Source organism: Acromyrmex echinatior, chromosome 8 (genome assembly GCF_024713525.1).
Source record: "Acromyrmex echinatior isolate Ae372 chromosome 8, ASM2471352v2, whole genome shotgun sequence".
In the NCBI taxonomy this organism is placed as follows: Eukaryota; Metazoa; Arthropoda; class Insecta; order Hymenoptera; family Formicidae; genus Acromyrmex; species Acromyrmex echinatior.
The window spans coordinates 14,451,806-14,576,972 of record NC_141859.1 but is presented as its reverse complement, the minus strand read 5'-3'; the positions used below and the strand labels follow the sequence as shown (position 1 = coordinate 14,576,972).

At 34.3% G+C, this 125,167-nt stretch overlaps 9 protein-coding genes, 1 long non-coding RNA gene and 2 pseudogenes across 19 annotated transcripts; 6 read left to right on the top strand and 6 right to left on the bottom strand.

Annotated features, from left to right (window-relative positions):
- Nucleotides 1-12,379: 12,379 nt before the first annotated feature.
- On the top strand, nt 12,380-14,740 carry Trf (TATA-box binding protein-related factor). Of its 2 annotated transcripts, XM_011066929.2 has the most exons (6): nt 12,380-12,700; nt 12,783-12,871; nt 12,941-13,044; nt 13,626-13,869; nt 13,945-14,143; nt 14,240-14,740. In XM_011066929.2, exons 2-6 carry the CDS (start codon nt 12,854-12,856, stop codon nt 14,314-14,316), a joined length of 642 nt encoding a protein of 213 aa, XP_011065231.1. In that variant the 5' UTR covers nt 12,380-12,700; nt 12,783-12,853; the 3' UTR covers nt 14,317-14,740. The 2 variants fall into 2 exon arrangements, with proteins under 2 accessions (XP_011065231.1, XP_011065230.1); XM_011066928.2 differs by having other exon boundaries at nt 12,382-12,871.
- Nucleotides 14,741-14,802: 62 nt separating this feature from the next.
- On the bottom strand, nt 14,803-18,233 carry 7B2 (Secretogranin_V domain-containing protein 7B2). Of its 2 annotated transcripts, none has more exons than XM_087408510.1 (5): nt 18,075-18,233; nt 17,255-17,344; nt 16,408-16,819; nt 15,857-16,044; nt 14,803-15,672 (listed from the first exon to the last, which is right to left on the bottom strand). In XM_087408510.1, the coding sequence occupies exons 1-5, from the start codon at nt 18,075-18,077 to the stop codon at nt 15,601-15,603; spliced, it is 765 nt and encodes a 254-aa protein (XP_087264636.1). In that variant the 5' UTR covers nt 18,078-18,233; the 3' UTR covers nt 14,803-15,600. The 2 variants fall into 2 exon arrangements, with proteins under 2 accessions (XP_087264636.1, XP_011065229.1); XM_011066927.2 differs by having other exon boundaries at nt 16,408-16,777; nt 18,075-18,232.
- Nucleotides 18,234-24,504: 6,271 nt separating this feature from the next.
- Nucleotides 24,505-28,438, top strand: LOC105152564 (uncharacterized). Its single transcript, XM_011066925.2, has 2 exons — nt 24,505-26,535; nt 26,683-28,438. Exons 1-2 carry the CDS (start codon nt 24,532-24,534, stop codon nt 27,640-27,642), a joined length of 2,964 nt encoding a protein of 987 aa, XP_011065227.2. The 5' UTR covers nt 24,505-24,531; the 3' UTR covers nt 27,643-28,438.
- A 990-nt stretch (nt 28,439-29,428) lies between these two features.
- VGlut (Vesicular glutamate transporter) lies at nt 29,429-38,338 on the top strand. Of its 3 annotated transcripts, XM_087409066.1 has the most exons (10): nt 29,429-29,576; nt 31,562-31,684; nt 31,974-32,106; nt 32,325-32,545; nt 32,826-33,142; nt 33,362-33,536; nt 33,956-34,248; nt 34,395-34,775; nt 34,863-35,072; nt 35,322-38,338. In XM_087409066.1, the coding sequence occupies exons 3-10, from the start codon at nt 32,033-32,035 to the stop codon at nt 35,571-35,573; spliced, it is 1,923 nt and encodes a 640-aa protein (XP_087265192.1). In that variant the 5' UTR covers nt 29,429-29,576; nt 31,562-31,684; nt 31,974-32,032; the 3' UTR covers nt 35,574-38,338. The 3 variants fall into 3 exon arrangements, with proteins under 3 accessions (XP_087265192.1, XP_087265193.1, XP_011065225.1); XM_087409067.1 differs by lacking the exon at nt 31,562-31,684 and having other exon boundaries at nt 35,325-38,338; XM_011066923.2 differs by lacking the exon at nt 31,562-31,684.
- Nucleotides 38,339-44,635: 6,297 nt separating this feature from the next.
- On the top strand, nt 44,636-49,675 carry LOC105152562 (pancreatic lipase-related protein 2). Of its 2 annotated transcripts, none has more exons than XM_087409069.1 (7): nt 44,636-45,151; nt 46,489-46,600; nt 46,984-47,132; nt 47,523-47,777; nt 48,176-48,367; nt 48,605-48,728; nt 48,908-49,675. In XM_087409069.1, the coding sequence occupies exons 1-7, from the start codon at nt 45,091-45,093 to the stop codon at nt 49,020-49,022; spliced, it is 1,008 nt and encodes a 335-aa protein (XP_087265195.1). In that variant the 5' UTR covers nt 44,636-45,090; the 3' UTR covers nt 49,023-49,675. The 2 variants fall into 2 exon arrangements, with proteins under 2 accessions (XP_087265195.1, XP_011065224.1); XM_011066922.2 differs by having other exon boundaries at nt 44,687-45,151; nt 48,560-48,728.
- Nucleotides 49,676-50,083: 408 nt separating this feature from the next.
- On the bottom strand, nt 50,084-66,918 carry Syt1 (synaptotagmin 1). 2 transcript variants are annotated; one of them, XM_011066921.2, is made up of 10 exons: nt 66,451-66,918; nt 61,290-61,416; nt 60,954-61,076; nt 59,515-59,660; nt 59,335-59,427; nt 59,045-59,239; nt 58,698-58,874; nt 58,284-58,535; nt 57,258-57,487; nt 50,084-56,946 (listed from the first exon to the last, which is right to left on the bottom strand). In XM_011066921.2, the coding sequence occupies exons 2-9, from the start codon at nt 61,411-61,413 to the stop codon at nt 57,293-57,295; spliced, it is 1,305 nt and encodes a 434-aa protein (XP_011065223.1). In that variant the 5' UTR covers nt 61,414-61,416; nt 66,451-66,918; the 3' UTR covers nt 50,084-56,946; nt 57,258-57,292. The 2 variants fall into 2 exon arrangements, with proteins under 2 accessions (XP_011065223.1, XP_011065222.1); XM_011066920.2 differs by having other exon boundaries at nt 59,335-59,433; nt 66,451-66,917.
- Nucleotides 59,813-60,947, bottom strand: LOC147908859 (uncharacterized). The gene is made up of 2 exons (XR_015546036.1): nt 60,123-60,947; nt 59,813-60,061 (listed from the first exon to the last, which is right to left on the bottom strand). It is a non-coding gene; the product is annotated as an uncharacterized LOC147908859 (long non-coding RNA).
- A 695-nt stretch (nt 66,919-67,613) lies between the features above and the next one.
- LOC105152560 (uncharacterized) lies at nt 67,614-78,115 on the top strand. Of its 2 annotated transcripts, XR_015546035.1 has the most exons (5): nt 67,614-70,415; nt 70,685-71,004; nt 71,095-71,480; nt 71,557-76,870; nt 77,405-78,115. XR_015546035.1 is itself a non-coding variant. In XM_011066918.2 (4 exons), the coding sequence occupies exons 2-4, from the start codon at nt 70,696-70,698 to the stop codon at nt 72,305-72,307; spliced, it is 1,446 nt and encodes a 481-aa protein (XP_011065220.1). In that variant the 5' UTR covers nt 67,614-70,415; nt 70,685-70,695; the 3' UTR covers nt 72,308-78,115. The 2 variants fall into 2 exon arrangements, 1 of the variants encoding a protein (XP_011065220.1); XM_011066918.2 differs by having other exon boundaries at nt 71,557-78,115.
- Nucleotides 78,116-78,793: 678 nt separating this feature from the next.
- Nucleotides 78,794-84,183, bottom strand: LOC105152558 (uncharacterized). 2 transcript variants are annotated; one of them, XM_011066917.2, is made up of 4 exons: nt 83,688-84,183; nt 82,084-83,479; nt 81,199-81,539; nt 78,794-80,808 (listed from the first exon to the last, which is right to left on the bottom strand). In XM_011066917.2, the coding sequence occupies exons 2-4, from the start codon at nt 82,902-82,904 to the stop codon at nt 80,246-80,248; spliced, it is 1,725 nt and encodes a 574-aa protein (XP_011065219.1). In that variant the 5' UTR covers nt 82,905-83,479; nt 83,688-84,183; the 3' UTR covers nt 78,794-80,245. The 2 variants fall into 2 exon arrangements, with proteins under 2 accessions (XP_011065219.1, XP_087265194.1); XM_087409068.1 differs by having other exon boundaries at nt 82,084-83,859; nt 83,937-84,183.
- Nucleotides 84,184-84,308: 125 nt separating this feature from the next.
- On the bottom strand, nt 84,309-88,584 carry LOC105152557 (serine/arginine-rich splicing factor 7). Of its 2 annotated transcripts, XM_011066916.2 has the most exons (4): nt 88,337-88,581; nt 87,642-88,021; nt 84,699-84,942; nt 84,309-84,631 (listed from the first exon to the last, which is right to left on the bottom strand). In XM_011066916.2, the coding sequence occupies exons 1-3, from the start codon at nt 88,343-88,345 to the stop codon at nt 84,702-84,704; spliced, it is 630 nt and encodes a 209-aa protein (XP_011065218.1). In that variant the 5' UTR covers nt 88,346-88,581; the 3' UTR covers nt 84,309-84,631; nt 84,699-84,701. The 2 variants fall into 2 exon arrangements, with proteins under 2 accessions (XP_011065218.1, XP_087265196.1); XM_087409070.1 differs by lacking the exons at nt 84,309-84,631; nt 84,699-84,942 and adding an exon at nt 85,766-86,185 and having other exon boundaries at nt 88,337-88,584.
- Nucleotides 88,585-92,666: 4,082 nt separating this feature from the next.
- On the bottom strand, nt 92,667-95,352 carry LOC147908858 (uncharacterized; annotated as a pseudogene).
- A 29,084-nt stretch (nt 95,353-124,436) lies between these two features.
- Nucleotides 124,437-125,167, top strand: part of LOC147908857 (uncharacterized) — a 7,250-nt pseudogene continuing 6,519 nt past the window's right edge.

The window sequence follows — 125,167 nt, the reverse complement described above, 5'->3', positions numbered from 1 at the left end:
GATAGTCACAGGGAGCAACGTCTGGAGAATACGGCGGGTGGGATAAGACTTCCCATTTCAACGTTTCCAAGTATGTCTTAACCACTTTCACAACATAGAGTCGAGCATTGTCATGCTGCAAAATCACTTTATCGTGTCTCTCATTGTATTGCGGCCGTTTGTCTTTCAATGTTCGGCTCAAACGCATCAATTGCGTTCGATACTGATCGCCTGTAATTGTTTCAGTCGGTTTTAACAGCTCATAATACACTACGCCGAGCTGGTCCTACCAAACTACAGAGCACGACCTTGGAGCCGTGAATATTCGGTTTGGCCTTCGACGTAGAAGCATGACCGGAAACTTCCCATGATTTTCTGCGCTTGAAGTTATCGTAATGAACCCATTTTTCGTCCCTAGTCACATTGCGATGCAGAAATCCGTTCCGTCTTTGCCTTTCAAGTAGCTGTTCATAAGCAAACAAACGTCGTTCAACATCTCTCGGCTTCAACTCGTACGGCACCCAATTTCCTTGCTTTTGAATCATTCCCAGGACTTTGAGGCGTTTTGAAATGGCTTGTTGAGTGGCTCACTCCCAATGATCGTGCCAATTCTTCTTGATTTTGATACGAATCTTGATCAAGTAATGCCTCCAATTCTGCATCTTCGAAAACCTTCTCTCTTCCACCGCTATGCCGGTCTTCAAAATCACCGTTCTTGAAGCGTTAAAACCACTCACGACACGTTCTTTCACTAATAGCGGCCTCCCCATAAGTATTTGAGAGCATTCGATGAGCCTCAGCCGCAGATTTTTTCATATTGAAGCAGAAAATTAAAACCTCCCGCAAATGACGAGAATTTGGCTCGTAAACTGACATTTTCAATCGAGAATAATTTTATGATGCAGACACAAATCGACTAATGTTTCTATGGGGTTATGTTGACAGATGCCCAAGTTTATTGTATGACTTCTTCTTTTTGTTCGATTAATTGGCCCTTGCCGCGGAGTAGCAGCAATTCCGACCAGGGTAAACCTAGTAGCTTAAACAAGTAACCAGGAGGGGCCGCCGCCTGAGAGGAGAGGAGAGAAACAAAGTTCTCCGCGCCTCCCTTAAAACAAAAACATATTCATGGAAATTAGATACTGAGGTTTAAAAATTTGAGATATGCAGTAATTAAACGACACAAGGTAGAGGGAGGATTGTTAATCATACAATGAATATTAAGGGGATGAAATGGGACGTGTTTTTCAGGTAATCATGAAGTTTAGTCGATTTATGAATACAGAGTTTGCAATAAAAAAGAATATGATTAATGTCCTGATTTGGGTCACCACAGGGATATGCAAACGAATTGACAATATTTTTACGATGCAGGCTGTATGCTAAATTATAATGGTTAGATCTAATTCTGGAGATGGTGACGATCTCCTCTCTTTTAAGATTTTTGTGATAGAACCAGGGTTTAGCTGAGTTACTTCTATGAAAGTCATCATACAGCTGCCCTTTAAATGTTGCGCAGTGATCTAAGTATGCTTGAAATTTAGTGTTGAGGGATTGCTTGGAGATCATAAAAAAGTCTTGAAATGGTATTTTAAATTTAGGCCGGTGTCCACTAAGGGCGGCCTCATTGGCAAGGTGGCTGCAGTCTCGTTACCGATTATACCTTTATGACCAGGAGTCCAAATAAAATTAATTTTGAAAACCATGTTGCGTTAAAAAGGACGATCCTTAATATCTAATGTAATATGATTCGCATTTCTAGAGTTATGAGACGATATAGCCTGAAGAGCACTTAAAGAGTCAGAACAGATGGAAGCCTCGTCACAACATCGATCTTCAATAAGATTAATCGCCTGAAGAATAGCCCAAGACTCGGCTGAGAAAATTAAAGTCTCCGGGGGAAGCTTGAACTTGAGTGCAACGTTAAGATCTGGTGAATAGATTGCGGAGCCCACGCGATCCTCGCTAGCGAACTTGGAGCCATCAGTGTAAATAATGGGACCGCGATTGGCGTATGTGGTTATAATTTCTAGGAATCGAGTATATTCGGTTATTCGCCTTCTTAGGAACATTGGTGAGGGAACTGTCAAATTGATGGACATAAGTATAGCTTTCATAACAGTGTTTATAAGCATAAGACACGTTGGATCTGCGGATGATTTTAAGTGAGTATTTCTGCATTACATAGTACTTGAACGCAGGTACAGTAGCTAGGGCCTGTTGTCTTCTTGAGGGGGAGTATGCAGCCTGTTCCAAGCTTTCAAAGCTGTATAGCACTGGGGAGTTCTTCCTGGAGAAAGCCTTATAGATGAACTTCGAGGTCATATAGCCAAATCTAATGTTAAGAGGAGTTTCCTTTGCTTCGGCCATAATGACGCTAATAGGTGTAGATAGTCAGTATCCGAGAGCAAGATTTCTGTTGACTAACCTTTTCAGTTGTAAGAATGCCGTCTTATTGCCCTTGAGCTTGAACACTTGACATCCGTATTCGATAGCAGAGCGAAATACAGCTCTGTAAAGGGTGAGAAGTAAACTTGGATGAGATCCTCATTTAGTGCCTGCGAGAACTGCTAGTATATTAGTAAGATTGCGTCCCTTATTGACCAAAGTCTTTAGGTGCTCTTTGCCGCTCAACTTGGGGTCGAGAGTGAAGCCCAGAAAGATAGCAGATTATACTCTAGGAATTTCTGAACGTTCTGAATGTGTAGTTTAATGTCCGGATGTGACTGTCTCTTCCTTGTGAAGAGCATCCATTGGATTTTTGAGGGGGAAATTTCCAAGCCTCTGTTTCTCAAGTAAGTATATATATATATATTGTTTAGTGAAGATTGGACCGACGATCTAGCATCTTCAGCGTCTTGGTTTGATGAGAAGATAACGACATCGTCCGCATATTGTAAGAGAAGGGTGTCCTCATGTAGACATTTATTAATATCCGCATAGTAGAGGTTGAAGAGCAAAAGGCTAAGGATGGACCCTTGAGGGGTACCTTTCAAAGCGATGTATGGATCTTTAAGCCATCACAAATGAACGTGATTTGTCTGTTGGAAAGAAGGTTACTTATGAATTTAACAATTTTGGGAGGGATCCCAAGACGTTGTAAATCTTCAATTAAAATGGAAGGAATCACATTGTCGAACGCTCCCTCGATGTCCAAAAATGCATATATACAGGGTGGGCCATCTATTGGTACGTTTTTAAAAATGCGATCAAATGAGCATACATTGATATTTTTTATTAATTTTTTTTTTGTTGTGAAGCTAAAAGTATCCGCGTCAAGAATGAAAAACGATTTCGTTCATGTGGCTCCCTCTACTGGCCTTACAGTATGCCATTCGGTCACCCCAATTATTAATGACATTTTGGACTACCTCGGCGCCAATTTCACTCAAAACAGTCATAATATAATGTCATCCACTAACATCCCTTTCTCACGAACTTTCCTCACCAATTTGCGTATAGCTCCTTCGGTGGGTGCTCTATCACGACCCATATTTCTTTTCAAAATTCGTACAGTTTCGGCGACACAGCACTGACTTTGAAAATAAGTTTTTAAAATTTCAAAACGCTCTTCAAGAGAAAACATGTTGTTTCGTGCCGCGGACGGTATGACTAATAAACTGTCAAAATTTCGGGTCTGTAGCTCGTTCGGTGTTGCCATACGACGAAATTCAAAAACGTACCAATAGATGGCCCACCCTGTAGTAAGGGCGTTATTAATGAAGGCGCCCTGAATATAATTTGTCAGAGCAATAAGATTGTCAAAGCAGGCACACTGGGAGCGGAAGCCTGTTTGGTTAAGCGGCAGTATGGCATTAGATTCAGTAAACCACCTCAACCTCAGATAGATAATTTTTTCCATAATCTTTAAGAGGCACGAGAGAAGAGAGATCGGTCTGACACCTTTTCCATTTGGTTTAGGGATAAGGACGACCATTGATTATTCCATTCCGCAGAGAAAATTCCTTGACAAAAAAGATTGTTATAGATTTGTAATAGCGCGGAAAGACTGTGTTAAGTTCTTAATGATGTTATAGTCAATCTGGTCGGCCCCTGGAGCTGATCTAGTTTTGACTGAATCAATAGCTAAGAGTAACTCCTTCATAGTAAAAGGATTGTCCAAGAATTTAGCGCTTTTGCACTGCGTGGAGGTATTTTCTTCAAGAAGGATACACTCTGAGACGGTATCTCGAGGACTGCAAGAGGGAGGACAGATTTTATTAATTGCATTTTCCTGTGCAGCCGACAGCGACTGGCCAGATGATATAACGAAAGCTAAGCGTCGGTTTTTAAAAGTTTTGCCCAACCTCCAAATTTTAGCAGACGGAGTATGAGCGTTAAAACTGTTGCATAGTTCTTTCTCTTAATTCTTCTGAGGATGCATCTACATGCCGAAGCAGTGCGCTTATAAGCGTTATAGTTTTCTGAACTTGATTGGCGGTTCCAGAGTCTCTTTGCCCCGCGTCTGGCGTCAACCGCGGCCTGACATTCTTCGGTCCACCAAGGAGGGAGGTTTCTCAACCATCGGTTTTGATTTCGGAGTACGTGATCCAGGAGGGAACAGAGAGTTTAGAGTGATTTTGAGCTCTTTTACAAAACTATAAAGCGTATGACTTTGCTCATGCGGTTTTTTTCCGAAATTCGAAGCTTTATTGTAAAAAACTGGTTATACATTTATGATTCAAAGTATTGTCCATCGCTGGCCACTACTTTTTCCCATCTTTCGGTCAGCATACGAATCCCGCGTCGAAAAAACTGGTCATCTTTTGAGGCGATCCACGAATCGATCCAATTTTTGACTTCTTCATAAGACCGGAAGTGCTGGTCAGCCAGGTCGTGTGCCATTGATCGAAACAAGTGATAGTCAGAGGGAGCAACGTCTGGAGAATACGGCGGGTGGGGTAGGACTTCCCATTTCAACGTTTCCAAGTATATCTTGACCACTTTCGCAACTTTGGGGTCGAGCATTATCATGCTGCAAAATCACTTTATCGTGTCTCTCGTTGTATTGCGGCCGTTTGTCTTTCAATGTTCGGCTCAAACGTATCAATTGCTTTCGATACTGATTGCCTGTGATTGTTTCAGTCGGTTTTAACAGCTCATAATATACTACGCCGAGCTGGTCCCACCAAATACAGAGCATGATCTTGGAGCCGTGAATATTCGGTTTGGCCGTCGACGTGGAAGCATGGCCGGGAACTCCCCATGATTTTCTGCGCTTGAGATTATCGTAATGAACCCATTTTTCGTCCCCAGTCACAATGCGATGCAGAAAGCCCTTCCGTCTTTGCCTTTCAAGCAGCTGTTCACAAGCAAACAAACGTCGTTCAACATCTCTCGGCTTCAACTCATATGGCACTCAATTTCCTTGCTTCTGAATCATTCCCATGGTTTTGAGTCGTTTTGAAATGGCTGATTGAGTCACTCCTAATGATCGTGCCAATCGTGCCATCGTCTTTTTGATTTTGACAAGAGTCTTGATCAAGTAATGCCTTCAATTCTGCATCTTCGAAAACCTTCTCTCTTCCATCGCTATGCTGGTCTTCGACGTGAAAATCACCGTTCTTGAAGTGTTGAAACCACTTATGACACGTTCTTTTACTAATAGCGGCTTCACCATAAATATTTGAAAGCATTCGATAAGCCTCAGCCGCAGATTTCTTCATATTGAAGCAGAAAATTAAAACCTCCCGCAAATGACAAGAATTTGGTTCGTAAACTGACATTTTCAATCGAGAATAACTTTATGATGCAGACACAAATCGACTAATGTTTCTTTTTGGATTATGTTGACAGATTCCCAAGTTTATTGTGTGACGTCTATGATCTATTTATTTCGATCACCACTTACCGCTAAAGCCATCTATACGAAAACCGAATGAGCAAAGTCATACACCTAATATCATACTGAGAGGTAGCATCATCTGTGGTTACTAAAATAGAGGCAAAGTCAATACAAGTTAACTTGTGAATAAAGACCTTCATTTGAAGAGAATTAAGTTTAATTTTATACTTGAATGTAGTTCTTAGGCAAGGGAGAATATTCAAATTAATAACAACAAGAAAGTGATCACTAGAAATGGAGTCGAGTTCTGTATAACAGTTACTAAGAGTCAGGACAGGAAGCGTTACGACAATAACATCGATGACTGATATTTGCGAGTTGGGAGGGGTCAAAAGGGTAGGTTTACGATCGTTGCAGATAATAAGATTACGATCTTCGAGGAAGTTTAAAAGGCTCTGCCAAGAGAATCAGTAATCGAACAGCCCCAAGTTACATTATGCAAGTTGAAATCGCCTAGGAGGATGGCATGGGATTGATTCGCAACATAATCAAGCAGGCCCTCAATAACCGTAGGAAGGGTTCATGACGACGGATGTCTGTATATGTTAATAATGATAAAGGAGGGGCCTTGAGTGTAAAGCTTAATGCTGATGAGCTCGATTGAATGATGGCTAAGATGAGTAAGGTCAAGAAGATCGAAATGGAGAGATTTTTTAATAACAATAGCTACCCCGCGTTGGCCGGGGCGACAGATGTCATCTCTAACAAAATTAAAAATGTTAGAGTGTAAGTATTTTCGGTGACCATAGTTTCTTGGAGACACCAGAGATCATATACTATGTAATCATTAGCCTGAATTTCCGGAAGCTTCCCCCGAAAACCTCTACAATTCCAACTAGCGATAGAAACAGGCTTGTTAGGAGACATAAGTGAAATTAGGTTATGAAAGTAGAAAGTGATTTAAAATAAAATAACAGAAAAATTAGTTATAATTGTAAGCGCGATCGTTAGAAAAAGCGGGAGGGTCAACTTGATGATTATCATAATAAGTGCGCGAGTCGTCATAGTCAATTGGCTGTCGATAGAAGCGAGAGGGGTGCGGTTTCTATATATGAGCTTATATGATTTAAAAATTGTTTAAAGAGCACAGAGAACATGGCCACATCTATGTGTCCGGCAGGAAGGACATCATGTTCGTAATGATAGTTATCTCGTGGATGATTAGCTCGATCATGATTAAGAAGGACGCCGTCTCTCGATATATTGGGAGATCTGCCGTTCGGAGATATCAGATATTCCCTCCTGGCTTCTTCCAATGATTTAGAGTTATTATTAGTATTACGAGAGGGAATGACTTGGATATCGGGGAGGTCCTGTACGAGTTTATAGTTATTTCGCGGCGAAGATGGGAGAGGGGATTGTGATCGGGAGACATCTGCTCTCTGACGTAGGGACTAAGGATGTTCGGATGAAGTGCGAGGAATAGAACTTTTAGCAGAGGCTTTGGAGTACGATAATCTAGAGATGTCTGCATTTTCTAGAAAGGAAAACTTATTATAACTGACGAATGAATATGGGGTGCTACCGTTTTTTGGTGAAAGTAAAGGGAAATTATGATAATCATCATCCGTAAAGTGAACACTACAGGTACTACCTAAGTCAGCGTTGGATCTAAAAGTAGATCGAGAGTCAGTAGACGATAGCCTACTCCTGGCATCCACAAGAGAGATATTTTCGATGGCTGCGATCGTCTGTACTTTTTTCTGTTTGATAAAGAGAGGGCAATTTGTCGACGTGGTGATATGATTTCCAGAGCAATTGATACACTTGGGGGGGAGATTTTGGTTTTCACATGTCTCGTCCTCTCTGTGAGCATCCTTACCACACAGCCTGCATCTCGGTCGACTCTTACAAAACTTTCGGATGTGGCCAACCCTGAAGCAAGAAAAGCACGTTTTGACTCTAGAGACAAAAGGCAAAACCTCGTGAGAATCGTAGAAAAGAAATACTTGCCTGGGGAAGATCTGCCCAGCAAATTTAATATAAACCGAGGTGGAAAGGATGTATTCAACATTGCCTTCTTTAACAACGCACCTGTTAAGTCTTTTTCGGTTACGGGACAAGAAGACTTAAGATTTAATTTGAGTTCTTGATCCGTTACAGAGGTCGGAACGTCCCTTATTATACCTGAGCGCATTATCTTAAAAGTAGGAATAAAAATAGAGTACCCTGCCTTGATGAAGTCTGGGTTAGTCACAAGGTTGTTAGCTGTTTCGTAAGTGCGCATTTAAACGAAATTTTACCATGTGAGACCTTTTTCATAGATACTATATCTGAGTACACTACCTTAGCAACTTGTCTCTTCATTAAAACTTCGAATGCATTCTCGGTTATGCAATCACTGCTCACTTGCATATGGACAATAAAAGGCGCGCGATCAGTCGGGCCATACTTGTTATCAGAGAGGTTATGAGAAACCTGATGAGCACGAGTCGCATTGTCAGGTAGAAAGACAGAAATAGAGACAGAAGCAGCTTTGTCCGGGCTTAGGCCCGGTCCATTGCGACGCTTGGCGTACTCATGCTCATGCTCGAGCACCGAGTCCTCATTGGCTCTTTTGGCCGCGCGATCCATTGTAACGTCTATCTGCTCGCGTGAATCGTTTGTTACTCTGGCAAATATTTCCTTGGCGAAGGCATCAAAATGTTCAACCAAAACACTAGTGAGGGTGACGCCATTCGCAGAAATCAGGGGAGGGGGAGAGGAGGGCCCGCCGGGATCCCCGTCCCATCTCCCGTAGGAGGCACACTCATAGTTTTTCAAAATACTGCTAAAAATATAGGCAAGGAGAATTAGGCGCAAATAGAAAGGAGATAAAGAAGGAATGCGAGTCAAATAATGACTCAGAAAAGCACAGGGCGCTCTAAAAAAATCGAATGATGCAACACACGACGCGACACTAAAGACACGTCCGCCCCGGTCGAAAACACGCGCTCTTATTGTATGACGTCTATGATCTATTTATTTCGACCTCTACTTACCGCTAAAGCCAAGATTGGAATCTGAGTTCAGATATTGGAGATCAGATTTGAGATCTGAAAAAGGACTATTGACTCCCGTACATAGAACGCGACAACGTTTGTCGCGCGACAGAAGTTGGCGCGATAGCCAATCAACGTCTCGTTTGTTTGAAAATAATAGATATATAATTTCCACCGCGTGACAAAAGTTCAACTCAATATCCAACTTTTGCCGCGCGGCGAAGATAATATTACATTATTTCTAGAAGTTTTGCATGGTGAGGCCGACTTAAGAACATAGAATTACTGGTGTGGTAACTTCCGTCGCGGTAAACGTTGCCGCGTTCTGTGTGCGGGATCCATTGGTCGGCAAAGCGGCTAATCTGCTCGTTAAGCAATTAAATATGATTGGTTAAATCCACAGGTAAAAATCAATTATGCTCATTTGCTCGACATATCTAGCCTCTTGAACTTGCCCATTAGGCGTTCAGAAACTTCAGATATAATTTATTATCCAAAGCGTTCAGAAACGCTTTTTGGGTCACTCCGAGATCACTCTACCGTCAACCTATTTTTGAGTTGGATAAAAATTGCTCCCCATGCGCACCGCAAAATCGCGTATCTAATGGGACAAAGACTAAAGTTAAGTTCCACAATTATCTGAAACCCATCGAAAAAAAATGTTGCAATCTTTCTGTGACCGGTTATATGTATGTATGTATGTACATACAATATAAAAATATAGGCCCGTATTCAGAACATGCTTTTATCGATAAAAGCACGCTTTTATCTTTGAAATTCTATAGTATGTGTGATGTAAATTATAACATGTTAGCGCACTAACATCATTGTAAGCGCGTTCTGAATAAGGTAGAGACAAGATCCCATTTTCTATTCAGCTGCGCAAATATTTTTTTGCGCATTATTAGCGACCATGTTTTTGGTGGCCAATCCCGATCAAAGCAGAGAACCCACAGTTTCTCCGTTATTGCAATCGCGCCATGACATACGCTGCGCTTGCTTAGTGATGAGACACTACATGTCTCTTGAATAGCTGATTACAGCAATTAATTTTATGAAGCAATGCGACTGTGCGTAGATGATCACCGATTTGGTGGAAGATTCTGAAAAGTTAAAATTTTTTGTCTCTTTTTTTTGTTGTATATTTTGTTGAGTATAGGCATGGTTCCTAATACTATTGATACGATATTTGGTCACCAAAGATATGGCGGATCCTGAAAACTCGTCTGAAAAAGACCAAACGGTGCTGCTTGTCCCTACTGTATATCCTTATATTGTACTTCGAGTTTGATCTTTTTATGACTCCTTATTACTCTGTGGTTGGGGCATATGAATCCAAAGATATGTTCGCGTCGCACGCTCCAATATGCCTAATACGCTTCAATATGTTCGCGTCACCGGAACCAATATGGCGATTAGATGTTCGCGTCGCGTTAGAGCATACTCTATGGATCAATTAAGAGGACGCTTCATTTGCCTCACTTATTTAAAATGCCTTTTCATGCGCAGCATGCTGCTGCAGCAAAAATTTCACGTGATGCCAATTTTTCATAATTGCTTCCGTTGCATTTGCTGTGCATGAAAAGAAATAACGGCAACAACATATATATTAAAGTTTAATCTCAAATATGTGTCTTTTATTTGCTCAACTCAAAAATTAATATGAAAAACTTAAAAGGCTAAAAACTTGTGATTATATGGCAACTGTTAGTGCAGTTACAATTTGGATAACTATCATTTCAGGTAATTATTGGGTCATCTAAAAAGTATCCGCGGTTTTTTGTCACTAGATGTGTATTGATGGTCATATATCTAGTGACAAAGTACCGCGGATACTTTTTAGATGACCCAATATTTAGAATTTAGAATATCCCCATCACTTCAAATCTTAATAAAATATGTATTCATTGTATGTACTTATTATAAATGTTCAATTTTCACATTTTTTGCAAATATTGCAGACTTTCTCGGCTTCGAATTCATTACTGCTCGTTATTCGTTCGATTGAACTTCAATGAGATACGGCAAAATATATTTTGCGTCGGAAGTGCGTCATCTCATGTAAAATTTTTAACCAATAGTTACGAATTGCTGTCGCAGCGTGCTGCGTATGAAAAGTCAGTTTTAGAAAGTGGTACGATTGGGGCATGTTACGCACGCATGCGTAATGATTGAAAACATATTGTATCGAAAAAAGTATTTCAGATTCATTTTGTATACAAACGCATTTAATAAATAAAAATATAATATATATAATAATATAATGTAATTTCCTATCTTATTATAATATAATGTAATATTAATAAAATAAAATAGTAAAATAAAATAAAATAAATAAATAAAATTAATAAAATTAAAAAAATTTTTTTAAATAAAATAAAATAATATTAATACAATATAATATAATATAATATAATATATAATAATATAAAAATATAACTTTTATATTTATTAAAAACGCATTTTTTTTGTATAAAAACGCTTTTCAAATAATCGAAGTGACACAAAATATCCGAAACGAAACACAGGCACATGTCCGACCTGTTCGAATGATCTCACGGATTAGGTTAGATGACATGTTCACTTGTCCTAAGGTTTATTCGTGTCGCATACTTCAAATTAACCCAGAGAGCACTTGGATCACAGGTAAGATGGCGGTTGGAGCAGTTGCATTCAGGTGCTCCAATGTTCAATGACACGAACGGATTTAGAACAAGTGAGCCTGTCACCTAACCTAACCCATAAAATTATTTGAACGGATCGGACAAGTGTTTTGTTTTGTTTCGACTATTTCGTATTACTTCGATTATTTAAAAAGCGATTTTATACAAAATAAATGCGTTTTTAATCAATTTAAAAGTTACATTATATTTTTATATTATATTATATTTTATTTTATTGTATTAATATTATTTTATTTTATTTTTTTAATTTTTCTAATTTTATTTTTTTATTTCTAATTTTATTTATTTTATTTTATTTAATTATTCTTTTAATTTTATTTATTTTATTTTATTTATTTATTTATTTTAAGAATTAATTATTTACAAATTTTAATATGTCTTTCAACATTATTAAGATCGTTTTGAAGATGCGAATAAGTATCAAAAATTTGTTAAATTGCTAATCAATTTAACTCGTGGATCATATTACTGTGGAGTTTAGTGGAGTTAGCGTTTCAAGACCGAAAAATCATTTTGGCGCGCGTTTCTAAGAACTACATACATAATACAATATATAAATTCACACAAAAATCATCAATCAAGCATTCAAGATCCAGTTAGACCGCTTTGATTTTTATAGTTTGTGTTATTTATTTTATTTTATTTTATTTTTTATTTTATTTCATTTTATTAATATATTACATTATATTGTTATATTATATTTTTATAAAAAATGTATTAAATACGTTTTTATACAAAATAAATCTGAAATACTTTTTTCGATTCGTTTTCAACCATTACGCATGCGTGCGTAACATGCCCCAATCGTACCATCTTTTGAGATGAAGCAAATGTGCTCTTAATTGATCTCTTGATTGATAGAGTATGCTCTAACGCGACGCGAACATATAGTCGCCATATTGGTTCCGGTGACGCGAACGTATTGGAGCGTGTTGAGCATGTTGGAGCGTGCGACGCGAACAAACCTTAAATTCGTTCGTGTTACTGAACATATTGGAGCACATGAATGCAACTGCTCCAACCGCCATCTTACCTGTGATCCAAGTGCTCTCTGGGTTAATTTGGAGCATGCGAACAAATCTCAAATTATAACTGTTCCAACCGCCATCTTATCTGTGATCCAAGTGCTCTCTCTGGGTTAATTTGCAGCATGCGACACGAACAAACCTCTGGTTATTATGCTGATTGTATGTGAGGTTAGACGCAGTTAGGTAGGTTAAACGCCGAACCATATGTCATTCCATGTGAGTTTAATGTTTGTTTGATACCGGCGTTTTCGCAAAATGACACAAGTTGCGCAGGAGGATAACGAATTAAAGAGATTGCTCAATAATCCAGCCAAGAATGCTAGCGAAGATGGATCCATGGCACCACCGTTATCGGTAGGTTATTAAATTTAGGTTGTTAGATTTTACGTGCGTTTTTTAAAATAATGTAAACTTAATTTGTAGACTAATGTGCCGAGACCAAGCACGTCGCAAAGTGCCAACCCACAATCGATGATTCCAATAACGCCAGTTAATAGCACGAAAGAAGTTCCAGAGCCTTGTTTACAGTAGGTCTTGAGTTATGTAATTATTTGCATTGCATATAAATATGTACTTACTGTTGTACTATTATGTTGATTCTACAATAAGTTGATAATCTTAAGTCTTATTGGTGAAGTTTATCAAACTTGAAGTTAACTAACTTGTATGACTAACGCTGATTGGTTAACTTTACTAGTTAAGGACCTCAACTTTTGATTAAATTAATCTATGATTAACTCGTAAAAGTACTAACAGTTTAATGTATCAGAACATCTCTCTCTTCCTCTTCTGTGTTTAGTTCTCACATTGGCAATCATGGTGATTGAGTTCATTGATTAGCATTGATCAGGATTGATGATCAGGAAAGAGGCTGTAAGACAAAGACCTGGTGGCACCAATGTTATTTCGACTTTAAGCAAGACTTAAAATTCTCTTTGTTTTGTTTTAAAGCAAAAAAGAGACAGAGACAGAACGAGTTTTAAGCTTTGCTTAAAGTCAAAGTAATGTTGGTGCAAGCAAACCTAAAACTTCCAACTCATTGTAGAATCAGCATTAGATGTGTGTAGGATGTAGTTTCTTGCCATCAGTGTCTGCATTATTTTTACAGAAATGTAGTCTCTACAGTTAATTTGCAAACAGAACTGAAACTTATGTACATTAATGTAAGAACTAGGAATTCTGAATACAACCCAGCTAGGTTTACCGGATTAATAATGAGGATACAAAATCCTAGAGCGACAGCGCTAATTTTCCGCTCTGGTAAATTAGTATGTACTGGCGCGAGAAGCGAACAAGATTCGTTTTTGGCGGCAAAGAAATTTGCTAGAATAATTCAGAAACTTGGATTCCCTGTAAGCAATGTCACATACCTAAAAATCTCGAGAGAGTTTTTACTTAATGTACAGTGTTTTTATATTTTGTTCTAGGTTAAGTTTTCCAGTTTTAAAATACAGAATATAGTTGCGACATGTGATTTGAAATTTCCAATTAAGTTGGAGATTTTATATCAATGTCATGGTCAATTTTCCAGTTATGAACCAGAGTTATATCCTGGTCTGACATACAGAATGTATTCACCTAGAGTTGTATTATTAATATTTGTAAATGGTAAAGTTGTATTAACAGGTATGTTTTAATACTGTAAAACGTAAGATTTTCGCAGATATTACAGCAAGCAGACGGCTAAATAATTATTGAATGTATTTATTTGATAACTTTTAGGAGCAAAGAATAGGACTGAATTACAAGATGCATTAAATATTATATATCCGACATTAAAGATGTATAGAAAGCAATAATATTACTTATTTACAAAATAAATGTCAAATAAAATAACAAGAGACATGTAAATATAAAAATTAATCATATAATAGTAAATTGTTCCTTTCTATAACTAATTTTAAAATTCTACAAAATGAGAAAAGCTTTACCTTGTATTTTTATATATCTTTATAATATATAGTTGCAGTATTATTAATATTTTATATGTTAATTTTATTATTTTGTATTGATGTATACTGTGTAATTTATCATTATAATTATATTAAAGAATATCTTAATTATTTTATAGATTTCTGTATAACATATAGTAATTGTATATATTTCTTTGTATCTTTAATCACACACACGCACATGCACACACACACGCGCGCGCGCGTGCGCACATATACATACACACGCATACACACATCTATGCAAAATAAAGAAAAAATTAATTTACAAGACATTGTTATCTTAGTAATAATTAATATAATTAAATGGTTATGATTAAAAACCACATACGCTTCTATTTATTGTTAAAGTATATATTTCAGACATATATTTGCATAATGAAAATAAATATTTTCTGATATACTATATATTAAAATAAAATATAATTGACAAACAATTATATTTATAGTGTATACAATTTATATAATATTTATCAGAATTATTATAAATATACATACATCGATAAATATACATACATCTATGATAGATTTCTCTTTAACTTTATGAAAAATTGGAATATCTGGATATGTAAAGTTTAATGGAATGTTCAATCATTTTTAAAAAATACAAAGTGTTTTCTAAAGATTGTAAAATACAGAATTTTGCAAATCTTACAAAACTCATATACATTTTTGTAAATTGAAAGAATATTAATATGTTCAAACATTATTTTATAAACTAAATAATCTCAACTGTTATAGACACTTTATAATATTATAGAACGTGCATGTATATAATTATATGTATCTGGCGAGAGCCATGAAAAAAAGATACTTTAATATACCCGCTGATAAACAGCCATGGTCCATTTAAGAACTTTGTCCGTGCATCATCAGATTTGGAAACGTTACAACGTTTCTCAATACTTGACGCTTTAACGCTGCGTAAATGCGTGTGTTTTATTTGTTATTATTATTATTATTATTATTATTATTATTATTATTATTATTAGGCGGAGCCTAGTTATACATCTAATAGTATCTGAATCTAAAGTCCTTTTCTCGATTGATTTAAACTTTAATCAATGAAGTTTGTATTATATACTCTTATGTTCATGTCCCAATTTTCTTTCGAGTTCGTTTTTGCAGTCTTTAATCGATCACGTGTATACCTTTTTTTGCAGCTATGGGCAATTTTTCTCCTTGAAAGAACGGATTTTCTTCCTGAAAGAGTATTATTAGTACTTTTAATTTCATTATTTTATACGATTTAATTTTATTCATAAATTCAAATGTTCTTTTTCTTTGAAAAAAGGGTAAAATGTGGATTAATTCTTGTAATTTTAATTGTTAAAAAATTTTATAAACCATACATATTTTGTACGATGTCTATATATATTTCAATTACCTGAAACTGTTCGATAATTTGATTGAGATCGGAATTCGAAATATGCATGTTCGATAAACTGTTACTGTTTCCAGAATCATTGGAGCATTCTAACATATGTTCTGTGTCGCACATACAGTCCTGAGCGCTTTGATAGTCGCGGCTAAACGCTGCCGTGTTTTCGAAATTGGTGAGGCAATTATTTTCACCTGTAAAAGTAGGAATAAATTTTAAATCATACGTCAAATATATAAAATTATTGTTTTCAAATTAAAAAAGATGTTTGATGATTAAAAATAAAAAGTATATCTATTCTTGACATGTTTTTGCCATAAATAAGATCATTTGAATATTGTTATTAGAGCTTCTACAAAAGAAAACAGAAGGAAACTCGCTCGTCTGTAGGAGTTCTTAAAGGTAAAGGAAAAAATACTTGAACAAATCCGAAGAGTAAGATAGATTATATATAAATATAGAGATTATAGATAAATATATATATATAAAAGAAATTTTTTTTGTAACGACTCTATTATTTCTTAATTAGATTATATTGTTGAATTTTATTTACTCACTCGTGTATCCAACTGGACAAGGATTCGGAGGAGTACAGTAAGCCGGTAAAGGATTTTCTGTCTTCTCGTCCTTGAGTCCTTTCAAACTAAATTGAATTCTATGTCTATTATAGCCCTTGTCGTTATTATTTTTATTATTGTCGAACCGTTGGTGACTCCAGAGCGTACTGTGCTGCAAATACTCCTGATCTCGTATACTTGGATTCGGGTTCAAAGTGTCCATGTTATCATAATCGACCGGTAATTCCATGGGCAATTCCTTAGCTTTTTCCTCCTGATATTCCAAGTACGAATCGGGCGCACTCACAAATTCATTTCCCACTTGATCGATCAATTCTTGCAAAAAGTTGTCGGTCCATAAATCCTCCTCCTGAATACATCCAAATAGTGGATTACATGCTCTTTTGACATCCTGCAAAAAATGGATGAATTAAAAAAAAATAAGCAGGAATTTACTTCGCGATGTTACGTACTATCTTCGAAATCAATAATTGTCTTTGAAATTGCTCAATTCTTTCCTATTTATTTTTTTCCATTTGTATTTATTTGTTTCAATTCCTATGAGGAATAAACAATACATTATAAATCGAGAAAAAGTTTTTTTCAAAAAATTAGTTGCATTTTCTTTTAATTCGGCATTAAGATACATATGTAAGCTGACATGATCTTTATGTCTCTGATGTCTATATGTACCAGGATTTGAAGAAGAAAAAGAATTTTCAGAAACATTTAAATCAATTCCTGATTTCGAAGATTAAATATTTCATTTCGCAGAAGGAAATTCCTTTCGATTCATTTTAATTCATCTATTTTTTGCACTGGTAAATCTGTGGATTTTCATAATTACCTTCATTAAAGGCAAATAAATATTCGACCGTGCAGCAACAGCAATCAAAAGGAGTAGAATGCAGTAGAGCATGATAATCAATGCGTGCATCTGCAGAATAGTACAAAAGGTTTTTTTTTTTTACAATTTGTCATTTATTTTTTCACTACAACATCCTAGTAAGCAAAATATTAGCAGTCTTTTAGCAATTTGCCTGTATATAGTAGATACAAGATACAAGCGAAATAGTGTGGCAGATTAACATCAGCTACGTTCATAAGCTCGTATTCTGCCAACAGAATCTGTCGTCATAATTTTATTGCAAATTGGCTTAGAAACTAATAGAAACTAAGCAGAATTTATTGCCATTTTGTAATTATTATTTAAATAATATCTTTTATGTTTAAATAATTACAAAATGATAAATTTATTCAATTTTATTCAATTTCTGCTGATAGATTCTATCTTATTTTGTTAGCAAATTTCTGTCGACACTCTGCTGACAAAATTTTTTGACAAAAAACATATACTTGACAACATCTATTGTTGACAGATTTGTCTATGTGAGATACCGATCATAATTTGATAATCCTCTAAAAAATTTATTAATCTTATCATCTTGTATAAAGAAAGAATTATTATAGTATACATAAATAGTATAACAATATAATTAAAACAATATAGCTCTTTTTTAAAATATAATTAAATGAATTCTCATAAAAATTTTCATAATTTAGATTTTCTTAGAGCACATTTGCGAATACGTTCGTTTAACTATTTAAATGTTTTCAAATGCAGTGGAATATTTCAATTTTCCGCGAGTATAACGTGTGTAACTCACCATAATCAGCGACAAATGGTACGCTACGGAGAAAATCGACGATATAGACCGAATAGATCCTCGAGAAGAGGTATCACACACCTGCAGTTTTTCGCTGCACACACGCTTTTCCTCTCCTCGTCGTCGTCATCGACGGCCGCGATCGCCGTCGTTGTCGCAACGAGCGCCGTTCGTGGTCTCAGCGAGTACCAGAGTATTGATTTCCACCTTTTTCCATTATTTCACCCTTTATGATCCTGTCCCGACAACGTGCCCGTCGCCCACCATCCTCGCCGTTCAACCCACATTCGTAAAATCGAGCCACTATTAAAGGTCATTCGACGGAGCTGCCATGCCGTTACCAATATGCCGTGACTAATATAGTTGAGAATCTGGGGGAATCTTTTCGGTAAATAGATAAATGTAGAAGACTTTCGATGTTTTCAATTATATCGAAACGCGTATTGTTGTATTAAATCTTACTTAAAAGAAATAAGTTAGAAAAAATTGAACATAATAGTTTCATTGTTTCATTGTTTCATATTAAGTTAAATATCTTTATCAATCAATTAATCAACAATTACATATACAATCTCTTTAAAATCTGTAATTATTCCAAAATATTTAAATTTTCACATCGTTTAATAATTAAATATAAATTTAACGGGTATAAAGATCATTCTTAGCAATTAATGTGCTAATTCCATTGACTGCATATTCTTTCATCATTTTCTCTTATTAATAGATATTATTCGATATTATAGTATGTATTGTTTGAATTTGCACGCACTTTAAAAACGCATTTAATCTCACAATTTATACAATGATCTTCGTAATTTTTCTTAACACTGAATTATTCAATTACTTTAGATAACTGTATATCGGTTATTTGCTTATCTAAATTGCATTCATAAGCAACGGTTGCCTGTAAATGTGATTTGTGTGCAGGACACGTCGTTTGGATAACGATATTAAAGCCAGCTCGTATATCTCAAAGTCCTGTCGAGAGGCTATAAAGTATCTAAAGTACGAGGTCATTTTGTTTCGCGAACATGAAGCTCGAGAGTTAACATCATAAAAATGTAATTTCTTTTTGCTATAACGCCCTCCAAGACATGAATAATTTTATTTCCCTGACTACATTGCACGTTTTCACACATATATACACACGTATTAATCATTACAGTGTTATTACTCAAAGTAAAAAATATTTTCCTAATGTATATTGTTATATTAAAATGTAATGTTATGTTTAAACGAAAATAATAAAATTGGAAATATAAATAATAAAGTTTATTTTTTTACAAAAAATTATTTATAGATTTTCTACATTTTAGAATCATTATACTTCTTTTTCCTACAATCTATCGTTTTGTGACGTAAAAGTAATCTGCGCATAAAATCGACGGAAATAAAAAAATCCAAATTTGATAAAAGCTCGATAAAGTAGCATAGTAGTGGTTGTTTGTCAAGCCGGTACTTTCATTAAGCGTACCAGTTACAGGAGGGTTAAAATAGAAAGTGTAGTGGCGTAGGGATGAAAGATCAAAAGATTCTTCCCCCTTGTTATGATCGTATATAAACCATCCATTAGTTGTTGTCGTGCATTGCGTTTCAGCAACTCAATTTACAGAATCAAATTCTCGTTTCGTCTTCATCTCACTACGCTAAGATTGATTATCATTTATCACATTAAGGACTCGTAACATTTTTAAACTGTTTGTTGTTTTTTGTAATACTGTTTTAGATATTTTAATAATATCACTATTTAAAACTTACAAAAAGAAGAGTATAAAATCACAGCACAAGATATTGTTTGTGAAAGAATAGTGAAGAATATCACTATTCTTTATAATATGTAATTATCTATAAAATGATATCTTTTGAAACTTCGTGAAAAGATATACAGAAAGTCAATTATTTTATCTATTTATATTGATTGAAAATTTCTCCTTTGTATAAAATTATTTAAAAAATGGCAAGTTCAAATAATTTTTTATCAGCTATATGTATACATAAAAAGCATTTTGCTCATTCTCTATTATATATTTATTTAATAATTGAAAGCAAAATCTTTTTCAATTGTCCTGAAAAAAATTTTGGCAGTTCAATTTTTTCGCTGTAAAAAAGATTGTAAAAAAGATTTTTTCAAGTTTATGTTAGTTTATATGTAATGTAATACTTTTTATTTAGAAGCAGCGAGCAAATATATCGCAACAATTTATTCGATACGTTCTCAAGGGAAGGAGTATCAGAACATTCTTGAAGCTTGTGATTCCAGCTCAGCATCCATCCGGCTTGTCTTATAATTCCCCGTTCGAATAAAAGTCCTTGTGTCTGTAGTCGGCTTTCGATGCCAAAGATTCCTTTGCGCTTAAACTAGATTACAACCACATTAAACAGCATTCGACGTAGACCAGAGAGAATGCTCCAACATCCATCATCAGACAAATTGAATCTATTTCTTTTTATGTATGATATAACGCTGTTCTATGCATTACAAAATTGATAATGTAATTGGAAATAGAATTACGTCAAATGATCAAACATGTTTATTGTTGGCACATATTTTATACTTACGATTAATCAATGATGAAGATTCCTATATCCGTTATGCTTTTTGATATTCTTTCGATACAGAGATATTGCACGATGTGTTTAGATTTCTGAATATATTAATTCCGATATTATTTATCATAATGTGGGATAAAAATGTTGCTTGAAATAATCGCGATAGTAAATTGATGTAATTTTACATATCCTGAGTGAGAATTATAGCAGCATCACATGAATTAATTTGTTACTATTATATTCACACTAATTTTTAAAATCAACGCAATTAATAATATAATCAGAGTGTAACATTATTACGAAGCATCTTCACATAGGAAAGAATACGTTTATATAATTATATCATACGATGGTTGAATTTAATGTCAGCTATATGAAACTCTGCGTTTTAAGAATATTGTGAATTCACTGAAGATGGCCAGATTGTGGCCTAATAAAACGTCTAATGTTTTAATTAATGTAATGATAATTAAATATCACAAACTATAACTTGTACGGTAGTTTTTTATGCTCTTCTTTTTATACGTTTTATAATCAGAGTGCTGGCTGAAAAAGATGTATGAGATAAATCATAATTGTTGCCTTAAGAAATAAATTTGAAAAAATTATAATTTTACGATATTGTTTACGTCGTTAACGGAATCATATGTCTAATTAAGCTGATATAAAAATGTATTTTTAAACGACTGATTGTTTATAATTACATAAATTGAATGAATGAATGAAATTGTCGGTCGCATTAAGAGCCGTATAGATAAAAATACTATTTTTATATAAATAAATAAATGAAATGAGTAAAAAGATAGATGTGTAAAAAATATATTAATATTTAAATATTGTATTAATAATTAAGTGCTGTTGTAATAAAATTTGATATCACCAATTTTGTCGAACGGAAGGGATGAATGTTCCAGGATATATCTGAGGGATTTCTCTCTCTCTCTCTCTCTCTCTCTCTCTCTCTCTCTCTCTGTCGGCAGTAGAGGCGGTGTGCTGCGTGCGTAGTCAGCGTGGAGCTGTTACGCTGAGTGTCTCGGCGCGGCGTCACAAGTATTGATCTTCGTAGAGAGCCACTACGTGAATGGGTTATAGCTGTCTCGTACTATTCCGTAAATTTTCGTACAATTCTCTCTTCGTCACACACGTTCACCATTTCCTCGTGATCTCGATTTCCCTCTTAGCCGAAAGCTTTCTGTATTTCGCTGCTCTCGTCACGGCACGATATCCATCCCCGCGTGTTACTTTGCTACGGTATCATGCATAACGCAGACACTGTACTTATATTTGTCGTACAGTATATTACAGATATTGGTTTCAGCTTGCGTGTAAAAGTACAAGTAACTCTTCTTTTTTATTTTACGTAAAAAAAATTAAGTAGTACTAAAGAGTAATACAGGCGCATTTTGATGAAGAATACGATTTTGCTCATCTGAAAAGATAACATTTCTCTTCTTGTCAAAAAAGAAGTGTGTTCGCGCGACAGGATATAAAATTAACTTTGTAATTATTACAAAAAAGAAAAGAGATTTTCTAACTTCTTATAAGGAATAAAGATTTTCTACTTCTTAAATGTAAATTGTAAATCGCGGAAAAATTTCAACTTTCCAGTAATGTCTTTATTTTCAAAATCAGATTCTAGATTTTCTAATTATTTTAGAGAGTTACAATTTATCTGTAATATTTCAATTAAGCAATAAATATATTACTTGCATTTTTACATAATTTTTTCTTGCTCTTTACGAATCCGTCTAAAAGTATTACATGTATCATTTTTAATATAATGCATTAACATATCTAGCGAGTCCTACATTTTGTCGTCGCAATGGCAATGGAAATGATAAAGTTAAGTAGTTTAAATGAAAGCAATATATAATAAATTGTTGTCGTATAATATTGCGTTGCTAGTAGTATAATTGCACATTTATAAGCGTATCTACAAGCCGGCATCATTATATGGTATTAATAAGTACGAAATACCTTGCTTATTATACAAGAAAAAATATACATAGTCATATTTTTATGTAGGTAAAGCTGTGAATATAGGAAATACAGTTAATTGATTTAATTGCATCTATCTTCAAGAAGAAAAGTAACATTGACTGTGCATTTCTAGGTTGTATACCTTAAATATCATTAAATATTTGGAATGTTTATTCAAAGAATGATGTATAGATTGTTTGATACGCACATCAAATTGTTATATATTTTTTAAATATATTTAAATTGTATTTTTATCTGTTTCTTTCTTTTTCTTTTTTTTTACTAATTAATTTTATTATGACAAAAAATCAATTGTGTACGTCTAGGAATGAACAGGCATTACCGGTAATAAAAGACATATGTTATACATTTCCTTATTTCCTAAATTATTTAATTTAATAGTCAATAAATGGTATAACAAAATGGTATAAAGTGCAATTTTATTTGTACGTAAAATTATAAAAGAATAATTTTTTGCTACATTATACAAGTAAAACGATTTATCATTTAAAAAAATATAGTTGATTTCTTCATAACGTCCAGTCTATATTTTAGACAAAACCATGTGATTGTGTGAGCCAAGATATAGTACTCGATTTAAAGAAATATAATCCCTATTTCGACAAGATTCGAGCACTTTTTGTGCCTAGTCTGGAATATAGATTCCAGTCTTTGTTGGAGGAGTTCGTGTATAACACAAATTCTCGATGGGCTAAGCAGTTTCCGTGTTTCAAGAAATTCGTCGACATGATAATTATGTGGAAGGATTTCCTGAATAGAGTCGTTGAATATGATATCAGCACGATGGAAGAAATTATGAAAAATACTATCAAATGCATGATAAATGATGATTTGATCATCTGTTTTCTGGATTCTGTCATTTTGCATCATAGATTGAAAAAAGTTTACCGGGAGTTGGATACATTGGGCATCGAAGACAATATTTTAAAAAACTGGAATGTGTGGAACTTTATCAACGAGACGCAAGACTATTTAGATTGCAATTGCTTCATGTATGTTATTATTATGTATATCTATATGAAACAAAATATTTTTTTCACTAAAAATGGAATATTTCAAGTATCGATTGAATGAAATTTATCAAATTAACATGTCTTAACTTTAATAAAATATCATTTCTTCATTAATGTTTATTGAAGATGGTTTACTTATCGTTTATCACTTAAAATTACACCAAATTTTATTTATTAGGAATTTCAATACTACTATTTCAATGGATTGTAACAAATTGAATTTAAATACAGTACCTTACAATACAAAACGATTGGTCAAGTGTAAAAAAATTGTCAAACCATTAACAAAAAAGATTTGTGATAGAAGTACCAAACACACACAATCAATGACATCAAAATATCGAAAACATTGGATACTTGCTCTAAATCAAAATTGTCTGCAACATAAAAAAGATAATTCCAATTATTATTCTACTTACGTTGCAACTGGATCAACTAGGCAAAATGATTGTAGTACTGATAAAATAAATAAATCTTTTAATGAGAAATCGTGCAATACCGAATCAAAGAAGATACGGAATGACTTGAAATTAATAATTATTCATAAAGTACAAATAGAAGATCATGAATATTCAACGTTCTCGAGCATTAATATCACTCGCTTACCTTTGCCTTGTAAATCGAGCAATTTAATTAGACGAATTTTTGAAGCTGATCCATCTTTAATCGAATCTTGCTTGATAGTGATGAAGCGAAAGTTCGAAGATAGCATGTATAATGTTTGCTCGTGTCTCAATAGTGTTATAGAAAAATTAAATATCAAGTTGATAAAAACGCTATGTCTTAATTGCGAAATATATTCTGAATATATCAGTTTTAAGTTAAAAGCCTCCAATATAAAAAAACATCTTTTCGTTGCGAGAGTACCGATTTGTCAGAATGTCCATAAATGTATGATTCAAGAAGATTTCTCTAGTTTGTCCTCAAAGTCAAGTACTGAACTTAACAAATTAAAATGTTTTACACAATGTAAAGATAATTGTACGAATTTCAATGGTGCACATGTCGATACACACGAAAAAGCTGAAAAACTCGACACATGCTATTCACAATCAGATGAAGCAGATCGAAGTTTTATAAATAACGTAGTGATAGATATAGCGCAAATCAAAAGAGAAAATAATAATGAGAATAGTTCGAGATATGTTGAAAATTGTGTAAACTTCTCTTGTAATGATCCTTGCAAAGATAATGTTGAAGAAATATGTAATATGACGTCATGCGTTGATAATTCTGTTGAAAGAAATGGAGAATACTGCACAATTTTAAATTCAATGGATATCAATTATGACGATGATGTAAAAAAGTGTAGAAAAGAGATTCTCGAATCGAGTAATTTAATTGTAAGGAATGGTATATCCACGCAATTAGTAAATAATGCAAATTGCACATGTTCATTATACGAAAACTTTAGAGAGACAAACAATGAAATTGAAGATATTTTTAGTAACAAAGATTTAGACAGTTTCTCGCAGATCACAAGCACTAACGAATGCGATTGTTTATCGAATAAAAAATCAAATTTAGAAAACGAAATTTGTAACAATTATAATGAATGCGGTAATACATTATTTATACAAAATTCTAAACATAATAATGCAAATTGTACATGTATATCATACGAAAATGTTATCGAAACGAACAGTGAAATTAAAGATACTTTTAATAAAAGAAAAACAAACAAAGATTTGGACAATTTTTCGCAAATCACAGGCATCAACGAATGCGATTGTTTGTCGAACAGAGAATCGAATTCAAAAATCGAATTGGAAAATAAAATTTATACAAATAGTAATAGATGTAGTATTACATCATTCGTACAAAATTCAGAGTATGATAAACAATTAGTAGAATTAAACTGTAATCGTTTCTCGAACAATATTAATAGAATCGATAAACACTTCGATACACGAGAAAATGATAGCTTATTAAATTCGGCAAAAGCAGAAATTGAATGTAACTCATGTTGTTCTTGTCGAGGCAATGATTTTATAGATATCACCGATAATATTTTAAGAAAAAATATTTGTGTTTTTGATACGTCTCAGAATAATTTTGATGCAGTAACAGCTCGAAGTACAGACTATTCCAAGATAATGCAAGTATCATCCAGCAACAATTCGCTAACAATTTCGATTCAAATGCCTCGATCAAAGATATTATCGAAAGAAATCAATGTAGATACATTTTATCCACGAACAGTTTGGTTGACATCTGAAAATGATAAAAATATATCTATCAACGAAACAAGCGATGGATGCAGTGAAATAGCAAATCTTTCTACGCATACTTTAATTGTTTCCAAAAAAAGAAATCAATTTTTTCCTGATAATAAAGAAATGTTAGATGTAAAAGATGGAACGCAAAATTTTGTTACATCATCAGAAAGATTTTCCATGTCGAAAGGAAAATTCCGATCCAATGGAGATTCAAGAAGTTCCGATATCTCGACAGGAGAATATCTACGTTCGAAAAATCATTCGACATCCAATGCATCGCTATATTGTCGTTCGATCGTAACGACAAGTGAATTTGCGAAGAGCGATAGGCGAGATAAATTTCAAAAATCAATGCTTCGCGGACGCAGATGTGTGACATCAGCGAACAGTATTCATAACAAAACTTCGACAACAATCAAACACAGAACAGCATCTCGTAAATACCCAAATAATTATTCTGGGGAAATACGACCACAAATGGTCGGGATATCGAAGTTTCGCAATTCTATCGACAAATCTATCGATAGAATAAAGCGTTTGATTAGTGAAAAGCTGAGAAGAAAATTGTTTAACAATAAAATAAATAATAATAATAAATTGGCTAAAACTAAAGAATCTTCTGAAGAGACTACTAGACTTACTAGAAAGAAAGAGACAAGTGACAAATGTGTAAGACAGGTATACTTTTAAATAGAAATATTTTATTTATTGATATTAATGTTTGAATTCAATATTTTTTTATTTTGGCTTTGGAAATTAAAAATCTACAACTATATATAATTTTTAAAATGAACTTTTCTTCAATTTATTATCTATTCTTTGTAGGATTACAACACAACTTCATGCTCAACTTATGATTGCTGCAAGCGGAGCTATACCACATCTTCTTGTAAATCTTCAAATGTGCCTTTATCAATCAGTAGGACAAAGGAAAAAAAAAAGTGTGAAGAAAACATAAAGTTTTATGACCACAGATTGAAAAATGATAACAATAAGGCCTTATTAAGCTTTCGTTCGATTAAACCTTCTCTGCAGTGGTCTTACGATTTGTTAACTTCTACAACTGAAAACATAGAAAAGCACAAATTAAATAGAAATAATCAAATACAAAAAGGGTATGACAAAAAGGAAAAAATTGACAACATTATGAATCATATCAGAAATTCTCAATATGACTCGAAAAATTCGGAAACAAGTATAACGATATCTTTGCAATCGACCAAAGCGTTTCTTGCGGAGAGTGATTCGAAATATTTTGGACATACCACATATAAACATCAAGAAAAGACATATGATAATAAGCGAATTTGTAAACAAATGCATAACCAAGATCATCAGATGCAGTACAAGAATGAACAATACAGGACCAGAAACAAATATCGAGATATACCAATTAAATATTCTAACGTCAATAGCAATGAATCTTTTAAAATATTGTTATCACATTCTTGGAGGAAAAATGCTAGAAATACACATAAAAGACTTCACAATCTGTCGGAACTAAACAAAGTAAAGAGATTTACATGTTCGTGTTCAAGAAAGAATAAACAAATATTGAAGAAAGATATATCCGATCATTCCAATGATAGTTTACGATCTAACGCTAATCTACGCAAGAGACATGCCTTCGCGATTTTAACTGATGCCTGCAATGATTACATAGACGACCTCGATTTAAACTTCAAGTTGAGATTGTTGCGATATGTAGAATTATGCAAAAGCATCAAACGTTCATTGATAAGAACATTACAACCAGATGATATTTATGAAATTAGCACGGTATAATTTCTGGTAGCGATTTGTGAAAGTTTCATGTATTATGATGTTGTTTCATATTGATATCGCGAAACGCTATAAAATAATAACGTTAATATGTCACATAATAACATTTTTAATGTTGATAGCTCTTTAATCGTAATAATAACATCCTTAAAGTTATTGGAATTTTCTTTGTTTAACATTGTTTTCTATAAATTTATTTTTATATAAATTGAAAATTATAATAACACTTGAGATACTAAAAAGTATTAAATATATTAATGTATACGCTAAAAAGTATTTATATATTGTAACAATTACAAAATACAAAAAAACTGTCTTATGTCACTATATGACAAATTCGTTTTACATGACTTGTATCTTAAACATGGCAATGATATAAATGGTGAGAGATATATTGCTCAATATTTTAAATAAAAATTTTGCATTATCGATTATTTTGTAAATTTTAAAAAGAATTAAAATACATTAAGAACGTTAAAATCAACGTTTTTACCTCGTGAAAAATTTAGAAAGTTTTTGCTTAGTAAAATCACCACGAACGATAAACTTGCCGACAAATCTATTCCCTTTTATGGATTAAGTGTTCTCACAGAGACGTTTGTTGATATGTCAGAAGGATAGTGAAATCCAAGTTATTTAGGGCGTCCGACTTCGAAGAGAAGATAAAGTATACCCCAACCATTGAGAACAGCAGCATCCATTCCTCTGGGCAGATCGATATTTCCTGGCAACCACCGCACCGGAAAGGGTCTCTACCCTCGATTGCTCTGTTTGTAACAATGCAAGTTGGCTACCGAATCTGAAGGAAAAATTTTCGAGATATTTATTTCTTAATTGTTAACATATTATCATAAACAATTTGATTAAAAGTAATTGAAATCTTAGATATAGTGAAACGTATCTTAATGTCTGTTTATGCTGACAAAATTTCGACAGTTTCGTTATTTATATCAATCAGTTATGATATGACTATCAACTTTAACAAAGAAATTGTAAGAATTACTATTTAAATAAAACAATTTTTAAACTTTATTTACAACTTTAGATAACACAATGAATTAAAGAGATAAGGAATATGTCGCAAAAAGTCCAATTTTATTATATGTAATCGTAATATTTAATTAGTAAGAAAATCTTCAATCGTTGTAATTCAAAAATTTAACGATAAAGTTAAATCTACATTGGCTAAAGAAATTAAAATTAAAATTATAAACTTTCCAAATGTTAGTTGTTTTAATACAGTTAAATTAAAAAAAAATCATCTTTTCACATAATTTTCTATAAACTTTAAAAAATTATAGACATGTATTTTAAGCTTTTTAAAAATAAACAAGAAAATTTATTAATAAAAATATTGCAACTCTGTATAAGAATTTATCCTTTTACATCTTAAAAAATCAATTGAAAAAACTAATCACTTTACTGAAATACTTGCCCTTTAAGAGAACGATTCCCTAAATAACATAACGGAATCTCAGCATACCGATAACGCGTATGTTAATACATCCGGTTAATCAATCTTAACGCCGTTACGATCATTTCTTTTCTGTGCGTGCCGTTTTGTGTTGCAAAACTTTCGGCCGGGGTGCATAGGAAGCTCCGCCTGGGGTCGATCTAAAGGGGGTTGCAACCGCTGACGATTGGCTAGTGATATCGATGCGTCGTTCCTGATGAACCAATCGCATCGCTGCGTCGAGACGCGCTGACGCCGTGGCCAGAAGTCAACTTCGTTGCCGCCGCCGCCGCCGCCGCCGCCGCCGCTGCCGCCGCCGCCGCCGCCGCCACCACCACCACCGCCACCGCTGCTGCCACCGCCGCCGCCGCCGCCGTCGACGACGACGACGACGACGTCAGGCGACGTCGACGACGTTCTCCGTCGCGTACCCCGCGCTACCGTTACCCATTCCGCTCGTAACTGTATCTGGACTTAATTATTGGTGAGTCCCGTGAATTTTCTTCATTTTTGTTTTCGGTTCGCCATTTGATATTATTTTATTTAAGTATAAAAAATCGCGAATCATGGTTTCATTTTGCTCGCAAGTGAAATCGGATTTCGGACAATTCTTTCGCATCTCTGTGCATCTCTGTGTCATCTTTTGGCAACCAAATTTGGGATTTTTTACTTGAGATTCTTAAATGGTGTGATGAGTATATATCGTTGATATGCTAGTTGATATACTGGTGAAGAGAGATGATTGTGAGAAATTTTAGTATTAGTAAAGTTATGTGATGTAATATTATTCGTTTAATTTCAAAACAATAATTTACTTCTACTATCTTTTGATTTAGCTTCAACAGCTATTAACAGATTTCTAATTTGGACAGGAATTGAAGAAAATAGATTTTATAAGATTTGAGATTAGAATAGAATCAAAAAGAGAAGAAATCGTTCATTTTCTACCAATCAGAGAAATCAAGAAATTCCTTCAATACGTTTGTTTCTGTCGAAAATCTTTTATTTCAAAAATTTAGCATGATTGCAGATTAACGGAAAGTGGTGATTTTTTGTTTGTAAAATTTTTTAAGTAATTCGAATATTAAAAAATTATCTGACTTTCTTTCGTGTCCTTTTTTGTGAATTATTAGAGAGAAGCATTCCAATAATGCCGATTGCGATCTGTAAATATGCGAAATCTGCAACACGATGATTGGCCTAGCCGTAGATATTAAAGCTTTTGATGTTTTCTATACTATTATAATGAATTTATTTAGGCTTGTGAGATTTATACGAATGCCCCAGGCTATGAGATGCCGTCGACGCTTGTTTGCCCCATTCTTACGTCGATTAGCTGTAAATTGAGTTTCTGTTTTAATTAAAATTCTCTTTGAATATATCACGGTGAGTTCTCATCCTGTTCACGCCCTTTATTATTTATTCATAACAATGAATATATCTTTATTTGTTCTTTCTTTCTTAATTTCTAATATCATTTATATTTTATTATATCCTTTTTTATTATATCCTTCGTAGAAAAAATTTTCTTTAGAAAAAAGAAACATAATATCACAGAGAATATTAATTGTAATGTTAATCGTGAATATATTCTGCTGTCATTCATACGTCTTTGGTCCAGTCGTCCTCGTCATTAAAGAAATTATATACTTATTAAATCTTTTTTCTTTTACACAAACAATATGTTTGTTAAATTTTATAATTTATATTTTTTCTAAAACGTATCATTAATATATCGAAGTCACGACGTAGAGACTACAAAAGTGCCAAATGTCGCTCAATGTCCATCAAGTTGAGTCAGCATGTCCCATATACTCATCATTCCACCCTAATTCGTTAACACGTACTGTACATTTTGGTGCCTTTTGTCTGTCACGTGCCATTTTAATATCCGAGAGCCATTGTCCTCTGATGTGCCTCTTTACGATCAGCGCAGCACCCCCATAACGATTTTTGCAGGCTGCACACTCCATCATGCAATGACGACGATTATATCTGTGACGAGACTATTACAATCGCCCAGTGAAAGTACAGGGCAACATGAGCTCTAAAAGAATATTTAACTTTTAATATAAAGTAATGAGAAGCTCTTTAGTATGAAGAAAATATATTAAAATGCTAACCATAAAAGTTAAAATAAAATATATTATACATGATATAATGTGATCCAATTTGTAATATATTATTTATTTACACATTATGAAGGAGATACGATAATTATTTTTAGTGCTTTTATAGTAGTTATACATTTGAAATTTCAAACATCATTTGTATTATCTTATTTAATTTTACAGCTTAAAATTAAATCGCTAAAGTTTATACCACGTTTATTATACTTTCTTTCAATATACTGTGTCTTAATTAAGGGTAAATCTGTAAAGATTTTACGATAAAACTAAAATGTGTCTTCAAACTTTAAGTGAAAAATATGATCTCAATGTACGGCCCGTGAAACGTTTCTTCTCACAGTTTTCTACCCTCCGGAGATGCTCCCTCGAGAGTTCGGGGATTAGGGGTAGAGAGACTGCCACTCCAAATAAACACTCCTACTCGGATTCCCCCTGTACCGTTCTGTAGAAATACTCTATATAGGTATAGCAGATCTTTTTGAAAGAAGCTGTAGATAGCCGAGATATAACAGCAACGCGATAGTTATCTTTAAGGATATTAAAAACGTTGAATTACTTATAAAATATTTAATATCAATTTTGGATAAATCTTCAAAAATCAATGTTTGTTTTTATAGCATCAATAAATTATATATTTTTACAATTGTAATTTCAACATATTTTATTTATAAAGCTATGCAACGTATGAATATATCGTATGTATATTATGTATTTTGGATTTTTTATAAAATAACTTATATTTGTTACTACAGGGGCTGCGAAATAACATCGCGATCGTACAAAATTACGAAGCAACCCCAATAATTGGAAAATGTCCGGATTCGCAGCGGCGGGTCTCGTAGCTTTCGACTCCCTTAAGACGAAAGCGTCACTGAAATTATCCGGGTAATATACTGCACATTTTTATAATATATTTAATTAATATATTTATAGAATATATTACTGTGTATATATAAAATATTCCTTTTTGTGTTTGTTTATTTATATCATTATATATGTTATGATTTTAATTAAAGAGGCTATTTAAAAAAAATGATATAGATAATTAAAAATTTACTATTTGAAAGTGAAAAGATAATTTATTAAGAGAATACTTTCTACAGATTCAGAAGAAGTGCCGGAGGTTATGAGGAATTTGAAACTACATGCGAGGGTAGTAAAGATAACAAAGGATTCGAGGATGAAAGAGGATACAGCACGCAGCCTTCGTTCGAGTCGCTTCCAGAGCCAGAGAGACCACCATTGCGACATATCGATACTTATTGCATGCCAGAATGTCCATGTCTTTCAAAGAGGTATACCATCGCGACGCTAGCTTGTGTAGGTAAGAATGAATAATAAATTAGAAGGCTATTTTGTTTTCCCAATTTTATGTTGCTTGCCATTCTGTTTTATGTTCCATATTATCACAAAAGTTTATCTGTTGTAATAAACTAAAAATTAAAGAAATAAAACATGGATAGTTTTTCACAATAATTTTGTGAAATGAAAGAAATTATTATATGTATGTAAGTATGTATGTATATATATATACATATATATAAAATCATCATAAATAAAAGTAAAATTTTCTTTTCATTATTCTAATTAATCATACTTTTTAGGATTCGTTATTTCGTTTGGCATGAGATGTAACATGGGTATGGCCAAGCTTGTCATGAAAAATACTACGGAAGGCGAAAACAACACTATCAAGTTCAACTGGACGGTCGGCATGGAAAGTGCCCTTGATTCGTCATTTTTCTGGGGTTATCTAGTAACGCAAGTGCCCGGTGGCTTTCTTGCATCATTATATCCTGCTAACAAAATATTTGGCACAGCCATCGCGATATCTTCTTTTTTGAATTTATTAGTACCTGGAGCACTGAAAGTAGATCCTATTGTTGACATGGGTGTACAAGTATTAAAAGGGCTGGTCGAGGTAAGTAAAAAGTTGAAAAATTTAACAAAACTAAAGGATACAGTTAGAATATGCTACGCATATATATAAATGTAAAAATATTTTAGTAAAGAGTAAAGTTTATTGAAAAGTTATATAGATTTTCATCTCTAAAATATTCACAATATATTCTATTATAATATCTAACCTGTTACAAATCTATTCTGTTACACAATTGTAATCGATTTTTTTTTTTTTTAGGGTGTCACGTACCCAGCGTGTCATGGTATTTGGAAATACTGGGCACCACCTCTAGAGAGATCGCGTTTGGCCACATTAGCGTTTTGTGGATCGTACGCCGCAATGGTGATAGGTATGCCGCTTTCTGGATACTTGAGTTCCTGGTTTGGCTGGACGGCATCGTTTTATTTCTACGGTAAAGGGAGATTTCTTGTGTCTCAATGGCAAGCATACATAGAAAAAGGAATATTTTATATATATGCTGTTTTAATAAATTTCTATATGAGCAGAAAGCTTTATTAAGAAATAATAATTTGATTTATGTATAACATACAAATTGTTTTGCTGTAACAAAATCTCTGAATCTCGTTTATTGCAACAGCAAAAACAATTGCTAGAAATAGTTAAACAGACTATTTTAATTTAGAAACAGACACATTTTCCTACGAACGAATTTGCTCAAAAATTTATTTATACTTGTTTTATTTTCTTTGTCAACAAAGAATTACATTCCAACAGTTGTAACGGCCATTTAATTGTTTTTACGCTGACTATGTATTAGCAACGACAGTAAAATTTTTATTTCGTGTTACAACAAAACAAAATAAATTGTAGGCATGTGCGGGTTGATTTGGTACGGTTTCTGGTTGTGGTTGGCCTTCGAAAAGCCATCGAAACATCCCTGTATCTCGGCTCGTGAATTACGTTACATCGAGGATTCGCTCGGACAAGGACAAACGCAAGCACCTGTGCCTACGCTGGCGACGACTCCCTGGCGCAAGTTTCTTACTTCAATGCCGGTATATGCCATCATTGTCGCTAATTTTTGCAGATCGTGGAACTTTTATCTGCTGGTACTCTTCCAACCGCGTTTCATGCACGAGTCTTTTGGTATGCCTCTTGTCGAGGTAAATATATAATTATAGTGTCTAATATAATATAATTCCTCGATGAAAGAGCTTTATTTAATATGTCACTAATTTACTATATATATAAAAGTTAGATATAACACACTTTACAATTGAAATACGTTTGATTCCTAAATAATTGATAGACCGGAGTCATTGGTTCGCTTCCACACTTACTGATGACGATGATTGTACCTTGCGGTGGTTTGCTGGCTGATTATCTCCGTAAACGTGGCATCATGACAACGACGAATGTCAGGAAGGTTTTCAACTGTGGTGGTTTCGGTATGGAAGCACTCTTTTTCTTAGTGGTGGCTCACGCAACGACATCCGAAAACGGAACTGCGGCTACAGTCGCTCTCGCGATCGGCGTCGCGTGCAGCGGTTTTGCTATCTCTGGTTTTAATGTCAATCATCTAGACATCGCTCCAAGATACGCCAGTATCTTAATGGGCATGTCCAACGGGATTGGCACCATCGCTGGTCTATTAGTTCCTTTCTTCGTGGACAACATCACGGAGAAGAAGGTACGACGAAGACTCTACTTCTTCGAGCATCTTTCAGAATATTAATTTAATATGTACAAATTAAGATTAGAATATAAATTTGTGCAGGACCCACATAGCTGGAGGAACGTTTTTATCATAGCTGCATGTGTTCATATTTTCGGAGTGACGTTCTATGCTATTTTCTGCTCCGGCGAATTGCAACCCTGGGCTGATCCCACTTTAGAAGAACAAAAGAGCTGGAATCCCATGGATGAATTCGGCCAGACAAAACCGCCCGTTCCACCTCCACCAAAAACTATGCAATCCGAATTCATAGTAAGTATCAAATTATTAGTAATTATTTACAACGAATATCACGCAGATTCGTTGAAATCATCGCTATCAATTGATCTTTGAATAAAATCAAAATTGTTACACATATATACTTGCAAATTACAATTGTATATTTTTTTATTACGAAATGTGATCTACTTGAGATTTCAAAATTTATTCTTTCAAAATAATGTATTTATTATTTATTATTTTTAAAAATAATAAGATTTGAAAAACAACTATTTCTTCCAGAAGCAACCGTCCCGAGACGGAAGCGTCACTGACGATTGGAATACTTATGAGCAGTCACCAGCTGAAAATCATCTGTACGCACGACAAGATAGTAAGGCTCCCGTGATAAACTACGGTTCGACAGAAACCAACAGCAGCAATCCATTTCACTCAACGAATCCATTCGCTAGCGACGTTAACGCGTCTTTCGTGCAACCACCGACAACGGACGACTACGCATATGACATCGTGCACAATCAACAGTGGAACTGAGAATGCTCGATCACCGGATAGAATAATTGGATACGAGAAAAGCAGACTGCTTCTCTGAGGTTGTAGATCATTCGTATCGTTATACAATAGTTATCTGTCGATCCTACATCGGCTCCTCAGACATGCTGCATCTTTACTAAAACTTGCGAAATTAAGGCCAGTAAAGAGATCAAATTTCATAGTTACACAAATAATTTTGTTTCCATTGAAAAAATATTAAGTTATGAGAATTATTAATTTTTTTCTTTGAGAAAGAAAAGTTAAATCTTGTTTTGCTCTTAATCTTATTGAATGATAAAAATTAAAAATCATTTTGTTATATAAATGTCATAAATTTATATCATTTCGGTATAAAAACTATAAAATATTATATATTGAACGTGCAGCTTAATAAATTATAAATCATTTTAGAGAATTATTTACCGTTAAATGAATTTGATTGTGGCATGTCTGAAGACCACATGTATAATAAATAAGATTTCAGACAATAGCTATGATTTTGAATTTTACAAATCAAAATACAAATGATTAAATACATTTCTAAGTTTTACGTGCAAAGTCGATAATCTTCGATAAATATCAGAAAGAGAAAAAAAAGGACTTTGTTGAGCATAATATCTAAAAGTGCAGAGAATGGCGCTGTGAATATTCACGCGAATAACTCGAAATGATACGGGATCTAAAAATCAAACTCGTTATGTTGTTAACTTAGCGAGATTGATTGTTAAATGAATTGACAATTAAATGCTGTGTATTTGTCAAAGACATATTTATGATAGTGCTTACAGCAGTGTGCGATAAACAATTGGAAGTGGGCACACGTACACTCCGTTAATTAAATTTTAAAATTGCCAATAAGTCACTAGCTGCAAAAGACAAATTTCTGATTCAAAAAAATTCAGCCGGAAGAACATTCTACCTTCATTTTTTATTTATATACGCATATTTTTACTCTTGGAAGTAAAAGAAAAACAGCTAATCAAATAAGAAACTTAAAAATGTATTTTACGTAATATACATTTAGCCGCGTTTAAATTTATATTTTTTAAACATTTAGAAAGTGAAGCGTATTGTTAAGACAAGCTTTACAAATTGTAATGCGATAATCGACTATTTTAACTCTTTCTGTGGGATATCACAAAAAGAAAGCTCCTTTAATTTATAGAAAAATATTAAGATATTAATAATCCCTAAGAGATTCTTCAATTTTATAAAATTTTGAAATCTTTTTATTAAATTATATATCACATTCGCGTGCAATATTGACAATATTGATTTCTTCTATAAAAAAAATGTTTTGATCGCAAGATGCCGCTTATCAATGATGAAATCTGGATATATATATATCCTATAAAGCGACAATAATTCAAATTTTCGCGAGACAATAATTCTCTTTGTGGACAATAATTAACGGCGAGGTTTGAGAAAATCGTATAAGATTTCAATGCAACACATATAGCTCAATCGCTGAAACTTTTAGGTATTTCCAATTGTCCGTGAGTGAAGTGTTTAGTTATTTACGCGAAATAAAAGAAATATAGCAATAAAGGAGAAAAGTTACGCGAATCAATATAATAGCGAATAACGTAAATCGCTTGTCGAAATGAAGTTAAACAAAAAGATATTCGACATCTTTTACGCACACTCAGATACAGTACAATTTGATCTACCATAACGATGATATTATTCATACAGCATGGATATTCGGAAAATATTTTAAATTTCATTAGACATATATCTAAATTAAAACATCTACTTTTCTAAATATACCTTGACTTTGTGATATAGTAGATCTCTATGTTGTTATAATTTGCGAATTGGATAAAACTTAAAAAAAAAATTTACAAAAACCAAATGTAGTAACATTAACGAAAATTCAGAAATCTGGAAGTTATTTGAATATCATAGAAATATACCTACAAATTTTCGTAAGATATCTATGTCATGTAGATATCGCATGTAAAGTTTGTGACTATAAAAACCGTAAAGAGACAGAAAGGAAAGATAAAATGCAGGTACTAATTTTTCATTAACATCCATTAGAAGCAAATGAAATGAATTATTTTAAAAGATGGTAAAAAAACAATTTATAAATAAATGCGCCCGAGTCAAGTCAAATTCTTTAAATAGAATTTTTTGCGTAAATTTTCTTAATATTCAAGATAAATCCAAAAATGTTCGCGTAACGACTTAATATGAAACGTATGAAAGTATTTGTAAGAAAGTTGATAACAACATGAAAGTACCGTAATAAAGTATGATAGATATTAAGTAAACAAATCATGAAAGTGAATATACAAAAATGAAAGTAAGATAATTAGAAAAAAAACAATATATGTATATTATACATCGTCTAGATGTATTTCATATATATACGTATATTATATACATATATATGCAACCTATATTATATGTATATATTATATATATTAATACGTAAACACATCTTTTATTGTATACATATAAGTATATATGTATGTTCTTCATGATTGCGCATGTGCGCAGTTGAAAGTAAAAGAGTACACATATAAGAAAACAATAAAAAGCATATGACGTGTTGCGCCGGATTTTGCGGGCAAGTAGTACTGAAAATAGTAGGCTTGTCAAGCGGTTAATTTCGATTAGTTTCATTTTTTATATCTGAATATAAAAAAGAATATTCGATATAATATATGTGTACTTGCACGAAATATTCAGTATTCTTGGTAAAAGATTGAAATTATTTTTTTAGAAAAAAATGTTAAGAGTAAATACTTGAGGAAAAAGTTGTTAAATTTAGATAAATGAAGAAAAGAGATTATTTGCAATTGCAACATTTATTTAGTTTTTACACCGAAACATGTGTGTTTAAATGCATCGAGTCCTATCGAGCTGATCGAGCACCTCATAAGCATGGACAGATATATTTTTAATCGTCGCGAACAAATTAATAGGAATCATTTTTTAATATTTACAATGTAAAAGTGAACCAAACCGAAATTAACCGATTTGATTTTGTTCAGTAATAAATCTAATCTGATATGCGTATTCGCATATAGATAAGATATATACAATATTTAGCTAATGGCAACGTCGTGATACAAGCGCCGTTAAACGCTCTGTGCGTGTGGATTAACAAATCGAATAATTTAGACTATAACGCTGTTATAGCCAAGGAAAATCCACAAAATTAGTCAATTTATGCGAGACCTTTTTAAAAGTATAGACACGTCGGTATAATCCTTATATGTGTCGACACATATATATATATATATATATATATATATATTATATCGACAAATATTGTCTTGCATTCTTCGTCGATAAGATTATATATTATATATGTCATGTATTATTTGCTATTATATTCTACGATGACATAAATATAAATATACATATATATGTACATATACATACATATATGTATGTACATATATATACATATATATATATATACACATATGTATCAATTAGGGGTGTATATTAAATGCATTAATGATAATAATACATGTGTGATGATCGATATATTTGAGAATGATTGCAATTTACTCGTTAAAAATATTAAGGTGTAAAGACATGCTTTTTAAAGTATCGATTTTATTTATACGCTTTAATATACGACAATAATTCTTAAACGAAAGCCTTAAATGAAAGCACATGTTATAATAGAGCACCTGATTTAGAGTTTAATTATTGTGTTTGCTAGTTGCTGGATGATTTTATTTATTATTTACGAATATATTGGGGTGTTAGAGAATTAATACATCTGGTGAACGAGTTTTATCTTTTAAAATAAAGCAAATTTACTTTTTTGCAACATGTTTATATATGTAATAATTATTAATAATTATAATCAAAATAGAATTATGATAAATGTTGAAATATCGATAACTTTTGAGATATGGACCATCAAAAGAAAAGGAAATTGTCTTCTTAAGAAATACAAACTTGCAACAAATTTTAAATTAAATTCTTACTTTAATCAATTTTTTTCTATAATTATATGCTTTTTTTCCAATAAATACTATAGACGTACTCTTACAGTAATATAGCAAGATTTTAAAAGTAAAAATTTCTGAATAAACTTCTGATTGGAAAGCAATTTTAAATTAATTCTTGTCTAACAAAGTTTTGATGTAGAAAAAAGTCATATTAAGTTTCGATGGGGAATATCGTCCCGTTACCATGCATGCGATACTATTACCAAACACCCCGTATGCAATGGTAGTAATCACACTTCGTAACATCAGTGACAATACAGGACAGGCTAATAACCAGTCATGATTAGAACGCTCGTATTAATGATGACATGAAATAATGATGCCGCAACGCATCAACATTTTTTCGCGTGGTGCATCGACCGCGAGCACTGTGCTTTAAAAAAGACACACGATGATAGAAAGTCGGAAACACTTGCAACACTTGAAATTAATGGTATGCACGCGATAACTGTCATCTAACTGTTGTGTATCGTTTGCGTCACTGCCACGCTGAGAGAAACGATTTGTTGTTAGACTAATGTTGGGAAAAGAGCGGATCTCATGGGCAGCAATAACAATTTACTTGAAAATAAAAAAAAGTGGGATACTTTCTCTCAGCGTGAACGAAATAATATTGTTATTTTTTGTAGAAGATATATATATATAGCAAAAAGATATAAGAAACAAGAGAGATAAAATGTAAACGTTCACAATTATAATCGAGAATGGATTTTATTTCAATTATTTTGTAAAAGAATTTTTATTATATGCACTGTTTTAGAATATGCTTATATTTAAATTTGAAATTATTGAGATATTTGTACCATTTAATTATTTTGTTCTTTTTAGACACTTGCATTTTCTAATTTTTTGCTTTTCCTCTTTCTATCACCTATCTTATATATAATATATTAGTGCTAGTATATTGATTTTTCTTTTTTATCTTTTTAAAAATTGATCTTTTTACTTTTAAATTTTATACTTACTTATGCGCGCGCGCGCACGTGCTTTAATCATGACAAATATTACATAAAAAAACAATATTACATTAAGGATATGTGTATAAATATATATTCATCATTATGTATTGCAGTAGTGACAGGCCTAACATTATTCACACGACTTTATTCGCTAAACCAGAAAAAAGTTTCTGGACTCGAGATATCTATAAATTAAATAATTATTACGAAAAATCTAAGATAAGTTCTAATGCTGTTCGAACAATAATATTGATATTAATATTTACATATACGTATAGCTCCAGTAATAACTTATGACAATAAATAATGGAAACGGGGTGAGCCGATGCTAAGAATAGATGCAAATTAGACTTTACTTGGAAAATTCAATAATAATAATAATAATATAGACCGAAAACGATCATTGTTGTTGCGGGATCGTTGCTTACGTTGAATAAATTAACTTAATTTTCGGCACACCCTGTATCACTTTATAACAATTAGCTCTATGCTTCTTCGAGTGCTCCACAGAATATAGAAAATAGAAATGGGAGACATAATACAGAATGTGATGAAAATATAACGAATCATCCAAGAATGTACTGTATTGCATTAAAATATTTCCATATATTTTTGTGAAGAATGTACTGGCCATTTTGTCGTTTCACGAAGAATATACAAAAAATATATAAATATTGTATAATTAAGACAAAATAGATAGTACCATACCATAGACGTCATAATAGTTATTATCAAATCTTATAGCGCAGATGTTCGTGAAACAATTAAAATGATACATTCTGAGTTGCAAAGATATAGATACCGTAAATTTGATATCATATCTTTCTTCGATTCGGAATGATAAGGATAATGTGTGACTATGCAATTAATAGAATTCCTCATTTTGAAAAGGAGATTAGATTCCTTGAACAATTTTTAGTATATTTTTTGGGATGAATATAAGTCATACAATATAAAAAAATAACTATATTTAATATTTCATTATCATTTATACTTACCATTATGCAATTATAATTTGTGAAATTTTTGTTAATAAATCAAATTAAGTACAAAGTTTTGTAATTGAAACTTTAAATAATTATAAAAAGAAGATACATTATATTTATCAGTCTGGAGGAGGGCACAAGCACATTCAACAGTTTACGGTAACCATCTTTATGCTCTCACACACGCACGCACTCACCCACACACACACACCAAAATATATCCCCACATGTATGTATATATCTAACACAATATGTACAATGCTGTATACACACTGGCATTCATAGTTCGTCGCTATTTGTACATCCTCTGGAAAGTAATTAAATAATATTAATTTATATATTTCGATTAAACCTCTTTACAAAAATGTATCAATTATTATATTGACAATAACAACAATGGTTCATAAAAGAATGAAAGTAAAGTATATTGTAAGTACAATAAATAAGCAAAATTTTAGACATATACATATATGTATATATATGTATATGCATACATAATATAAATATATGTACACATATATATATATATATATATGTATAGTGTAAACGATGAGAAATTCTCAAGAAATTTATACATTACAATAATTGAGAATATTAATAATTATATATTTATTTATTTATTTAAATGTAACTATACATATAGTTAATTAAATTTTGATATTCATTTCATATATGGTTAAGAAAGAAAAGAAGAGACGTCCATAAATATTCCATACTAAATATTCTGATGCTTAATGTTTATTGAATGTTTTATGATAACGAGAATTTCACATCGAAAAAAGAAAATATTAATCAATATAAGAGTGTTATATATTAAACTTTTGATGACTTGATATAATAAGTATCAAGTGTAAATTAGTAAATTCTCTTTCTCATTGTTAATACTTTTCTTTGTGCGACTAAAAATTTATAATTTAATTATTTTATGTGCTCCAAGTGATAATCCGAGGAGACTGTTATTCTGTATTATGCGTAATATTTTATTATTCAAAAAAATAATTTTAACATGCTGTTAAAAGATGATTACATTGTCATACAATTACTATAAAATTGAACGAAATGAATTATATTATGAATATAGCTTTGTGTATTTATATATATATATTTTCCGTTCAATTGTCATGACACCCATGATCTCCAATGCATTTTAAGCGCTAACGTTAAGTATTGTATTACAGAGGATTTGACAATGACGTTTTACTTTCGTAAAGTATTTAATATTGTAAAACAAAATTATGTTTTTTGTAAATTAACTTATTTTTTATATTAATTGTTGTTTTTCAGTATGTCTCGCTGGTTGAGAAATACTGCGTTGAAACTTGGCAGATAATACAATGTTAGTTATATATATATATAATATATATATATATATATACATATATACAAATTTGTTAAGAATGTTACAGTTAGGATTACGTATAAATCAAAAGAATCCGCTCTTCCGTGTTGTGCAAATACGAGTTTGGCATTAGTAATAGCGCGATCATAATTCACGTCTTCGTGTTCAGAATATTTCAGAATATTTTCTCCGATACAGATCTTTATAAATATCAATTAAAGTTAATAGAAATTTAATCAATTCTCTCCTTTTCTAATTCTAATTTTAGAAAAAAGCTGACAGAATTGATTAAATATCAATTAATTTTAACTAATATGTATAAAAATGGTATACATAACAAAGCTAGATGTTTAAAGAGATAAAACTGTAAAAAAACACCGCAATTTGTTTCTTATTGTGAATCAGAAAAAAAGAGATTAATTAATTTTATTTAAAAATAAAATTGACTCCATCATTGATAACATCTATCGTTCTATTGTTATAATCTCGTTCCTTTTACGGAAATAATTATGTGTTTTAGGAATATTTTCTAATAATATATATATATATATCTTCAAAGCGGAATGATATGTCTGTGAGTGACGCGAATACAAAAAAAAATATATTTTAATTGTTTGGTTAGTAAATCTCTATTCCATACCATATACGTAGTTGCATATTAGAAATTATTATTATTACACGCCGACGCAATCTGATTTGTTACTAATTATTGCGACGCTAATTATCATGTAAAATATATATGTATTAACATTGTAATTTTCAGTGTAATATGTAATTAAAAAACGAGAGATAGTCTGGCGGCTATTGATAATAAATCGTAAGCCAATCTTTACAAAACTCGTTCCTCCTGCTTCATTGAGTAGAGTTCATGCTAGAAAAACATAAATAATAAATGCACAACGATTATTGTAAAATTTGTAATTTATTTCATATTTCTCAATACGTAGCGTCTCTCGAGAAGAATGATCGGTATAAAACTACGTGTATTTAAGAATGCAGAATAAGGACGTTGTGGGCAAAAACTGACATCTTTGTTGAAACAAATCTTATTGATAAATTATTTATCCTTGCTTATTCTTGGAATAACTATTAAGCGTGGCACGATCATTCTCATTTGCATTTGCTGCTATCATAGAAATTACTTGTCACCTGTTGCGTTGTTATATTTACATATCATATACATACCGGTACATGTGCATAATAATAGCACCATCGACATTTCTATAAAAAAAAAACGATCGTACAATTGCTTGCAATAATTTTCTTTCTATCATATATATATATACATTTACCTTGAGGCGTTATGCCCACGTGTAGATTAGCAAACGTAGTTTAATAAGAACAATTCTCTGCAAGGAGATCTCTTGCAAATTTTCATAACCATATTAATTCACGCACACGATGACCGTTAAATTAACTAACGCTTTTAAATGATTTCTCGAATTGCATAAAGCATTGTTTATGGTAACGTATCATTTAGTTATGCAGAAAGCATTTCCGTGAGACATATATACACATGAGAATTAACTCTCTAATCGCAGTGTTTCATGGGATTATGGGATTAAACTTATTACGCGCGCGTGGAAAGATACGTTTATAATTTCCTAATATAAATGTAAACATAAACATTTAAAACAGTGAAGATTATATAAACGACATTTCTAATAAGACTGTATCTTTTAAAATCAAAACAATCAAATTTTGTAAAATATTTTTTGTATAATAAAATAATTTTCTTTTTTTAAAAAGTATAATTTTTCGATTTTAAACAAAAATATATAAAAGAAATAATAAGTGGGTAAGGTTAAAGTAGAAAATTCGAGTAAATAAATAAAAAGATCAAATCAACTATACATCTTAATTCATGAGTTGTTATTATTATAATACTTTCGAATTAAATAAATTGCTTATAACATTTATATATCACAATATTACGTAAATTTCAAAAAACTTATGGACGTACAAGGGCACGCTTACGTAGTAGCTAAAAAAAAAAAGCGTCATGTCGCACGCGTATATGAGAGTATATGAGAGCGAAGCGGGAGAGTAACGACTACGAAGAAGCGTAAACGCCACCAAAGGTATAACACTCTTCGTTACTTTCTAAATTCCCCCTCGCAAGCGGTATATATCCCCCGATGACTTTGCGTTTTGCAATCGTACGCACTGCGACGGGAATCACATCCGAGTCGATTTTTCGCGCGCCGCATAAGTCTGGATGTTATATCACAAACCACGGGATCACCGCGGGAGATGGCGGTCAGTGTCGTGAGATACCTCGCTCTCCTTATGTTCTGCGCCCTGCTACAGTACCGTAAGTACTGAGATTCGACATCGACCGCTGTCGATTTCTACCTTCTAACGATAGCCTTCTTCTTTTCCTTCTTTCCTCCTAAAAACATTTCATTCGAGGCACTTCGCGAGTGCGCGTTGTCGTTCGCCGGCAGGTTTGCCATTCGAACTGCAAGAAACAAATCTGGCAGATCAAATCTGTCATCTTAAGATTAAAGTTTCTTTCGCTTCGTTTCGATTGTATACCCCTTTTTGCTCGTACATTTCTACAAAATCAACATCCACACGTGGTAAGTTTAAAAAAAAATACTAAAGCGTTTTTTTTAATTTTAATACGATATTGTTTCTTTTATCTTATTTTAATTAAATGAAGGATAACATATTTTTGGTCTTTATTATCAAAAAGAACTTTATCTCGTCGCTCTTTAAACGTTTTATCCATGCTTAACTCCAACTTCTTTTTTTGTACTCTTGTTTTTTTCTTCTTATTTATAATTTATATATTACGTCTTCATTTATAGAAATTATACAAATTTTATATTTGGTATTTACACATATTTTTATTTTGATTTGAATTTGTTATTAATTGAATTAATTTTTTAATAACTTGTAAATTTAAAGGATATAAATTTAAACGATATATTACTCGACACACACACACACACACACACTTTCTCTCGTCTTGTTGTGAGATTTTAAAGAAATGAAAGTATATATACATATAATATTGCAGAGTTCCGCTTTTATAATCCAATTTTCTTCGAATGAAACTATAATATCAGTTTATAATAATAAATTTTATTATTATAATAATAATCTTTATTTTAATCTTTAATATAGATAATCTTTATATTTTCATTGAAGTATTTTTGAGTAATTTGCGATTACAGCTAGTCTACAAATCGAATAGACTTGTTCGTTGAATTATCTTACCGTAAAATATTATCACGTATATCAATTATGTTTTGTTCCGTGATAATTACACAAATCTAAAGCGTAATTTTTATCTCATAAATAATTACGTTGGTACATACTTGTTCGAGTTGGCAGAAACAAAGGTTGTTAAGCAAGGATGAAGAGAAGCGTGAGCAATACGTCACCTTGTATCTCCTTGTATACAACATATTATAATTTATTTATAGCATCAACGATAAACTAACAAGAAACTCATCGACCTTCACCCAATTTCGTATAACGGTCCGATAACCTATAACATACGAGACACCTAATCGTACCTAATCGTTACACGGCTGATCGACTAACTGACAGCTAACGTAAGCGCGATACACTAGAATCGTTCGTTCATTATTATCTGAAAGTAAAAGTAAAACAAACGAATCAATTTCATTATATTTTCAGACTATGCAACGGCTCAAAACAAAACTCTTAGGGACCTTTTTAACAGCACATCCTGCGCCAAGCCGCCTTACACCTGTCCGCATCCGCAGATAGAATTCTATCTGTACACTAGGTGTGTCTCCTATCATTTTTTTTTCAATTTTCAAACATTTTCACGTTTAATTACATTGTTTTAATAATAATACAACATTTTCAACATTTAATGCCTATATTAATAATTTTCTATTGATTAACGTTTCGTGTCAATTGCTTTCATTCCGAAAAGTGGATTGTTAAAAGGAAGCAATCAACATTGCAACTTTCAATTTCAAGATCACGATCATTTTATCTCGTATTGAAAGTGACCTCCTTTCGAGACTTACCTTTCTCCGGTGTCTATAGTATCGTCGAATGCTCTCACTATGTTGACTCTATACTATGTTGACGTAGCGGACGTGACAAGTGTCGACGAAAAGTCGCTATATCTTCTGTTTATGTATATGTCGTGATTTTCAGAGAAACACAAAAAGACCCTTTGCTATTAGATATCCGTGATTTTAATTCTCTTTGGAATTCCAAGTTTGATAAAACGCATCCGACGAAGATCATCATTCATGGTTTTGGCGGTGGACGAAACTTAGCACCTAGTACAGATTTACGAGATGGTAAGATTAACAGTCTCTTACTTTTTTCTATACTTGAATTATGTGTTAAGTATGCTACATCTCAAATTCGTGAGTGTGTATATGTATAACAAAAAAAAGTTTGATTTACTACCATATCGTAATATCAAAAAGATCTCATTTAATTAAACGTTAAAATTTGTTTAAAAAAATTAAAGTTAATCTCTCTCTCTCTCTCTCTCTCTTATACAAATATAAATTTACATATATACTTGCATAAATTATATGAAAATAATAACCAAAATAATTACAATAATCTACAAATACAAGTTAAGAAACAATGTTCGATGGGCTTACATATAATAGAAAAAGAAAATTAAGAAAGATTAGAAACGTTTAAGAGAATAGCCATATCACCACGTTCGATTTCAGCGTATTTCACGCGAGGCGATTATAATATTATAATCGTGGATTACGGTTCGTTGGTACGCGAGCCCTGTCTCTCGCAGATCTCCTGGGGTCCGGATTTCTGCTCCCAATGCATCGCTCAACTGGTGAAATACTTGAAAAATCATCCACGAGGCACGAGGGCAGAGAACATACACGTGCTCGGATACAGCGTGGGTGCGCATATCGGTGGACTCATTGCAAATTATTTGCCCAATGACAAACTCGGGAGAATTACGGGTAATTGCTTGTATGCAGCCGATCGTCGTTCCGCAATTTAACCAGACGTAACACAACTCTTTCATTATATTACTCAATACTATGTTATATAAATTTAATTAACTATTGCGATCATTTCTCTTATTATTGTGTGTTTATCCGATAAATTGTTCTTCTCTTATTTCTACGATACATTCTTGAAAATATCGTACAGTAAACAGAGAATAAAAATTGTAAAAATCGGAAAAAAACGTGCTTTTCAAATTACAAAAAATTCTTTATCTTCTCTAGCAAAGTAAAAAAAATTTATTAAAAGAATACTTTTTACGATGTTACGTCTCGAGGGTTAATAATTCGTATAATCGAGCATTGCATTAATCGAGTAATTTACATTTTTCCTGTTGGTACGCAACACGCAGGCCTCGATCCGACGATATTTTTCTATATGAATGGCAATCGCTCGATGGATTTAGACGAAACGGATGCCCATTTTGTAGATGTGATTCATACAGGCGCTGGCATTTTGGGGCAATGGGGACCCAATGGACACGCGGATTTCTACGTAAACGGTGGCTCGAGTCAGCCCGGATGCGCCACTTCTTCTATACTCCGTAAGTACCTATGTAATCTTCAATATGTGGAAATTGACAAAATGAAATATTAAGAAAATTGCAGCTAAAGATATATATTATTGCTTTCAACTCAATCCCAATTAGAAAAAAAAAAAGATTTACAATTTATCTATCCAAGTGAGTTGATAGAGATTCTTTCTTCTGGTGGCAAACTGAAAATTTCCTCCGTAGAAACGCTCTCGTGCGATCATACAAAAGTGACACCGTATTACATAGAATCGATCACGACGAAAAAGGGATTTTGGGCAGCTCCTTGCGCAAATCTATTCTCTTACCTAATCGGATGGTGCAATCCCAAGAAAGACGAATACATCCTGATGGGGGAGGATTCGCCTCATACGTAAATAAATTCAATATAGTAGAGATTTCGCTACGAAATTGCATGTTATATGAATAGAAATGTTTGATGAATAGAAATTTAATTAAAAAAAAAAAAACGCGTTGAAATATCAAAAATATACGTGTAACATTTATCAACGTTGAAGATAATATTAATGCGAATATGTTACAAATTAACAGAGCACGCGGCATCTTTTATCTGTCAACAAACGCACACAAACCGTACGCCCGAGGACTGCCCGTAAAAAACCAGCGTCGGACAAATCGGAAGCAATCGTCCTCCCGCCAGTATTAAGCCTATTGAAACAACTGATCAACATAATTATAGAATAACGTGTGTATATGAGAGAATCAAATAGTTTTAAACTACTATATATTATCGCTAAAAGACTTTTGTTTTTTATATCGTTGCCGTTTACAACTTTGTACATTTTAATCTCGTTATCTCGTCCATTTTCTTATTCTTCTGCTTCTTTTTCGATAAAACATTTTGTCATAGGTTGACGATCATTGTGAAGAGTAGAAATTTAATAGAAATTACATATAATATATATATATATATCCCTCGTATCGTTTATTAATATTTGATCGACGACCAATTAACTGGTGTAAGTCTCGCGTGCTTAACATGTAACACTTTCACTCCCGCTCTTGTCGCAAATTTTATACATATTTATTTAAAACCACATGTTTACAAAACGTAGTTCTCCGATTTATTCATCTTATTTTTTTTAATTACTCGATTATATTCTAATTTAATTCAATTTGTGTCAATAAAAAGCGTAAAACGAGGTTGAGTTGCATAAATATAATGTATGCAAATCTTTACGCAACAAATTTATTTTAAAAGTGCACAAATTTTTCGAGAATTTATGTATCTCATTAAAAAATGTAAAAAACAATTGTGATTATAATATCTCATTAAAATTTATAAGTATCATTTCATAACGTGTTATTTCATAGTAATATATATTTCGCAAGATATATGATTAATTTATATACTTGATACTGTTCTATAGTCAAAATCTTGTTTTATTCCTTCGGTGTAAAGTTACTCTGTGTGTCAGTGCAGTTGAATCAGTTTAAGATTATTGTGTGTATAATGCATTATTATTAATATTAAGTATATATATATATACATTAATTAATTTTTCTAATCTATAATGTAGTTAATTTGAACCTATTGTTCAAAAACAAAAAATTAATTTTTATCTTGTAAAGATGAGAAATTTTTAATACAAACATTTATATGATGTTTGTGTTTTATTTAATCCACCGACCTTCATTCACCTGTCATCGTCCTGTTTTAATAAATTTCCTCATATAGGTGCATTTGCAACAACATCATCAGGGTCATTTATGTTAACAACAATATTTATTACATAATAATTATTACGGTATAGTAATAACTTCTATGGATTTACAATATACTGCCGCACTAAATCTTAATAGTATGTATAATATGCAATGGAATGATTACAAGTTGATACATTTTCGTTTCAAAGAATCGAAAATTTCAAGTCAAAGATTTCTCCGCCTTGATTTTTCTTTTTTCTCTTTTCTCTTTTCTCTTTTTTTGCTGAAGGTGGAACCTTCGCGAGTTATTATATATATATTCTCTAAAGATATGATCTCTCCACGAACACGATGCTCGCGAAGGTCTCCGCTCAATCTCCGCACGCAAGTACACCTACAAGTGTACATAGACAAAGATGTGCATCCGGATTTTTTCAATATCATCGACCTCAATCTCGATATTCGACGAGTCGAGCGACGTCGGTCGAGCATCGTCTCGAAGATTTCATGTTCAGTGATTTCATGTTCAGTGAGTTCATATGAGTACAAATAAAGTATATCATACGGTGAAAAACGCGATAATATAAACTGTAAAAGTGGACAGTATTAATCTCCCTCGAAATTTAATCTCGATGCAAGAATCTTTTTCACAGATGACAACTATAATCAATTACAGTGTAATAAATAACGCAATATACCAATTATTCGATAATTCAATAACTTGAAAAGAAAATGATCGAACATATCCGTATCCTGTTGAGAAATAATTGATGAATATTTATAAGAAAAGAATTCTAAACATATTAACGTTATAATCTTTATTATTAAATAAATCAGGATTTGACAAACACGTCCGATTAGTCTCTTTTTTAAAACCTTGTTGCTTATTCAACTGATGACTTTGACATTTTGGTTTAATGTCAATAAAATTATACATTGCTGCGTCATCTTCGATATTTTTGTAGCTAACAGCAAGAGAAAGTAGTTTTATCTCGTGATATTATGTCACAAGACCAGATCATACTATCGAATCGTATAGTCGTTCGACGTGTGGAATGAAATTTATAGAGGTAAAAAGAAACACACATCATCTCTTTCGCCAATAATCTCGCCAATTGCATCTCGAGGTCGTTATATATATATCCAGACTAACAACTATATAGTTTTACAAATACTCTTTTCGCGTCGTGTTCCGCTTTTATTTACATCCTTTTGTAATCGTATTTCGTGCGTGCTACGTGCTGTTGCCCGATAATCGGCATATATGTGCATGAACGAATTTAACGCTAATATATTGATTATTTAAACGGAAATTATTTATCCGTTTTTCTCTCCTTCTTTTCACTCGTAATTCGCTCGTACATTCGAAACATTCGCAGGATCGCAAAATGGAAATCTTATATTTCGTGATACAGAGAGTCTTCTTGACTCAGAGAAGTCAGCGCTCAACGAGCACTGTACTTTTGCCAGTAGTAAACTATCACTAATTTGCACAGGGTCCAATCATCGATATATACTTTTCTTTCTCTTGCGAGTGTTTATATAATTTTTATCGATTATCATTATATTACTTCCAATATATTTTTTCTGCTATTACAGTCGTGCACGTTCTTTCCTTTCTTTCTACGAGCCTGCTGGAATGGATCGATTTACCGATCGTGATTTACCGATAAAACCACCGCGTGTTTCGCCCAACTTGAATCATCCTGAAATCAGCACGTACGATCTATAACTATCACGCTACACAGTGCACGTTGTTTACCTCGTATTACTTCACCACGTTATACTTTTTACCTCTAGTTAAATAAGTTACTCGTAAATGGTAATAATCGTTATCAATGACGATGTCAATACAATGAGTGACATTGTATTGACGTCATATAGGACGTACGTGGTTCTCTCTTTATATCAAATCCATTTTCTTTCGACTGCACCTTTTACGCTTATTTTTTTCTCTGTCTTTCTCTGTCTTTCTCTTAGCGACGTATCTATTTTTTTTTCTTTAATTATAAAAAAGTACAGTCGAATAGAAAATAGATTTATTTTTAGCTAAATTTTTAACTCGCGAGCAATGGCGTCGACTGGGTCGCTGTCAATCGGCGACGGAAATCGTTTCGTAAGCGATGCAATTACTTCGAAAGTAACGGAAGGGCATTAAACTGTTACATATTTGTCCGATAATAATAATAAAATTGCAACGAATTAATGTTAACCCGCTTTGAAAATTTCGATACAATAAAACGGCTCGTTGTGTACGGCTTCTTATGTCGTCTCACATTCATAGAAATAGATAAGCATTGCTTTCCTTTGAAAAATATTAATTAAAACAAATTAGATTATACACTTAATTTATTTGAAACAAAATCTATTAATATCTATAATTTAGAAATCATTTAAACAATACTTTTAATTTCTTTATCACACGTCTATACTTTAATAGTCTCTATTCTATAATAATAAGCCATTTTACAATAAATGAGATAAATCAATATCGCAATTATTTCTTCATCGACGTCATTCTCGCGTAGTTTTTCAACAATATATAATCCATAAATTCTCATTAAAGTATTCTAAATACAATGCTGCTGCGTAATAACGTGCCTTTCACACATGCTATATACCGATACGATTATCGTTTACAATAATTGGTCCTGAATAAACGATAGAACCAAATCCGGTAATACGATATTGGTGTATCGTACGAAGGTGAGGGATTTACAATCGCATGGATCGCAACTTTGTAGTTGTGTACGTTGTTGTCGTACGAAAATCGATCGACGAGTCACGATTTGTGATCATAAGATGAAAACTCTGAGAATTGAAAATTTCTTCTAAGGCCTGCGACACGTTAGAAGAGAATAAAAGACGCCTTTACATATTGTTACTCTAACACTCTAACGTAACCGCTCGATGATAAGATTTACGGTTTCTTAAATTTGCGCGCGTGATAAATACTACTGCGTTGTCGTTTCTGATGATTTCCAGTGAGAAAATGACTCATCGAATTGATATCGAATTGACTTTGATTTTATACGATAATTTCAAATTCGATTTGACATCGATTCAATCTAAATGACATTCATTTCTCGCTGGATTGCAGGTCTCCGATCGATTTGTTCCTTCGGAGAAGACTTCTGACGATTATCTTCCAATTCACGATTTTCATGGAATTTGATTTGTTCGAGTGACGATATCAGCGAGTGTCTCATTCCGTACGTGAAATTACAATTCTTTTTTTCTCAATCTTCCACTCCAAATTGACATCAGCCTAACAATAAGAACAAGACATATATGGATTCTACAATTGTCATAAATATATATGCAATAGATATATTGCAAAATATATACAATCTGTATTTGTTAAATTGATTAAATTTTCATCATTAAGAATTAAAGAGAGAGAAAAGTTTTTAAAATTATTCATTAAAATTGAAAATGTATGTAGAAAATGTATGTTTGAAAATTCAACATTGATTGTACGAATAGAAAAAAATACCTTCAAACAATATCTGATTGAATAAAAAAAAAAAAATTCTTAAAATATGTTCAATATATCTTCAAATCTCAATGTTACACTTTTGTCATTTTTCGGAAGTGGATAACGTTGTTGACATGCTCGAATTTACGTAACATAGTTCTCATTAATTGGAAAAGATATACTGGTTGATACAACAGATTAGCATTAGAATCATCGGGAGACATAAGAAAAAGATCGAGAACATCTTCAGCACCGTATTCCTCCATCCATTCTCCGCAAAAGAGAATTTTATTTTACTATAAATTACTTTAATCTTTATGTTGTAACGATAATAGATGTATAACGCGTAATTATAATCTTATATACACTGAGTAAACGCTACGATACAAAGCTAAAATCAATAAATGTTCGCCAAATAGTCCATTCTCGCTGTCCTCGGTTATCATTAATATTATTGTGATTATTATTATTTATCGTTAATTATTATTATATATTATTAAGAGCCACGATGTGTATATGTGTGTATATATATATGCGGATGTGTGTGTGTGTGTGTGTGTGTGTGTGTGTGCGTGTGTGCGTGTGTGCGTGTGTGTTGTAAGGAGCGTCCATAGCCTTATACTTAGAATGAGCATGTCCTCTTATGTGCTGTCATATACATGTTTGATAAAATCAATATTTGCTCAATAATGTTGTTTTTCTTAATAAATAATTTACAATAAAATTTATATATTTGTAAATATACTTTTAAAGTTTTAAGGGAATAAATGTAATATATATATGTATAAATGAAAAAAAAATTAAGTTCTATACAAATTGAAAGAAAGAATCCTTAATGTCTAGGATTTTTGATCATCCTAAGTATGTTATGAAATGGACGCTACTGGATGCTTTTTTTTATATCATCACTATAACTCGATAACGCATATATATAACTTCTCTCTTAGTTTATCAAAACTTAAATTGCACCAGCAATTAACATATAATTAAAAGAAGCGATGATCAATCAACAAACTTATAATTTATGAAAAGATTCATAATTAACATATATTTACAAAATCATATGTAGCTCGAGTTAGAGAAATCTTGGACCATGCACGATTTTCTATTCTCAAAATCAACTATTTCGACTAATCGCAAAAATTTGCATATAAAATGTTTATCATTAATTTATTTAATATTTTTTAAATTTATTTTAAAGTTAAATAGCTTTCGTCATACAACAAAGGATTGCATAGAAAAAATTAAAACACAAAAAATTAATATTTTGTTCTACATCAAACACATTACTTGCTATGTCTGTATATTTCTTTCTCGTTCTCTCCGTTTCTGTATTTCACATCAATCGCGTTTCTCCACACAGATATCTCCTTGGAAGCATCCAATGATATATCAGCATGAATTTTGTTTACTACTTTATTAATTCGGCGACACTTTTAACTAACGGATCATTTAACGCAAGTCAGAATAAATAGGCCGCCCGTTTACGATTTATGACTAGAAACAGTATAATTCACAGCAGATATAATTCACGATACTATGTATATTAAGTATATGTGTGTATGCGTATAATGGGTAACAGTGAGTAGAAAATTGCATAGTTACACGTAAAAAGCTAACACGCGATTGCATATCGCGTCGGGTGCGATATGCGATTTCTTCTTTGGAAATTAGATTGCATGATTTTGTTCGAGTTTATATGGTTCATTGATCAAAGCGTATCGCTTTTGTCTACATAAGTCGAATATGACTAGCAGAATATTACAATCAACGTGTCTGCGATAAAAACTTCCCCAACAAATTATCTTATATCTGTTTGCATTGAACATCCATCAAAGTCACACGTATATTTTTTAAAATATTTTAATAACGAAATATAATGATAACCGCAGCAAAATAAAATAATAAGATAGTACAACTTTTTTTTTATATAACACAATTTAATATAATGTGATAATAATAAAGAAGAGACTATAACGGTGGAATATAAATTATATATATATATATATATATATAACTTTATGTAATAAACTCATAAACTCTTTGTTGACGTTACACTACGTCGGAAATATCGCCAAATTACAAATTCATGTCATTTTATTTAATAGTAGGAAGTCATTTACGCGAGTAATTGAATCTAAGTGCTGCGAATCAGTGTCTGATATATAATAATCTCTTAATCCTCCTCGCGTGGTATCATATTATTTGTTTTATTTTAACGCATCATGAGATTTCCGTACAAATGGTGCATAATCCGGATGCCTAATAACTATATAATATAGATGTACGAAGATACATCGCAAATTCAAGCGTTGCACGAAAATACATCATACGCCGTTACACCCAAAGATCAATACGAAAACGTTCACTGTCGCTAAAAGTAACGTTTATGCAAGTAACGTTCACCAAGTTACGCTTTGACCTTTCGAGTGCACGGAAGAGTTCAGTGCACGACCAATCTCGATTATTTTCGAAGCAATTTAAAGTAAAGCGCTGAATCGCGAGAAGAAGTAATATAAACGATGGTGCACTCATTTCAACATCTTATTAAAAGTCTCAGCAAAAGGAAAAATGATACAGAGGGCAAAAATATAAGACAATAATATTGTAAATGAAATATACCGAGCATATATAAAATTATTTTTCTACAAGAGATGCCTGTACGGGAGAAGCTATTTTATTTAGTTTTAATTTAATTTAATTTAATTTTTTATTTCAAATTATAATTATGCATTTGTTATAAATAATTATAAACATTTTATAATTTTGTAGCTTTGTCTTTTTTTTCCTTTTTACTGAGTTTCTTAATTTGCAGATTATATTGCAATATTTTCGGAATCCTTTGCAAATCCGAATGCGTTATCATCTATTATTAACTACTCCTTTTCGCATATAGACACAACTGTGAGCGTTCGCATCGTCGTCATTATATATGTCTCTTCCCTCGGAAGAAGATTATGCCGCTATTTTTACGGATAATACAATTGTTTTATACTTTGTAATACGAACGATATATTTAGAAAGTATATTACGGAAAATTGTGATTAAAAATAACAACGAATCAAGATGGAAGCCTATCTAAGAGATAATGATGTAGACATTTCCTTAAAGCAACGATATTTTTTGCAAATCTTCAACATTTTCTTTGCTCAATCGATATCTCAAAAAAGACGCGTTAAAATCATTCAACGTTACATCTACAGAGAGAAGTATATTAAATATACGTATATATACAAGACACTACACTCTCCATGTGGGAACATATTATTTTTTAATGTTAAATCCTTCATGGTTGGTATTTTATCATTTTTATCATATATTATTAATATCTATTAAATATGGATTTGTTTTATCTTTCCCTATAGATTTTTTTCTTTTTTTCCCTTGTTTTTCTATACCTCTCTCTATTTCTTTTACTCTCCTTCTGTTGTCTCGATCAATTATCCTGTAAAAAATAAAAAAGAGTTGTTTTCAAAGATTCTTTATTATAAAACTTTTTAAAGTCGAATAGGCAAGACAAGACAGACGAAGCAAGAAAGAAACCGCTCGCGTTCGTTATACAAGCTATCTCAATAATTTTAATGAATTTGATGTTTATCTTGTTGTTAAATTTAATTTCGAAATCTATTTGTTTTTCTTAAAATCTTTAAAAAGCAATCGTCTTTTTGATTATTCAAGAAATTTCTTAAAAATATAATTATTTTAAAAGTTTCTTTTATATATATAATGTAATGAACTTCATATTAAAATACTGACCATATATATGTATCTTAATTGGAAAATCAATGTTCTTAATCCTTCTTATCTCCGTCTTCAGGATCCTTCAGCGTGTGCCACTGAGCGATCGGGCGCCTAGGAGACGCCAACATATCAGACCAGTGTCTCAATTCCGTTCCACTCGCATTATATCCCAAGACTACCTTTCCAATCGGTTCCGATGTGCCAATGCGATCGTAATCTACTACAGTGACGACGAGTTGTACTTTCTGAAAGATCACATCGAATATTACAATAATTAAATTATTACATCAATTATATTACTACTATTATTATTGTTATTCTAATATATATTTTAATTAAAAAGGGTACGTACAATATATCAGTGTAAATATAACTTGGGGTGCATTCAGACTTAGACAGAAAAGCAGAAAGCAGAAAAACGGTAGCTAATCAGAACTCGCGCTGATAGTTGCTGGTTTTGATTAGCTACTGCTTTTCTGCTTTCTGCTTTTCCGTCAAGGTCTCAATCCGCTCTTATAGTTTACAATAATAATAATGATGATTACACGTTTACAAAATAATCAAATAATCACCAGTTTTTAACTGTTACTGTACCTGAATTATCAACTATTATAAAAGTAAAATAATCCTAAAGCAATTTTCTTATTATAATAAGTAAATAAAATGTTCCATATAAATTGTTAAGGGGATCCTAAAGTCTGTATTACCGACTAAACCATATAATTTTTGTATAACAATAACTGTATACTGTTTTTCTCTCTTACTGATTTTAAAATTCTTTTTCTTTTTCTTTTTTTAAAAGTATACGCATTAATACGTGTCAATGAGATAGAGTTTATGCTGAAATAAAAAATTGTTCTTAAGATTTCAATTTCAAAGTTTTTTGTCGCATAAACTCGACATAAACTCTGCCTATCTATAATTCTAAACGGCTTTATCTTAATTATTAACTTTAAATCTTCACGCTCAATTTTTTCAATTTTTTAACAATTATTATTTAATGATTAGAAAGTTTCAAATTAAATATATTTTTTTGCGTACCTGTATCTGCTCGAAAGGTACCTCGAAAGTAAATGATTCGTTGTAATACGGATTAAGAGTGCATTTCTTGATCGACGTTTTCTTCTTCTTCAATCTCTTTCCATTTTGCATCAACGCGATCTTAACGTAAGGATCTGAGAGACCACCGACGTCCATCTTCTTCAGATTCTTAGCTTCCAAAATAACTACCGTAAGTTTTCCGGCCGTTGGTACATATCTCAATGAGAAGCATATATCGCCCAGTTTATTATCCTGCAAGTAACAAAAATTTCTATTCAATGTATAATATATTTTCAATCTTAATAAGCAATATACCAACTTTGAACTGCTAATTACTTGCTATACTTGGACATTTTTTATTTTTATATATTGCATTATTATAAGTATATTGTTTTATTCCTTTGATCAACTCACCTGTCCACCTTCACCTTCAACACTTTGTAATTCTCTCCATTCTTCAATCGTTTGCGCTAGATCTATTTGACAGAGCGGCACCTTTACTTCGCCGATCTGATCGTGTTTCGAAAATCTATCAAAGTCGAAGATAGCAAAGACCAAAGTTTTATTCATAGCATCAGCGTAAGGAACACCCTGTACAAAATGTGTTTATTAACACAAATATTGAAAAATATTGAAATTATCAATTGTCACATTTTTTTCCAAGGAAAAGACAGAAATATAAGATTCATGAGGTTACTGTCGAATCCAAAATTTTGATTTTTCGAATACTGGGTAGAGACATATTACAATTTTTAACTAACCTTAAACGTAAAAGTTTCATTGAAGATTGGATTTAATGTCTTCCTGTGAACTTTTGTCTCGAATTTCTTCTTCTTATCCGGTAATAAATACACTTTTACATATGGATCTGACGTACCACCCATGTCCAAGGCTGGCAGTTCTTCCGCTTGTATTACTGTCACGGCGAGACTGTTTGAATTAAAATCGTATTCGAGCTGAAATCAAATACCAATTCATTTGAATCTTAAATAATTTGCTTATTTAATTTTCTAGCAATTAGTAAATCCGTAAAAGAAGAAACAATTTGTACCTTATACTGCAGTTTTCCAAGCTTAACTTCACTTTGCTTACTCTCAGCTTCGTCCGGTTCTTCAGCATTGTCCGTCAATTCTTCCATATCCGGCTGAACCTTCGCATATCGAAGTGGATTCCACGAGTGTAAAGTGTGTTTCTAATGTCTACATAAAGTCACGGCACACTGAATACATACCTTGTCCTTGTATGTGCTCCCCAAAAGTTGCACAGACTTTAGATCCACTGCGCCCTTTAATCCCTTCTTGCCATCTTTGGAGCGTCGTTTGCGACAACATCTTCGTATGCAGCAAAAGCAGATTCCGAGAACAATTACGCCTACAACTATATAGAAGAAAAATACAAAAATATATTATAATCAAATTTCAATATAAATTTTACATATGTAATTGTATATAATTGTAAATTACACAGATTTATTTTAAAGAAGTACTAACACATATAAAAAATAAGAGCATAAAAAACCACAGCACAAGTTATAGTTTGTGATATTTAATTATTATTACATTAATTAAAACATTAAACGTTTCGGCCACAATCTGACCATCTTCAGTAATTCAATAATATTCTTAAAACGCAGAGTTACATCTAGTTGACATTAAATTCAACAGTCGAGAGTTGTAATTAAATAAACATGTTCTTTTATATGTGAAGATGCTTCATACAGTAATGTTACAACGTCAATTGTCATATCAAGAAAAGTGTAGAACAAGAATTTCCAGATTCTAAATAAAATTGTATATATTAAAATCTTCTAGTCGGAATATAAAGAAATAGAATCATTACCTGTTTTACAGCAAAAAAACCAAACGATGAATCTCGAGTGTGTCAACTAGATGTAACTCTGCGTTTTAAGAATATTATTGAATTACTGAAGATGGTCAGATTGTGGCCGAAACGTTTAATGTTTTAATTAATGTAATAATAATTAAATATCACAAACTATAACTTGTGCTGTGTTTTTTATGCTCTTATTTTTTATATGTGTTAATATTAGAACCACGTTAGTTTCAAGATATAATTTTTAAAGAAGTACGTTCTATCAAGCAGAAAAAATACATGTACGTGTAAATATAAATGACATATACAATAAATATATACATATAAATAAATATTTTAAATGAGCATATGCAAATAAGCATTTACAAAATAAAATATCTTGACTTACTCTGGTGAAAATTTTTCTTATCATTTTTATACGAATTGAAACATTTTTCAGAAATACTCTGAAATATTCGAAAAGTTTACATCTTCTCTTAGAACTTCTCATGAACAAGCGAATTCTGAAATATTCTGAAATTTTTCATCCCATAATTTTTAAAAAGTATTTATAAATTTTTTAGATTTTGAAACATTTCATCAGAAATTATATTTACAAATCTTACGATATTTCATAATTAACATATATGAAAAATTCTGAGAAAAATTTTCATCAGGGTTTCATCTATTCCTTCTTTATAACATATGAAATTAGAAATAAATTATTTTAATTACTGTTTGATACGAGATATATATTTCACAAAATGAGATTTCTTTCATATACATAACAATAAAGATTGATTGTTATTAATTGATTGAGATTATAAGTCACCTTCTTGAAAAGTGTATTTTTATTACCTATTAAAATAGCAACAAGACCCCATGGTGGTATTCCTGTTTCTTCTACGAGACTATTCTTCAATTTCTGAATTTCTTTTTCGATAGTCTTCTCCGCGCTTTTGGTTACAATCTCTTCCGTTGCTAGAAACAACAACAAGCTTAAACTAACTTAATTTTTGCCAAAAAGAATCATTATTACAGATTACCATGTATCTGCATTGAAAATCTAGGATACTAATAATACGTATTAACAATTAAAGTTTAATTTTGCGATATGAAAAAAGTTTAGGCTAAAATTTATTGATTATTATTCTTGAAAAAGAAAACAAAGTAAAAGATCACAATAATACTTACTGACACTCTTTTCGTAACCATCTGTACCAAAGAGAGATACCTCCGCTTCGGTTGAGTCAATGTTCGGTTGCGTTTCTTCGTTACGCGGTTTAGAGGCATTTGCGTCTTTCGTGAACGGTGGCATTTTCTGCATCAAAAGAGTATTATTGTAAACACACCATACTCAGCAAGGTAGCTTATTCCTACGATATTTTACACGGCAAACATGATAATTCTTCCTACCTAGAGAATAACAATTTCTCTATACAATTTCTCGATTATAGTTTAATAATATTGAAGCAATCGAACTAATTTATTCTTATTTTCTCGCGACGGATTAAATTAGTTTGATTAATCGACAATTTGACGATTTAACGTAGCAACGATGCATGACATGCACAACCAACAACGGACGTCAACGGACGCTGCTCGAGATTTCGTAATCTATGTATATGAGAGCGTTTCCGCGTACGGCAGTTCAAGCCGCATGCGTATCTAAGGACGTGGTCCAATTCATGCTGACAACGCTCATGAGCATCGTTTGTCTTCGTTTAACATTTGACAACAAGGATGAAATGATTTTTAAGCGTTGTGAGTCGTGAATCGGACCGCGGCTTAAAAAAGCTTAGCTAAGCACGATGAACGTCTTATTATCTTATTAAGGAGAATATATAACGAATAGTAATATGATTTTTGACATTCGTGTGTGCGCAATACGCAATACGTCACGGACGTACACCATTTATCCTGTGCAAAGTAAAAAATAGCATTGCGATGTAAACAGTAGCCATTCATAAAGGGTAATCGTAGAGCCCTTTATAATTGCATCTTGACGCGACGTGACTTTTTCAAAGAGATCAATATATATATTTTAAGAAATTTTTCCCTCTGGAATCTTTTTTCGAATCTAATCGAAAGAATCTTTGATTGATTTTCATTATCGGAACCTCTTCTCCTGAATTATTATCACGTGTAAATTCTGACAAATCCATAACAACGGACCAGACAGATCTGTTGTGATGCTCAAGCATTCTGTTTGATTCTCATCGACGTTTTGTCTTATCGACAGTGAAAGAGAAAACAGTGTCTTTGCGAAAAAGGTTGCCGAGAGCGAGCTGAAAGGGAGCAAACGTGCAGGTATAAAAGCGATGCATTACCGCGCGCATGGCGATGTATTATCGAGCAGCGCGTGGGAGTTCGTCCGCGCCAATCCATAACTGAACGATGCTCGTTCAGACCAAGAAATGAAGGGAGATGAGATGGAAAGTTGTATGGAAAAAATTGTAAGATTTCGTATAAGCTATACAAGTCAACAAATTAAGGAAACGAGACTGAAGTGAGAAATACTCAAATTATATAGACGAATCTAAGGAATAAAATATGAAATGTCTCGTGAAACATTTATTTTTCAATTACTCTATTTTTCATACACAAGATCACGAGACGAATTAATTTATGCAAAAAGAGACATATACAATTTTACATTAAAACCAAATGCATAAATGTATTGCTGCATTTATTAAATATTATTAAGCCATTTAAATTTTTTTTCGTATTATCTCTCAAGTACGTAAAACAAAATCTTTTTCTTACAAGATTTCTTTTTCTTCTTTTTAAGATTAAAATGTCCTGTTGACGGATTCTGTTTGCCTATTTACCTATTGATTTTTCTTTATGGAAAATTTTATGAAAGAAATTTATATTCGATTAATTTAATGTTTTTATTTTGATCAGTTAAAAAATTTGTTGAAGAAGATGTCGTTAAAGTATAATTATTTTAAAAGATATTAAAATTTTTGTAATAATGATTAAAGAGCATTGATAATTCGACGTAATAAACGTTACGTTAAATGATCAATGCTCTTTAATCGTTCCTTTATTTTTGTTATCTCGAAAAATTTACATTTTATAAATTATTACACAGAATTTAAATTAATGTAGAAAAATTTGCAATATTGTTTTTATTAGACGAAAAAATGTCTCGTAACGGTATTGAAAGTTATTTCAAGCGTGAAAGATTCATTTATCACATGCTGCGTTTAAAAAACCTAGGCTGTGAAAAGTTTAAAATACTTCCACTACTTATTTCATAAAGTTAAAATCCATTCAAGCTAATATCAAATTCACTATTTTCAAGAAATTTATCGTTATCAAGTTAAAATGTCCTTTGCTTTGCATCTGGAAAATATTTCTCTCTCTCTCTCTCTCTCTCTCTTTTTTAGCACAAAGAAGCTCTTCGCAAAAGTGAACTTTCCTCACTGTAATCCGCTCTTTGATTAAAAAAGTGAAAAAAATTATTATTCAAAATTCTGTCGCATCCGGTTTATACATTCAAATGATTATACAATCTATCAATGTTAAAATGTTTATACAGTTGGAAAAGTCTGTACATATTTTATGTGATTATATTGTAGATTAATTGGAAAATCTGAACGCACACGTATCCAAGCGACTTTATATATGAGCGCGTGTGCGTAATCAAGCACATTTAAAGAGCGAATCAATACAACTTGGTACTGATAAATAAACAGCTGGCAGAGTATCGTTCATAATCATCATTCACATCCTTAAGAAAGTTATTTCCAAAGTAACACAAAGTGTCCAATATGATTATTTACTCAAACGTATATTATATTAGTATAATATATAAAGCTATAATATACAATATAATATATTGTGTATATTATATTTCCTAATTATATATATATATAGAATAATATATAGAATATTTCCGTAAAATCAACGCGTAAAGGAACACGGTAGTGTCGCTACGCTTGGCTTAGCGCCGAGACACTATAATCACTGTGTCTCCTGATAACGAAACTAGAAATGTCAATAAATTAAAAAAGAAAAGGATATAAGTTTTATTAGCGTTGTGATGGGATATAACAACCCCGCGTGATGTAATAACACTTTGGAAAGTTTATATCGATTTATTTATATCACGCACATGTCTTCCCGAAATAACCGAGTCAATTGAGAATAAACTCTTACGCGGTGTACACTTTCTCCTTTCTCATCTCTTTGCATGCCAACGTCAACAGCTGTTTTCCGTGAGTTACTGAAATGACACTTGTCACACTTGGCTCAGCAGATGTTTAAACGTAACGTGGCGAAAAATACAAATATTTATTATAAAGTGTCATCTTGCAAACATCGCGAGTATGTAAATGCAATTTACAGTCACGATGAAAATGTCAATAAATTCTAAAGTGGCACCTGAGCACTTTTGATTTATGGTAAAAATTCATTTAAAGAAGACAGCTTAGGTTTCTTGACTTAACTATTTGTTCAGAAATGTACAACTCATATTACAGTTGAAAACGTTTAGACACGCTCTTCGTAATACTCAATATGTTATAAAGTCTACAACAAATTATAATTATGCAATAAATAATAATATCTTTTTATTTTTTACAATAGAGAATCATGCATTTTTCCAATATACTTCTATAAAATTTGTACAGTTAATTTTATAAATAATCAAAAGAAATAACAATAATGCGTTGCAAGTATGCCATTTCTTCTAGGTTCACAACATATTTTGTTAATTAATGTCTAAAAAAAGAAGACGTAATTATATATTATTAATATATGAGCTACTTAAAATAAAAAATAAGTACAGCAAAAGAAAAAATTACTTAATATGAAGAAAAACAAACCAGATATAGACTTATATGCTTTTTTAAAAATAAAAAACAAATTAACTTAATCAAATTTTAAAAATCAGATTAAAACAATAAAAGAACAGGATGCGAAGGGTATTTTCTCTCCCTCTTTAAGATGGTCGTTCGACTTTAGAGTTTGCCTACGTTCTTCTCAAAGACAATTCACCACGATCGTTCTTGGAATATCCCGCTCCTCTTATAAACATAACCCATCCCCCATAATCGCAGTAAAGCGAGAGTATAAGTAATTAAGATGTGAGAGAGCAAGAAAGAAAGAATACACGTTTTTTCCTTAATATGAGCAGAATATAGTAATTAACGTATCCTATTTTTTTTTTAAATTGCGCTTATCAATCTATCGAATAATTCTACAAATCACTAAGTATGTAAATCAACTAAGCATGTTAATAAATGCTTTATTCGTTCATGTTTCTGATTGGCATTTTGCGTTTTTAAAATGATCAGATGATTCTTGAACAAGTTTCGAGAGAACTATGATATCGATGTATTAATTTTGTTATATATGTATGTCACAGTCAATGTCTACATTTATTGGTCAACGTATACGTTTACGTACTGTAATTGTATACATTTATTACAGCAGATTACAAGGATACATTTACTGAGTTAACACTTCGGCTGTGACATACGTATATAAAAAATTAAAACGCGACAATTGAATCAGAGTTTCGATGACGCTCAATGCTTTCTGCGAACATTTTACGAAAAAAATTATTAAAGATCCAAAAATGTCTTTATGTATTATTGGTATAAAGAAATGACTTCTTTATAAATTTTAAATATTCTGTAAACTTTATCGCATTATATTGTTACAAATATCAATAATAATTAACTTAAATGAGAATTTAAATCTACGTATAAAGAATCTGAGATTTCATTACCGAAATAAAATCTCTTTCATCTTCTATTATCACATATTTAAAGCAATTTTTTTGCATCTTTTTCTTTTAAATTAATAAACTTTAAAAAGATTCATAATTTGCTATATAATTTAATCGATTCGTCATAATTATATTCAACTCTTCAATTGTTGCACAGGGGAAGAATCGTGCGTATGTATGTATGTATATATGTGTGTATGTATGTGTATGTATATACATACATACTGTGATTTATAGGAAAGAAATCAGAATCCGGAAGGACGAGAAAAACGACGGTAAAGAAAAAGAGAGAATTTCATTGACCAGCGAATAACACTCTTTAAAAGAGCAGAAAACGATTATTTCATCTCGGGGGAGAAAAATATTTATCCTTCCTTGGAATTTATTCCTTGAAATCTGTATTATCCTCGGTGTCGAATTTCGTCGAATGGAAAATAAGCAATTTAAGATGTGCAGTTTAAGATGGTAATGATTGAAGGCACGTTTCCCGAGCCGACTGGGGGTGGTATCCGATTATATTCGCGCGAAGGGTAATCGATTTCTAATTTTACATCCGCCACAGGGGATTAATCCTGGTAAGATGAATTTTCGTTCGTCCGGAATGGTACTCACGACACGGAAGCTGTCGTCGGCTCTTTACACCCTCTCTCTCTCTCTCTCTCTCTCTCTCTTTCTCTCTCTCTCTCCCTCTTTCACTCTCTTCTCTCCTCGAGCTGCTTCCTCCTCTGGGCGTTACTCGGCGGCGGCCTCGACTCGGACTGTAACTACTTGCGGACTCGCGCGTACCGCGTATCGTATATCGAACGTGCAACGGATACGGATGGCAATTTTGCGAGCCGGATTTATCTTTCGTCCTCGTATTACAAGCGCATCGCGCTGCGTCGTCCGCGCGGCGACAGCGATAAACGACCGAAAGGGCGAAAATCCTATTCTGTCGTACACCACGACGGTCTCTCGTCGACGACGACGACGGCGACGGCGACGACGACGACGATCACGACGACGACGACGACGACAGTGGGATGGAGAGCCGAGTGCGCCTGACCGGTGGTGGCGAACGCGAATATGGCCGCCGACGTAAATCGATAAAACACGTTACGTTTTCCGGCGGCGTTCCGACGCGCCGCCGCGCCGCCGCGCCGCCGCGCCGCTTGGAGCCGACGCTCTGCGTCGTACCCTCGTCACCCCTCGTCGCCCACACACCCCTGAAGGATTTGAAGCCAGGTTGACGACGACGACGACGACGACGACGACGACGACGAGGGGCGAGTACCGACGACGTCATTAGCGCGCGGACGTAAAACTTCCTCTTTTTTCCTTTTAATATTTATTACCCCCTGTTCCTACAATGACGATGATACAATTATCGCTTGGTGACGTCAGTCTATCAATGATTTTAAACAAAGATTGGTTCATTATTATTAGTTTCTCATCGATACACACACGAGACGATGTATCGGAAAAGGGCAAAGGGCATCCAAATGTCGGAGCATACGGAGACCAATACGCATCTTTCCGTCTTTACAATTTTTTTCACTTGGAACACGCGTTGTACGCAACTGCCCCAAAATTTTCCGCCCGCGATATAGCTATTATTTTTAATTATTTATATAATTTAATTTAATTGCTGTATTAATTATGATTTATTTGTAATCATGAAAAATATTTTATTATCATATATTAATTAGTATTTAAAACCTGAAGATTACGTTAAGAGACTCTGCCATCTCATTGAGAATATATAGAATACATAGAATCAAATTGTGTACATATACGGAAAGTATTTTATGTGCAACAATGCGGTCTTCTTTCGTTTTGTAGAGAATATATCGAGTTTGTTGTTCTGTTCCAAAACAGAAAGAAGCGTAGTCACATTCTATAAAACACGAGACACGTCTCAATGAAGCGCATGCCCGAATCGAACTATCGGAACAGGAATCTTTTGATATATTTTTCTTGATATAAATCTCTCTCTCTCTCCATAAAAATAAAACTGCATTAAAATCAAGTAAACCTTTCACATGTTTTCGCAGGTGCTAAGAATGCAAAAAAAGAGAGTTCGAGAAATAAATGCGAAAGTAGTGCTCAAACAGCTTAATCTTTAAATTCATTATATAGTCAATTTTTACTATTACGCACGCTGAATCTATAAATGACCCATCTTTTGCATTTACGAAATTTATAAAGTGATAAATTCTTGTTGCAATATTAATCCTAATTTAAACTGCAAAATATCTCACAAAACACACACACACACAAATTATTATAGTATTTATTATAAATATATGAATTTAATATATAAAATCTTTGGTATTCAATCTAATAAGTTTTAAACGAAAGAATGTATTACATATAATAATTTCTATCGTTTATAATTTTTATCCAAAAGAAAATGCCATCTTGTTAAAAATGCATCTTACATATATATATATATATATACGAATTCTCAAAATAGCAATTTTGATAACGATGTTCAGAGATATCGATCGCGAGCAAACGCAAATATAATCTAGAACTCGCGTACGAAGAGGCAACGATTCTTTCCGAAAGATGGAACATTGTGATTGTAGGAAAATCGATTTGTAACATTATTCCAGTCTCTCTCTCTCTCTCTCTCTCTCTCTCAAACATATACCATGTATGCATACACACAACTGAGTAGAGGGTGCTATATAAAGTTTCGTAATATCTATGGAATCCTCTTTACCTGAAATAGCAACGAGTTGAAGAGTATAGTGTGTATACGTATATTTGTCTATAGATAGATCAAAAATTTGCACACGTAGCTCATGTAAAGTTAATTGATACGTTACAATTCTACGATCTTATACTAAAAGTTTCATTGACAAAATAAATATAGAGTATTAATTCTCTATATTTAATATTGGAGCACAATAAAAATAATTATAAAGTTGAATGATGGAACTTTTTAAATGTAATTTTTATTAAAATTTTAATGCAGATACTATACGCTACAATAATTATTACAATAACAAAGTAGAAACAATTAATATTATTGCCATTTTTATATGCAAATGTTAATAATTTTTATTCTCACTAATCAATATTAATCAAATTAAGTATAATATAGTCCGGGAGACACCCCAGAGAACATGCATGTCGGAAAGACATCCAAAAGACGTCTTTAAGACATCTTTCAAACTATGTACATTTTCGAAAGATATTAATTTAGTCTTCATTTGTTATCGCTTGAAACATCCATTATAATTCGTTATTTATTTAACGATCAAGGAAACACGATCAAGGAAACGCAAATATGGCGTGGATTTCTTCATCTCCCATGGTTTTAAAATTGATGACGTGTGATTAAAGTTGTAAAAGAATTTTTTCAATATGTTATTTCCTAACGTTTGTTTCTATTATTTGTAACTATTATTAAGTAATAATAGTTTACGTCAAAAAAAAAACCGGAAGATAGGTGCCATACTGTTTCTGTGAGTGAAAGGGTTGCCAAACTAACAATAAGCTATAATATAAAGTGGTAATGGTCTTTAATCTCACGCAATGTCTTAAGATGCTAATACGACTCTCTGATTAGTTCATAACACTCAAGCAATGTAGCTCAAGACCATCCTGACCATCTCGAATCTTGAGCAACGTCTACATATATGGATTCCGTCCATATAGTGTCATTATCTCCCGGACCGATATACCTTCTGATCAATGTAGACTTCGCAATAAAATATTTACTAACGATAATACAGAAGTACTGTATTATCGATAATCGGTAAATAAGAGCATATGCTATTACCACGTTTTTGTGGTTTTTTTTGCCATTACTATTACTATTATTAGTGAGTTAGACAAGGATGAACAGTCAATTTTGATTATCCGTCATTATTTAACCCACGTAATAATATCAAAGAGGACCACAAAAAAATGTGGATATTAATCTTCGAGATTTGGTACACGCATAATGTCCTACTCTCAGATTTTTCTCTGCTATTATTCTTAACAATAGTAGCTGTGTGTTCCAAATTGATATGTTCATTGGTAGTGATGAAACTATATAATGTACGTATATAAAATGTATATAAAATGTATAAAATGTATGACATAAACCGTAAATTTTTAGTGTCAATTGGTAGTGAATTTTAGAACATAGCCAGTATCAATTGTCAACGAGTTATCATAGGAGCTTATCATAGGAACGGAGTGTTCCGGTAAATTCTACTTTCGTAGAATTTAATCTGAGGGCGTATTAATCATTCTCGCGTATCTCGCCCTGACAATCACCCCTCTGAAAGTTCTCTTCCTCCCTCCCCCCCTCCTCCGCCCCCGCTCCTTAAAGCTTATCAAATATTTGTAATTTGTAATTGAAACGTGCCTACGTTTGGTTTGTTGCATCGATGATGAATTTGGCGCTATCCTTGTCAGTCCTGTCGTACATCCTGTACAATCGCACTTGAATCGCGCGTATTATGTTGAAGTGGCCAAAAGTGGCCAGAGGTGGCATAGCCGCGCTGCGCCAATGTGCAAGAATATGATGTTAGTGACGGGATAATCAGCGACGATCAGAAGACAGCTTTTATGTCGTTCTGGCTATGTCGTATTTGGTGTGTATCTTTCATATATAACACAATAGCTCATTGATAAAACGTACTAACTTGCTTTTCATTCTTTACGTTTTACTACTTTACAAGTAGTTTTACTCTTTATTTACCTGCTGTGTGTATCTTGAATAATCAGGACTACTATAAGATAAAGAAGGAAGATTTGCAAGTGTTTATTCCCTTGTTATACGTAATGTTCTTTTTCTTGGTGTAAATGCAAAGTGATGATTGATTTATAAATTTTGCAAATTGTATATTATGTTTTTATTTAGATAAATGAAGGATGGGTTGTGTCAATAGCAGAGCAGACATTAACGATCTGCATCCCAACATTTTTCAAGTAATGAACGTAGACGATGATGGTAATTTTGTTTCCCTTGGACGTTTGGAAGTAACCGAAGTAGACATTATATTGTATCAACATGGCAAACAGCATAAATGGCCGTTGCGCTGTTTACGACGGTATGGATATGACCTGGAAGGACTCTTCAGTTTTGAGTCAGGCAGACGCTGTTCTACAGGTCCTGGTATATATGCCTTTAAGTGTCGGAGAGCTGAAGAACTGTTTAATCTTGTACAGACAAAAATTCAGGTTTATATCAGTATATACTATTCCTAATATTAATATTTAAATATATGATGTGATACGTAATATTAAAAGAAAACACTTTCTTATTAACAGGTACGGAATAACAGTGGAGATGATACACTGTCCAGGGACCTTCCAATCCCGTCGCATTCTGCATCAGTAGCAAGTGTGACAATGCAAAGTGTGGAACCTAATTATTTGGACCCAATATCATCTAGAGGTCACAATCGTATAAATTCTAGATTTCCTCATAGCCAACAGAACGGTATTAGAAGATTAAACAGTGTTGGAAGTAGTAGTGGCCCAATATCGCCCCAAGGAACTTTGGGATCACCATCATCACCCCCTATGCTGCCACCACCGCCACCGATTTCTCAACCTCATCCGTCCTCTCTTTATGTCAATGAGGAAGTCTTGTCGTCCCTTCCCATTGAAATGGAGCGCAACAATAATAAAAGCCTTGGAAGGGCAGTACAAAGGTAGCATTATTTGTTTAATCAATAGTATAAAATACATAGGATATGACCACACACGAGTTTCTCGGTATTGTTACAGGTCACCACAAAATGCTTCTACGATCAATAATGCGATATCCATCAGTGGACCTGTGGAAACGGAATTATTACCCATTCAGTGTAATACAGAAATATCCAGTTATGACGCAACGTCACCATTATCACCGACTATGGTACCCTACATGAACATAGACATCTGTAGCGAATCCAACCCAATTTCGCCAACGCACAGTACTTGCGAGACGAATCAGCTCAAAGAAGAGAGTAATGACATAGATGGATTTGGACATTTATATATGAATATAAATCCTGAACAAGATCACACAGAGAACATTGCCATTAGAGTGCGTCCGCCTCCATTGCCCGTCTTACAATCGGACATGGAAGAAGGCTCTAGGCATTGCTATGCTAATCTAGAGGCAAGCGAAATCGAAAGTCTGAGGAAGAGATTCTCTGGCACTTCAATAGCTGAGAGATCGCCCTTGGCACCCTCCACGCCGACGGGATGTCCGATCAGGGAAGTAAATTATGCAGTTTTAGATCTGGAAGATAAGAAAGACACACCCGCCGGCGCATCTGACATTGTGATAAACATTGCTCCCTCTCCCCCCGAATCTCCAAACAAGTCGCAAAAAGGCTATGCCACGATAGATTTCAACAAAACAGCTGCGCTGTCGCACTCTGTTAATCCCAATCTCGTAAATGATAACGAAGGCTGCAGAAAAACTCGTCATAATTCAACGATAAACGACCTGGTAACTCCGTGTAGGCACAATTCAGTAAGTGAATAAATAAATGAGTAGCATATTTTATATAGATTATATCGTATAACGACGTTCGTGTAACGACTGTCTATCGTGTTCTTCGCTGTAAAAAAAAAAAGACAAAAAGTTGGGAATGACCGATTTAGTTTTGTCATAAGCTTCTGGAACTCATTCACAAGTCGTTTGATTACGCGTTAAACATTCAAAATTTCTTAGTACATTGGAAACTACATAGTAGTTGATATCATGAGATATTCTGGTATATGAATTTATACAAATTTTCAGTGCATTTTATCAGAGCAACAGTATTCATACGTAGTCTTTTTTCCAAATCGGAATAAGACAGCATAGAAAAAAATGTTTTTATATGAGAAACATATATATATATATATATATATATATATATATATATATATATATAATATATATATATATATAAATAGGTAAGTTCTTAGTACTTTCATGCAGACAGATTTTTTACATTTAGCATTTTACAAAGTAACATGGAGGAATTGGAAACTATAAAGTGCCCTAATCTTTTTCTCTCTGTAAATATATATCATAGAAATTAATGTGGCTCAAGAGTGATCACACAAATATACAAAGTATGATATAATGTATAAAAGTATGATATAAGTTATCGCTGATAGTAATCACTTAAAATAAGATTGTGGCTGGCATATTTATTTAGTTTGATATATGTGACATGAATAATTAATGCTGATGATAATAATAATAATAATAATAATAATAATAATAATAATAATAATAGTGTTAAAACAGCTGATGCTGAATTTATCAGCTCCAAAGATCGCGCGCGCGATCACACACACACACACACACACACACACACACATACATACACACACACATTTTGTGTATGTGTGAGAGAGAGAAAGCGTTCATACATATAATATTATTTATTTATTAAATTTTGTCGATATTTTAAATATATTATTAATTCAAATTGAAGATAATTCAATTTATAATTCTTAAGCCAGAAATGAAATTATAATACATCCAAGATGTAAACAATTATAAATTTTTTTATGGATAAGTTCATGCAAATGTTAAGTTGAATGTTTATAGTTGTTATTAAAAAATTGGATTTATACCAAATATATCACATATTTATGTTATTAACAATCTAAAAAAAACGTAGATATAATTGCATATATACAACATGCATAAATACAACTGCATTGGTATGCAAAATATGTTGACAGATATGTAGAAAAAATATTGCAAATATATTAAATTACATTGTTTTCTATGTAATTTACATTTCAGTTTTCGTTAACAAAAATTCAATTTGACTTGCTATTCGTGATAATGGCATAGATTGTAATTTGGCATAGATTGTAAAGCCATATAAATAACAAGTTGTGTTAGAAGCCGAATTTTTTTATAAAATGGCTGGAATACTTGTATCATATATCTCTTTAGAAATGTTACATTTTAAATCGCAATTTGTATATTTTTTTTCGTAGGAGTTTCTTAAGTATAAGGCTGATATTACATTTGTCGTACTACAAATTTTTCAAGCATGTTAGTTGGCTATAAAACAAAAAGATCCGAGAACTTCTTTATTCTCTGAACCGAAATTGACAGGCTCGAAAAACTTGTCATACGATATAAAACGGATGAATGTAATATTAGTCTAAAGAATTGTTTATTTGTAGGATAACCGAAAATGCCAAATGTTACACAGACTTATTATTATATAATTAATTTTATGTGTAAATATATGCCTGTTTTCCTTTTGCTATTTTCTGTTTGCATGGCATGAAAATATGGCTATTGGCATGTATACATTTCTGATAATATTTCTGAATTTTTTATTATCATAGTTTTCGATTTGAAAATCATTTGATAGGAAAGCGCCTTCTATCGAAAAGAAAAACAGAAAATCTTGATATTGGAAAAGAAATATAATTCAATTCAAACATTAAAAAAATGGCAATTTTAATAACATTTAGTATTGATAATCGTGGAATGAAAGCAGTATAGTTAAAGATTTTAAAGTGATATTTAGATTAAAGACATATATTAAAATAAAAATGTTGGAAAATATTCGTTATCTATATTAACGTATTCACTGCCATATATGTATAAATATTTAGCAAGGTAAACCAGATGTTATATTTTGAAGTTGCAGTCCTTATGTTATAAATAGTTAATCGATTAGAAAAAGAAAATATACCAAATAATTAAAATTTATGTGATAATCACCACGATGTATAATTTAAATAATTTGATGGCATTAGTTTGAATGTCCCATTTATTATTTATTTTATTAATATCATTTTTGATTATACAGATTTTCAATATTAATGCTTTTTTTTTTTAAGAAATACGCATGAACATTTTCGAAAAACTGAATTAATTGATAATATAATAGTATTTAATAATTTTGAATAAAATCTAACAATAAGATATAAAAGGCTAATAAGAGTAAAAAAAAACTTAATAAAACTCCATTAATCGTTGCATAATTAGATAATTAGTTAAAACTATCATCCAATTATGCAACGAAACAGTCACTTTCTTAATTTTTGAATAATGTATTATACTGCGCCGGGAAATAAAATTTTTTGTACACTTGAAGAGAGTACTAAATATAAGGTCGAAACATGTATGTAATTGTATTCTAGCATTTTAACTTTTGTACTTTCTACAGTTTGATTTATTATTTCTATCTTTAATTATACTTATCTTAAATGATTAATGGAGTTTTATTAAATTTTTTTTACTCTTATTAGCCTTTTATATTTCGTTGGATTTTAAACGATTAAGAGTCCTGTTACTTCACTCTGAAGTTTTTTATTCAGATTTGAATAATTCATAAATAGATGTGACAAAGAAAATGACTTCTTTCATTGTATAGTTTTAAATATCTTTTAATGCAACAAATAATAAAGCTATTTCAGATAATAATCTGTATCATTTTTCCGCGATAAATTTATGAATAAGAATACTTTCTGCGCTCTAAAAAAATATTGTATAATCATAAAAAGAGATGATAGACATTGGTAGTGAATAAGTTAATATGAAACCTTCCTGACTAATATGTAATAATTTTTTTATGACAAAATAGATAAATTTTTCTTAAATAAAGAAATCTCAATGGATTGTTAACAGTAATCTTGGTTATAGTATGAAAAAATTGGTTTAATTCTTCGAATATCTCTCTCTCTCTCTCTCTCTCTCTCTCTGACATGTATTATATATACTAAAATATTATTTAATTATTTAATTTTTCATTTTTTAAATAGCAAAAAGAATTCAGGCCTACAGACTTTTATTAGAAAATATTAGAGAAATGAACAAAAATCTTTCTTATCTAATAAGAAGGAATAATAAAGGACTATTTTCAATTTATTTGTAACGAATATAATACTCATATTATTTATAGAAATAATTATTATTCATATAAAAAAGAATGACATTATTTAAGTAACCTTATCTAGATAAAAAAATCATTTAAACGATCAAGTAAATTAGATATTATTTGAATAGCGAACAAAAATTATATAATATGATGTTCAGCTCTGATATATTGCATAATGTTATGCATATTATATGTGAAAGATTCTATATAATATCTACCAGCTTTACAATTAAAAAAAACCAATGCAAGAAATATATACTGAATAACAATGTGCAATGCTTGGCATAGATAAAAATTTTTATATTCTATGTATCATTACATATCGAATGTGCAAAAGTTTTATTTAAAAAAATCTTGTTTTTTAAATTGATAAAAATATATTAATTTCATTCGTGCTCACGTCTTTAGCTTATGTTTTATAAATATATATTATAATATTGTCTATAATTTGGTCTATAATTTTAACAGAATTACCAGCGTTTAAGTATGTTAAATTAAATACTGTGAATGCGTACGTTTAAGAATATATATTTATCCAAAGAATATATTTTTAAGATTAAACCGTTAAAAATATTTTAATTAGATTAAGGATAAAATGTATAATCGAGCTTTTTATTATAATATCTCTATAGCCACACACACCGTTTTGATAATGTTATCCATAACTTTTTCTTGTGCCAGAATTATTTCATTATAATTGGGGGAGAGATAATTTGATAAGATTAAGATTTTTTTAAATTTAGAAACAATTTAATTAAAGATTGTAATGAAAGAGAGAGAAAGAGAGAATACGTGCGCGCACGCGTATGTGTGTGTGTGTGTGTGTGTGTGTGTGGGTGTGGGTGGGGTTATCGAAAGAAATGAACGTGTTTAATCGAGCATTTCTGTAGAACATATTTTACGAATACAAGTAGAATGTGTCAAAAAGACGCGTAAAATCTGTTTTATAACGATGTTCAGAGCTTAAAGATATAGTTTAGGCTTTTTTGTGCTATATACATATTCTTAAAATGAATACGACCGACAACAGCGATAGTGTCATCACGTCAATCTTCAATATGCAATATAGCAGCCTGTATTATAACTACATACATCGAATTGAATTCCTATTAATACGTGTGTGTACGTAAGTTTGAATGCATGTATAGACATATGTATCACATATGCCATCATATATACGTATGTACCTTAACTACAGGGTGGGCCATCTATTGGTACGTTTTTGAATTTCGTCGTATGGCAACACCGAACGAGCTACAGACCCGAAATTTTGACAGTTTATTAGTCATACCGTCCGCGGCACGAAACAACATGTTTTCTCTTGAAGAGCGTTTTGAAATTTTAAAAACTTATTTTCAAAGTCAGTGCTGTGTCGCCGAAACTGTACGAATTTTGAAAAGAAATATGGGTCGTGATAGAGCACCCACCGAAGGAGCTATACGCAAATTGGTGAGGAAAGTTCGTGAGAAAGGGATGTTAGTGGATGACATTATATTATGACTGTTTTGAGTGAAATTGGCGCCGAGGTAGTCCAAAATGTCATTAATAATTGGGGTGACCGAATGGCATACTGTAAGGCCAGTAGAGGGAGCCACATGAACGAAATCGTTTTTCATTCTTGACGCGGATACTTTTAGCTTCACAACAAAAAAAAAATTAATAAAAAATATCAATGTATGCTCATTTGATCGCATTTTTAAAAACGTACCAATAGATGGCCCACCCTGTACAAGTAATAATATCATAAGAGCTTCTTATCAATAGGCCATCACAAAAGTTGAAAACGTGTCTCAGCGCTCGTGCAACAGTGATTTCATATATGCCTATCATTTCTTAATTTTTTTTAAATTTGACAAATCCATAATAAATATAACTATTTGTTATATGAAATGCATTTAATGTAATCTCTTAAATGTTATTGTTAATCAAATTAACATTTTATGCGATCGGCCCCGATCCATGTTAGCAAATGTTTCCATCAATTTTTGTGTACATACAACTGCTATAATTTAAAATAAAATCTACATCAATTGCGTCTATTAAAATTTCACGGTTGTGAGACATGTTTTATAATAGATCCATAATGAAATTATCGAAAGGAATCTATAATTTGTACGTTTGTTTCTATTTTATTCTAGTGCGTGTAATAAAAGAAGTCTATATATGAAATGGGGAAGACATTTATTTTTATACAGTGTCTTCTTGATGTTTAAATCAGCACAAAATATAATGAATTACATTATGTACATTATACGATCATTGTATAATATTTATTTCATAATTCTAACACAGCCTTTCAGATGTCATGTGATATTATACTTTGAAAAAAATATTTTTAAATCCATTTATACTTAGCTGTACATACAAATATGCTCCGTTTTACTCATTTCCGCTTCATATCAGATATTATGTGGATTTATAAAATATACACTATGTTATAAAAATCGTATTGTTTCATTTATTAAATCCTATTCAAATAATGATGATAACAATTAAATGTAACTAAATCTTATTAATATACTAATAAAAGATGGCAAGATTACGCACGATGACAACAATAATGAAAACAAAACGATAATAACGGCATTAACTTTTATTTGTAAAATATATGTAGTTATGTATATATATATATATATATATATATATATATATATATATATATACATACACACACACACACACACATGATGGATACTAAATACGCTAAAAGATTTTAAGGGGTAATTTGTCACACAAATTTAAGACTAAAACTTCATGTAACGATTTGTTCGAAACGGCTTAATTTCAAAGGTACAAAGCTGTTATTTTTAAAATATCAAAGTTGACAAAATTTCGTTTTTTCCAAAAATGTCAAAAACTGTTCGAGTCATTTTGATGTAACTTGGTATATGTTTAATGAAAATGAAAACTTATGTTTTAGGGGATTATACTTTTTTTTTATTCAATCAGGGATGGGCCAAAAAATAAACAAGACCTCCCCTCTTTTACGAAAAAAAAACTGGTATGTCATTAATTTTTTTAGTTTGAAATTTTTTTATGATAAATGGAATAAATCCGTAGAAAAAAAAGCTATCTTTAACATTTTCAATAGAATAAGTCATTTGCGAGAAAAAAAATTAGAATTCGTAAATAACAAAGTTATTTTATTTGATCAAATACAATAAAATGAAAAGCAAAAAATTAAACTCTTTGGTACACCACTCCTGTTCAGAATGTTCAACATCTTAGAAATCATAGAGGCTCAGTACAAAATTATTCGAAATACGCCTGTGGAATCTTTTGGTAGGTGCGTCAATCGATGCAAAGAAGAGCGAATGTTTGCACTATGACATAAGGCTACATTCGATATTTACTTTAGAATTTAATTTTTTACTTTTCATTTAAGTGCACTTTGATCCACAATGAGATTTATAGCAACGATTGTATATTATGATTGTACATATGTAGTGTCCCATTTTAAAGGATCCACTCAAGTATCTCGGAAGTCATTGGAGATTGTTCTTATTTTTATTTTCATTTTTGCACTAAAAATTTATTTTTACATAAAAATGAAAATAAGAGGTATAACCTCCAATGGTCCAATCTTGATCTTGACAAATGTTATTCAGCTCATCACATGATGCTCGATCTCATACAGTCATGCCTGCTCTGATGTATGCTAGAATTCGTTCATGCTTGGAGCGCTGCATGCTGCATATACATGATTTTTGTATTTATTATATATATATATATATATGGATTATTTATCATAGTTCATTTTCTTGCATGCACCAATCAAAAGAAACAATTGCTAATTTCATAGTTATTTGTCAAATGTCAGACTGTATACATCAAAGGATGCGTTCCGAATTACGCATGAAGCGCATGTACCGTTTTATTCTTTTTTATTATTTGGTGAACAAGAATGGATGATGCACTATGCACTTCATGCGTAACTCGGAAACGCAAAAGCAAGCATAGCAGGACTGCGTTCAGAATAGTCGTCCGCAAGGATGCACCTAGATATCGTTTCATCCTTGTTGTTCGCGAATGTTAAATAAGGATAAAAGAACATCTGGGTGCACCATGCATGCATAATTTCTCATTCAAGAAATCGAGCATCGTGTGATTCCATCTTAATGTTAATGTCGACTACGTATTGTAACTTTCAAGCCTTAACTCGAAAAGTACTTAATGAAACAATAGTTTATTACAGTAGCTGAAAAGCTCTTGAGATAAGCTATAAGAATTAAGAATATGTAAAGAAAAACTGGGGATCTCATTAAAAAAATTCAAAGTGACCTTGCCTTGACCTTGACAACACCACCCAAGATTAAACCAATCGTACCATCTTATGTGTCTCTCTCGAAGTCAAAAAAGTTTTGTCTGAAACATTTTTCAATTTAACGCACTGTTTCTGACATATTTGAGTAGATCTTTAAATCTTGGATAGATACCCTATATAATTTCTGCATGTATCAAATTTGTATTGTAACATTGAGCAACAAGCGTGATAATTGCACTTTATCCGTAGTAATATTTAGCCATCTTTAACAAATTGCCGGATGTCAGTAGGAAAAATGTCAACAGACAAATCAGGCGGCAAGTTGTCGACGTCTGGTCAATTCGTGATCGATTAAGAGCGAGATGTCGGGATGACGACGCAGAATGGTCGCACAATAATGCATGGTTTGGGTGGGATCGGCACCAGCCTTCAACAGTATCTTGACGGCGTTAGCGAATCCACTCTCGGCGGCAACTTGCAACGCCGTCAGACCATCAATGTTGACCTTCTCCAATTGTGCTAAGGGTGAGGTGACCAACAATGATACCGTCTGATGAAATCCTCTTGCTGATGCGAGGTGCAATGGAGTATTCCCGCCGGCGTCCTGCGTGCCAGGATCCTCACCATGCTCAAGTAGCTTCGTCACCATATCGACATGATTTTTTCGCGACGCTATATGCAACGGGGTTTCACCGTATCGCGACGCGATGCCTGTTGGCGTGTGTTGTATCAATAATGTCGCTGTGTTTAACGCACCGCACTCCAAACTCTCGTGCAAAGCGGTCTCTCCGCGATCATTCTTCAACGCAGTATCCGCGCCAGCGGCTAGAAGCGTACCAATCAACGACTCGATATCGGTCCTGTGATTGTTATCTGTAAGATAATATGCCATTAAAATTTTGCGCATTCTTTTCTTCGTTTCTTCGGATCGTGGAACGAGTGAGAATAATCATCTGTTATTCGAAAAAGTCACGCACGTCATTGTTTGTATGTATGGAAAAGAAATTTTTGTTTGGACAAAAAATTGTATAAAAGTACACAGAGCTAAAAAGATTTGATTGTTGAATATAAAAAATGGCATAAACTTAAAAAGTTTTTCATTGACAAAAATATCAAACATCTAACTATCTTCAATTGTAAGTTAAAGGTTTTTTAAAATTAAAAGATTCCCCCTCCTCTCCCCCCTCCAAAGAAATAAATAATAAATTCGTTCGATCTTAATGAAGGGATATTAGTATACAGAGACGATCATTATGATTGTACCAAAGATAGTTGATGATGCTAAAATGTGCAAGGCACTTCGACCTTGATGATCCTTAGCGTTAACGGGTCCTGCTTTCGCCAATAATTCTAGCGTCTTCAGAGCCGCATCGAAATTATGACGAAGGGATTTCAGCGACGTGTGAGCCAATTGACGAGACAGCACGTGCAATGCAGTCGATCCACTGCCGGCCTCTTTGACGCCTGGCGGACAGTTGTATTTCAAGAGGTCCTCTACGAATTTCAACACGTTACCTGGTCCGCCATTCAGAATTACTCTGTGAAGTGCCGTCTCACCCCGCGGTGAACGCACAGCTGGATCGCATCCATTTGCTAGTAGCGCACTGTAATCCGGCAACAAAAAAATATAATTTTTTATCATTAAATTTTTAATATGAATACGAAATACAATACGTACGATGTTACAAAAATAAAAATAGCTATGCTGCTATACATAAGTTATTTTTAACTTTTACATCAATTTATCAAAAAGAATTTTCATAGCTATGCAGAAATTGTTCCATGTTGCGCTTAAACGGAGATAATCTTTTTGTTTAACATTACGAAAATATTTTCTATTAATAATTTATCGATAAATTTTAAATAATAAATATGAATAATTATTCTCAAAAATTTTATATGTTTTCGATATAAATTTCTATATACATAACGAATAACATAATGCCTTAAAGATAATCAATGAATTTACTATTTAAAAAATTAAATATTTTTAATGTTATATTTTTACGTTAACTCGTAGACTGATTGCCAGAAAGCTCCAAGTTGATATAATTTGCAGAAAGGAGAAGGTAAAGCTTACGTAAAGCAATGCGATCTTATATCTAAAATCTAAACGATTGCGTTCTAAAACGATTCTAAAAAATCTACCTCAACACAGGAAGGCAATGATTCGTTGCTGCCATCAATAAGGGTGGATCGCCCGATACGTTCCAATCCGGTTCGTCCAGATTTTGCACGCAACCGTTGGCGATCAACATCGAGACGCGCTTGGCGTTTCCCGATCGTACCGCATCATAAAATGAGTCACTATCCTGTCGGCTGATAATTTCCCTTTCAAATTCATCTTGTTTCTCATCCGCATGTGTGTTCAGGCAAATTTCTACCACATTCTCGCAACAAACTTGCACAGCGTCTTCCATCGCGGAATCTCGGAATTTCTCCTCAGAGTGAACACTACTGTCACGTTGTTCCTGCACTTGGATCTTCAGTATGCTTCGACTTGGAGCTTCATTATGCTGGTCCTTGTCCTGCTCTCTTCTTACACTGCACGTGGATGCGCTTTCCGATGCGATATAATCCGCCAATAAAATCAATTTCTTTTCCATATGCCTCTCATTATCTTCAAAGGACAATTCCCCGTTTTTAGATCTATTCATTTGTGAAATATCATTTACCAAATTTACAGAGACGCTGACGCTTTCTTCGTCCTTATTTTCTTTTTCTTTCTCAAACATTCCCAGATCCCCGTCGAATGATTCACCCGCAGACAGAACGCTGACTTCTACAGAAGAAAAAAGCGTGGATTCTTCGAAAGACGAGTCACCTGTTGCGAGACTTGCTCGAGACGACGACGACGTCTCCTCCATATCAGAGGCAGCATCCGGGTTGAAAAATACTCGCGCAGTATCGTGCGGACTTGTTGCCTTCTGCTTCTCGCGTTCTGTCGTCGTTTCGTACGCGGAAGTCATTGCGCCCGCACACTTAATTGGCCCTGATTATTTGTTTCACGCAATTGGCTCAACTCTCTCAACACGGAACGATACGCGTGTAATTGGTCTGTGTACTGCGTAATACTGTGAAATTTCGTTTTCGCTACTTGGTGACGAATTATGCCAGTAATATTGTACAATAAAACCCGCGCTATAATAAAAAGAAACGCAACGGGAGGTCAATGAAACTTGGTGTATTACACCGAACGATCGAGCAGAACTCGAAGCAAACAAGAATCGCCGGCGTTTTACGATGCTTTACTAAAAACGTGCCTTTACCGGTTGCCTATACCGGCTTCTCCCCTTTTTCTTTCTCTCTCCTCTCTCCTCTTCGTCTTCAGCTCCCTCCACTCCTCCATTCCACTGCCATTCTGTCTGTGTGTCGTGTAGCAGTACGTTAGTCTTCATTCGTTGCCTATGGTTGTCCACCCCACTTCACTAGCCTGCGTGCTTCTTATAATCCTTCTCCTCAGACGAGCCATGGGTGCCGAACCATTGGAATTTAAAGCGATCATGATGATGAACGGTCATGGAATTTATTTGAACTTTTGTAACTATAAAAGTTACATTTTTCAAAATTAGAAAAGTATTATATATATACACACATATATATACACACACACACATACACACACACACACATACATTAATATATATATATGTATATATTAATAAAAATAATATAATTTTTTTATTATATTCTACAATTAATAATCTAATAATAAGCAATTACGATCAAGTAATTACGATGAAAATGCTTACGTAATAAAGTAAAAATCGTTCACTTTGTGTGTGTCAAACTCTTCTCTCTTTCATTTTAATTTTAAACAGTATTCACACAGTATATTTTAAATAATACTATGCATAATAATATTTTCTCTCTTTCCATGAGTGACAAAGTTAACGAAATTCGACAAAACGAATTTTACTCAACCTAGAAATAAAGAAGAGACATAATAATATTTCAAACTACTCTAAAAAATTGAATTATTTCAGTGTTACTTTACTTACAGTTATACAGTTGTTAGTACAATTTCTCTGCACAACTTGAAAATGTCTGCAAATCAGATCACACCATTTGCTACGCCTATTAAGTCGCTGCTTTATTGCCGTTGGGTACTGATAATGCAAAAAAATTTCAAGAGAGAGGAAAACTCGGCGACGTCGCAAGAAAGAGATCAGGATACGCAGATGTTTATATGAACGGGAAGAAGAAAAGGAACTTTTACGCTATATATGTATATATATATATAACGTACATATATATATATATATATATATATATATTGCACGCGTGCTTGTTCGGTGTGGGAACTTGAGATTTCGGCGAGACGAACATTGATTGAACATATATATGGTATAATCCAATACAAATGCATCGAATGCGTCTAAAAAGCTATCGTTTTATTGAACATCGTTTTACAATAACTTAAATGCGAGCGATGAACATGATGGATTTGAGAAAACCGCGTAGTCGGTAAAATAACAATATATGTTACTGCAACACACACAGTATTTCTTTACTAGATAGAATAATAATCCTTCATTTATACGAAGTTAAGTAGTATTCATGTTACAAAGATATGTGAGCTTATACAATATGCTAAATAATAGATTAATCTGCAATTAGTTGAACTATTGAAAAGATTGTAGTTTTCTAATTAAATCAAAGAAATCCGATAAACGTCAAATTAAATCCATATCCACTGAAACAAAAACTCACAATGTATTACGATGGTGATAAAGTATAAGCGATATTTACTATGTATTTACCATTTATCTGCTTCGCGATCTGGAACCCGATCGAGATTTCGACCTGCTTCGATCTTTGGAAACAGACTTCCGCTTCTTGCGATATTTATCCTTGGCACAAACGCTCCTGCTATGAGATGGGCTGCGTCGTGATGAGCGAGAACGCGAACGATTACTGCGAGATCTTGAGCGGGAACGTGAACGCGATCGCGACCGTGATCGCGATCGTGATCTTGATTTGGATTTTGATCGCGAACGGGACCACCTAAAGTAAAATCCATAATACATAAATGTTAAAACAACAGCCATACATATATTTTGCCTATCCATTACTACAGAACAATAATTAATATAAAACATAATTTTTAAAAGTAAAGATTATTCGATTTTTATGGATTTTTATATAGCTTTTATATATCTCCCTGAAATTATTGTCAGCGATCCTTTATCAATAATAATGAAGAGAATCCTGGTCCTAATAAAGCTTTTAATTTACATATTACTCTAATTACTCTAATCATCTATTAGATAATAGCTTATCATCTTTTTTTTACAAATATTGCAAGTGTAATATTTAGATATATATGATATTGTTCTCTCTCTGAAAGGTATAACAAATAATACAATAGTTATCCACAAATTGATGTATAAACTCATTAACTTTTAAACTTTACATATTCATAATAAAAGTATATTTAATATCTCTGAGCAATTTCTATTTAACAAGACTATTCAACTATTTCCATAAATAAATGCAACTACCTTCACAAGTCATGCAAATTTGCTTATATACAATAACGTAATGTTCATTTATGTTCACTCAGCCATATATAATAATCCTCATAGGATATACATATACTTTTGACTATTCTACTTATATACCATCTTTCCTGGTTTATAGCTGTGTTTATAGCAGACAATTGTGGATTGCATGCGCGATAGCTGCACCGAGAAGGGAGAGCGGATGAGCCCTTTATGCAGATGAAATTACGAGAGGGTCCGAGATGAACGGATGAAGAGTGGCTAGAGACGAGACCGTTGAAAATTTGTCTCTCAGCAATCGTTACAAGTATTACGACGATGACGACAACGACGACAACGACGATGATGACGATGATTAGGACGATGAAGACGACGACGACGACAACGATGACTACGACGAAAACGACGATTAGGCAGAAATCATGGATAGCTGAACGAAGAACACCAGGAGTGCCAGACGTGCATAAACTCTCGATTTAGGGTGATGGTCAGTGGTCAGCGGATCAGTATCGTAGCAGTGCGTAGAACTAGCCACCCCGTGTCCGGTCGGTCACGGCCCATGTTTGCCGCGTTTTCTCGCCCGCAGAGTGTGCAGAGGGAAACCCAAAGTAGATGTGGAGTGCTCTACGCTGTAACTACGACGCGCAGTGTGTGTCACAAACGTGAACCCAAGGCGAATCTCGCGCAACAATGTCGAGTAGCAACACACATTTCACATGCGTGTGCTGTATGCTCAGCCGCAACTCCTATAAATAACGGGCAATATTACGTTGACCGCTTTACAATTAGTTTCTTTATGTTTGTAAAAATATCTTTTCTTTTTCTTTTAATTATTACCAATTATATCTAAGTTATTTATAATTACCGTTATTTAAATAACGGAATATACATCTTTCTAATAAATAAAAAAAAAATTGGCATCACAATAACTGTGATATTGTTGATATTGTGATAGTCTCATTTGATCAAGTAAATTTCACACAACTCAATGGAAATTATATAATGTATATAAATTAAATATTTGTTTCCTAATTATTATATATAAATACCAGACAAAGAACGCCTAATTAAAGGCCTAAATCCAAATATGGCTGATTCACACAAAAATAGAATCTTTGCAATTGTAAATATGAACTCTCATCTTGGTTCATATAAAACAAAGAAATATAAATCTATATTTTTCTGTAACATGCTACAATCCTTTTCCATCTTGTAAGATAATTCTCCATAATATATGCGAGAAGACAGAAACTTGCATACACATAATATAATTCAATATATAGTTTTTTAAACGCAATATATACATATTCATATATAGAGCGTTTCATTTTAATTGCTCCATTAGAATATCTCGAGAAGGAGATGTGGGATTAAAAAAGCTTCAGACAAAAGTTATGTGATTTTGAGGGGGACACAAAATGGTATCATGAGTTTGACCTTGGGTGTCATTGTCAAAGTTAGAGCAAGGTCACTTTGAATTTTTTAAATAAAACCCTCCATTTTTCATTGTATATTTTCCTAGCTTACTTCGAGAGAGAGCTTTTCAAAACATTAAAATAAAATATTTTTTCATCGAGTACTTTTCGAGTTATAAGGCTTGAAAGTTACAGTACCGGCATTAGCATTACCCTAAGGTCCGACCGACTGCTAAAATCTTTTCAGTGTTGTTTAGGATTATGACTTAGATAGACATTTATTAATATCAAGGCCACTGGAGATTGTTTTGCTCTTATTTTCATTTTTGCACTAAAAATTCATAATAATAAAATCATATATAAAATCATATATAAATTCATATATAAAATAAAAAACTGGCAGTACTGTAACTTTCAAGTCTTATTACTTGAAAAGTATTTAAAAAGTACTAAAAAATATTTTATTTTAATGTTTTGAAAAGCTCTTGAGGTAAACTACGAGAATATGCTATGAAAAATGGAGGGTTTCATTGCAAAAATTCAAAGTGACCTTGATCTCTGATCTTGATAATAACACCTAAGGTCAAACTCATAATATCATCTTCAAAATTACATAACTTTTAATATTAGCAGATATTCTAGTGGAGCGATTAAAATGAAACAGTATATATATATATATATATATATATATGTATATATATATACACATGTTCAAGTTTTAAACAGTTTTTACATATCAAAATAATTACTGAGCTCATTAAAAAAAAGAAAATTTTTCAAAACTTACCTTCTTCTACGAGAACTTCTATGACGATGACAATCTCTTGCATAATGACCCTTTTCACCACATTCATAACATTTATCTTCTGGATGAAAAGGTCTCCCAATGCCTCTTCTAGAAAAGCCTCTGTCTCTTAATTTCTTTCCATTTGACAATTCCACGCGAACACGTCTTCCACATAGAATACGACCATCCAGTCCTCTTACAGCATCCTCTGCATCTCTAGGATCTTCAAATTCGACAAAAGCAAATCCAGGAGGATTTCTGGCAACCCAGACATTACGCAACGGTCCATAGTAGGAAAATGCATCCTCCAATTGTTGTTTACTAGCACTACTCCCTAAATCTCCTACATAAACCTTGCCATCCGAAGGATAACGCGAAATCTAATAAACATATATAAAAAATACATACATATGAAGTAAGCAATTCTTTCTCTTACAAAAATATCAATATATAAATAAGATAAAATAAATTCATCAAATATTTTCTCCTATCTCTATGATTCTAAAAAAGTTTAATTAAAAAAAAATTTCATATTTCTTTAAATTAACTTTCCAAAATAACATAATTTAAACAATTAACAATCTCATTCATAATAAATTGATGTTTTATTAAATAAATATTAAATAAAAAAAAAGATGTTTTATTACTTTCGAAAAATATTATACAATGACTGAGCAACGGATTGATTTTTATACCTTGCTCATGTTGTTAGCCTTGTAGACTTTTCGTGGATGAAGACGTTTACAAAGATCTATGGCACATTTTCTAGAAAATACACGATTGACAGCGGTAGCTTCCTATGCGTTATCGATTCTCCAGAGAAACAAATTGTAAATTGATTAGAAACCCCTTCGTGAGACCAATTTTTCAATAGCGCTTCCACCTCAACGATATTTACGATAATGTCCACCAATGTCCACCAATGCCAAGTGTATGCTACAAGCCATTAATTTATTTGACCAATCACTAACAAGAGATTATATACAGTTTGTATCACAATGCACATTACGTATACTGTTGTGCATATACTGTACATTGAGAGCAGGGTTGCCAAGTAATTTTGACAGTGTTCTCTAATGGCTCCTGCACACAGCCATAAAACAGAACACGGCAACGTTTGCCACGCGGCGAAAGTTGGCGCGATAGCCAATCAACGTCTCGCTGCTTGCTTGGAAGTAATAGATATATAATTTCCACCGTGCGCCAAAATTGAACTCAATCCAAATAAGTAGTATTACATCATTTTTAGAAGTTTTGCAAGGTGAAACCATCTTAAAAACGTAGAATTATTGGTTCGACAACTTCCGCCGAGCGGAAAGTGTTGCCGCGTTCTGTGTGCAGGTGCCATAAAGGTGCCTTTTCATGCTGACGCTCGACGCTCATTTTTCAGGGACTTCTTCTTGTTCGATGTTAATTGGCCCTTACCGCGGAGTAGCAGCAATTCCGACCAGGGTGAACTTAGTAGATGAAATAAGTAACCAGGTAGGGGCGCCGCCTGGGAGGAGAGGAGAGAAATAGAGTTGTCCGCCCCTCCCTTAAAACAAAAACATGTTCATGGAAATCAAATACTGAGGTTTAAAGATTTGAGATATGCAGTAATTAAACGACACAAGGTAGAGGGGGGATTGTTAATCATACAATGAATATTAAGGGGATGAAATGGGAAGTGTTTTTTCAGGTAATCACGAAATTTAGTCGATTTATGAATACACAGTTTGCAATAAAAGAGAATATGATTAATGTCCTGATTTGGATCGTCACAGAGACATACAAGCGAATTGACAATATTTTTACTGTATGCTAGATTATAATGGTTAGATCTAATTCTGGTGATCTCCTCTCTTTTAAGATTCTTATGATAGAACCAGGGCTTACCTGAGTTACTTCTATGAAAATCATCATATAACTGCCCTTTAAATATTGCGCAGTGATTTAAGTGTGTTTGAAATTTAGTATTGAGGGATTGCTTGGAGGCCATATAAAAGTCTTGAAATGGTATTTTAAATTTAGGCCACTAAGGGCGGCTTCATTGGCAAAGTGGTCTGCAGTCTCATTACCGATTATATCTTTATGACCAGGAGTCCAAATAAAATTAATTTTAAAATCATGTTGTGTTAAAAAGGACAGACGATCCTTAATATCTAATGTAATATGGTTCGCATTTCTAGAGTTGTGAAACGATATAGCCTGAAGAGCACTTAAAGAGTCAGAACAGATGGAAGCCTCGTCACAACATCGATCTTCAATAAGATTGATCGCCTGAAGAATAGCCCAAGACTCGGCTGAGAAAATTGAAGTCTTGAGGAAAGCTTGAATTTGAGTGCAACGTTAAGATCTGGTGAATAAATTGTGGAGGCCACGCGATCCTCGCTAACAGACTTAGAGCCATCAGTGTAAATAATGGGACCGCGATTGGCGGATATGTGATTATAGTTTCTAGGAATCGGGCTTGGTATATTCGGTTATTCGCTTTCTTAGGAACATTGGTAAGGGAATTGTCAAATTGATGGACATAAGTATAGCTTTCATAACTGTGTTTATAAGCATAAGGCATGTTGGATCTGCAGATGATTTTAAGTGAGTATTTTTGCATTACGTAGTACTTGAAGGTACAGTAGCTAGGGCACGCTTCTTGAGAGAGAGTATGCAGCCTGTTCCAAGCTTTCAAAGCTGTGCAGCACTGGGGAGTTCTTCCTGGAGAAAGCTTTATAGATGAACTTCGAAGTCATATAGCCAAATCTGATGTTAAGAGGAGTTTCCTTTGCTTCGGCCATAATGACGCTAATAGGTGTAGATAGTCGGTATCCGAGAGCAAGACGTAGATTTCTGTTGACTAACCTTTCCAGTTGTAAAAATTCAGTCTTATTGCTCTTGAGCTTGAACACTTGACATCCGTATTCGATAGCAGAGCGAAATACAGCTCTATAAAGGGTGAGAAGTAAGTTTGGATGAATCCCCATTTGGTGCCTGCAAGAACTGCTAGTATATTAATAAGATTATGTCCTTTATTGACTAAGGTCTTTAGGTACTCTTTGCCACTCAACTTGGGGTCGAGAGTGAAGCCCAGAAAGATGGCAGATTGTACTCTAGAAATTTCTACATTCTGAATGTGTAGTTTAATGTCTGGATGTGACTGTCTCTTCCTTAAGTAAAGAGCATCCATTGGATTTTTGAGGGGGAAACTTCCAAGCCCTTGTTTCTCAAGTATGTATATTGTTTAGTGAAAATTGGACCGACGATCTAGCATCTTCAGCGTTTTGATTTGATGAGAAGATAACGACATCGTCCGCATATTGTAAGAGAAGGGTGTCCTCATGTAGACATTTATTAATATCCGCATAGTAGAGATTGAAGAGCAAAGGGCTAAGGATGGACCCTTGAGGGGTACCTTTCAAAGCGATGTATGGACCTTTAAGCCATCACAAATGAACGTGATTTGTCTGTTGGAAAGAAGGTTACTTATGAATTTAACGGTTTTGGGCGGGATCCCAAGAAATCTTTAACTAAAATAGAAGGAATCACGTTGTCGAACACTCCCTCGATGTCCAAAAATGCTCATATAGTAAGGGCGTTATTAATGAAGCGCCCTGAATATAATTTGTCAGAGCAACAAGATTGTTAGAGCAGGCACATTGGGGGCGGAAGCCAGTTTGGTTAAGCGGCAGTATGGCATTGGATTCAGTAAACCACCTCAGTCTCAGATAGATAATTTTTTCCATAATCTTTAAGAGGCACGAGAAAAGAGAAATCGGTCTGACATCTTTTCCATTTGGTTTAGAGATAAGGACGACCATTGACTTATTCCATTCCGCACGGAAAATTTCTTGACAAAAAAGATTGTTATAGATTTGTAATAGCACAGAAAGACTATCCGATGTTAAGATTTCTTAATGATGTTATAGTCAATCTGGTCCCTGGAGCTGATTTAGTTTTGGCTGAATCGATAGATAAGAGTAACTCCTTCATACTAAAAGGATTGTCCAAGAATTTAGCGCTTTCGCATTGCGTAGGGGTATTTTCTTCAAGAAGGATACACTCTGAGACGAAATCTCGAGGACTATAAGAGGGAGAACATTTTTATTAATCGCATTTTCCTGCGCAGCCGACAGCGACTGGCCAGATGACATAACGGAAGCTAAACATTGGTTTTTAAAAGCTTTGACCAACCTCCAAATTTTTGTAGACGGAGTATGAGCGTTAAAACTGTTGCATAGTTCCTTCCATTTCCTTCTCTTGGTTCTTTTGACGCGTTTACATGCCGAAGCAGTGCGCTAATAAGCGTCATAGTTCTCTGAACTTGACTGGCGGTTCCAGAGCCTCTTTGCCTCGCGTCTGGCATCTACCGCGGCCTGACATTCTTCGGTCCACCAAGGAGGGGGGAGACGTTTCTCATCGGTTTTGATTTCGGGGTACGTGATCCAGGGGGAAACAGAGAGTTCAAAGTGCCTTTGATCTCTTTTACAAAGTTATCATATTGAGAGGTAGCATCATCTGTTGCTATTAAAATAGAGGCAAAATCAATACAAGTTAATTTGTGAATAAAGACTTTCATTTGAACAGAATTAAGTTTAATTTTATACTTAAATGTAGTTCTTAGGCAAGGGAGAATATTCAGTTTAATGACACCAGGGAAGTGATCACTAGAAAAGATGTCGAGTTCTGTATAACAGTTACCAAGAGTCAGGACAGGAGGCGTTACAACAATAAGATCGATGACTGATGTTTGCGAGCCGGGAGGGATCAAAAGGGTAGGTTTATGATCATTGCAGATAATAAGATTACGATCTTCAAGGAAGTTTAAAAGAGACATCTGCCAAGGGATCAGTAATCGAGCAGTCCCAAGCCACGTTGTGCAAGTTAATGTCGCTTAGGAGGACGGCGTGAGATTGATTCGCAACATAATCAAGCAGGCCCTCAATAACTGTAGGAGGAGTTCGTGACGACGGATGTCTGTATATGTTAATAATGACAAAGGAGGGACCTTGAGTAAAAAGCTTGATACCAATGAGTTCGATTGAATGGTGGCCTAGGTGAGTAATATCAAGAAGGTCATAGCGGAATGACTTTTTAATAGCAATGGCTACCCCGCGTTGACCGGGGCAGCGAATGTCACTTCTAATAAAGTTAAAAATGTTAGAGTGTAAATAACTATTCTCGGTGACCATAGTCTCTTGGAGGCACCAAAGATCGTATGTGTTGTTATTAATTTGAAGTTCGGGGGGAGCCTCCCCCCGTAAACCCCTACAGTTCCAACTAGCAATAGAGATAAGTTTGTTAGAAGACATGAGTAGTATTAGTATTAAAATGAAAAGTGAGATAGAATAAAGTAACAGAAAAATTAGTAATAATTGTAGCGCGATCGTCAGAAAAAGAGGGGGTGTCAGCTTGATAATTATCATAATAAATACGCGGATCATTATATTCAGTCTGCTGCCGATAGAAGCGAGGAGGGAGCGGTTCAATGTATGAACTTACATGATTTAAGAACTGCTTAAGAGTCATGGAAAGCATGGGCATATCCATGTCTAATAGGAAGTCTATCATGTTCATAAGGATTACTATCACGTGGATAATTGGTTCGATTATGATTAAGGAGAACACCGTCTCTCGAAATGTTGGGATCTGCCATTCGGAGATATTAGGTATTCCCTCCTAGCTTCTTCCAAAGAAGTAAAATTATTATTAGCATTTTTAGTATTGGGGAGGTGGCATAGGTATTGGAAAGGTCCTGTTTGTGTTTGTCGTTGTTCCGCGGTAAAGGTGGGAGAGGGGATATTGGACGGGAAGCGCTCGTTCCCTGACGTGGGGATCGTGGATGTTCAGAAGAGGTACGAGGAGTAGAATTCTTAACAGAAACTTTGGCGTACGACAGTTTAGAGGTATCTGCATTTTCCAGGGGGGAGAATTTGTTATAACTGACGAACGAATGAGGAGAGTTATCATTCTTTGGCGGAAGTAAAAGGAAATTATAGTAATCATCATCTGCAAAGTGAACGCTATGCGTACTACCTAAGTCAGCACTGGATCTAAAGGTAGATCGAGAGTCCGTAGACGATAACCTATTTCTAGCATCCGCAAGAGAGATATTTTCGGTGGCTGCGATCTGTACTTTTTTCTGTTTAATAAAGAGAGGGCAATTTGTCGACGTGGTGATATGATCTCCAGAGCAATTGATACATTTGGGGGGGAGGTTTTGCCTCTCACACATCTCGTCTTCTTTATGCATCCTTACCACACAGCCTGCATCTCGGACGACTCTTACAAAACTTCCGAATGTGGCCAACTCTGAAATAAGAAAAGCATGTTTTAACTCTAGGAACAAAAGGTAGGACTTCATGGGAATCGTAGAAAAGAAATACTTGCCTGGGAAGAATCTGCCCAGCAAATTTGAAGTGAACTGAAGTGGAAGAGGTGTATTCGACACCGCTTTCCTTAACAACGCGCCTGTTAAGTCTTTTGATTTCAGTTACATGACAAGAAGATTTAAGATTTAATTTAAGTTCTTGATCCGTTACAGAAGTCGGACTGCCTCTTATTATACCTGAGCGCATTATCTTAAAAGTAGGAATAAAAATTGAGTATCCTGCCTTGATAAGGTCAGGGTTAGTCACAAGATTATTGGCTGCTTCATAAGTACGCATTCAACAGAAATTTTGCCTCGAGACCTTTTTCATAGATACTATGTCTGAGTGCACAACCTTAGCGACTTGTCCCTTCATTAAAACTTCGAACGCGCTCTCAGTTATGCCGAGCTGTCAGGTAGAGGGACAGAGATAGAGATAGCTTTGTCCGGGCTCAGGCCCGGTCCATTGCGGCGCTTAGATATTCGTGTTCGTGCTCAAATACCGAGCTCTCATTGGCAGCGCGGTCATTTGTAACATCCATCTGCTCACACGTGTCGTTCGTTGCCCTAGCAAGTATTTCTTTAGCGAAGGTATCAAAATGTTCGACCGAAACATTAGTGAGGGTGACGCCGTTTGCAGAAACCAGGAGAGGGGGAGAGGGAGACCCGCCGGGATCCCTCGACCCGCCTCCCATGGGAGGCACACTCATAGTTTCTCCCAAAATATCGCTAAAAGTATAAGCAAGGAGAATTAGGCGCAAATAGAAAGTAGATAAGTGAGAATGAGAGTCAATTAATGACTCAAAAGACACAGATCGCTCTGAAAAGAGCGGATGATGCAACACGCGACGCGACACTAAACGCAGACACGTCCGTACCGGTCAAAGATACGGGCCAAATTCCCAATTTTTCAGGGAGAAAAGATATGTTCGGCACTAGGTGCATTCGATAAATCTGAGATGCGAGCTAGCAGATGGCGAGCTTGATCACGTGATCTTCGAGCAATCCGAGTGCCAAGAATTAATTCTGAACGCTACAGAATTGTAAACTGTTCTTTAAGATTAGATTGTAAAATGAAATTGTTGAATTGATTGTAAAATGAAAAAATATCTTATTATAATTGAAAATGTTTTTCGCTAGAAATTAATAATAGTCTTATATACTAAAAATAGATTGTTACACATGAATGTAGCAGACTCAGAATTAATAGAGAGCCTATAATCAGAGTGACGCCATACGTATGACGTATCACTTGTGATTGGTCCGCCATGTTTTAACCATTTCCTCCAGTTTTTTAAACGCATTATTTTCTAAATTTTGAATTCATGCTAAAAAATGCTCAAAAATTGTGACAAATTAAAAAATGATAATAAATAAATATGATAATAAATAAATAAATTGTACATAAAATAATAAAACTTTTACATATATTATTTATTGTAAAATTTCATTTATTTTGTACTATTGCAATATTGTACATTTTGTAATATTGCACATTACTTTATACAAAACGTTATTTATTGCACATTATTTGCGCTATTAAATGCGCTAATTTATTATTCTCTGTTCTTACATTAGATAAGAGCAAAATGCATCTGTAATAATATAAAAGAAATCAAAAATTCAGAAAAATATTATATATATATATATATTAGGTGTTGGAATTAATTCGTAGCGTTTTTAATGAAAGAATGTTATTTATTTCACATGAGCATTAAAAAATACATTAATGAAAGTACTTCCCATCACTTGTAAAACGCTACGAATTAATTCCAACACCTAATATATATATATATATATATATACCATTTCATAAAATATTATATATTAAATATCGTAATTATCATATTATTTGATTTAGATTCACAATACAATGATATAAACTACATGGGCTGAAAAGTCCCGGGATTTTTCAATAGGTGGCGCCACTAGAAAATGAATTGTGGAGAATTCTTAATGCCTCACTAGCGCAGCGAGTGTAGAAAGCTTAAAGATTGTGTTGGTAACGAGTTGCTTAGCAGCGTAAAAAAATAATAAAAAAAGAAATATTATAATAACAGATCAATAAAGATGTTCGTCCTGTACGGTCATATAAAATTGTGCTCGTGAAATAAATATTATTATTACCAGTTACAAATAAAGTCTCGATTATTATTCTCTTTATCACATCACACGACAAGCGTGGGCTTGTCAAGAGAATCTGACTTATCCATTGAGTCACATATTCCCACATTGGTGACCCCGACGTGATATGATACGAAAGACCGTTGTGATACGAAAGGTCGTTGTGATACGAAAGGCCGACGAGATCTAGAGGCCGATGTGATCGAGAGGAAGAAGCGATTAACTGGTAACTGTCGTTCGAGCAACATCGAGACGAATTTGGTTTCGAACCGAGCAGAAGTGCACATTGCCGACGTCGTAGCCGATAAGGAAGCTCGTTGGCGACGTAGTAGCCGACAAGGAGGCCCATCGCCGACGTCGTAAGCAGTAGGAGGTTCATCGCCGACGTCGTAAGCAGCAGCAGGCTCATCGCCGATATTGTGACCTGTCGCAAGGCCCCATCGCTGAGGCCGGGGCCGGTGGAAAATTCTCGCCATCGGAAGCACCGCAGAGACATATCCAACGACAGGCGCTCAGCGTTCCGCCGACGTAGGAACTGCACGAATCAGCCCAGGAGCCGGCGTTCAGGACGTCATCGCTGTCGCCGCCATTGTGATCTGTCAAGGATGATCTCGCCGCCATTGTGACCTGTGAAGGACGACCTCGCCGCCATTGTGACTTGTGAAGGACGACTTCGCCGTATAGCAGTCGGGCAAGTTGTGTATGCAGTGCGTTAGTTTTTAAGCGTGCGTAATCCGGTAAAACAGAAAGGTAGATCCTCCGCTTTTCTTCACGAGGTCAATTATACGAACGTCAATTAACAATTTCTCCATTATTGACAAATTAGCATTGAGTGATCAAAATTTTTATAGCGCGCGCGTAAGCGGTTAATATTTAAGGTCGTTAGGAAGTACTGATTGTTCGCGAGCTTCGTCACGTATAGTCATGGCTCCTCCCACCAACGAGGATTGCAGGAGCAAGTGATGCAACTGCAAGCGATGTTTCATCAGATGCAGGACAATGTGGTCGGCAATGTCGCGCGCGTGGATTCATATAGGGTTCCGAAAATTCCGCCGTTCTTAATTAAAGATCCGGTGATATGGTTTATTCAAGTCGAGGCCACGTTCGAAGCCGCTCGAATCACAGAGCAAAAGACTAAGGCGCATCACATGATTATGTCTCTGGACGCAGAAGCCATCGCGTGATGCAGAGATCTCATCGCGGAGCCCAATGTGAATGAACCATATACCAAATTAAAACAGCGTATCAATGAAAATTTTTCAGCGTCAGCAGAAAGTCAATTGCGACAATTAATAAAAGGCCAAGTGCTTACGTCAGGGAAACCGTCGCAGATTCTCAGTCGACTTCGTAACTTAAACTCTGACAAACGATACGTGACAACGCCGTAATAAAAACTGTGTTCTTTGAACATTTATCACCGCACATTAGAAGCATTCTTGCGACTACCGAAAGTACGGATCTGGATAAATTAGCCAAAATGGCAGATAAAATAGTTGAGACCGTGGGTGATTCTGCGCAGTGTGCCGCCGTATCGTCGTCAGAGTCTAAGCCGTCCGACTTAGAAGCTAGGATCGACGGTCTGGCCGCTGATATTGCTACCCTCGCTGCTGAGGTCAAGCGATACGACAGATCTCAGACGAGAGACAAGGCAAATAAAAATTGTAAGCGTTCCAAAAGCAGAAACTCTCGTGTCTGCTGACCGCATCGTACTTTTGAGAAACAAGCGCGAGTCTGTAAGGGAACTGAAAAATTCCCGTGCCCTTGGCCAAAGCCCAAGATTTTAACAGACGAAAAGGCGGGGGAATAGAATCGTCTGCCACCGAGGAGACGGGTATGGCGGGCGTCGATTCTTCTGTCCGTCTCCACATCCGCGATCGAGTCACCGGAGAGTTATTCCTTGTAGATACGGGGGCGGAAATTTTGCTGCTTCCCAGCACTTACGCGAAGAACAAAACTCCGACCAATTTCAAACTTTACGCGGCAAACAATACGCGTATAGATATGGGGAGTCGTTCCGAACCCTACATTTAGGGATAATGTCACATGGAATTTCTGCGTAGCATCAGTTCCGTACCCGATTATTGAGGCCGACCTGATTGCACATTATGGTCTCCTTCCGGATCTTAAAGGTCGTAGACTCATCGATTCACAAAATAATGTATACGTGTCGGGCATTGTCAAATCGATACCACAGCTTGCCATTAGCACGGTCAAACCCAGTACGAAATTCGCGAGTATCTTATCTGAATTTCCGGAGGTCACCGGTTTAGAACAGGTAACTCCGAATTGCAGTAGCGATGTTCGTCATCATATCATTATCATGGGGCCGCCGGTTGCTGAGCGCCCCAAGCAGTTAAGTCCGGAAAAATTAAAAGCGGCAAAGGCTGAATTTCAACGGCTAGTCAAAGCCGATATTTGCCGTCCGTCCAGTAGTCCATGGGCAAGTCCCATTCATATGTTACCGAAAAAGGACGGATCATGGAGGATCTGCGGCGATTACCGTCGTCTTAACGCAATTACCGTGTCGGATAAATTTCCCATACCGCATTTGCACGATTGCTCCTCCAATCTGCATGGGAAAATCATTTTCTCTAAGCTAGATCTACATCAGGCATACAATCAAATTCCAGTGGCGCCGGAGGATATTCCGAAAACGGCTGTCATCACGCCTTTCGGGCTGTTCGAATATAAATTCATGACATTCGGTCTTAGAAACGCGAGTCAAACATTTCAGCGTCAAATCTTCCGCGCTCTAGGCGATCTGGAATTTGTGTTTGCATTCATCGACGACATACTCATAGCGTCGACGTCTCTTGAAGAGCACGAAGCTCATTTACGCATAGTGTTACAGCGATTAAAAAAATTTTATTTACGACTCAATAATAAATGCGAGTTCGGTAAGCAGGAATTAGAATTCCTCGGATTGACGATTAACAGCGAAGGGTGTAAACCAACACTCGATAAAATTCAGGCTATTCGCGAGTTTCCAAGGCCTAACACTATAGTCGAATTGCGTCGTTTTCTTGGGCTTGTCAATTTTTATCGCAAATTACTATATAATGCAACTATCGTTCAGGCACCATTGAATGAGTACCTTCGCGATTCACGCAAAAATGACAAACGGCCAATCATATGGACGCCGGTGGCTGAAGAAGCGTTCAATGAGTGCAAGGAGAGTCTGGCCAACGCGACTATACTCTCTCATCCCTCCGACGCAGCCGAGACGCGCCTCGTTTGTGACGCGTCAGATTTCGCTATCGGGGCCGCCCTCGAACAACGTTTAGACGATTTGTGGAAACCGCTCGCATTCTTTTCGCGCAAATTAAATTCGGCACAACAGAACTACAGCGCGTACGATCGGGAGCTTACGGCGATCGCCGAGGCAATCAAATATTTTTGATATTTCCTCGAAGGGCGAAATTTCAAGATTGTGACCGATCACAAGCCTCTCATCTACGCGTTTATGCAACGTTCCGAAAAAGCATCACCTCGGCAACAGAGGCAACTTTCGTTCATCTCGCAGTTCACTACGCGTATCGAATACCTATCGAGTAAAGATAATATTGTGGCGGATTCCCTTTCCCGCATCGAAGTCATTCATTTACCTGTCGAGATCGAAACTTAATGAGCTTGCACAGAAACAAGAACAAGACGAGGAACTACGGTCTATTCGCGAATCTCTTGATTTTCTGCTTTCTATGAAGCGAATTCAATGGGGGCCAACGCATACTACATTGTACTGCGAAATGATCGGCGAAGCAATCCGTCCCTATATACCGGCATCTTTACGAGATCGCGTTTTTCATTTATTCCATGACGCGGCTCATCCGGGCCCTAAAGTCACGGATTGGGTAATTCGTCAACGATATGTGTGGCCCAACATACATCGTGATATTACAAAATAGTGTAAGAATTGTCTTGACTGTCAGCAGTCAAAAATATCCAGACACGTTCAATTACATCCTGAAAAATTTGTCGCACCCGACGCGTTTCGAGCACGTTCATATGGATTTAATAGGTCCCTTGCCTCGGAGTCGGACGGGTACAGATATTGTGTGACGATTGATAGATTTTCGCGTTGGCCAGTAGCAATACCTGTGAAAGATATTGAAGCCATTACAGTGGCACGCGCGTTTTACGACAACTGGGTAGCAAATTTTGGAGCACCCAAAACAATAACTACTGATCAAGGTACTCAGTTTGAAGCGCAATTTTTTACGGCATTTCTTCAGCTGATCGGCTGTCAACGAATTCGTACCACGGCGTATCATCCCGCTTCGAACGGTATGATCGAGCGGTGGCATAGAAGCTTAAAAGCTGCTATTATGTGTCATGCTAATGAAGGTTGATCACGAGTACTTTCGACCGTATTATTAGGTCTGCGTACTCATGTCCGCCTTGACACCGGCGCATCGCCTGCGGAATTTGTCTATGGAACGACACTGCGCGTCCCCGGAGAATTTATACTGCCGGACTTCACTCCTAGTCCGCAAATTTTCATAGAGGAATTCCGCGAGCATATGCGCAAAGTTAAGCCAATCTGAATAGAGCATAAGCACAAGAAACGCGCATTCGTATTTAAAAATTTATATTCTTGTTCCCATGTTTTTCTACGGATGGGCGGTACCAAGAGAGCATTAGAGCGTCCTTACACCGACCCTCACAAGGTTATAAATCGTGTTTCGGATCGAGTTTTCGATATTGAAGTTAATGGTGCACAGCGCAGTGTATCAGTCGAGAATTTGAAGCCAGCTTATGGCATACGCGATGATTTGTGTAGTGCGATTCTAGAAACAGGGCAAGCAGCTAATTCGTCTAGCAACGAGTGACCAACTTTGAGAACGTATGCGCGCCCGAAGAGGAAGGTGACTTTCGCCTTATAATTTTAATAGATCTTCCAAAAATGTAATTAATTTTTGTCAGATACTTTTAAGATATTCTATATGACACGTTGTATATATTTTATAAGGTAGACGTATATATTTTATAAGTGCCGGATTCGTTGTCACTCGGGGGGGAGTATGTGGGGAATTCTTAATGCCTCACTAGCGCAGCGAGTGTAGAAAGCTTAAAGATTGTGTTGGTAACGAGTTGCCTAGCAGCGTAAAAAAATAATAAAAAAAGAAATATTATAATAACAAATCAATAAAGGTGTTCGTCCTGTACGGTCATATAAAATTGTGCTCGTGAAATAAATATTATTACCAGTTACAAATAAAGTCTCGATTATTATTTTCTTTATCACATCACACGACAAGCGTGGGCTTGTCAAGAGAATCTGACTTATCCATTGAGTCACATATTCCCACAGAACATGATTCATTTCGAGAGGTTCATCGGTCACTAGTTTATGTATGAAGTTTCATGGCATTTCGTTCATTCGTTTATAAGCTACAGTCGTTTAAGTGGCGCCTTCGTAAAAAAAATGAAAAAATAGGAATATCGCATCTTGATCAAACATTGTTTTTTGATGAGAAAAACTTCTGAACAATCATTGAAATGGTTGCAGAAATGTTATCCCACATCTGCTCCTTCGAGAACAACAGTTTATCGGTGGTTTAATGAATTTAAAATGGGTCGTACAAGCATCGAAGATGCACCTCGCTCTGGAAGGCCAAAAGAGCCTACGAATGAGGAAAGCAAGTGTATCGAATCGTTTTGAGTGATCGTAAAGTGAAGTTGCGCGAGTTAACTGAGGCCGTGGGCATCTTAAAAGAACGGGCGGGATACATATTGCACGATGTTTTGGAGATGAAAAAGCTACTGGCACGATGGGTGCCGCGTTTGCTCGCGACCATCGACCAAAAACAGTAGCGCGTTGATGATTCAACGGTCAGTTTGGCGTTGTTGCAGCATAATCGAGCGGACTTTTTTCGACGTTTTGTGACGATGGATGAAACGTGGGTCCATTACCATACGCCTGAGTCCAATAGGCAGTCTGCAGAGTGGCTGAAAAGCCACGAAAGCCGACCAAAGCGGCCAAAAGACCAATACTCGACCGGGAAGGTTATGGCCTCCGTTTTTTGGGATGCGCATGGCATAATCTTCATCGATTACCTGCAGAAGGGAAGAACAATTACGGGAGAGTATTATGCAGCGTTATTGGACAAACTGAATGACGAAATAAAGAAAAAACAGCCCCATATGGCGAAGAAAAAAGTTCTGTACCATCACAATAACGCACCGTCACACACGTCCTTGAAAGCGATGGTCAAATTGGACCAATTACGATTCGAATTGGTTGCTCACCCACCGTATATCTCCAGACTTGGGCCCCAGCGACTATTATCTGTTCCCAAAGCTCAAGCGGTGGCTCCAGGGAAAGAGATTCACATCGAATGAGGAAGTCATCGCGGAAACCAAGGCGTATTTCGAAGGCTTGGATGTTTCGAACTACAGAAAGGGCATCGAAATGTTGGAAAATCGTTATACCAAGTGTATCGCCCTCGAAGGCAACTATGTTGAAGAATAAATATAACTTTGCCCAAAAAACGCTTGTTTTCATTAAAAATCCCGGGACTTTTCAGCCCATGTAGTAATTGAAAAGATTATGACAAAAAGAGAAAGAATTAAATTCGTAACCAATGTGATGACTATACATATAATATATTGGGTCATCTAAAAAGTATCCGCGGTTTTTTGTCACTAGATGTATTGATGGTCATATATCTAGTGACAAAGTATCGCGGATACTTTTTAGATGATCCAATACTTAGTGCCAAGATACTACCATGTCTTCAGATATTATAATTAATCTGTGTATATTTTATGTTACATTTTAATTTTAATATTTTAAATACATTATTTATAAATTACTTTACCTCACATACAGATGAATTTTTTGACGATATTCAATTTTTATATTTGCCATTTATATTCTTTAACCAATTCATTCGGCATTCTGTGTCTTCCGGAATTATTTTCATAACATATCCTTTTTTTAATGAATTGTTACAAAATGGTATTGTACATCCAACCATATTTCTAAAATAATTTCGATAACTTTTTATCAATGTACCTTTACATATCTATGTCGTTCAATGCTGTTGCACCTAATCCTAAAATTGACAATCTGTTGGATAGACTGAGACCGTATATGTCTTTCTCTCTCGCAGAATTTCGCTAAAATATGACGTCATCTCTCGTATGGCGCCACTCTGATTACAGGCTCTCTAAGAATTAAAAAGGCAAAGAATTAAAAATTTATATTTATTTTTATTTAGGAAAATAAGTTTTTAATTCTTTTCCTCTTTATGCATTTGAAGTTACGTATTTGAAAACAAAGAATTTGATAGTTAATTTTTAGATCAAAGCTTATGTTGCACATATAGAATGAAATAAAATCAAAGTATATTAATATATTAAAGACTCTAACGAATATAAATCAAGTGATATAACTTATAAATTGCTCAAATTTATAATTACTAATTTTGCAATGTAATATTTTCTTTTAAGAAAACATTTCTTGCACATGAATCTGCTACATTCATCTGAGTCTATAACAATCTATTTTTAGTATATAAGACTATTATTATTAGGTGTTGGAATTAATTCGTAGCGTTTTACAAGTGATGGGAAGTACTTTCATTAATGTATTTTTTAATGCTCATGTGAAATAAATAACATTCTTTCATTAAAAAACGCTACGAATTAATTCCAACACCTAATAGTTTCTAATAAAGCGAAAGACATTTTCAATTAATAAGGTATTTTTTATTTATTCATAATTAGGTTGTAAAATAAACAATTTTATTTTACAACCTAATCTTAAAGGACAATTTACAGCTCTGTAACGTTCGAAATTAATTCTTGGCACGTGGATTGCTCGAAGATCACGTGATCAAGCTCGCCATCTGCCATCTCGCATCTCAGATTTAGACCCTGCGCACAATATCAGGAATAAAAAATAAATGATTTTAATCAATAGGTTAGAAATTAGAAATCCTTAGAAATCGGATACATCAGAATACACGGTTTCTGATTGAAATTGTTTATTCTTTATTCCTAATTCCTTATTCCTTCTATTGTATCTTATCTACCTTATTCTTTCGATTTCCAACCAGGAATGTGGCTGCCTTCAGCAAGTTGAAATTGCAGATTAGGTTAGCTGGATCTCTCTCCTTCCCATAAAATATAATTAACTCTTTCGCCTATAATATTGTGTAACACTCATGGTAAGGAAATCGATACTCATCAAACATGAGTATCACAGCTCAGCAAACGAGAATGGATTTAAATGGATTAAAATGGATTCAGATTTTCAGAAATACGGATTCATGAATGTTAAAATAAATCTTTTTCAATCATAAATGCTTTTTTATTCATTTATACGAATTGCATAGAGCATATCTCTATGCCTTTCAATCCAAAAATAATATTAGCATTTTCTGTGCATTGTGAATACTATTCAATTCAGAATTATGAATAGAAAGTACAGTTTTTTAATTCAGTTTAATTCGAAAATAATATCAGCAATTTCACAAAATTTATTTCTTTTGCGGATCCGGCGATGCCTGTGTGTGTGCGTATGCATGTATGTACATATAAAACATTATAAAAACTAATCTCGTTAAACTGGTTTAAACGGAGAAAATTGTTTCTTACAAGCGCATGGTTAATCAACATGCTGAGAGGTGTTTGGATTTCCACCTGGACAGGCACGTATCAAACTCAACGTATTATACATAATTTCATACATGAATAAAACTACGTATAATATATCGTAGATTTCAGCCATATAAAATGGCGCTTCACTGTTCGCACTACTAACACTACTAACAAACTACATTCCACAAAATAAAAATAAAACTATATAAAATAAGTGGGTGTATCGATGTATTAAGCAGGGTGTACTAAGCAGTCAGCCAATTATTAGCGATGGGATTCTTAAGTATCTTACAAGAAGATTCGAATCTGTTGAAGCAGTTTCGAACTCTCTATGAGTACTTCGAAAAATAAAAGCAGTATTTCCAAGTGGACTCGAACTTACATCAAATATGCCTGAAATTTATGAAAATTATAATCACGCAAAAAAAAAAGAACATTTTGTGAATGCCTTTTCACTTTTGAGATTAATACTTTTTGATTAATACATATTCGGACTTACAATTATGTATCTACTATAAATCGACATTTATCGATTCGCATAAAAAGATTAATAGAACTATAATCGACTTATCAAATAACTGTTTCAATATAAAAACCTCAAGAAAGAGCATTAGTAAAGACATTATAATCAGATACTATAAGAATGTCCGGCATTTTCTTTAATAGTGAATACAACACACACACACACACACACACATTCAAATGTACATATATTTGTGTAATAACACGTTTAAGATTAAGAAGAAGGAGTATCTATACTACTCGTATAATTATTGGGTCATCTAAAAAGTATCCGCGGTTTTTTGTCACTAGATGTGTGTTGATGGTCATATATCTTTTTAGATAACCCAATAAATGTTAAAATGTACCTTGAATATACCCTTCGAAATGCTCGAAAATAAAAATGATACATATCATATGAAATTTTGTTCAAAACGAAATTTTTGTTAAAAATATTCATAAAATATTTAAAATTAATAATAAAAGCTATACTTTATTTCATTTTTCAAATATATATTTATATTTTGTAATACTGTTTGTAAAATAAAATATTTTAACATTTTTTTTTTGTTTTTATTCAAAGTTTCTCTTTCTCAAGTCAGGAAATTTTTTTCAAAAAAAGACTGGAAAAATTAAGAAAAATAAGGAATATAAAAATAAGGAATATTTTCTTTTGTACAATATTTCGCTAACAACCCTGTTAGAGTTCAAGTACTACTTATAAAAAATTCGATTCTATATGATAAAAAGTACTTTGTAAATATATTTCGAATCTCGTAGGTACTCGTTTGTAAGATTCGAAACTAACAAGGTGGGATCGATTACTTTGCAAATATAAAGTATGAAATATTATTTCTAAGTAGTATTATTTGAGCCCTAGAAAATGAAGCTAAATTATTGGATTTGACTTGAATTTTTAAGTAAATTGAATTTGATCCCATCTCTACCAATTATGAATCAAAAGTCCTGAGCGATGTGACAGATTTTCTAACCTAACAATAGTTAACAATGTATTTAAATAGGTTATAGTTTAATTTACTTATTATATTTATTTTTTATTTACTTTCAATAAATAATATTTTAGTATTTAAACACTTTTAACTTTATTATTTTCGTAAATTTAAGGGTCTAAACACAAGAATTATAGACTTAAGTTGTAGACGTAAGTAATGCACAAGCTTTTGATATATGACAAGCTTTGGTATGCACGGGCATATGACATACGATTTATTGCCGTCTCTTGGAGATACGATAATAAGTTGTACGTCATACGTGAAAGCTTGTGTGTTACTTACGTCACAATTTAAGTATAAGTAAGTGTTACGACAATTCTTGTGCTCAGACCCTAAGGCCCGTTCTACAATCAATCGTATGTCGATGTCGGCTGTCGTTTGTTGTATGTTGTATGTCTGCACATAAATACGACTTGCTATTCTACAATTGAGTCGTCGAAGTCGGAACAAATGCAAAGAATGGATATTGAAACGTTGAATATATATTCAAATTTATTATTAATTTGGACGCAAATTATGAAAATAAATTATTTTTAAAGAAACGTAAAAAGAAAAGTAGAAGAAGATGGTGGATAAAACCTCATATTACTACAAATATGAGACAGAATTTTGATACTCATCACGCATTATTTACATACTTTCAAATGAATGATCATGAAGAATTTTTTAAACTTACAAATCAGTAACACAATTTGATTATTTACATGATTTACTAAAACCAAAATTACGGAAAAAAGTCATAGGAAAACCTTTGCCAACAGAGATACGTCTTGTAGCTACATTGAGGTTAGTTTATTCATTATCCTCTATTGCGAATATTGTTAATACAATTTACTTATATTTTTTTTGTTTTCAAAAATATGAAATTTATCATAAATTTAAATTTATTTTTAGCTTTCTTGCTCATGGAGATAATATTGACAGATTGCTCGCTTGATGTCAATTGCTGACATTTTAATGACATCGAGCGAGCAATTTGTCAATAACATTAAACGCAGCGTTACAAGTGCTTATCATTTAATCTGGAAATTAAATATATACTGATATTCGGATTTGTAACAAATTTTACATAATCGTATGGACAACACATGTAATTGTAGAATATTGTGACTCCACTTGCTTGATGTTCGAGATACAGTTAACACGGACAGTTTTTGCAGATTTGGCGTACGTGCGACATGCGGATCGGAAGCTTCTAGAAGGACTTCAAGCGTCCTTAGAGATTTCCAAAACATAAACTTGGCCATCACCTTGTCAATAAAGTCGAAAGATATAAAGTCGAATAAGCTAAGCCGCACGTCGTACGTACGCAGATCTCAACCGCTATAACAGCGAACTAACTCAGAGCGGTCGCAGCGCACGCGCGATATTATAACAGTTTCTCAAATTTGTGGATATTTTTTGTCACAGATCTCTTTTTTGCTAACGAATTCACATCGCTTTTAAAATCCACATCGTGTTTATCATACAAGCAATGATTTTCGAAACAAAATCAATAATTATTTCATCTACATCCCTGCAAACGAGAATGGATTGAAATGAAGTGAAATGGATTCAGATTTTCAGAAATATTGATTCACGAATGTTAAAATGAATGCTTTTCAACTCTGAATGCATTTTTATTCATTTATAGGAATTGCATGGAGCATATCTCTATGCCTTTCAATCTGAAAATAATATTAGTTTTTTCTGTGCACACAAACACAATTGTGAACACTGTTCAATTCAAAATTTTGAATGGGAAATGCAATTTTTCAATCCAATTGCATCCAATTCAATCTAATTGAATTCAATTAAATCCAAATAAATCCAAAAAAATAATCCCTATTTAAAATACAATACGCATTCGGATAGAAAAAAATTTCAATCCATTTTAATTCATTTTCGTTTGCTGGGATTCATTGATTCCATAATATAATATAAATATATCCATATATCCGTAAAAATATCTGTTTAGCCATACACAAATGTGTCCGAAAGTTATGTTTCTATCTAGTCGTAGTCGAAAAAGATGAGAATTGACCATCTTGTATTCTGACAACGACAGCCGACTTGTGACAACTTCGACAGCCAACAATCCAGTGCGTACGACGCCCGACTCCGACATACGACTGATTGTAGAACAGGCCTAAAGCTGGCTATGTCATAGTTATCGCACATGAAATAATGAAATCATGCATGGTATACCATGTACCACTATAATGGCTGCCAGCATTTGCTGGGCCAATAAGAAGGTATATAAATCAAAAAGGTTATTCTTTAAGGTTATGTTCAGATTCCCATCCAAGTACTATCCAAATTATTTTATCCTTGTTATTTATCAAACATTAAACAAGAATGATGACACCCAGAGAATACCTGGATGGGAATTTGAACATGAGCTTTGAATATTAACTGATCTAGTAGTCTAATTATGCAGTGTTCACTGTGTTGTATCTCATTTGAAATAGATTTAACATATTAGAATTTTAACGTATATAATACATGTTTTAAGGTAAGTATTCATGGTGTCGCTCGTCACTCATATTCAGCGATAAACGTGATTTCATATGTCGTTACCTTTGAATGTCGCTCATATAAATAGGTTAGCAGTGTGTGTGATAAATTTTTGACGGTAATTATATTAATTGTGTCGTGTAAAGTGCTATAAAATCCAAAATGTCATATCAAAAATTACGATTGGACCTGTCAAGTTGATGCACAATTTGGAGACACGGTAGTGGCTCGATGCTAAGCATGGCGCGAGACACTGCATTAAAAATAACGCGAACTACGTTAAAATAGACTAATAGCATCTATATGCTTAATGAATGTATAAATTTAAAAAGGAAATATAAAAAAAGAGATTTTGGATTGATCCTTTATTTGAAAGACGATAAACATCGATTAAAAAAAAATTATTAAAAAATTATCACGAATAATCTGTTATACCTATGCTTCCATACACACATGAATCGAAATGCTCTTTTCGTCTATGATCATTTCCCAAACGAGTAGAATATATGCACCGATTCTAATTCACGGATACAGCAACTAGCTATACTATCACGCGGGTGAAGAGGGGGAAGTGCACTCAGACGCTGGGAGAGGAAGCGGGTCACTGCGGTCCGTGTTAGAGGGAAGGGGATGATTGTTCTTTCTCTCTCTCACCCATTGCGTTCTAACCGTTGTCCTCTCTGTCCAGCCGGTTGCGGTTGTACACTTACCATAATATTCGCACTCTCTTTTCCATTCTTGCGCTCTCTCCCTCGTTCTCTTTTCTTTCACACACGATTTTATTAAATAGATATTTGTTTTTTACGATTTTTTAAATGACCCAATATAACTCAGCAATAATTTTAATTTAGCAACTGATAATATATTTAATAATACAAATGGTCAAGTATGCTTTCTTAATTCAAGTAATTCGATATAGAAGTATGAAGAAGGAATGATTGAGAGACAAAGGATTGAATAATTTTAAATAAAGAGTAATATAATTTTAATATTTATTTATTAAATATTCTCATTTTTCATATAATGTATAGCATATACAATATGATCTGAAACATGCTATCAATTCATATTCGATATTAAAATTTTTCATAAATCTTGCGCAAAATATTTACCACATCAAATTTATTCATAATGCAATTTTGACGTAAATAAGTCATAAAATATTTGAATTTATCGCTTACACTATTCATACAATGACATAAATCGGAATACATGTATTCAAGTTCAAGCATAAAGAGTATAGTCAATGATTTCATATGCAAACACTTATCACATAATGATAATTTTACATTGTGCATATTATGTATTTTGACAAATTCAATCACAAAATCTTGAATCACTAATGACGATGGAGTATTCGACTGCACCAATCGCTCGATATCCACCCATTTATCGACGAATACCATTCATATGACAGAATGCGAATGAACGATGGTTATCTCGAGTGTCGCCGATAGCAATTTCCACGTGGGACATAGATCCCACGGCTATTCCAATATCCAGATTTGTAAGCTGTAGGTGTTAATGAGTGTCTTCTTAAGATATAAGGCATAGCCTATAGAGGAAATATAAAAAAGACGAATATAAATAAGTGAGATGTAGAGAGAAAAAATATATAAAAAATTGAAAGAATATAAAATTGTAATATTGGGTCATCTAAAAAGTATCCGCGGTTTTTTGTCACTAGATGGTGTTGATGGTCATATATCTAGTGACAAAGTACCGCGGATACTTTTTAGATGACCCAATACTTACTTGCATAATTCTTTTTGCTGAATCGGAACGTAATAGTTTACACTTTTTTACATTTTCCAGGAAAGTGATAATGACTGTAATGAGAATCTGCTCTACGTTGTACGAGTGCTTCACTGATGTTCACTGAGCGACTGATATAATAATAATACAGTATATATAGTAGTGCAACTCTCTATCGGCACCTTTTTAGTGTTTGCCAAAATGGAGTGCGCACGCGCGAAATAAGTAAGTTCCCTAGTAGCGCCATCTGAATTTCTCTCTCAGTTGCTCTTTATTTTTCCGCTCTCTCTCTCTCTCTCTCTCTCTCTCTTTCTTTCTCTCTCTCTCTTTAAATCGTTTGTACATCAAAGTATACGAGGGCAAATCAATAAGTACCCGTGTTAGTAATGAAGACGCAAGCTTTTCATAAAAATCTTTTTTATTTTTCAACGTAATCCCCTTTTAGGATACACTTTTTCCAACGCTTCTGCCATTTTTTTAACCCCTCAGAAAAATATGATTTGTCGAACTCTACAAAATAGGCCTCTGTTTTGACGATGACCTCCTTATTCGACGTGAATTTCTTTTCGCCGAGCCATTTTTTCAAGTTTAGAAATAAGAAGAAGTCACAGGGGACTAAATCCGGAGAGTACGGTGGATGCAATTCGTAGCGCAATTCGACCATGCTTTGAAATTGATATCCGCATCCGCTTGTTGTCCATCGTGAGCAATCGCGGGCCGACAGCTTTTTCATTCCCAAGTTATCATGCAAAATATTGAATGCCGTTCCATATAACATACCTACGGCCTCTGCTATTTCATGCACTTTCGTTCGGCGATTAGCGAGAATCATGTCGTGGACTTTTTCAATGATTTTCTCAGTAACGTCTGCCGGGCGGCCTGGGCGCTCCTCATCAAAAACAAACGAACGACCACGTTCGAATTCGTTGAACCAATATCTGACGGTTGTCATAGATGGTGAAGAGTTCCCATAGACGGCATCCAACTTTGTTTTTATTTCTTCGCACGTTTTTCCATCCAAAAATAAAAAACGATCGATATAAAAAATCGATATTGTTCTTTTTCCATTGTATTGGAAAATATCAAATATTTACTACAAATTGCTGTCAAAGCAAGATTATTGCATGAATCACTCTGAAATTTTGTATGGCATCGTTTGAAAGATGGTAGTACACGATGGTATGCCAACTTGCATCAGCAATGTCGTCTGTCTTGAAACACGGATACTTATTGATTTGTTCTTGTATATATAACCTAAATGTAATAAAACTAAAAGAAATAGATTTATCATTGTAATGCATTGCAAAATAAAAAAAAAATACAAAAATAAGAAAATATATTAGGTGTACAAATAAGTTTCCGCCGTTTATAAAAAATTAAGCATTATTTATTGTGAAAGAACGATACATAATGTTTTATTGATGTAAGTCAAAATATAAGTGCAAGTTTTTTTTGCGTTTGGCACGAATCTTCATTCAATAATGCTTCCAATTCCGCGTCTTCGTACACTTTCGGCCTTCCGCTACGTTCTTTGTCTTCGACGTCAAATTCGACGTTCTTAAATTTTTGAAACCATTCACGACAACTTCTCTCACTTAAGGCAACTTCACTATATGCTTCTACAAGCAATCGATAAGCCTCAGCTGCAGATTTCTTCAAAATAAAGAAGCAAATGACGCTTATTCGGCTCAAAACTAGGCATTTTCGCACAAAAAAAAATATATGATGCTGATACAAAATCGTTAGTATTTCAAGATTATGTTGTTGACAAATGTCTAACCTTACGATATAATGTTTTACATCAGACAATTTTAACCATAGTTTGCTAGTGGCGCCGTCTTTTGTCAAATGGCGGAAACTTATTTGTATACTTAATAAAATTATATGAATGTTGTATGATACAAATATTACACTGAAAAATATTTTAATTAACTGCAGCATACGATGCTTGTCTTCCTGCTAGATCGCTTACGTTTTAGTAAATTATTGGAATTACACTAGAACTTAGATTTCTAGCTACGAAAGCAATCCAGCAATTATACATATCACTCAGTATCTAAGCGAGACTGATGAAATTGATGTGTTTGCAGGTGTGTGTGTGTGTGTGTGTGTGTGTGTGTGTGTGCATGAATGTAAATGTGTGTGTATGATTTCAGATTTATGGTTCATCTCTCATTGCACTATTGTCTTATTTTCGGTTTTGTTGCTGGAGGGCTTTGTAACAGCAATTTTGCTGATGCCTAACCATTTGCAAACTACTAATACGAGTAACTATTGTATTGTATTTTATTTTATGTCTTGCAACCGCACTCACGAGCATGGCGCAACTTCGTCGTACATTCACAGCTAAGGTTTTCCTAGGTGATCGGATGACGGGTGGCGTTAAACAAAACGTGACCGAAATGCGTCTTTCCGCGACCGCTCTCAAGGGCGGCACATAATCACAAGACAATAGTTGGGCGTCAGGCACGAGCGAGCGTGCCACTCTTTCCAGAAATTACGCGATTTTCTTTATGCTATCTTTAATGAGTTGCGAATGTCGACGGACTCTCAACCGGTAGCTCAGCCTCGGAAATGGCAGAGGGGGCGGTTCGAGGAATCGTTTGGAGGAGCGAATAGGGGCAAGAATAAAGTACACACGAATTAACAATAACAAAAGTAACAAATATATTAAATGAGTCTTCGACTCTCATTCACATTTGGCGATACAACTGAGACGATAAACTCTATGAGCGCAATAACTGATTTACATAAGCCCGAGGTTTTATACTAGGCGTATCAATTTCGTTACAGTCTCGCGACACGAGCTCATGCCACATGGAAATACTCTCGCAAATTTTACGAATCGCCTCGCAAATGCTAAGGAATTCGGCAGCTTGTAGCGTGGACACGGCGTGACCTCGTGCGCGCTCGCGGAATCTCGCGCCGCTCAGCTGAGATGCAGAGAAGGCTCGAATACGTGCAAACTCGACACTACAGTCTCGATACGACAGAATACGCACTCTTCAATCAATTGCTATTATACTATAAACTGACTTTACTGACTATGACACAGAGGACCGAATAAACATGCAAATCTTACGTTACAGATGCTCGAGACGACACGATACGCGACAATACTACGGCACGGAACTTCGACGCAACATATGATCCGCGATAAAAAGAAAACCGACAACGAGTGACGAGGCTATGGCCTTGGCGGACGTATTCGAATTATCCCGACGATAAGGGCCGTTCCGGGAGGCGACACGCGTACGCGAATCCCGCAAAACTCTGATGCATGGTAGTGCCACGTGCACTCTCTATTACACGCTCGATAGAAATCCGATAAGTTGCCTCCCGGACGCGGAAACTGGCGACTTTACAGAGGTGACACTTGTCTCACCGTGACTCCCTCGCAGGTGCTCGTTCTAATTGACCTTGGAGATCCGCTGACGTCCTGTGTGACTCCTCTCGCGTGCTCTCGTCAAGCGGGCCACAGCTCAAGTGCTGGGCGCTAATCCTTCCGGGCGCACGCAGGGCTCGTTATCCCCGCGAGGGGGCCTTATCGTGTCTGATTAGCGCGTAGCCCCGCGGCTCCGCTAATCGCGGAAACCGCGTCGCATGTCTTGGCGCGTGAAATTTGAGATATCGCGGTAGTCCTTTTCAGGCCGCCTCATGACCTCGAGGCCACGCCTATCTGGGGTTCTCGCCGTCTTTGAGGCGTAGAGTGGCCTTCCCCATCATGTCGTACCGGCTCTCGATCTGCTTTGCGCCTGTAAGAGGATGTGATAAGAAATGCTTTGCGATAGTCAAAAGGGCGTAACAGTGCAGGAAGGATATCACCTGCGTGCAATCCGGGGTCAGGTGTTGTGCGCCCCCGGCGGCTCCGTCAGCAGTCGTCTCCCGACTCCCAATCCTGGTCGTTCTTCCTTCTCTTCTCTCCGGTGAGGTAGCGTCACTCCGCCAAGGTCGCGAGAGTCGCCGGCCTCTGTAACCTTCGGTATGAGAATACACCAAAACGGGAAAATGAAACGACAGCGCGGAACGCGTAAGGTACGCAAACGACGTTGCGGGAAAAGCGTAGGTCCGCCCCCAAAATGTGAGAGGACCCAAGACGCTATACTGCACTGTTCGGTCAGGCCCTTGTGACGGACGGAAAACGTCACGTCACAGTCTATTATAGTTTATTGTATCATATTTTATGTTTATTACTCTGTTAACATACAGTCTTTCTCATAAAGCTTCGCAATAAACTAAATTAAACTAATTGAACTAATTTTTGAAAGAATTTTGTAACCTGATTAAATATAGCGTTAATATTAGAACTCGCATTAGATTCTTGAAATCATGTATTAATCATAATTTAGTTCCGCCACATCTTAAAAGATATACTAATATCAGAAATTTAAATTTGTTTAATAGTCATTCTTACAGAAGACTTCAAAAAATTCAGTTCAACAATATGAAAGAAATTTTGCAATTGGAATTGAAGGATTCTTACACACATTTGCATTTTATTAGAATGAGCATCGTTGATTTTTCCATTAAAATCTACCAGGTTTTACCGTTCTCCATGGTTTGTGAGTTTTTCAAATATCTAGATAACACTAATAATTTTTACTTTCTTCAACATACAAGAAAAATTGACAAGAAGATTTTATGGTTGAAAGGAAAAGATTTAAAAGATAAAAAAGCAAATATTAAGCCGATATCTTACTGTTGTGCTTCGAACAATGAATTGCTTAATAAAATTACACCTAACAAGGTTAATAATTGCACTGATGTACAAAATGTAGAAAAGATTCACATTTCGGCAGAATTGTTTGGAGATGCGGCTCCTCTTGATGTTTTAAATGATAAATAGTTTCTGAATTTGAGCAATGTTGACATTCCCTTAGAGGTCCAATGTTTGCTTCAGTTGGGGGAAGGCTTTGGTCTTCCTATTAACAAACACAATTTAGATAGAACATTGATAGAATTTATTAAAAATATTGAGAATAATATTGTTGGCCGTCAGAAGAATTTAATTAACTTCGTTAAGAATAATAGTGTTTTAATTATTGATAAATTTCGGAATGATTTTCCTAAGAACGACTTGAATAACAAGTTGTTGTGCGATTGGGTAAGAACAACTAAACGATTTGTAAAAGATCATCCCGAGATTTTAATTTCAAAAGCTGATAAGGGGAATGTCACCGTTGCTCAGAATAAATTTGAGTACATATCCAAGATGGAATCGATGCTTTCGGATAAGAATACTTATAAATTAATAACGAAAGATCCTACTAAGAAACTTGCGGGTGAGTTACGTAATTTGCTTGGTAGGTGGAAAGGTAAGGGAGTAATAGATGATTTGACGTATCGGAGGTTGCGGACGACTGATGGGGTCATTCCTAGGGCTTATGGTGTTACTAAGATACACAAACAAAACCATCCCTTGAGAGTTATTGTCTCATCGGTAAATAGCCCGTTTTATAATTTGGCATTATTTTTGCATGGCATTATTGCAGACTCTTTACCGGAGACGTCCAGTCACATAAAAAACAGCTATGATTTGATCAAGAAACTTAAAAATGTTAAACTGGAATCAGATTCCGTTTTGGTTTCCTTGGATGTAGTATCCCTTTTCACTAACATATACCTATAGATTTGGCATCTGATAGTGTGGTTGTGAGGTGGGATGCTATATCTAAGAAAACTAAGATTCCTTTGGACGAGTTTCTGATAGCCTTTCGTATGGTTCTGAATTCGACTTTTTTCATTTTTAATAAAAAAATATATAAATAGATTTTTGGGACCCCCATGGGTTCACCTTTGTCACCGGTTGTTGCAAGTATTGTTATGCAGGATTTCGAGAAGATGGCTATTGGAATGCTGCCTTGTCGTCTGTTGTTTTACTACCGATACGTCGATGATATTATCTTAGCCGCTCCTTCTGAAAGTATTTATGATATTTTGGATGTTTTCAATTCATTACATACTAGATTACAGTTTACCATGGAGATAGGTGATGGAAGAATAAGTTATTTAGATACGATGGTAATTATCGATGAACGGAATCTCATTTTTGATGTTTACCGTAAAGCAACCTTTTCCGGCAGATTTCTTAATTTCCATTCACACCACCCGCTCTGTCATAAAAGAGGTGTGATTTATGGAGTCGTGGATAAGATATTTTGTTTGTGTCATCCGAAATTCCAACAAAATAATTTGATTGACGCTATTAAGGTTTTTTTACAGAATGGATATCCATTAAGTTTTATTTTTTCGACCATTCATAATAGAATAAAATATCACATTAATAAGTTTAATAATTTAAATAAGAATAAGGATGACACTGGGGGAAGATTCTTTACGATTCCATATGTTAATACGATATCCGAAAGATTTATTCCTGTTGTTAATATGCTTAATTGTAAATTGGCTTTTACTATTCCTAACACATTGAGAAGTTTTATAAGGAGAGGAAAGGATGATTTGGAACACGTTCAGAGTCAAAATGTGGTTTATAGAATATCCTGTGACGATTGTGATGCCAGTTATGTTGGCCAAACTAAAAGACAATTAAAGACCAGATTGCATGAACATGTTTCTGATATCAATATAAGTTCAAAATCTCCATCAGTGATTTCCAACCATCGTCTGGTGGAGAATCATAACTTTAAATGGGATAAAGTAGAAATATTGGATATAGAGCCTTCATACAACAAAAGGTTGATATCAGAAATGATTCATATTAAAAAACAGAAGCATGGGATTAATAGACAAAATGACACGGAGTCTTTGCCGGATTTGTTTTCTGACATTATACATTCACTTTCTCCTTTCTAACATCTTCTGTCCTTTTCCTCCTATTTTTCCTTTTTCCGTTTATCGATAATGTTTTTCTGTTTGACATTTCGTTGTGTGACATCGTTTAAGTCAGATGCTCGTTACTTTTGCGAATTTGCTTTAATAACCTATTAAATTAAAAAGACTATTTTACTGTACCACAAAATGGACCACATTTTACATTTTTTTCTCGTTGTGTATTATGGGACTTTTAACAGATTTACTAAGGTATATCATCATATTTTTAATTTTTATATGATTAATATTAATTATTTTTGTATACGGTTACTTTTCCAGAATTTTCTTATGACTTTGTTAATTCTTGATAAAAATGACTCACAGCGTATTACACCGAAAGAGGAAAGAATTATTTGTTAATTTTAAGAATATTGTAAGATTATGTATTAATTTTTAATTTAGAACGACATTTATATTATTGTATGATGGCATTGAAAATGACTCAATTGGAGTTGAAACGTTTATTTCATTTTATTGTATTTTAATTGATTTTGTATTAAGTTTTCTTATCTGAATTATAATTTTTTATTTGCGTCATTGGCTCGTTGCCCTTCTTTTATACTACCTTTTGTTAATTGAACTAATCTAATCATGATTTTCTTTTCTTCTATCTCTTTCTCTGATCCGTATTTCATCTACTCGAACTTTAAATAGCCCTGAAAGAAAGAATGGAAAAAGAAAGAAGTAAGATAGAAGTTAGATGATGTTACTGGGCAACTTACTTATTTCACGCATGCGCACTTCATTTTGGATAACATAAAATCAGGAGAGTTGCGCTATTGTATATACTGTGATAATAACATGTCTCTCTTTTAAATACTGAATCCCTCAACCAATATTCGAAAGTTTCATATTTCCATAGATATCAGAGCGTCTGAAGTAAGCAGACCGACTAAATAAGTAATATCATCATATGTATCTTTAATAAGTGCTCCCCATTTCACATTTTCCAACGGAATATCCTATTTATTATTGGAAATTATTTTAGCATCAATAATTATTTTCAATTTGTATTTGTGAGCTGAGAATATTTCAATATAAATATCATTAATATCAAAAGGAAGATCATATTTTATAACACAGAAGTAATATGTATTCTTCAGTCCTATGTCTATATGTGATAGAGTTTCAGTATAGCTTTCATCGTTAATATCATGAATCGCTAATACAATGACACGTATGAAGATTTAAATTTACACAATCATTAAAATTTGAATTCGCATTGATATCTTCACATATCTGCCACCTCCCATGTTTGGCACACCATGTATCGTTGCGAGTAAGCACGTTTCGAATCCATTCTCTACCACGAAGTAAATGCAATATCGACGAATAATATTATTTATTTGTCCTCATTTTGCACAGAATAGTGGAAACTCACAATTCTCGATTAAAGTGCGGTGACTGCAGTGGAAGAGATTGATGCATTAGCGTTCTCTTTATACATGTTTTCTCCTTCACTTTTTTTCACAGACAGTATATCCAATCTAGAATTTTACTTAACTTTGGAAATATGCGAGTTAATTTTTTCAATGTAACTGCCATCAAAATCTACGTTAAAATAAATGCAATGGTACATACACTAACAATGCACTAACAATAAAGTCTGTCTGTTCCCATTATCTTTTTACAAAAATGAGTTTTAAGCTTATCTTAAAAAATATGCAAGTTAATTTTTAATGTAACTGTCATTAAGTCTAATGCACAATGACATATGTACTAAGAATGCATTTTAATGATATCGAACATTTTTTTTATCTAAGAGATCAACGTCAACAACAATAAAGTATGTCTGTCCCCCCTTCCCCCATGAAAATAATATACCATCAATATCCCATCTCTATCTAGTCTTTTATAAAAAATGTGGAATTTACATATTTTAGTTATCGATGTAGAAGTCATTATACCATACTATGAATCACCTAGAGGGATACAAAAGTAAAAAATTCGATAATGGAAAAACAATTGAATGTTCAAAAAAATGTAACTCCCTCAATAGCATATAAAAATGGAGAGATCTGTATACACGCTATCAGTAGTGAAACTGAAAGATTTGAGGGAATACATACGCGTAAATCTTCCATTTTTCCAAAATTTTTTCTTCAAGTTTTATTCAAGATGGAATATGAAGATGTAGTAGAAGTAGAAGCAGTACATGAAGCTCAAGAAGAATTAGAAATTGATTTAGAAGATTCGGAAGATAAATTTATAATTAATGAAGAAAAATCAGAATCAGAATCAGAATCAGATTATGGTATCGCGAACTCATGTTATAAAAGTGACAGTGACAATGACATTGTTAATCATGCTGAAGTAACAAGTCATTCGATAACGCTGAAATCAATACTTTGGATGGAACAAATAGGATGTGTATCATATACTTTTTATTTATATACTTCAAACTATTTTTCAGATGTGACAAGTTTTATTCATCGTGCATCATAAGAATGTATTTATTTTTACGTCTTCACACTGTTCGACACATGTTATTAGTCAATATATACATATTAATGGTATGTATTGAAAGGAATGAGCGAGATCCGCTATGTCAAATATTACCATGCAATCTATGTCCTGTTTGCATAATGTGAAAGTTATTTAATGCAACTGTGCAAAAATTATATTTTAGTGACTGTGAAAAACAGTACAGTTTTAATATGGATCATACGGAGCGTGATTTGGTGGCACAAGCCGCTCGATTGAATACGCGAGAAGAGTTTCTTGTGTGGGAAGAGCGTTGCGATAATTTCATTAAATCGCTGGAGGAACAGAGTCGCGCTAAACGTCCGCGATTATCGATTAGTGTTAAACAATTATTGATCGCTCATACCGCGAGACTCGAAAATTTGAACGATACTGTGCGTGGACATTTTGTGCAAGTGAGTGTTGAGTATAGCGCGGGATTCCGATGGCGCGAGATTGATACATTCAAAAGTCGTATACTGATCGGTGCCGTGATAAACTCTGGACACATCGAGCTTCGCCAGTTTCTTGATGCGAGAGAGATAGTGCTGGAAAATGTCATGCAGAGAAATGATAACATTAAGATAAACAGTGTTTAATGGTGAATTTGTATCGGCTGATAAACATGCGAATAAAAGTATGAGCACGAGAAATTATAAACTTCCATTCGTCCGATTTGCAAAAATGGCGTAGCACGTGGTTGAGCCTATCCTGACATCGCTGGAGTAATTCTAAAAACGTGATAGCGGGTGGATACGCTGTCGCGTATTTTGAATTTAACTGTAAACATAAACAAGTACAATCTGTTGCACGCGGGATGTTGCATCGATCTCCCGCAAGAAATTAAAATGAAGAGAGCGGTGGTCAACGTGCGATCCATGGACAATGTATGTTTTGCCTGGTCAATGGTTGCCGTTCTACATCCAGCTAGAACACAGATCTTCGTATTCTCATTATATAACAATTAAATCTAACAGATATTGTGTTCCCAATGACGCTGAATCAAATAAGAAAATTCGAAAATCAGAATCTCTTTGGCTATTATTAGTTCCGTAATCAGCCATCGTCGTTGGCCGCTCACCGTGCGCTAGAAGAACGGCTCAGGAGTCGATACAAAGCGGAGAGGGATAACACAGAGTTGTACTATGTACTAGGTGTATTTACAAATATGTAGAGTGCCTTGACAAAGGCGGTGTGGTAAATGTATGTGTGGCTCTGAAAAGGGCCATTTGGTTTGCGTCAACGAGTTATGCGCTCGCGGTAGATGTGCTATACGTCCACTTCAGCGGTGGCACCGTCGGGTAGTTGTTTTCGTCCACCAATGATAGGATGAGGGGGATGCATTTCTGCAGCGCCGGCGGTGTCCCTAGTAGCATGTGCGGAGATTGCTCCTGTAGGCCTATCAGCGACGGCGTCTTCCAGTCCGCCTCACAGGTTTGCGTCCCAGTTGTTTTCTGCGATATTATCGGCTGGCGGGCCGTAAGCAGCATTGGTGGTAGCGGCGACACTTCAGGCCGTATTTCTATTAGCGTCGGTGAGGCCTTCTGCTCCCACACGCTGATGTGGGATCCCAAGGGGCGAGTTCGTAGCAAGCGTCTCGGCGAAATGTCCGGCGAGTGAAGTGTTCACGTTACTGGTGTTAGTAGGCGAGGTCCTGCTGGGGCCGTCCGCGCTGATAGTTGCCGGCCGCACTGCGTGGCGTTAACCTTGGCGGCTCCGCTGCTGTGGTTTCTGCAGCGCCTCCTTGCTGCTGTTGCTTTTGGAGTCGCCGTTGCTGCTGGGCTGCTGCCGCCGCGCCCTTCTGGTGTGGCTGCTCCTTTGCTTGCCTCGCTGATGGGCACCTTGGCTGGTCTGATCAGCTTGTCGGAGCTTGGCATAGTTGACGCTCCTGTAGAGAACTCTTCGGGTGCACCGTGAGCCATGCGGTACCGCTACTCGGTTCCTGCGGCCTTATATGGCCTGTCAGATGTTTCTTGCGTACGCATTTGTCGTGCAGCCCTTTGGGGGCACACGACTCACGCGGTACTCACAGTTCGTATCTCGCGAGCGCTTGCGAGAAAGTTCCTCGCATGCCCATTGTATGTACGCCAGGTTAAGCGTTGTGATGGCGCTTGTAGCCGCCACAGGATTCCCTTGATAGTGGTGGAGCCACTTATGTGTGAATGAGTCTCACTGGAGTCTCACTTTTGTTTGTCTTCTGCTCCTTGTCGTGGCCGGTGCTGAGACTTTCCTGTTTCCGTCTGTGGTTTCCTCCAGCATGTAAACTGGTTTGAGGTGGTCATCTCTATTGAGACGCAGACTGGCTTCCTTCTGATTTTTAGCTTGTATGTTTTCTCGTCTCTCTGGAGGACGGCCCGTCATACGATGCTTGCGTCCCTGTTGACGCGTCGTGTCTTAGGAACATCTTGGGAGTGTTCTCTAAGTTCTTGAAAACGTCGGTTTTTGTCTGTGTCTCCGAATCCTCGGGCGTAATTACTCTATAACCTATCTTAACGTCTCCAAATATTCGTGGTTTTTTTTGTTTCTTGGTTGGTATGTCTGTCAGGAACTGACCTGATAATCTTATTGGCTCTCCTAGGACTATCTCTGCCGATGTTGCCTGTAGATCCTTTCTCGTTGCGGTTCCCATTAATATCATTGGGAGGACCTCTGTCCATCTCTCGGTCTGGTGACTTCTTATGGTCGTCTTTCAGTTGTGTCTTTCGATGAAAGTTCTACCATTTCGTTTGACTGGGGATATGCTCCTGGAGATGATATCATCCTTCAGTGTATGGATAGCTGTTTGAAGAGATCTCCTTCGAATTGTCGGCCTTGGTCCGTAGTTATCCTTTGCGGAACTCCGAATCTTGTTACCCAGTCTCGGAAAAGATGTTTTGCTATTGTCTTCGCCGTTATATCCACTTGCTTCTTGCCTCTAGATCTACTTCGGGATCTGCTTCTCGCCTTGTATCTATTCCAGCCTCTGATCATCTTCTCCACTTGGGTCGTTAAGGTTGTTACTTGCCTTCGTAACTTTTCGACTAGATCCTCCTTCCTTCGGCTTGCTGGTGTCTGCGATCCTGTTGTAGACAGTACTGTGTCTTATTTCCGATCTTGTGGATTCTACCTGCTCTGCAATATTGTTGAGGTTGTCTTCGCCCCGGGTGGCTAATATTGCCTACGTCTAGGCTGATAGATGTCCCAGTCATAAGATGCGTAATAGCTTTTCTGATATTGCCGTGCCTGCCAAGGTTGCTACGTATCGTAAAAACTATGATGGTTTCCTGTTTCCCGTTTTTAGAAGTTGGCGTATTCTGTGTTCCCGCGAGTCTGTCAATCGCTATATGAGCGTCTTATTCAAGGCTTCGTACTTCTTGTTACTAAGAGGATTGATAATGATATCCTTAACTTCTCGCGCTTGCCTTGGTTCTATCTTCGAGAAAGCGTGGATGTATTTCTCATGGTCGCTCGCCATCTTGCATAACTTGAATTGGCCTTCTATCTGCGCGAACCATATTCAGGTTCTCTGGCCAGAATGGTGGGACCCGTATTTGACCTTGTTTGCCTATCTTCCTCGATTATTATTGATGTATTTCCTTCAATTGTAGCCTTTGAATTATATCAGAGTCATTTGGCTATTATTTAGTTCCGTAGTCGGCCGTTGACCGCTACGGCTCGCCGTGCACTAGGAGAACGGCTCAAGAGTCGGTACGAAATAGAGAGGGATGGCACAGAGTTGTTTACTATGTACTAGATATACTTATAGATATGTATAGTGCTTTGAACAAAGGTGGTGTGGTACGTGCATATGTGCCCTGAAAAGAGCCATTGATTTGCATCAATGAGTTATGCGCTCACGGGTGAGCTATATGGTGGTACCGTTGTTGTTTTCGTCCACCAATGGCAGGATGAGAGAGACGCGTTTCCGCAGCGTCGGTGGTGCCCCTGGTGGCGTGTGCGAAGACTGCTCCCTTAGGCCTATCAGTGGCGTCCTCCAGTTCGCCTCGCAGGTTTGCGTCCCAGCTGTTGCCTTCTGCGGTGTTGCTGGCCGCGCTGTGTGGTGTCGATCTTGGCGGCTCCGCTGCTGTGGTCTCTGAGTTACTGCTGGGCTGTTGCCGCCGCGCTCTTCTGATGGCTGCTCCTTTGCTCGCCTCGCTGGTGGGCAACTTGACTGGTCTGGTCAGTTTGTCGAAGTTTGGCGTGGTTGACGCTCATGTAGAGAATCCCTCGGATGCACCGTGAGCCATGTAATGCCGCTATTCGGTTCCTGCGGTCTTATATGGCCCGTCAGATGTTTCTTGCGTACAAATCCACGTTTGTCGCGCCAGCCCTCTGGGGGCTGTGTCGCAGTACTCGCGGTTCGTGTCTCGCGAGCGCTTGCGAAAAAGTTCCTCGTGGGGCGCTCGCGCCCCCGTTGTGTGTACGCCGAGTTAGGCGTTGTGTTGGCGCTTGTAGTCATTACAATCTCAATCAACATGTACTGCATCGAGGAGCAAAAAAAAGAGGATTCTTCCGTTACGGCTTACCGATATGAAGAGAAACAAGCACGTCAATTTGCTGTACGTGCAGGATTCGCAAAATGATAACGCCGGACACTTCACATAGATAAAGGATCTGTCCCGCCTCGTGATCTCACAAATCAATAAATATGGACACAAGAAATACTTTTGTGATAGGTATGTGTATATACAGGGTGGGCCATCTATTGGTACGTTTTTAAAAATGCGATCAAATGAGCATACATTGATATTTTTTATTAATTTTTTTTTTGTTGTGAAGCTAAAAGTATCCGCGTCAAGAATGAAAAACGATTTCGTTCATGTGGCTCCCTCTACATACTTACAGTATGCCATTCGGTCACCCCAATTATTAATGACATTTTGGACTACCTCGGCGCCAATTTCACTCAAAACAGTCGTAATATAATGTCATCCACTAACATCCCTTTCTCACGAACTTTCCTCACCAATTTGCGTATAGCTCCTTCGGTGGGTGCTCTATCACGACCCATATTTCTTTTCAAAATTCGTACAGTTTCGGCGACACAGCACTGACTTTGAAAATAAGTTTTTAAAATTTCAAAACGCTCTTCAAGAGAAAACATGTTGTTTCGTGCCGCGGACGGTATGACTAATAAACTGTCAAAATTTCGGGTCTGTAGCTCGTTCGGTGTTGCCATACGACGAAATTCAAAAACGTACCAATAGATGGCCCACCCTGTACGTATGCATCTATAATATGTGTAGTGTGTATAACATGTCTAATGCGTTAATATTTAATATACATTTACAGGGAAACAAATAATTATATAATTTGTAATAACTTTTATTTGTATAACACATTATTCTCTAAGAGTTGTGCGAATTATCAAATCCTAGCCACGTAAACCTTGTCTCCTTTTTTACGCAACATCT

What these genes read in the sequence shown, in the direction of transcription:
- Trf (XM_011066928.2), top strand. Translation starts at nt 12,773, where the DNA reads ATGACACAAGTTGCGCAGGAGGATAACGAATTAAAGAGATTGCTCAAT. An exon ending in CCATGGCACCACCGTTATCG is followed by an intron (nt 12,872 to 12,940) that starts GTAGGTTATTAA and finishes CTTAATTTGTAG; the next exon opens with ACTAATGTGCCGAGACCAAG. An exon ending in GTTCCAGAGCCTTGTTTACA is followed by an intron (nt 13,045 to 13,625) that starts GTAGGTCTTGAG and finishes TTATTTTTACAG; the next exon opens with AAATGTAGTCTCTACAGTTA.
- 7B2 (XM_087408510.1), bottom strand. An exon ending in TTGTCCAGTTGGATACACGA is followed by an intron (nt 16,045 to 16,407) that starts GTGAGTAAATAA and finishes CTACTTTTACAG; the next exon opens with GTGAAAATAATTGCCTCACC. An exon ending in AAATTATCGAACAGTTTCAG is followed by an intron (nt 15,673 to 15,856) that starts GTAATTGAAATA and finishes ATACTCTTTCAG; the next exon opens with GAAGAAAATCCGTTCTTTCA.
- LOC105152564 (XM_011066925.2), top strand. Translation starts at nt 24,532, where the DNA reads ATGATTCAAGAAGATTTCTCTAGTTTGTCCTCAAAGTCAAGTACTGAA. An exon ending in GTGACAAATGTGTAAGACAG is followed by an intron (nt 26,536 to 26,682) that starts GTATACTTTTAA and finishes TATTCTTTGTAG; the next exon opens with GATTACAACACAACTTCATG.
- VGlut (XM_011066923.2), top strand. Translation starts at nt 32,033, where the DNA reads ATGTCCGGATTCGCAGCGGCGGGTCTCGTAGCTTTCGACTCCCTTAAG. An exon ending in CGCGACGCTAGCTTGTGTAG is followed by an intron (nt 32,546 to 32,825) that starts GTAAGAATGAAT and finishes CATACTTTTTAG; the next exon opens with GATTCGTTATTTCGTTTGGC. An exon ending in TTGGTATGCCTCTTGTCGAG is followed by an intron (nt 34,249 to 34,394) that starts GTAAATATATAA and finishes AATAATTGATAG; the next exon opens with ACCGGAGTCATTGGTTCGCT.
- LOC105152562 (XM_011066922.2), top strand. Translation starts at nt 45,091, where the DNA reads ATGGCGGTCAGTGTCGTGAGATACCTCGCTCTCCTTATGTTCTGCGCC. An exon ending in CAAACTCGGGAGAATTACGG is followed by an intron (nt 47,778 to 48,175) that starts GTAATTGCTTGT and finishes CGCAACACGCAG; the next exon opens with GCCTCGATCCGACGATATTT. An exon ending in GGGGAGGATTCGCCTCATAC is followed by an intron (nt 48,729 to 48,907) that starts GTAAATAAATTC and finishes ACAAATTAACAG; the next exon opens with AGCACGCGGCATCTTTTATC.
- Syt1 (XM_011066920.2), bottom strand. Translation starts at nt 61,413, where the DNA reads ATGCCACCGTTCACGAAAGACGCAAATGCCTCTAAACCGCGTAACGAA. An exon ending in TGGTTACGAAAAGAGTGTCA is followed by an intron (nt 61,077 to 61,289) that starts GTAAGTATTATT and finishes TGTTGTTTCTAG; the next exon opens with CAACGGAAGAGATTGTAACC. An exon ending in TTGGAAAACTGCAGTATAAG is followed by an intron (nt 59,240 to 59,334) that starts GTACAAATTGTT and finishes ATTTGATTTCAG; the next exon opens with CTCGAATACGATTTTAATTC.
- LOC105152560 (XM_011066918.2), top strand. Translation starts at nt 70,696, where the DNA reads ATGGGTTGTGTCAATAGCAGAGCAGACATTAACGATCTGCATCCCAAC. An exon ending in TTGTACAGACAAAAATTCAG is followed by an intron (nt 71,005 to 71,094) that starts GTTTATATCAGT and finishes TCTTATTAACAG; the next exon opens with GTACGGAATAACAGTGGAGA. An exon ending in CTTGGAAGGGCAGTACAAAG is followed by an intron (nt 71,481 to 71,556) that starts GTAGCATTATTT and finishes GTATTGTTACAG; the next exon opens with GTCACCACAAAATGCTTCTA.
- LOC105152558 (XM_011066917.2), bottom strand. Translation starts at nt 82,904, where the DNA reads ATGACTTCCGCGTACGAAACGACGACAGAACGCGAGAAGCAGAAGGCA. An exon ending in CATTGCCTTCCTGTGTTGAG is followed by an intron (nt 81,540 to 82,083) that starts GTAGATTTTTTA and finishes GCCGGATTACAG; the next exon opens with TGCGCTACTAGCAAATGGAT. An exon ending in AGCATCATCAACTATCTTTG is followed by an intron (nt 80,809 to 81,198) that starts GTACAATCATAA and finishes ATTATCTTACAG; the next exon opens with ATAACAATCACAGGACCGAT.
- LOC105152557 (XM_011066916.2), bottom strand. An exon ending in AGAAGTTCTCGTAGAAGAAG is followed by an intron (nt 84,943 to 87,641) that starts GTAAGTTTTGAA and finishes ATTTTACTTTAG; the next exon opens with GTGGTCCCGTTCGCGATCAA.